Source organism: Lepisma saccharinum, chromosome 23 (genome assembly GCF_977018435.1).
Source record: "Lepisma saccharinum chromosome 23, izLepSacc3.1, whole genome shotgun sequence".
Taxonomy (NCBI): Eukaryota; Metazoa; Arthropoda; class Insecta; order Zygentoma; family Lepismatidae; genus Lepisma; species Lepisma saccharinum.
The window spans coordinates 10,743,876-10,865,927 of record NC_139251.1 but is presented as its reverse complement, the minus strand read 5'-3'; the positions used below and the strand labels follow the sequence as shown (position 1 = coordinate 10,865,927).

Genomic DNA, 122,052 nt, shown 5'->3' with positions numbered 1-122,052 from the left:
CTGAATTCCCACACTGGGTATAAACACAACTACTTATACATGTATATTAATGGTATTTTCCTGGTCATGTACCCATGATAAAAGTGAATTATGTTTGTTTAGTTAATATAGTAATGTATTTTGAATAATGTAACATTAAACTTTTATGTTACCTTCAAATCTTCCATTAATAATTTTGATTTTTACTGGGATGCCAATCTAGTTTCTCAAAGAGTACTTGAAATTGCACATAAATTTAATACCGTGCAACATTAGTTTTATGTAAGATCAAATTCCTGTTTTTACATGAGGTTGGCTATATTTCATATTTTCATGGACATCTAAAGTGCATCAACATTGTGTGGGTTTTTAATGAGGGCAGATGAATCAATTTGGTGTTTTTGTAATTAAGAATAATCAAGGACAATCCAAGAAAATATGTCAACCATTTGTAACTAGGAAACTTCAAGACACGTTATGCCAGCTATTGTGGTTAGGTTGAGTACATTACCAATAAAGGGTTATGTGGGAAAAGTGCATGATGAAAAGCAAATAAATATCTGTGATAGCAACTTCCATGATGTAAAGTCCATAGATTGCAACTGTGTGGAGTTCTTTTGAGATAAATCTAAGGGACCAAGTTAATATACCGAGAAAATATTTGATATTCATTGACATTGGAAGTTGAACCCAACAAGTAAAAGTTCTTCGCTGATCACATTGAATACTTTAGACTCTTAACTACTGTACTTGATGATTTATATACCATCATTTCAGCATATGTAATATAAACATTTGGTCATTTCGTACTACAACATTTAGAATATTAAGAGATAGAAACCAACCTGATGGTGAAGTTGCCCGATATCATTCGATTGACGATGTTTGTTGTATATACTCTGCGGTGATGTTAACTGCTTTATCAAATCAAATTGGAGATGTATTTATTTTATTATCTATTCCTTGAATATTAAATTCTTCATCTTCAGGTGGTGTATTATTCCAACATGGTCCTACGTCATAGTCAACATGAATAGTCAGTGAGCAAAACAGAACAGAAAACTGAACATCACAGAGGGAGGATTATTTAGGGCAAGCCAAGGTTTCATCTTGTCTAGTAGTCTGGGCAGACAGACCAGACCTGCTTTCGTGTCATGAAAGCAAATGGAAATGAAATTACTGGAGTGATGATTATTTTGGCGCTGGCCATTGTCCTGGCCTGAATGGTTGTGAGCATATGATTCTGCACTGTTACTTGATTGTGCGTGCCTTGCCAAAAAGGGTTGGAGAGTCTTCATCAAAGGATATACATGTCTACCCTGAATATGGGGACAGAACCAGTCTGAAATTATCATATAATATAAACCAAGCATAGTGGTTAAAAGTTTAAACAATTGAACTTGCAGAAAGCTGTAGGATAGATTATCTTATAACGATTGCGGATTTCTCCGAAGGGCATTCTAAAATTATTAACTGTTCATAAGAAAATAAATAATTTTGCTCCTTGATTTAAAGTTGTGGGTTTAAAAGTTTTCATGCAGGGATATTCTGTGAGTAGGCAAGTCCGGCAGTTTGTGACCCACCAAACTGCACAACTCATGCTGCTAGACGATACTTACAAAACCAAATAGGTGGCAAGTTTGGATTTTTTTTTTGAAGTTTTGGAAGTTAATGTTTACAGTTTGGGACAACCTTGCCATTGGCTTACTGTTGAAATCTATTGTACCAGGTAATCCATTACTTAAATGTTTACACCAAATTCTTACAATAAGTTCACTCTTGTGAGCACGTTAAGATCACAGATGTTGCAGATTGAGACTTCAATTTATTCAGCAGATGTGGTTGCTTGGGATTTTAAAGAAAGGTTTATTAAATTTAGGCAAGGTCCACATAACCATTGGTTCATGGTTTGTGATGTGGAACAAATGTTTCCACACTAATTGAAGCACCAGCATGAAAATTATTTATATATTTACATGCCACTATGTACAGAATCAAGCATACACAAATTGAAAAAGCTGAAGTTTATATTTTCATTTTCCTTATAATAAATCCATCTCTTCAATTACCTTATTACACATGTTTAATTTTTTAGGAACTTCCTTTCCACTTTTTCAACAATTCAGCTGCTTTTTGTAAATTTTCATCTCTCTGTAAAAAACAAAGAATTACCATTAATAACACATGACTGATATGGAACAGAAACATGCCAATAAAACGCAAGAAGGATTATAATGCATACTATGTATGCTCCATTTGGGAAGATCATTGAATATTTGGCGAATTCATACATGAGAATTTCTCTATTATTAAACACAAATATTAAATCTCACAGGATTTCCTACTCAAGGAGGAAATGTTATGCAGAAATCAAGAGTTTCCAAACTCAATATAACGTTTCAAAAGTAACTGAATACTACCTTTCATTGATAATTTGAAAACAATATGTGATATTTACATCACGTTTCTAGCATTTCAAAGCTGCATCCTTTGGAATATTTCAAAATACCCCATGTTGTTAATTTAACTTTTAGCAGGAGGGGCCTCACGTATGTGGATAGCATCTCCAGCCGGGAACTTTTCAAACGTACGCTTTTCAAACTTGCTGCGATGGAAAAAAAATCTTAGCTTGAGAACTAAGTGTCCTAGAGAGATGAAATTAGTTTTGTTTTCTTTCAGAATGACAGGGTTCTAGTAGAGGTGAAATGTATATATTGTACCACCAAATAATAAATGTTAAAGGTAGAAGAAAATCAAATTTACAAAAAAAATGGTATTAGACACAACTCTGCGGGCACGACAACAGACAAAAGTGAAAAAAAAAATAGTTGTACTTTCCCACAACCATGCAAAGTTGAATTGAAAATAGACCAATACCTCTTGGGAGAAAAAATAATAACGTATGAGAGCGGCAGTGTTACCAGTTTATGGAAACAATTTTTAAAGTTTCTTCTAGCATCAGCCCTATGGACACTGAATCAACCGAATTTTATAGGGAAGAAAGACAAAAGACCACTCTTTTAGGATATGTAATGCCCGTTCCCAAATTTTGAGAAAAGCTGAAATTATGCAACATTTTCAAAAGTCATAATTTTCAAGACATTTTGAAAATTGGGTCTTTTCCCCCTGTTGTAACATGTTGCTAAAGTGTTCTTACGTTCTCATTCTTACATGCAAAAGTGTAATTTATCAGAAAACTAACAAAAACGACAGAACTGAAATATCATTTGTAGTTTTTGAGAAATGACAATTTAATTGCTGTCATGTGGTGCTGGAAAAAACTTTTTCCAGCCACCCTCAATGGGTTTACAGCAAATGTCACCACATGGCAAAAGAGTGTGTGTTTGTATGACCCTAAGAGTACTACATTTAAGAATTTTTTGGTAAAGTTATTTTCTTTCAAATGTGTTTCTTGGGAATGGAATACCACAATTTCCCTTTCTTCATGTCATACTTTGAGATAAAACAAAACCAGCAGCAATACACAGTCAGACTATTAAGTAATTAGACTGATTTTATATTGCCCCACATGTGCATTCTATCTGTGAAGTAACGCGTTAATGATGTAGTGTGGTCCATAATTCACAACCTGGCAACACCTCATGAACTTGCGATGGGTATGCTGGGAATTATGCCACCATGTCGTGGAGGTGCAAAGGTGTCGTGACACAATAGCTATGGATCAGCAAGTGAACATCAAGTTTCATGAAAGACATTCTCAAAACTAGAGGAATAAACATTTCTTTGAATTCTATTGTTGTGGAGGACAAAACAGAGTATTTTCACTACGGTTCTTGTATGAACCGACAAATCACAGGATAGAAGTTGCTAAATTTACCAAGAGGGAAGAAAATGCAGCTCGAAAAATCAAAGGTGAAGACAATAATGTGGTTTTTATGACAGCAAGGGCATTATTCATAATGTATTTGTTCCAGAGGATGAAACTGTAATTGGCTGTTGTTCTGAATGATTAAGAAAGATTTTTTTTTATTTTGATTTGATTTAGTTTATTTTACTTCGCGTTTTGTGCCTCTTGGCTAATTTGTGAAGATGGGGATGAGTGATGAAATGATGAAATTGATGAATGGACATTCACAAACAACCAAGCCCGACCGGGATTCAAATCCGGGACCCTTGGCTTCGCAGCGCGATGTGCTAACCACTCGGCCACAGGGTCGGGCAATTATGAAAGAGAACTGACCCTCTCAGAGATCATTTTCCTGAGGCAGGCAGTTAATTCCTGCTCTACAGTAATGCAAGGTGCTAGGGAGCATTGTTTGTCTGGGAATTCCTGGTCCAAAAACAAGTGAAGGTGTTGAATTTTCCTCTCTACTCTTCAGATTTATCCCCCTGTGATTATTTCCCATTCCCGAAAGTGAAGCTGCTGCTGAAATTAAGCACTTTTGATGAACACAGGACCATCCAACAGGTTGTGACGTCCAATCTTCATGTCATACCACATGAAGACTGGCAGATGTAACAATCGTTGGCCAACCGTGACAATTGCAATATTGATGCAGGAGGGTGTACTTTTGAGTAAACCGCCAATGTTCAATTATTTTGTTTCCTTTTCACAATATAAAATCAGTCTCATTACTTAATTGTTGGACTGTGTATATTGAGGATGGGGCAGGGAAACCTGCCAGTGAATGCATACTTTCCCTTGGTCCTAATCATTCAAGTCCCCCACCCTCAAAGCATGCTATGCTCTAGCATACCGCATTTGTAACGGAACGATTGGTTGGTCGTCCCATCCTGCATTACAGAGCCTAATAAGCAGCACTGTGAACCTAAAATACATACTTGGAGGGAAACTACTTCATGCAAATACATGTAAGACCCACATGTACAGGCCATATCTACAAACTGAAACATAAAATTGAATGCAGACAAGCCTGCCTAAGCAATTCAAAATATCGTATCACAGTTCAATAAATACCTGAACATCATTGTTCACTACGGAAAAGTATAATCACATTCTTTGAAATAATGAGATACAGTAATAACTAGACTTCGGATAGTTATGCATTTTGCATATAGCATATGCAAATGCATATTTTCAGTGACTTCAGGATATATTGCATATTTTACTGACTTTTTTTTACAAATGCATATTTTGCTGTTTCTGTCTGAAAATTTGTTGTTTCCTTTCCTTTGGAGCAATTCAGAAAAATGATTCAGTATATGTTCGCAAAGAATTCTGGCTACAAGCTTGTAAAGGATATTTGCTCTATTCATGCAGGGAAACAAAATGTGGATGGCATTCCAAGTGAACTGCACGTTTCTGATTTGTTGAAATTACAACATCCCCCTATTGTTTCTTGTGACGTAGAGTGAGAGTTTTCAGAGTATAAAAGTATTCTCGTGGATAACAGGCATAAGTTTACTTTTGAGCATCTGAAACAATACGTAGTTATTAAGTGCAATAGTAACCTTTCATACTGAGTAGAATGAGAGACAGCTGGTGAAAGTTCACCTTCTGCTAATCGTGACGTTCAGTGAAGTCATAAACAGTTAGTGGACTTATGATAAAGAGACATATACAAAAAATGTAAAATATGGTCAATTGTCAATAAGGTAAAGGACCTCCCCGATGGCGCAGTGGTAGCATCGTCGCCTTGTAATGAAGGGGTCCCGGGTTCGATATCCAGTGGAGGCACTTGGTACAGTGGTTTGGATCCCACTTTAACCCTTTGATGACCAAGCGTATTTTCCTGGTAAACACACGAACGACCGAGGCATTTTCAGTGGGAATTTTAAATTTCTGCATGCTTTTATATAAAATTATATATCTCTGGAAAGTTGGGAGTTACAAATTATACCTCGTTTTGTTCAGTACAGATGTGGCTATAAGCCAATGACATAAATACCAAATTTTCCGTTATTGGGTAGAAGAAGAAGAAAGAAGAAAAACTTGTTTCTTTTTACGAAATTTGAAAATCTGCGAGCCCCCACGCGGTGATGTAAATGTGCAAAATTATTATTTTAGTGTGTTTGTTCCCTTGGTAAAAGTGCCATTACAAATCCTAGAACTGAGAAAATAACGATAATAAAATTAAAAAAAAATAAAATGTAATGAGATTTTCAGAAGGGTCCCCCCCCAATATAACCCAAATGAAATTAAGCCTTACTGGTTGTTTATCACATACCTCAAGACTCGTGCAGAACTAAAAACTGTATATCCGAACAAAAACAGTCACAATATGTCCCAAAAGTCATAAGGCTAATCAGGACTGGACCTAAAGTTTAACCCTTAAACGACGTCGATCTTCGTTGATGATTTCATGAATTTTTTCAACATTGTCATGTGTTCGGGCCGTGGAAGGACGACCAGAATGAGGTTTGTCATCAATTGACATTTCACCATTTTTGAAACGGGAAAATCACTCAAACACTTGAGTTTTCCCCATAGCAGTCCTTGTACACTGTTTTTAACATTTCAGGAGTTTCTGTTTCACTCTTTCCGAGCAAAAAGCAGAATTTCACCGCCGCACGCTGTTCCCGAAAATCAGCCATTGCAAAAACGACGATCACACAAAACAGCTGTCACTCTAAACTCCGCCGAAATGTGTCCTGACCTGGTTCAGCGACGGCACTCTGCTTACGGACTCAGGAAGGTTTGCTCTATGCGCTCCTAGCGGCAAAATGCGGTACTACAAAAGCTCTGTCCACCACTAAAATAGTTCGATTTTTTGGGTATGCCCACGTATATATGTCCATTATTAAACAAAATATACCTCATCAGGAAAAATTTCATGATACCTCCTCGTATTATTGTGTATTTGTAAGATAGACTAAGTTACATTATAACATGGAGGTGATGACTATGTTCACTTAAGTTACAATTCACTGTGTCCTTCATTTCACAATCCATATTACAGGGCCCACTTCGACAGGCAAATAAGATACAAGTGTACTACCAGGCTTCAAGTGTATACCGCTCATTTTGCCTGGCCGAGCGTTATTCGCTTGCGACGTCATGGCGAATGGGAAGAGACCAAAGGAATGACCAAGATGTTGGTGGAAATAGGAGAGTGTGAGAAGAAGACAGAATTGGAACATAATGGAAAGAGATGAGTGGTAGGTCAGAAGATGGAATGAAATGACTGCTAAGCAGACTAGACATTGTGAAGGATGATGATGATACAATTAAAGTGAGTGAGAGAGAGAGAGAGAGAGAGAGTGAGAGAGAGAGAGAGTGAGAGAGTGAGAGAGTGAGTGAGAGAGAGAGTGAGTGAGTGAGTGAGTGAGAGAGTGAGAGAGAGAGTGAGTGAGTGAGTGAGTGAGTGAGTGAGTGAGTGAGTGTGTGAGAGAGAGAGAGAGAGAGAGAGAGAGAGAGAGAGAGAGAGAGAGAGAGAGAGAGAGAGAGAGAGAGAGAGAGAGAGAGAGAGAGAGAGAGAGCACTCTTCACATTTTATTTTTCCAGTCAGTTTTTGTTTGTGATTGATTTCACCACCTGTCTGGTAGCTTCGTCATGAACCATGAGTGCCGACCTGCACAGGTGAGTGAAAATGCCTTCACACGGATGCAGAGGACGAGACAGGGAACCAGCAGTGAAAAAATCCTAATGTGTGGCAAAAGAAAGAAGTATCACACCTGCGCCAGAGGAGCAGAAAGTGAAAGGCCCACGTCAACTAGCATGGCCACGAATGCGAGTGGGAGAAAAAGCAACCACGTCACCCACAGCAAGACAGTACATGGTTGACAAAGCTACCAGACAGGTGGCGAAATCAATCGCAAATAAAAATTGTGCGGAAAAATGAAACTTGAACCTGCAACTGTTTCATGGGAAAAAGAACAAAACAACAACAACTTCTTGAAAAACTAATTTGCTTCAACTTACCTTGATAAAGCAATATCTGACGCATGTTTCGGCCAGATTTTTGTGCCCAGTGCTGTAGAAGGCAGTGGGAGGAATTCCTTGGAGGCCCACATTCTTGGTCATCCATTTGGTGAATTTGTAATCCTTGTACTTATCTGGTTCTTCATTAAGTCTCACTTTGTTTTCTGAAATAAAAATAAAAAACAGTAGAATGTAATATTACAGCACCATATGAAAACCTTAAAAAGCATGGAATCATTTACAAATTCACATTTGAATTCAAGATGGCAACACTTTTTGAAAAATGGTTACCAAATTCACCTTAGCGCATATCTTTTTTAAAACTTCCTCACGTTCAACTTTAAATGAAAACTCTAAACTGTAACAATTCTTGAAGTTTTCCTGGAGGTGAATAATAGTTTTCTCAGGTATCAGCCATGTGATTTCAGGATAGGCTTTTTCATCGTCACTCTCATCTTGAGGGATTGAAGTGCTGAGATGTGTCAGAGGTAAGTTTTTATGGATTTTTACGGGAAGAGTCCAGTGTAGGTGGTGGACCAATCAGGTGTTGTTCTCTCTCCAATGCTCCCAGTCGAATATTGCTAACCAGGCTGGGTCCAGTTTGGGCCCCATGTTCCTGCTGAGGTTTTCCTTTTCCCAGTGGATGGCTTTCGCTTCTTTGATGATGTGGTCCCAGTAATTGGATGACATATTGATGAACTTATTTGTTCATATTAAATATTCAAATATTCTTATTGTTACATGCAAGAATCTACCAGGTGTTTCACTTGCTCTCGGTCCATGATTTTCCCTTCTAACTTTCAAACTGATAGATGCAAGTCAGTGAAATTTTTGACACTGATATATATTGGTATATGAGAAGCAATGTTATCCTCTACTGCAATTTGTGTGTCGGCTGCACAAATTGAATGCCGATTATGAATACCTTCAGTAACATGTAGATGCATGTCTAGGCATGTCTCGATGTTGATGGCAAGCACTTTCGACACTCGCTACGAGGTCATCATGCTTCTCATACAGCAAGGCGTGTCCATATCAAATTTCACTGAATTATGTTCAATAGTTTGAAAGTTACAAGGGAAAATCAGGGGGTGAGATTGAGTAAAAGGTCATATTTCATTTGATTTGTCGTCAACATATTAAAAACAACTTGGATTTGTTGCTACTTCTAATTTTTGGATCAACCTTGTTCCTCCTTCAGGGATAAGTACAGCACCTAGCAACAAGGTTAAAACACAGTCAACATGATTTAACTGGGTGAAATGGCTAGCTGTTTTCTGCAGTTACCACAGGACAATAACTGCTTCAACTAACAGGTGGCACTCTCTCCTTTATGTTTTTCTGAATCATATGCATTTGACATATCGATGTTGTTTCTATTCACATTGAAGATGGAATTTTGTAACCTTAGCCAATATTTTTGTAAATTTTGCTCTGCCATTCATGATGTACAAAGTTGTATTTATAAATAAAGCTTCCTCAATGTTTCGTTCAGTAAATGAGTTGGAATTGCTTACTTCTTCACTCTATTGGTAGCTAGTGCAGAATTTTCTGTCCATTTCAAGTACTTGATGTGATCATTGAATCTTTCTGATCATCCTCTTGCCTTGCTCAATATACAGTTGAGTGCAAATACATTTAATTTGATAAATTTCTACCCTTCTAGTGTGCCTACAAAAAAGGTTTATAGGCAATACCACCTGGCTGACTAGTCATTTTAGTGTGGTGTTCTTTCACTTCCAACATCTTGTCCTTTGTATTTTCAGATAGTCTTGGTTAATTTGTAAGCATTCATCTATGTGTTACTTTTCATATCCATTTCTCTCTGTATTATGCCCAATCATTTATCAATCAATAAAGCTACTGAATACAGGGTTTGTCCAATAAGTATTGGGATTGATTTTGTCCAGCCAATGGGAAGGGGTGGAGGGCGGTATCTATGGGTGGGATCGGTGTTGCGGGATGTCACGTGAGCTAGAAGACCCAGCTCAGTTGCCTCAGCCTTTGGAGTGTGTAGGTCATGCCTGAAGTGAAAGTGTGTTTAGTCCTTGCATCGAGAGTAAAGATGCAGCGAACAATCGAGCAGCATTGTGCCTCAAATTTTGCGTTAAACTGAAAAAATCTGCTACAGAGACTTTTGATATGATCCGTGAGGCTTACAAGGACGAAGCCATGTCCGGAACGTGTGTTTTTGAGTGGCATAAAAAATTCAAAGATAGCCGGGAAGACGTCAAAGACAAACAATGTGCTCGACGTCCGACATCGATCTGAAAATGTGGCCAAAGTGCAAGAACTTCTGAACAGTGATCACCGGTTAACTGTTTGATTGAAGCATAGGAGTTAAATTTACTGAAATCCACTTTGCATTCAATTGTGACCGATGATTTGCGTCCGAAGGGAGATCGCAGATTCCTGGCTGCTGCATCACGACAATGCACCCAGTCACATGTCGCTAATTGTGAGGGAGGCACTGGCCAATCACAATGTGGCAACACTGCTGCATGCACCCTATAGTCCAGATATGCCCCCCCCCCAAGTATTTTGTTCTCTCGGATCAAAAGGAGCCTTAAAGGACATCGTTTCGGGGCGATTGAGGCAGTCGAAGCGGCTTCAAAGGGGTGCCTGAACAGCCTTGCGGTTGCCGACTTCCAGGGGGCGTATGAAGTGGAAAAAGCGCTGGCAGCGGTGTATTGATGCAGGAGAGACATTTTGAAGAATATTAACACAATGTACATATATCTTCAATAAATTTCTTTTTATGACTTCAGTCCTGATACTTATTGGACAAACACTGTACAGTGGAATCCCGATTTTACATTTTCCCACATTATACATTCAATGTTCATGATCCCAATAGAGTAAGCTGCCATAAAATTGTTCAAAGATTTTATATTTTCCCACGTTTTAAGTTCTTTCAACTTGGTCCCCTGAAAAAAGTATCATTGACGTTCCATTGTATATTTATTTTTTGTTGTCTTGAATGGCAAGATTTCTTATGAATAAATACTGGACCGCTGGTACGTTTTCTAAACATTACTACAGTATATAGGAAACCATACAAGCAATCAAATATTTATTTGTACAACCTAATGCCATGGATGTGAAGCTTGGTCCCTTACATTAAAAGAGGAACATAAATTATGAGTATTTGAAAATAAAATCCTTAAAAAAATATTTGGACCTAAAAGGGACAAGGAGATGGGTGAGTGGAGAAGGTTACATAACTTAGAACTGCATAGTTTTTATTCCTGTCCAGATATTATTAGAATAATAAAATCACACAGACTTGGGTGGGCAGGCCATGTGGCACGAATGGGAGAGAAAAGAAGAGTACACGATTCTTGTTGAGAAACCTGATGTTAAGAGACCTGTATGAAAGCCAAGAAGAAGATGGAGGGATAACGTTGAGATGGACCTACAGGAAATTGGTAATGGTGGAAAAGATTGGATTAATTTTGCCCAGGATAAGGACAGATGGAAGACTTGTGTTGCTGCAGCAATAAACCTTTGGGTTTAAGAAGGCTAGAGAGTTAGTTACTTAGTTCAACCTAATGTCATCCAACTAAATACATTCAATACACGGTTACACCAAATTCCTATGTTGCCCAATTAATCTAAGCTTTGATTAAGCTTTAGTTCAGGTTAAACTTTAATCTGAGATCTAATCTATTACCTAATGCTGACCAGTCAGCTATCATGAAGTATCCTCCTTCAGGAACTGTAGGGACCATCCCCACATCGGACAAGAACTTTGCCATGTAATCCCTCTTGGCCTCCAACTCGGCTGGGAGACTAAGGAAATAAGATTCTTGTTTTCCAAGCCTTCCCAATTCAATTTCAAAACCTCGAGCCACTGCTTCCTGCAAAGAAAGAATGCAATTCTTAACACTTACTGTAGAAGCTTGTCCCGACATAGACATGTTATGGAGGTTATCTGGGAATCAGATAACTGGGAAGGGAAACTGAACAGAAATTGATTGTATCAGAGATGAGCCTTTATGTACTGACTAATGATTAGAAAACATTCTTTAAATAAAAAAAAAAAAACAGCAATTATATCATAATATATAACAGTAGTAAAATTAGTAACATATGTACGAGGTCTGACAAAGAAAAAAAAAACGTACTGAATTTATATTTCATGAATGGAAGCAGTTGCAGTAAATTGGTTAGTGTTGTGTTGAAGCACCATATCTTCCCCCCATTTGCATGAAGTGTGGACTCACCCGACCTTAGCAGTTCCGAGTGAGGTGTCATTCCGTGAACACGTGTAATCGTGCTGTGGTGGAAAATGGCTGGTTTGAAAGTAGACCAAAGGATTAACTTCAAGTTTCTTGTGAAACTTAAAAAGTCGCCAACGGAAACATTCCAAATGCTGATCGAGGCATATGGTGATACTTGTATGTCCAGGGTTGATAAAAATCAATGGTACCTATCTTGAGCATCTACGATTTCCAAAAAGTACAAATGGCAGATATAGATATAATTTGCAAATAGTTGTTTTACTATTACGTGCATGTGTTTTAAAGAAGTTTTAATACGATGGTATTTTCTTAATCGAATTTTCACGTGAACGTTCATTGATTGTCTTATTGAACTGATAATTTTGCACTGCTTGTTGATTATGATTCAACATTATATTTATTTAGCATTGTTAATTTTGATACAAAAATACATGTAGAACTACAGCCTTGTTAATAACTGAGAATTTACGTAACAATGAAAATGCGCATGTATAACAAGCATTTGATTATTAGCATGTTCTTTATAAATGAATAAATCGCTTGGTTCACTATAAATTCTTTTTTTGTTTTCAGTACTAATAGAACACGTAGTTTATTCTGAGGGTGTATAATGGTGGAATTATTGGGGGATTGTGCAAATGAGTTCTTAATTTCACTTGGTTGCTAAAGGGAAATATTAACGCTATTGTCTTTAAGCAAAATCCCTTTTGCAAGTACAAATGTAACTGTTGATTCCTCGCCGTAATTAATCATCACGTTATTTATCCTCTGTATGCATGGTAGCCCATAACACACATTTATTATTTATTATTTCTGAGTACACCGAGGAACGACGTTACAATTGTCAATATCAGGACATTACAAACACACAATAAAAAAAATGTGTAAAATATGGGTCATTCTTGGGAAAATAATGTGTCAGGCAAGTGGTTAAAGAAAAATACATTTAATACGCAATATTTCATAGAAAATAATTGCATTCAAAGAGTTGCCGCACAGAAGGACTTAGGCGTCATATTTGATGAGAAACTCTCCTTTTCTGACCACATCTGCAGTCACTAAGGGTTCCATGCGTATGCTGGCAGGGACGTCGGAACTTATTTTGGAGTGGGAGGGCAGGTTTTCAAATCCATCAACCAGTTTTTACAATCTCTTCCCCAGTAGTAATTATTATTAAATAGCTTATTTTATTGTTATATTTACATATTTATGACATAAATAATAAATATATAGTTATTGAATATATGAATATCCACAGTAACGAAGCCTCATATGAGATAAGAGGAGGCCCAGAGGCCTGTTTTACGGATTATTTTATTACTTATAATTAGGGACGTGAATTTTTCGTTTAATTTTCCCCTAAATTTCGATGTTATTTTTTACTGCAATTCGGTGTTATTTTTCACGGTTTAGAGCAAAATTTGGTGTTATTAATTTAAAATCTGTGATATTTTTACATGAATTTTTACTTTTTCTTCTGTGCTTAAGATTTTCACATTGTATTTTTTTGTAAGCGCTATATTTTAACATATAAACATTTCTGCTTCTAAATTGGCATACAAAAACGATTCTTTCATCTTTTACTGACATTTTCAGATCTCAGACTGCTATTCAGAGATTGAGAATAAGAAATGAAACTATCGGTAATTTTAGAGCATGATAGGCTAAAGTTTTACAACGAAGACTTTCAAATATAGTGCATGGTTGGAGAGGACAGAGGTGTCAAATATGGCGCAAGTCGCCACGCCACGCCAACTTCTTTAAATTAGATATTTTGATCTGTAATTAGCACAGCACCTACGTATCGCATTTAAATGAAATCAGTCTGAACTTTACATGTCTTTTCACATCAATGTCCCTTCTCAGATGTTTCAGATTTCACACTCCCCCCGAGAAGTCTAAAATATCGATCATGCCTCAACCTTGACACCTAAACCTTAAACTAAACTCTGACTCCCAACGTAAAAATAAATCAGACCTGAACATCACGCTTAAAACAAACAGTAAACTTCTAATAAATCTAAATGGCCAAGAAATAAAAGTTCCTCCCTTCCTACGAGGAGGTGGTTCATACACTCCAAAGTTTGCAGCGTTATTTATTTTTATTTGATTTTAAGATTTTGGGTGCATCAACACTTAGGCTATTTTGCACCCGTCACATTATACAGGGTCCAGCCTCTTATCGTTTCAAATAACAACTCTAATGTTGCATAAATAAAATCTTAAAATATTCCGACTTCCATTAAAAGCTGAGGCTGTAAAGGGGCACTCAGCACACATAAGGACAAAAAAAGGGACAACGCACAGAATTATACTGTCCATAGGGCCAGTCGCCAAAGCCTTGTTTGTCTGCAAAATGCAGTCCAGGGTGGACTCGTGGAAGTGAGGTTGACAGTTGGGTGTACTATGTGGAAGACCACCCCAGAAACCAGAAAGGGCAGAGAACTGTTGGTGTATCGAGATGATACTTGTCTGTCTCTAGTCTCGTCTTTTTCTGTCCATTCACACAGAAAATATAAATTAGTAAAGAAAACTTAAGGAGAGAAGTAAAACTTACCCGCCTTTTGATTCTATAATAAGTGCAGTGCAGTGATTTTTCGAAGCAATCTTGCAGTCGGTGTACTGTCTGCAATAGATTTACACGTATATATGCACAGTTATATCCCTTGATGAGGAAGAAAACTCATCACTACAATTTCCAGAGTAAATGTCGAAACACGGCTTCTGCAGATATTCTACTCTGAACAATGATTGTGTCGTCTGACCAAGTCTAAATTTGGATAGGGAAGGGGAGATTAGGCTAGACTTGAATTTCCAAACACGACCTTTTTGACAGTAAGGGATCCTTAAAGAAAGCTCGTGTTCGGAAGTGCACTGGAAGATTTAAAGTTAAACTATCCTCTGTCCCCTTCCAGCGGTGTTTTGTTATATGTGAGCGTACTTGTAGGTACAAAACCTGGCAGCTTTCAAAGAAAATGGAAACAGAAGCAGCGAATCCCTCGGGGGATACTTGATTTGCAGAGACCTGGCTGTGATGTCACGTGCTTCTTGCTGTTAACTGAAACTTGAGTGCACATTCACAAATCTAGTGCAAACATATTTTTCCAAATATTCTTCAAAACCCTGAAAAGTTGAAATAGATATAGTCTCATTTTTTAGGGCGTGACTAGGGGGTTGGGAGGGGGAGCAAAAATACAATCTTGCCCCTCCTCTTTGGTTTCATCACATCAAGCAATACTGAAAGCACTTGTGGGTAGAGGCGGAACAACCAAGGGACGAACTTTTATTTCCTGGCCATCTCGATATATTAAAAGTTTACCGTTTGCTTTAAACATCTTGTTTAGGGCTGATGGCTTAGTTTTAGACCTCTGAGAGAGGTAACTCCATTCATTCCCATGTTCACGAGTGAGGTTTTTTTTTTCCTTCACCAGTGCACATAGCACCAAGCCATGAAGGCACATTTATGGGATGTGGGGGTAGGGCCCACACATTCTCGATCTTTGACATTTTGGAGATTATGTGATCAGCACCATGCTGCATTTAACCCCCTTCCCCAGGGTTGTCCCCAGGTATCCATTAATTTTAGGTTAGGTGAGCCCCGGAGCCACTTTATGCGGGGATAAGGCCGGAAAAATTCCGACCTTAGGTCACTCGCCCCGGGAATCGAACCTGGGTCTCTGTGTGGCAGTCAGACACCCTACCAACTAATAGACCACCACATTCATCTAGAATTTTTCTCCACTTTCAATATTTTACCTAGAAGACTCAGGTCCCATTTTACCCCCCTGGTTCGAATTCCTTGCATTCATGCAATGTAGTTGTAGATGGAAAAGAAGAGATTTAAAATTAAGCTGCCCTCTCCTACCTTCCCACTGGGTTTATTGTTTCACACCTACAGCACCTGTACGTTGAGAACCTGGTAGATTCAAAGAAAAACTGGAAACCGAAGCAGCGAATTCCTAATGGGATAATTCCACCTTACACTTGATGTGCGGAGACGTGACTGCGATTCTTATCTGCACATAGATATTCTGTTACGTACTTCTTGTTGGTAGCAAAAACTTGAGTCCACGTTCATTTAAGTAATGCACAAATATTTTTACAATTTTTTCAAAACGAAACATAAGTTGGAGAAAATATAGTCTCATTTCTAGCACGTGACAGGGTGGGCAAAAATACTATCTTAAATCTATGTTTAACTCTTAAATCTATGTTCTCCTATACATTGTAACTTTGTGAGAGTTGTGTGCTGCTACAGTAGAATGTTCAGGAAAGGTTGCGTTTATATGTATTGGTGGTAATACGAATTTGGAACTTGTACAATGCATTCGACGAGTAATGAAATAAATGGAAGAGTAATGGAGAAAGAGATGCAGAAATCGTGCTGCGTAAAATAATCGTGACCGCGATTAACGTGGAACTACAAAAAGATGCAACCCATTTGACCAAGTAGTAAAATACAGCTGGGAACTGAATTGCCAGCCTCATTGTTTTCAAAATTGCCTTACGTCAAAAGAAACTGTTATCAGAACGTTGCAAGCTTAAGAACCTCCAAGGATATGGTAGAGAGAAGTTTCCAAATGGATCGATGTGGTTCCGAAGTCAACTAGAACCAGAGAACTTCTACAAGTACAGGTATGTGTATACGAAAACAGTGAAGTGATAAAAGGGTCAATTACCTTTTACGATTCTATTCATGTGCAATTTTGTCCGTGACGAACTGTTAATTCCGATTCGAAACTACATGGTTTACGCAACTGTCGTGTATGCATGTACTCACAGACTAATATGCACGCGTTTCATACATACTTAAACTTGAGACATAAACCGACCACTAATTAAAATGTAATAATAGATTTACTGACATATAGCTTAACATACAACTTACACAATGAACGCCTCAATATTTCAACAAAACATAAACAAAAGCCTAACGATATTTCACACCTAACATTCCCCTATCTTCAGTTTAAAATTTTCAGTCCTTCACATATTGAAGTCTATCAGGAGGTCTTCTATCCCCGATTGATCTCCTAATGGTGGCTTCTGGTCTCTCCAAGGATGACGCTGAACTACAACCTGCCCCATTATCCAAAATCGGGGGTGTCAATTACATCACCTGGATCTGGGAAATCCATCAAAAGTTCATCGTCATAAAATCTTGGAAACACTGAACCATTAGAAGTTCCAGGAAACATTTGCCGCTTATCAATTTCATTTTCCCCAGTACCTTTTCTTCTATTCAACCACTTAGGCTGGTTTTTGTGCCTCTTTCCATCCACATCTACCATGCAAGTGACATCACTGTTTCTTCTCAGCATTCTGCCCTGAACATAATCTCATAGCGTTCTTCTTGTCTTTAAATGGCAATTTCACCCATACTACATTCCTTCCTAAATTATCATAGTCATTCTTCTGATATCTTCTCCATATTCACGTCATATTCCCATCCTCGTCGCCACATTGTAAGGTACTACAGACTAACGAGGCTCTGGCGACTGGCCCCATGGCCAGTATAATTTTGTTTGTGTTGTCCTGTGTTTTGTCCTTATTTGTGCTGAGTGCTCCTTTACAGCCTCAGCTTTTAACGGAAGTCAGAATATTATATGATTTTAGTTATGCAACGTTAGAGTTGTTATGTGTAACGATAAGGGGCTGGACCCCGTATAATGTGACGGGTGCAAAATAGCCTTAGTGCTGACACACCCAAAATTTTAAATTCAAATTCAAAAAATTCAAAACATTGTAAGGTGTTGTGTATACACATAGACTAACAGGCACGCAGTTTAAAAATACTTACACTTGAGACATAAACACACCAGTAATAAAAATGTAATAATAGATTTACTGACACACAGCTTGATTGACATAAATGATTGATGACATCTCGTTCCCCGTTGATTAGACTTGCTTCTAGTAAAATAAAAATCCTTACACACAACTCCAAACTATGACGTCATTGGTTTAATTGCATTAAAATTAACTCATAATATAGCACAACATAAACACCTCATTTATCAGGGTGGCTACAAACAAGCAGAAATTAATTCCCCGACTTTTCCAGGTTTTCCAGGACAAAATTTACATTTTCCCCTGACAATTACAAACTAAACTAATTGATGTTTTTGGAAAATAATAAACTCATACAGATCCAAATATGAATTTGTTAAGTACCAATATTATCTTCTATGAAATTGACTTAATTTCTCTATTCACTATGATTTGAATTCAAACAGCAAAATAGTGAATTTGGAAAATTATTACAATTCACAAACTAGGGAAGGATTACGGAATTTTACGCAGTAAGTTTAAAATAAAAAACTTGCTTATTTTTAAAGTTACGACTAAATGAGATTAGAGTGAAGAGTGATTGATTAAGAAATACAATTTGTAATTTATCAGTCTCCTTATACATTCTCGATATTATATGTTGATATTTCCACTGAGGTTTGGAACAATCTGCTTGCAAGAACCATGAGTGCAGACTCATTTTTCGATGCATAAAGCTACTTCTCTCTTCTCTGTAAAGCAAACAACTTTAACTCTCGCATATAAGTGAAGCGATTGAATTGTACAAAAGAAAGTGGCATATTGCCTTACATTATCAATGGGATTTCTGCTTCAGTACAGTATATACAAGTGAAGTACTGTGAAACTGACAAACATGCAGTTATACCACTAATGCTGACGAAAAGGGTATGTAGGTATTAGAAATTTAACGTGAGGAATTTATAGAATTGCATTGTATAGGTAGGTACCTGATTTAGCTAACCGCACATTAAAACAGGAACACACTGTTAATAACAGCTTCTGAAAGTTCATATACGAGGGGTGTCCTGAAAAAAGCTCCAATGGTGCCTATACGCAGCACTAGTGGTCGGAGGGCGACACACACACACATGCAGACAGGAAGAAGTGGCATGTAGCTGTAATCTGGTACAGTTGCAATGCAGCCGTTTTAGGACAGTTCTAGGTTAAAAATTGCAGCTCTCATACAGTCTCCCACCGACTGCGATGTAGCCTATGTGTAGTAATCAGATTTTTGCACGCTCACAATTTGGCACAGAGCCACCAGCAATCGTGTGAGGTGTGCAGACCGGACGTCGTGAGTGATAGTATGGTCAGACGATGGTGCAGGCAATTCACGGAAGACCAATTGAATGTGCAAAAGCCCATACAGCTGAGTACACGTGGGCCCTTTGCATCACTTCAGGTGAGAGATCTTTGAACACTCCCTGTACAGCCCTGGCCTTGCATGTACCGACTTTCATCTCTTTGTTTAACTGAAGATGTTTCTGGCAGGAGAGATAGTTCCAGTCTTTGCTGTCAGACACATATGCCATGGACATACAAACTTTAGTGCCATACTACGACAAATGCCAGAACAACGGTGGTGATTATGCTGAAAATTAGGTTAAGACTAACTGATATTCTTGTTTTATTTATTCCTAATAGGTAGGGACCTTGATTTTATTGTCATTTTTTTTCAATTTGTTGTATTTTTTATTTTTTTATTTTTTACTATTCGGTGTTATTTCCCCTAAAATTAACATTTTCATTTTAGCGCATTTTCTGGCAAATATCTGAAATTATACCTTCATGGTGTTTTTAAACTACTGTTTCAAATTATAAGTCACATGGCTTACGCCTCTTCGTGAGAGTTTGATATCTTGACAGTTATTTTGGGAAAGTTATTTTCCATACCCCCGATTTAATTTTAAGGTAAGGGTTTTAGATAATGGAATTGTTCCCATACATACTGAAGGGTGCATAATGACCATAAGTGGCGATGCACCCAAAAAATTTAAATCAATCCATCTCACGTGACAGATACCGATATATTGTGGCACCGAAAACTGGCATTATCTTTTTTTGACTTGTTAGTGTTAAGTTTCCCAAAAATCGCATTTTTGTTTTAGAACATTTTTCTGCCAAATATACCAAAACCAAATACTCCATTGTGCTCTTTAACTATTATTTTAAATTGTTAAGTCACATGGTCTACGTATTTTCGTGACAGTTTGATATATTGAAACTGATTTTTGAGGAAGTAAAAGTACAAGGAAAGTGCTCCCCTGTATTTTGCCATGGAGGTGTATAGGGGTGTGGAATTAGGGCCCCACACTTTCTTGATCACGGCTGAAGGTTGGGGTGATGTGATCAGCACCATGCTCCTGGCTACCTTTATCCCTCAAAGTTACCTCCAGGTACTCGCTTGATATGACGCTGGGTGGGCGCTGAAGCACTTTGAATAGGTGGAAAAGATCCCGGTTCTCCCCCGCAGGGGATCAATCCCGGGTCTCCCACATGGTAGTCAGACGACCTAACGACTGAGCTCCATTATTTCTAGCTCGACAAATGCCGATGATGTGCACTAAACTTTGGTAATTCAAAACAAATCTTGCACGACAAAGAATGAAGATGTTACTCCCGTGTGACGGTAGATACATACTCGATCTCCTGTTAGAACCCTGCCACTTTGCTGTTATGCAAATGGTTTTGATACAAGTTGAAATAATCCTGGGAAATACATGATTTAATGTGGCTGTCGGAATTATTCCATGTATAACAAGCATTCTAGTTTCTCTTGAATAAAATGTTGGAAAACTTGCACGTTCTATGTATACAAACATGGCCTAGAAAAGACAAGAATGTTGGATTTCATGGAATTTTTCGTTGATTTAGGACATTTAAAAAAAAAATTGCTAAAAACGACAACAATTTGCATTTCATGCCAAATTCACATTATTTCAATATTTCGAACGGGCGAAAAATGTGTCCAGACATCACTGCACATTCATAAACACAATTTTGCAGCAATTACCATTTTTCACGGTTTTCGCGTTTGCAAAAAATCAATGTCCCTACTACTTGGAAATTACTTTCTGGCAACCCCTCGTATAAATCAGTAGATTGAAAGTGAACATTTAGCAGGGCTGGCAGAGAAAAGTCAATTCTTGAAGAAAGCGATTTGCTTTTATGATTGAATGATTCGAGTAAATATGATATTAAAATATTTACGTATTTAATATTAGTATTTTATTTCATAATATTGCACATTAACTTCACTCATTGAGAGATTAATGACCATCCCTCGCGAGTTTAAACAGACAGGACAGAGAGTGGCGTTAATTTCATTGCAATACTAGTGTTGCAGCAAATTAGAGGTTTGGAGCAGGCACTTGCCAATTTTTATAACGTTCACCAATGCAGATTTATGTTTCACTTCTTCGTAATAGTATTCAATCTATATCTCGTTTTGTTGGATTCTTCTCGATATCTAAGAATAGTGCAATGTTGGTTTGGTTTGAGTTGGTGTTTTAAGTCCACTTTATGCACATTAAGGCTAATCGGGACTGGACCTACAGTTTAAAGTGGAATCCGAACCACTATGTGCTTCCACCGGGTATCGAACGTGGGACCCCTTGATTACAAGGCGACGACTCTACCACTGTGCCATCGGGAGGCCCAAATAGTGCAATGTCATTGCAAACGTATGTTAACTTGTGCGAAACCAGTAATACGTCAGGATAACGAAAGAAAACCTTCGTAAGCACTGCTACATTAAATAAGGTGAAGCAAGCCAGAAGAGTAATAAAATTCCAGCAGCATATTTGCAGTCTAAAGCTCTTCTTGTTTATGCATGCGATTTTTGTTGGATGTTGCAGTACGAAGACATCCAACAAAAATCAATTCCATACGAGTGCCATGCATGCAATTTCTGTTGCATGTTTTAGTGAGATACTTTGTCAGGTGGCGATATTCGACAAAAATTGTATGTATCAATGGAGCTTGTTTGTTTCCATATTCCTTCAGTTTGTCCAACAAAATGCCTTACTACGACGTCCGACAACTATCGAACGGCACCACCCGCTCTCATCCTCTCCATCTGTTGACAGTTCTGTCCCCTTACTACTCCCATATGGACAAGAAAAAATGATAATTCAATGCATTTCCAACATAATATGTATTTAGAGGCTTAACACATTTTTCTGCCCTTCCGGAAATTTCTCTCTCTCTCCTCCTGCCATCACTGGTTTCTGGCACCGTGGTTGTATTGTGCATAAAAGGGGCCTAAAATTTGAGGCCGAAACTTAGCAACAAGATTTCCTGTTCCCGTGCAAAGTTCCCTGACTTTTTTTGATACATCATATTCCCTGACTTTTCCCGGTTTTCCAGGTCTGTCGCCACCCTGTTTATACATATACTTCATATTCATCCCCATCGATAAACAAAAATCCTGTCATCCAGATAACCCACACAGACTATAACTTGGTTATCATTTGCATCTATAATCTTTCTCCAGGACTAAAAAAAAAAAAAAAAAAAGAAAACAAGAAAAAGAAAAAAATCTGGACACACCACAGACATATTTAATTACATAGATATCTATCGAGAGGTTTTCGATGTCTAGTAGACCTCCTAAGTGATTTGGGAGTAGCTGTACCATCGGTAGACGGGGCAGAAGTAGAATTCCTGCCTTCTGTCTGGACAATAGGCAGAGTGTGTTGCTGAACGTCTGGGGAAGATAAACCAGCTTATGTCTTCTTTGGAAGGGTTGTCCCATCTACAACGCATCCATCGAATGTGCACAATTTCCTGAGTTCCATCCAACATCTGAATTTTGTAGAGACAAGTACAATCTATTCTGCGGTGTACCACTCCTGGTGAAAAGGCAGGTCTCACAAATTTAGGGGATTGTACCCAGACTAAATCATCTTCTAATCTCAGTGAACCGTCCTTCTTCATTACTGTAACTAGTGGTGAAGCCCAATCCGAGTGAGCAATTGGTTCCACGATCCGGATTTAACTAATTCACCAATCTCACCTTCGATTTTTGAACGTAAACCATATGGAATATCGTAAGCTTTTCGGAAGACAGGAACAGCTTCTGGTTTCAATGGTATGTCCACTTTGAATGGTGTTACACACTTGGACATACGAGGTGTGGCTAGAAAAAAACTGGACTGATGTTGCTATCGACAAACGGCAAGTGCATCAAGGATAAGCGATGCATGTGTGTATAATGTGATATCTTGCCTATCGGCTGTGTGATTGCTCATGGTGCACGGCGTTTAGTTCTTCTGTAGCTTGTGGATGAAGTGAACCGTACATCTGTGCTCCGTCTGAAAAAAATTAAGTGTGAAAGTGGAACAGCTTATCAATCTGAAGTTTCTTATCAAACTCGGAAAATCTGCCACAGAAACTTATGGTTTGTTGAAGGAAGTGTACGGAGTTGTGTGTTTATCACACACTCATGTGTTTGAGTGGTTTCAAAGGTTTAGAGAGGGACGAGAAGTGATTGCGATCGACAAGCATCCTGGACAGTCTTGCACATCAAAAACGGAATCAAACATTGCAAATGTCGGTGAATTGATTTGAATTGTGTACCCGAAGGTCAAACTGTCAACCAACAATATTTCATTACGATGCTGACGCCCTTCGTGGGCGAGTTAGAAGACGACAATCTGATTTGTGAAAAAGCAAGTCATGGATTCTTCATCAGAACAATGTTTCTGCCCACACAGCATTGTCAGTCAAGGCTTTATTGGCTAAGTATGTGATCTCAGTGTTAGAACATCCATCCTATTCACCGGATCTCGCTCCATGCGACTTTTTTTATTCCAAAAGATAAAATCAGCACTGAAAGGAACCAGATTTAAGACCGTAGAATCTGTGAAAACAAAAGCGATGGAGGTCATGAACATGGTTTCGGAATATGATTTCCAGCACTGTCTCCAGCAATGGAAGATTCGTATGGAGCGGTGTATCGATAGTGCAGGGGGGAACTTTGAAGGGGATAATGTTAATATTGTACAAACTAAGCAATAAAAGATTTTGTAGCAACAGTCCGGTTTTTTCTAGCCACACCTCATATCTCCGTCAAATACTGAAGTAAAATCTTGTTTGATTAGTATGCGTAATTCATCTGTCTTAGATAACTGTGTAGAGTTCGACTTATAATAATTCTGATAACTACTAATTAATTGATTTCTCCACAAAAGATTAATTACATTCAACCACGATCGTCTGATTAAAGGATTTTGTAGTTTTTGTGAACAAATGATAATCAGTAGGCGGTAAGTGCTGCCACCATACTACTAGACATCTAGAAATACTTGGCCACAAACAGATAACAAATTATTGCCTACACCTTTAATCTCGTTATTAGTAAACTGAATAGGTATATTTGGAAAACACTTGTTTTGCAAATCTGAATTAAAAAGGGTAACAGCCCATCCTGTATCGACTTCCCATTGTATAATATAACCAGTAATGTTAAAATTTACCAAGTGAGGCTTTGCTGTAACTACATGTACAGTGTTGGAAGATGAATTACGATTGTTAGGACTAGGCCTAACCAGATCTAAATGATATAGCGATAAGACATCTAGGATGTTTTGCATTTTGTCTAATAACGAGTTATCATTCATTGCAAGTATTATCCTTTTGTAATGGTCGAGACTTATTCACGGTAAAAACTTTGAACCGATGTTTCTTCCTACAACATTGATGCCAGTGACCTTTTATCCTACAATATGTATACCTAGAATTCTTTGCCGGACATGAACCTATTCCATGACTCTGTGTACATTTAGTACAAGGGTGAAAGTGTTTACTATAATCCAGTGAGGAGTGTACTTACTTTAAATGAAGAACTTGCCCCGGCAGACTGATTCCGAGATGGAATTGTAGTCGGTCTGTTGCCTGTCACATTGCATTTATGTTTCCCTACTGTCCTGCTAACATAAGAAACATCTTTCGTAATTTCATCGTGGACGAACATTCTAGCTTCTTTTTCTAATGATTCCATTTGCAAAGCAATATCCTGACTTTTACAAAACATCAAAGAAGTGTCAGATAATAATTTCTTTCTAGTAGCCTCGGGACAAATTCCCACTATCAACTGTTCAACTAGGCTTCTTCTAAATATTGATTGTATGTACATTTTAGAGCCTGTTGCTTAAGCCTAACCATGAACTCGGCTACTGATTCACCAATCTCTTGCACACATTGCCTAAACTTAAATCTTTCAACATACTTATTGGTCTTAGGCTTAAAATGAGACAATAGCTTATCTTTCAGCACTGAATAAGGCTGTAACTGTACTTGCTGAGGAGCCAGCAAATTTTTCAATACTTTAAACATGGTAGCTCCAATTACCGAAATCAATAACGGCACTTTATGTTCCTCAGGAAACTTTTGAACAACACATAATTGTTCAAAACGAAGTAAATAATCATCGACGTCCTCTTGTTTCAGTCTGAAACTCTACAAATGTTGTACCTCATGATTAGAGCCCGGATTTATAAGCAAAATGCATATTCTTTTCCAGTCCTCTAATGGTAAGAAGAAAGGTTATACTTCGTATTACATAGCTTGATGAGCTACTTAACTAAGGTTGAAAGTGCTTATAAATGCTTATTTCTGCAGAAAATGGTCATGCTTGCTTAACCTTTTGGTGCCCAAGTGTCTCGAACGAGATACCCAAAAGTAATCCTCGGGGTACCAAGCATCTCGATCGAGATGCTGTGTCAAGGTCGTAGTTGTTACGTTATAACTTTTCTATTTTTGGCTAGAATATCGATTTTATTTTTTTATATTGTTCCTAACACATGTATTTAACAGAAATTGTTTTTTGCATTTTTTTGGTCTTCATGAAAATGGAGGGGGAAAGGTGGGAAAAGGTACTTCTCTTTTGCGGCTCTTTTCAACGTCAAATTTTTGCCAACAAAGGAAGACCGGCTTTGTTGTTCTAAAGCAATGCTTTTCACGTCCTCCTGCTATCTGCGTTCGAAGGAAGCTTGTTTATAAGTATCCGATGTCAAAATGAAAGTTTTTCATATCCTTATTTTCGGGGGGGGGGGGGCGGGGGGAGAAACCCCTTTTTTTTAAAAAAAAAATTCAGGGGATTTCCCCCCTTTCACCCTCCATATGTGCGCCGAATGTGAATAAATTATATATCGTCTGAATCTGTGATTCATTCTGCGTACAATGGTATATCGTTCATATCTCCAGGGCAAATAGTCTCTGAGCTAAAGTTATTTCAAGGTACCACTGCATTTTGAAGCTTGTATCAGTGGCATGCCGACAATTCCTTTTGGGGGTATAACTCAAGTTACATTGGTCATATGATGATAATGCAAATATTTTTGTGTTCCTTACATGTTAGCGATCATTTCCATATGCATGTCGACACTGTCATGTACTTTTTGCTTGAGGGGAGGGTGGGGGAACACAATTTTATTTTCCGAAATTTTGGAATTTTGAGAGTTAGCCCCCTCCCCCTCGCCACATATATGCCGAATTTGCAAAAATTTCATATAGTCTGAATCTCTGGTTCATTCCGCGTACAACGGTATATCACTCATCTCTGTAGGGCAATTAGCTTCCGATCTACACTTATTTAATTGAAACTCTGCATTTTGCTCAAAATCGGCTCGGTACCCAGAGGCTTACTTGTGAAAAAGGTCTTGGGCATCAAAAGGTTAATTTATGATTTTAATTTAAAATAGCATATTTTACCCAAATCTGTCATATTTCAATCCTATTTCAATCACACGACGGCATTTGGATGACGAGATCAATAATATATTTAGTGAGGACGGCAATGTGTTATTTTGTTCCTTGTGTGAAAAGAGTGTTCCTGCAAAGAAAAAATATGACATTGTGCAGCATATTAATACAACACGACATAAGGAAAGGCTTAAGAAGAAATCTAAGTTAAATCAGCAACTGATTACAAGCAATGTAGGTGAACAATCGAGTTCATGTGATACATTTTCCAAAGACTTGTGTTTAGCATTAGTGGGTGCCTACATTCCGTTGTGGAAATTAAATAATGTGCAGCTTCGTAAGTTTTTAGAAATATACACAAACAAAAGGGTGCCAGATGAATCCACATTGCGGAAAAACTATGTACCACATTGTTTTCAAGATTTAATTCGTAATATTCGGGATGAACTGAAGCACGAAAACATATGGATTTCTACAGATGAAACCACAGATGATGCAGCAGGACAGTGCGTGTGTAGTGCTGTGGTTGGTGCTATGAAATCAGGCAGGAGATCATTTCTTCTTAACATACAAATACTTGACAGAGTAAATCATTCCACTTTTGCAAAAGTTCTTTACCCTAAATTAGTTCACCTGACGTGCCTTGCTCACGGTTTACATCGGGTCGCTGAAACTGTTAGAAGCCATTATAAAGACGTGGATCTTCTTGTCTCCAGCGAGAAGAAAGTTTTTGTAAAGTCACCAATTGGAATCCAAAAATTTCGTGAACTACTTCCAAATTTGTCTTTACCTCCTGAGCCAGTTCTAACTCGATGGGGTTCGTGGTTAGAGGCTGTGTCATACTACGTGGAATATTTTTATGAAGTGAAAACAGATTTGTATACCTTAAATGCAGAAGATGCAGCCAGCATGGTCACAGCCCAGGAATGTTTTCCTAAAAACAGCATCCAAGAAAAGATACAGTACATCCATAATCAATTTTATAAATTACCTGATATTAACACAGTTGGAAGCTCGAAATAATCCATTGCAACATTCGCTTTCTCTGATTGGTGAAATTTCAGTAACGTTTGACTTCAGAAACTCACGGTGTTGCTAAATTGCATCCGACAAGCTCAGTCAGGTATTACAGAAAAATCCAGGTTACAAAACACTGTGTAAAATTAATAAAAAGATTTCTGGTGAAGAAACAGACATTGAATAGGAATTCACCGAAGAAGAACTGTAGTGTTTGTTATTTGCACCTGTAACGTCATGCGACGTGGAAAGATCATTTTCACTGTACAAATCATTCTTCACTGACAGATGCAGGAGATTCACAAAAGAAAATCTCAGGATGACCTGAAAATATGCTATTAAAAGGCTAAAGAATAACAAAGCACCTGGCATTGATTTAATACCAGCTGAGTTAATTAAATATGGTGGAAATTCATTAATATGTCAAATTCATAAATTAATTTGTTTAATATGGAATAAAGAAGAAATCCCTCAACAGTGGAAAGAATCCATAATTGTTCCTGTGTTTAAAAAAGGTGATAAAATGAACTGCAATAATTACCATGGAATTTCTCTACTCTCAACAACATATAAAATATTATCTAACATTCTTTTAACAAGACTAACACCATATGCTAATGAAATTATAGGTGATTATCAATGTGGATTTAAACGTAACAGATCAACTACAGATCAAATTTTTCACATCAGACAGACACTTGAAAAAAAGTGGGAATATAATCAAAATGTCCATCAGCTATTCATTGATTTCAAAAAAGCACATGATTCGGTCAAAAGAGATAAATTATATAATATATTACTAGAGTTTGGAATACCTAAGAAGCTTGTTAGTATGATAAAAATATGCACCAGTGAAACAGAAAGTAAAATTCGTGTGGGTATTAATATGTCTGAGAAATTTACAATTGATGATGGGTTAAAACAAGGAGCTGCATTATCTCCATTCCTCTTTAATTTTGCCTTAGAATATGCTGTAAGGAAGGTAAAAGAAACTAAAGAAGGACTAAAATTAAATGGTGTGACTCAGTTGTTAGCATATGCAGATGATGTAGACTTATTCGGGGATGATGTGAATAGAATTAAGAATAATGCTAAAATATTTTTCAAAACTGCTAAAGAGATAGGTTTGGAAGTTAACAAAGAGAAAACTAAATACATGCTTACAGGCCGAAACCAAGTGTTAGGTAATAATCAAAATCTAATTATTGATAACAACTCGTTTGAACCAGTTTCCAAATTCAAATACTTAGGAGTAATATTAACAAATGAAAATTATATTAAAGAGGAAATAAAAAGCAGGCTTAATTCAGGAAATGCATGTTATTTCTCTCTTCATAAACTTTTGTCTTCTCGTTTAATATCTAAGAAACTAGAAGTTAAAATATACAAAACAGTAATTTTGCCGATAGTATTATATGGATGTGAAACTTGGTCCCTTACATTGAAAGAGGAACATAAATTGAGAGTATTTGAAAATAAGATCCTTAGGAAAATATTTGGACCTAAAAGGGATGAGGACACAGGTGAGTGGAGAAGGTTACATAATTTAGAACTACATAATTTGTATTCATGTCCAGATATTATTAGAATAATTAAATCAAGAAGACTTAGGTGGGCAGGCCATGTGGCACGAATGGGAGAGGAAAGAGGAGTTTACAGGATTCTTGTTTGGAAACCTGATGGTAAGAGACCTGTAGGAAGGCCAAGACGAAGATGGAGGAACAACGTTGAGATGGACCTAAGGGAAATCGGTAGGGATGGAAAAGAGTATATAGATCTTGCTCAAGATAGGGACAGATGGAAGGCCTGTGTTGCTGCAGCCATAAACCTTCGGGTTTAAGAAGGCTAGAGAGTTAGTTAGTTAGTTAGGATGACCTTCCTTTGAATAAGGTAAGAGATCTAATAAACAAATATTTTTCAGATTTCCATGTATTTGTTTATGTTTATTTGGTGCTTATTTTTTTCATTTTTTGTGCTTATTAACTTGCTTATTTTACTGTTTGATTGTGCTTATAAATCCGGGCTCTACTCATGATGCATAGTAAAATAATGTCATTCTGACTTAAACAGTACTCGTACACATCCTGCAGACTCCACCACAAATGATTGACATAAATGATTGATGACATCTCGTTCCCCGTTGTTTAGACTTGCTTCTAGTTAAATAAAAGTCCTTACACAACTCCAAACGATGATGACACCAGTTTAATTGCATTAAAATTAACTCATAATATACAGAAGGTCGTTTCACATCCATGGTAGCAAAGTTAGAACCCACCTCAACTTAAGAAAAACCGTTACGCTACCAGCGGTGTTGCTCCATGTGATACGCCTGTCTTCCATCAATGGGCCTGCAGCCGAGTTTCCACTGGAGGAGACTGCATTGAAGAACACATTGGTTCAAACAATCCCATTCCTTCTGACAAGCTTTCCAAAGACCTTCAATTGTGCGGGGCCATCTGCTTCCCAAGGCTCGTTTCAACATCGGAAACCGACAAAAATTCATGGGATTTCACAGGGATGTCTGTAAAGGGGATTGCATGAATGCCCATTTCACATGCGATCCGATCCATGTATGTCTGCGTGGACTTTGCTATATGACTGGATGCCTTGTCCTGGTGAATGACAACGCGAGATGTGTCGCTGCCATAGAGAGAAGGAATATCATGTCTGTAAAGTGGCTTCAAAATATTCATCTGGTAATAGGCTGCATTTATTTTAGCCTTTTTGTCCACTCTGCGCAGTGGAAGTTCGCCGTTATAGCAGTAACCACCAACAATCATGAACCCAGCATGAACTTTCAGCACATGCACGTACCCACTCAGATTGACCTCTTGCATCACGTGGACGATAGTAGATGGCCCTTCTTTTCTATCACATCCCGACAGATACACCCATGCTTCATCCAAGGACACCACATACTTCCAGCGGTCCCCAGCCAGATGGCGTTCGTAGAGCTTCCGACTGTTGGTCTTCCTCTCCTGGACTTGCGAGACACGCAGCTTATGGACTTGAGCCTTGTGCTTCCGCACAAGTTGTAAATCTGGGGCTATGATGAGATTTACATTTGTAGGGGAACACTGCACTGCCTGTGCAATTGCTCTTTGCATTGCAGGGTTTTCACGTCGCATAAAGGATCTCACATTCCGCACAACATCGGGAGAATGCTTGGGCTTCCAATATGTCCGAGGCCCACTTTGACTGGTTCCAGCAACAGGTACGGTGCAAGCTTTATGGCGATTCAACACTGCGTTGATGCCCTTCTTTGACACATGAAAAACTTTCATCTGGCACTGTTTAATTATTTGGCTATAAACTATAACCAACGTCGGAAAGGGCACAGATGTACCCCTCCCAAAAGACTGGAATTTTCGGTGCCATATAAACACTCACTCACACACCAACCGTCTTCTTTGCAAGTCAACACACAGTACATTCGTACTACCGGCTCTGGCTGCTCTGTGCTGTGCCTACGTGCTGCTCTCTGGTGATCGAAATCGTTACCATCGACATGAAACAACCTTCTGCAGCACAACATAAACACCTCATTTATACATATACTTCATATTCATCCCCATCGATAAACAAAAATCCTGTCATCCAGGTAACCCACACACACTATAACTTGGTTATAATTTGCATCCTTTACAGCCTAACATACAACTTGCACAATGAACGCCTCCATATTTCAACAAAACATAAACAAAAGCCTAACGATATTTCACATCTAACAGCAACGTCTCACGAGAGATTGATAATCTCAATACAATAAAGGAGTGCACGTTAACCATAATAAGTAATTGTGGATTAGCACATCATTAAGCAGTCACCCCCGTTTGGTGAGACAATTAGTGGAGAAATTTACGTTGGCAATAAATGACGATATCTGATTTGATATGTTGTTGGTCACGAACCCTAAAATGTGTTCTAATTTTTATAAATGTTAATTTGTAATAACCACAAAATTCCATATTTACATCTATTCTTGAGTAAATGAGCATCAATGACGATTAATGAAAGTAGTAGATGAAATTATCAAGAAAATTCGTAAGTAGAGAGAAAAGTAGTGTTTGAGCACAGACCTTACCTTTAAGCAAAATTGTTGAAATATCGCTTTTTAATATCAATTTTGAGTGTGTTCAATAATCTCCTAAACGTTTATATTTGCATTTGAGTATTTCTTCAATTAAGTATGTAATGTAAATTGGTCCTCATACATTTACCATTAACATTGATGTGTAATGTTGATATTGCTTTGGATTTTGAACTTAAAAAAATATTATCCACTTTATAACTTGTTGAAATCGTGTGAATATAATGTTTTATCTAACAATAAAATTGTTATTAAATTAAATCAAGAATTTAGCTTTGCTTATTCCCAGAATTGTGTTGATCAGTAAGAATATACATACAGTAAAACCTCGTTAATCCAGACCCTGATAAGCCGGACTTTGCTTAATCCGGACAGGCAAAAGGCCCTAAAAAAAAAAAGAAGCAGAATGCAAGGTTTTAAATGTGGCTAGAAGTCAACAAGGGAACTTCCCAAAGGAAAGGCAGTCAACCACTGATGAAATTCAGTTTCCCGCAGACTTTGTACTGTACTCTATAGTGTATTTAGGCCTATGCCATTTAAATACACCATAATAAATGTGTTTTGTTGCTATAAAGGGAGTTTTAATGCACCTTCTTTTAGGTTATTTCAGTTAATCCGGACTATCATTAAACCGGTCAACGTATCACCCCCATTAGTCCAGATTAACGAGGTTTTACTGTATTTGAAGGTATTGCACAGACAAAAAAGGCATTGGTTTGTTTGAGTTAGTGTGTATATAATCTAGTGTTATTTTTCATGTTCTTAATTCCTAGAAGGTTATGCATTTTTGGGAAAGTGTACATTTGAAGAATTCCGGTTTGATTATTGGAATAATTTGATAACTTGCTATTTGAAGGAGGTTATATATTTTTAGATTCTCTTTACTGAGATTGAAGTGGCCGTCAAAAACATGCCGTATACCATAGCTTTTGTGCTACTAGGTTGGGAGGTTTGTCTTGAACGGCCTCCACACACAACTTCCTCAGTAAACTTCATTCATCCACCCATCTAGATGTATTAGAATTACTGGTAACTGATAAAATTATCATCAATTTTATCAATAATCCAATGTGCCTATATTGTCCAATGCAGTATCTATTAATCCATCCATCCTATCCTTACTATGAATAGACTGCCATCTTTCAAAAAACATGGGTACAATTATCATTTATTCAATAACTGTTTACCGACTCATATTCAGATGTACAGGCACTGTCACTTTCATGTTGAAATTACTCTACAAAAAGTCAATAGGGTCGTTACAGCATGAAAGTAACATTCACTATACATGCTAACCCTTACACACAGCCACTTACCTGGATAGGTGTTGCACATGTATAAACACAATTCTGATGAACCATTTGTAGATTCTGCATTAAGTTAGCCGGTCCATATGCCCAGCCTATTTTCCAGCCGGTTACACTGAATGTTTTACCAGCAGAGCCTATCGTAATGCATCTTTCCCACATTCCAGGAAGAGTTGCTGAAATTATAAAGATATGCATACAACAAGGAATAATGACATAAGATGATGCCTATTGTATTAATTAAAATGAAAGGTAAACTACTTCAACTTTTGAAGCCAACCTGACAACTAAACTAAAGGCTATGTCATTTAATGAAACGAAGGAACCCTGCTTAGATAGAATTGACATTGATATGAAGTTCACTGGTTGTCGAGGTTGAGGCAGAAAAACATTCCACAGTTTAAAGGTTAACAATAAAAACATGAGCAATGGTATTCCAAATTTGATTACACAATATGAAAGGCCACAGAATCTGGTTTTTGATTCACTTGATTTTGAAAATTATATTGTCTCAATGGTGGCAGTTTTTCACGATACAAATTTCAAATCAATTTTGGAAGTTTTGCATCACTCACTGGGTGAGTTGCAGCCTTATCATCGCAATTTCTTAATGTGTGTGCACCTTCAGTTCATCAATGGTTCATGGTTGATTTTGGTAAACATCAGCCTTCAGATGGTCAGCCAAGTGATTGTCACCATGTAATGAGATCAAGCACAAAGAAAACAGTTCTGTCAATACATCCATCCAGATTCTGGCTGTGTGGGCAGTGGTCTCACACGGTTGAAACCACACATTCCGATTTTCAAGTGTGGCAAGTGAGCTTACTTGCACATAACAAGGAAAATTCACTGCAAACATTTGGCATTCTTCATCAAGAAAATAAGGATTACAAACTCTGGAGCCAATCAAGCGTAGATGTGTTCTGCATAACAATCAAGGTTACAAGTGCAAGGCTTTAAACAGGACACACACACAAGATATTAAAATGCTAGACACTGTAATACTACCTCGACAGTGTAAAAGGCCCATGCTTCTAAAAAAATGTAAAACACTGGTTAAATCTTTGTCATTTGCCAACATGGATGACAGAGTCAGGAAGATGAAAAGTTGAGTGAGGACATAAAAATCTGCACATGCCATCAAGAATATGCTGAACACTTAAAATAATATTACATACTTGTACATGGCAAAGCAGGAGGTCCAGCAAGTAAAGTAAATTGCTTCCCTGTGCTTTGCACCATGCTATGAAGGCATTTAGGGAGTGTGGCGAAGGTGGGGGTGATTTGATCAGCACCATGCCCTTGACCACCCCAGAGTTACCCACTTTATACGATGATGGGTGGGCACCGGAGCTGCTTGAACAGGTGGAAAAAATCCCAGTTCTTCCCCACCAGGGAACGAACGCGGGACTTTTGCATGGTAGTCATATGCCCTAATGACTGAGCCCTTACAGCAAATACCTGTGTGTAAGATTGCAGTGTCCTATGTAGGGCTTGACAGCATGAAGCTTTATCCCATTACGTTAATTCAGTCTTTCTGCCAGATGTCAAGAATTAATAAACAAAACACATTCTGAACGTCCCTCGTTGGTAAAAGGTGAACAAACACATCACCTCTGCATTAGGAGACCTCTTTAGAAGCACCAGCTGCCTAGAAAAAATAGCCTGCATCAGCAGCAAATGATACTGATTCGGGCTACATTTTCGTGCACAAACCAGCACTTGATTGATTTAATGAATTAAAATCTTTAGGTGCGTCGGCACATTAGACCATTTTGTACCCTTCAATGTATGTGGGGAACATACCCATATCTAAAAACCTTACCTAAAAATTTAAAAAAAATAAAAGTGGGGTGTAAAAGGCCCCTTTAAAAAGGTTAAAAATGCAGGTTGTAAATGGACCTACATAGGACAAACGAGGGTTGCTACAATTTTTTGATTATGAAATTCCCTGACATTTCCAGGTTTTCAAGTCTAAAAATTAAATTTTTTCCAGACATGTTTATTATCATGATTTTACTTTTGAACCTTGTGTTTTTCAATTTAATACATAATCCGTTAATTATTATGAATGCTCACTTTCACAACTGTTTACTTTAGCAAATTTCATTCTACACACACATGAACATGTGAAAATATACGAAGAGTAAAATGTAAAATTACAACTGGCATCAAATGTATTGGGTACTACAACCACGTGCATCTTTCCTTCAGGTTAAGGTAACAGAGTTCCGCAACCGGTGTGCCGCGGCACATTAGTGTGCCATCACAAGGTGAAAGGTGTGACGTGAACTTTTACCTACTATTGTAATATTGTAAGAAATTAATTGTCGCTTTTATGTAAGAAGGTGCTTGTTTATTCTTGCTGATAACTATTATATTTTCATAGAAATTAAATGTAATTTATTTACTCAATATTGTTATAGTTTGCTCATCCTATATGTATTCTCGCCTGTAATATTGGGCTGGTTTGATGGGTTACAGGCGGCAAGCTTTGTGTTCACCGCAAAGAAAGCCATGTAAGACTTTTAGCAAGCGTTTTAGCGGCCCGCACCAATCATACAATAGAGCTATTCAAGTGAGTTCTTTGTTTGTAACACTGCATCTCTTGTGTACGTCTGGCTGTTTTCTGCCTGTTTGTTGGCGCTTCTTAAACTTTATTGCTCTTTTCCTTCGACGAAGGACCCACACATTGTCAGACAACAATTACAGTATTTCAGATCAGTTCTATCACAGCTGTGCTCTGCAGTAGTGCGAGTATTGGATTGCTACACCAGTCTTACTATTTTCTTTTTTCGATATGGATAAGTTCCTTGTACAGAGTGGTTCGTCCTCGAGTGCAAGTAGTGAAACCATCGAGCCCGAAAAAAAGAAACAGAAAGTAGTTCACCAGCAATATAGTGATAACTATTTATCTTACGGTTTTTTTTGGTGTGGTGACAAAACATGCCCAATCCCTGAGTGTGTTGTGTGTGGTGAAAAACTCAGTAATGCTGCTATGGTTCCCAGTAAATTAAAACGACATTTGTCAACAAAACATTCCTCTCTGTTAAGTAAAGATGTGAATTATTTTCGTCGGTTGTTGGAACAAAATAAAAAACAAGTGACTACGTCGGTACGTGTTTCGCAAAAAGTACAGGAAGCTAGCTATAAGGTAGCCGAACTTATCGTAAAGGCCAAAAATCCAAACACAATAGCAGAAACGTTGTTAATGCCCGCGTGTAAAGAAATGGTAAAAATAGTCCTGGGTTCAGAAGCTGCTACTGATAAAAAATTCCTCTCTCTGCTGACACAATCAGCCGCCGAGTTAGTGACATGTCCAGTGACATCGAAGACATTATGAAGGAGAAAATAAAGAGCAGTCGAAAGTTCTCACTTCAAATCGATGAGTCCACCGATATTGGCGGTCACGCACAACTTCTTTCCTACATAAGGTATGTTGACGGGGATGTAATTGCAAGTAATTTCTTCTTTTACAAAGAACTACGAGGGTCACTATTTATATTTTGAGCCTAACAATGAAAAAACAGGAATTTGGCATTGAAAACTGCTTTATTGTTTTTCGAAGTATTCTCCTTTATGGTCAATACACTTTTGCATTCGTTCGAACCATTTGTCAAAGAAGTTTTTCCAATCTTCTTGAGACACCTCCATAATATGGTTTTTGAACGCATCAACGGCATCTTCCGCCGACGAAAATCGTTGTCCACGCAATTTATTCTTGACATTCGGGAACAAGAAGAAGTCATTGGGTGCCAAATCAGGACTCTACGGTGGATGACCCATCAATTCGATTTTTTGACTGTTCATAAAGTCGGTTGTTAGACGAGATGTGACAGCTGGCATTGTCTTGATGAAGAATGATCCGACGGCATTTGTTTGTTTTCCGTATTTGACCGAAGACCTCTGGCAAACAAATTGTTGTGTACCATTCAGAGTTGACCGTTCTACGTTCCTCTAAAGACACAGTTGCCACATGACCAGTTTTCCCGATAAAACAGGCGACCATTTGTTTCGATGTGCTTCGAGCGCGAACAACTTTTGTTGGATTGGGTTCATCTTGAAACACCCATACAGTCGACTGCTGTTTACGTTCCGGCTCATATGCATATATCCATGATTCGTCACCTGTTACAATCTTATATACATCTTTTGAAGCACAACGATTGTATTTATTGAGCATTTGTTTGCACCAATTGACGCGAGCGTCTTTTTGAGTTTTTGTCAAATTGTGTGGGATCCAACGAGAACATACCTTTCTCACAGCTAAATGATCATGTAATATTTTATATATGCTGGTGGAACTAATGCCTATGGTTGCCTCAATCTCACAGTATGTCACATGATGATCTTGCAGTATTAGGTTTTGCACAGCATCAATGTTTTCTTGAACAACAACTGATTTTGGACGACCTTCGCGAATCTCATCGGTGAGCGAATGGCGGCCACAATTAAATTCCTTATACCAGCGTTTCACAGTGGCAAAGGATGGGGCTTCATCGCCAAATGTGAAAGTAAGTTGATCGATGCACTCTTATCTTGATAATCCACGTCGAAAATCGTAAAAAATCATCACATGAAAATGTTCACAAGTTAATTCCATTTTATTGTTGTCGTGCAATCTCCAAGGCAACATAAACAACACAAATGAAGCTATTGACAAAACATTTGAAATACGTTATGGTCAATAATGCCAGACGATTCCGTGCAAACGTCAAATCGCGCCTAACTTCAATCAGTGTTGCCAAGGCTCAAAATATAAATAGTGACCCTCGTACCCGAGCGAGCAACCGGTGAAGAAATATTTCGTACGACTAATGAATATGTGGTCCGTAATGAATTAACATGGGAGGACTGTGTTAGTGTTTGTACAGACGGAGCCGCTTCTATGACAGGCCGAGTGAAAGGATTCGTGGGTGAAGTACGCGAAGTAAATCCTAACTTACGAACCAACCATTGTTTAGTTCACCGCGAAGCCATTGTTGCTAAGTCTTTGCCATTTCCTCTGAAAAATGTAATGAACGAAGTAGTAAAAGTCGTGAACTTCATCAAATCGCGGCCCCTAAATATGCGGCTTTTTAACATTTTGTGTCAAGAAATGGGATCAGAGCACACTACACTTCTGCTACATACAGAAGTATGATGGTTATCTCAAGGTAAAGTGTTAACGCGAATGTTTGAACTTAGAGGAGGTACTTTCATTTTTTACTATTGAGGGGCATGAGTATGCGGATTTATTTATAGATGATGAATGGGTATCTAGAAGTTGGCAACTTAGAAGTTTGCATATCTTTCCAATATTTTCGTACACTTGAATGAACTAAACAGAAAAATGCAAGGTAGAAACGAAAATATTCTGACTAGTATGGATAAGATTCAAGGATTTATTAACAAGTGGAACTTGTGGATACAGAGAATTGAAAATGGATCGCGTGAGATGTTCCAAACTGTGTGGCCCCTTGCTGACGATAACAAGCTGTTGATGGACTTAATTAAAGAACATTTAGTACTCTTGCAGCAGACTTTCAAAAAATATTTTGGAGAGAGCGTTGAAGATTTTGACTGGGTTCGTGATCCATTCAGTATGGATTCGAAATATCTTCCGAAAAATTTACGCTTACAAGAGGAACTGGCAGATTTGAAAGCAGACAGAACATTGAAATTAAATTTTTTGGAAGTTAGTGAATACCCGCCTATCTCCGAGATGGCAGTTAATGTGTTATTACCATTTTCAACTACTTATTTGTGTGAACTGGGCTTCTCGACGTTGACTGCAATTAAAACATCAAAGAGAGAGAGACTGAAATCCATCGATGAAGAAATGAGGCTTGCCTTGTCAACGATTCCGCCACGAATCAGCCGTCAGTGTGCATCTAAGCAGGCTCAAGTATCACATTGAAGGTATGAGTAGAGTTATTTACTTTAAAATTCGTATTAGAAATGTGTATTTTCTACAGTGAATTAAAGTTAATAAATTTTTAATAAATGCATAAGTCTATTCATGTTTTATAATAATAATAATAACAACAACAACAACAATGATAATAATAATAATTGATTACATAACGACATAATATTTCGTAATTATATTAAGATTCATATGATTTTGAGGGGACAGACATTTTGGTGTGCCGTGTTGAGTCTAGGCCCGTCTGGGGTGTGCCGTGAGTAAAAAAAAGGTTGCGGAACACTGCATTATTTCACCATAACAGATTTCCACAATATAAAAACAACAAGAAAAGTTCATAAACTTTACAAAATTTTTCATTTTCTGGTGGATTTTTAGTGTCGTACAAAATGCTGTTTCCTTGCTTACATTTCTAAGTACAAAGCATCTGGAGAAATTTTTGTTCCATATAGGAATTCTATAGGAAATGCCAACAAAATTAAGATATATAAAATAATAGATGATAACCACATCTTCACAAACCTTTTCGATAATTATGATCGTATTGTCAATATACTTTAGTCATCAATCAGATATCTGGACTGCAAGTTTTACTTTGATATTCTTTCTAAAATCTAGCATTGGCTTTCTTCGAAGATACCATAATTTTGGACAAGACTGAGAACAGACGAGGGGCATGTCAAAAAAAAAAAAAAAAGGGCCGATTCGTTATTACAGAGAATAAAATCAAGCGAGAAAATTTTTATTTTGGTGCTATACAAGTGCATACCCTGGCTATTTTTCTACATAGTCACCATGGCACTCCAAGCATTTTTGGTACCGTGGAACACGTTTACGTAGACCTCTGCGTAGAAATCTACCGCCTGCAATCTCAGCCAGTCAAGAACTGATGTCTTGAGAACTTAACTATCATCGATACGTTGCGAAGGAAGCCACTTTTTGAGGTGAAGGAACAGAAAGTAATCACTTGGGGGCAAGATCAGGACTGTATGGTGGGTGATTAAAACATTCCCATTGGAATTTTTGAATTGTCGCAAGAGTACGGTCAGCTGTGTGTGGGCGTGCATTGTCATGAATAAGCAGAATTCCAGACCGCAACATTCCTCTTCGCAGGTTTTGGATGGCACGTTGCAGATTAGACAGTGTTTAGCAATACACATCTGCAGTGATGGTTCGTCCCGGTTCCATGAAGGATTACACCTTTTTGGTCCCAAAACACGGTGGTCATGATTTTGCGATGTGATGGTGTTTGCTTCAATTTCTTCAGTTTCAGTGAACCGGAGTGACACCATTGCATGGATTGCTGCTTCGACTCACCAGTGACGTATGATATTCAGGTTTCGTCTCTAGTCACTATGAGAGAAAACAAATCATCCCCATCCATGTCCCAGCGGGCCAAAAAAATCAAGTGCTGATTACATTCTTTCATCTTTGTGAGTGTTTGTCAACATTTTTGGCACCCACCTCGCACACAGTTTGCAATAACCCAGATTGTCCGTTACAATTCGGTGCAATGTTTTATCAGACACATCCGGAAACTTCTTACCTAGATCAGTAATGGCGAAACGGTGATTGGATCTTATCAACACGTTGCACAAGGTTGTCCGTCTGAACGTCCTTCCCGAAAAGCAAGGCCTATTACAGCAGCCATTTCAACTTCCTGCTACTCGCACGTACGCACCTCCACACTGAGAAATATATACCTCTGTTGCAGACCCATAGGCAAACTTTAAATAAATTTTCTCTCATGTTATACCCTGTATACATGTGTGTGTGTGTGGGGGGGGGGGTATAGGAGAGGGGGGTAGAGAAATTTGCTAATTTTGTTACGAAATGCAGAAGAACAGCATTTTCTAACCTACGAGGGGCGTATCATAAAGAATTACACTTTATTGTATTCGATACATACAGACATAGATACATTTAATCGGCTATATGCACTTTCTCAACATAGTCCCCCTGGAGCTGTAGACACTTACGCCAGCGGTGTGGAAGTCGTTCGAGACCATTTTGAAACCAGTTCTTTGGAGTTGTGTGCACCCATCGCTGGACAGCCTCATGGAGTTCCTCACAATTGTTGAAATGGTGACCACGCAGGGGTTTCTTCATGGCGCCAAACAAGTGAAAATCGGATGGTGCCAAATCGGGAGAGTATGCTGGATGTGGTAACACCTTGAAACCCAGTCGGTCAACAGCAGCTGTTGTTTCACGACTGGTGTGCGGCCGGGCATTGTCATGTTGGAGAAGCACACCTTTGCCCCATTTGCCTTGCCTCTTCTTTTGAATTGCACGACGCAACCGCGTCAGTGTTGCCACGTAGACTGCACTGTTAACGGTGGTTCCCCTCGGTAGCCAATCAATGAGGATGATGCCATCACTATCCCAAAACACAGTGGCCATTTGTTTCCCAGCCGTGGGCGCTGTTTTGAATTTCTTGGGTGGGGGGCTACCCTTATGTTTCCACTGCATGGATTGGGATTTGGTTTCCGGTTCGTGGTAATGCAGCCACACTTCATCACCTGTCACAAGCTTCCCCATGAAATCAGCTGGATTCTGGTCGTAAAGTTCCAAAAGCTCCCTGAAAATGTCTACGCGTTGTTGTTTGTGGTATGCGTTAAGACATTTCCATACCCACCGAGCTGACACTTTACCCATTTTCAAGTCACTGTGCACAATGCGTTGCAGGGTTCGTCTGCTTAATCCCGTAATCCTCTCCACTTCCGTAAACGTCACATGCCTGTTCTCCAATATGACATTTTCCACACACGCGATGTTTGCGTCTGTTTTCACACTCGCATGTCACCCTGGACTCTTTCCCTTCTCCGTCGACGTTTGACCGTTTTTTCAGCCAGTTACCCAATTATACACCGTTTTCCGTGACACTGCATACTCGCCACACACAGCCAATAACCGTCTATGGATACGTGCCGTTGTTTCCCCTTCCTTCCACAAAAACCAACTCGTCCATCGTTGACCACGTTCATCTTGTTCCATGTTGTCCGCAACAGCACTCGTGACGTTGTGCTTCGACGGCTGCACAGGCCACAGACTACGCACTGTCACACGGTGCTGCCACCTGGCAGTAGACAAGGTACCTATGCGCCCATCCTGCGCAGTGCGTGGAATTACGCCATTTCATTTTGCATTAAAAAAATAAAGTGTAATTCTTTATGATACGCCCCTCGTATATGTATGCAACCACCTAACAAATATTTCCAGTTGACACACATTTGTTTGTCAGAGAGCGAAAAAGAAATATTGTATGATAGGGGCAGACTACATGTGTGCATAATGCAAACAATTCAAATAGCCTATGAAAAGCAACATGTGTGTGGTGTTGATAGATGAGGGTTCACACCCATTCTGCAAAGTCCTTGACTTTTCAAGGTATTTTACATAACTGTGTAATGATTTAATATGCTAAAAAAATAAGAGTTACATTTCAACTTTGTAAGTTAATCAAATGAATCACGTTTGTTCAAAATTCTTGAAAATAAATGAAAACCTTTTTATAAGCAATATTACCCAAAAAAGAAGATTGTTGAGAAGATAAAACAAAACGTGTTTTCGGTTGTAAATTCTGCCAAGCAAAAATAATTTGTTTCCAATGACCTCAGTCCTAGGCTTGTTTTCCTGACTCCTCCAGTTGCCCAGGACTTTGGAGTAGTGCGAACTCTGTAAATAAATTATCTGAAGGGAACAGCTAAGTGACTTCACCCTGGCAGTGTGTCTGCTGGCGAAATATTGTTTCTATGGTGGGTTTTCGCTTCTAGAATATTTTTCGACAGTAAAAGTAAATGCTATTAAAAGAAGCTATTAAATGGGGTTGCATACATGTGGGATAGAAAAATGCCATTTTCAAAGACTTGTAGCATCAGATTTTTTGGCCTTGATGTTTTCTGCACACTGTGAAAGTTGTCTGTTCACTGTTGTACGGTCACACCACTGTGTATTTATGTTCAAGATAATTACAAGTAGAAAAGAAGAAAAGTTGCAGAAAAACAAATTCCGATTGACAGAATTGCGTAAATAATAATGTACTTAATTTGAGTGTTTTGGACAAATAACACAATATATGTTAAAAGTACTTCAGGCAATTTTTTGCCCCCAAAATCTAGGAACGATTCTGCTGTGAAGTGGATTCTACATTTACATAATATTAATTAACCCAAAGACATTGAGTGGCAGAATGGACATCAGTTGCAGAAAAACCCTGATGTCTGAGAAAGAAAACAGTTTTTTTTTATTTTTCTGCTCAGTGGTGGCGAAAAGGGATCACAGACCTTGCGGTGCGGGTGGACAGCTAATGCCCCTTATATAGTTGGTTTTGTATTGCAGTCATTGAGGAACCTTATATATAGAAAATTCCCCTCTATTCTAATTATGTGAAACATTTCTGACCGAGCCAAGACAAAAAGGTCGGGGCATGGATTAAAAGGAATGGACTGTCCCAACTAAATCGGAATGCCTGATAGCGTTGCATCAATGGCTGTAGAACCAAAATATCCCAATATTGCAGACTGCAGACTTCTATAGCCTGCCTCTGTCCAGAAACAACCTATTCATTTGTGCAAGGACAAAATCGAAATTCATGTAAAATTTGAAAAACCATGAACGTAATTTTTGTAGTTCAAATTAAAAATTTTCTTGGCTGGGGAGTGGGGCATGCCCCCCCCCCTTCCCTTGGGTACGGGCCTGTTGCAGGCACAGAATACTAATGCATGCTTCCGTGCACGTGCAACTTCGTCAGTGTTGCCAGTCCCAAGTTAAAAGTTATGTTTTTTTTTTTTTAATTTATTTATTTATTTACATGAGCCTCGTAAGAACGAAAGAAACAAGTTTCTAAACTGAATCTTTTTTGGGAGTGGAATCACAAGAACCTAATCCAGAAGTGGAAGTAAACTGCTTGTTCATTTTGCAACTATTTCTCTTGCAGACTCCAAAATGCACATACATTCCAGACTATCTGCAAATTCCCTGGCATCTCCCTCTTTTCCAGGTTTTCCAGACGCTAGCAACCCTGACAAACACAGCACATTAAAAAAGTTAAGGATATTGAAAAACTACCTTAGAAACAGTGCAAGAGGCCTACTCTTCTCAAAAATTTAAAAACATTGGCTAAAACACTGTCATCATCTCCCAACATGGATGACAAAGTGTTGGGAAGTTTAAAAAACTGTCTGAGGTCATTAAAATCGGTACATTCAAGAATGTGCCGGACACTTAAAACAACGTTACAAGTAGGACACAACGGAGGGTCCTGTCCTTGCAGCAAGTGACGATGTGTGAGACGGCTGTGCCCTAGTCAGAGCCACGTTAAGATGACTTCTTGGTTGGAGGAACGAGACGAGGAATGCCAAGCACCAGTGATGGGCTTGATAGCTCAAAGCTTGTTCCCCCTTATCTCATCCCACTCTGCCTGTGACATGTCCTTCCCGCACGTATGAACAGACTGTTGAAGTACACCATCCCGCCTGGTATATATGAATCTTGTAGCTGGGAGTTACGGGATTAATGGAAGTGTATGAGAGAAAGATTGTGCTGTTACTGTTTTTTTTTTTGTGAGTTTCGTTATGATGTACAACTTTGGTTCTTTTTAAATTGCATAATCAAAATAAATAGATTCTGAATTCATATGTTGAAACGTAAGTTCTGTGTTTTTGTTTCTATTTACTGCAAATCTTAATGTTTTCATGCCCTGGGAGGTATCACGCGTATACCAATATACATTCTCATGTTGCTCATTCTCAATTTGTATTGAGATAAATATATTATTATGGTTATTAATATCCTATGGTTGAACCTCACATGACCGTGTCAATAATTTGGCTTACAGAACGTGGGGCCACGAATACATTCATTGTACATTAATCTGTTGACTGAGAACTTTTGATACGCAACAATGGAAAAGAAAATATTAAGAAGTGGAAGCAAAGCTTCATATGTTGATGAAAGCACAGTTCACGTGTTTTGCTGTGAGACTACATCAAGGCTTGATGATACGTTTGTTTGCATTGGGTGTCACAATACTTTTCATTTGAATTGTGCAAAGCTAAAGGCACCAAAGGAAAGTAATTCTCCTGGTGAATTAACATATCTCGCATGCAAAGAAAAACTTGCAGTTCCTGTTACTGCTGATTTGCTCGCATCATTGCAGCGAATGTTGGAGGCAAAGTCCAGAAACCTGGAAGCTAAAATGGCAGAAAATTCTAGTAATCTAGAACTTAGAATCCAGGAAAGAATTACGGAAAATGCTAATAATCTAGAATCTAGAATGTGGGAACATTCTGATACTTTGGACGCTAAACTCCAGGAAAATATGAATATCTTGGAGCACAGTTTACAACTAAAACTGGAAGAAAGTAGTAGAACCCTTGAGTGCCGGCTAGAAGGAAGGATTGAGGAGAAACTGTCCCAGAGTTGTTTACAACTCGCTGCATCCAATTCAGAGATGGGACGGAGGATCGAACAACTGACTCTGCAAATGTCTGAGGGACAGCAGAAATTGAAGGAAAGCCTTGAGGTTGAGATGGTGAGCTTACGTCAAGCATGTCAGTCAAATTCTCAGCAGCTGGAAACTAAACTCCATGAAACAGTTGTTCTGTTGAAGGAAGAAGCTGAGCAGACCAAGGAGAACTTCCGAAAGGAAATCACTGAAACGCAGAGCGGCTTCAGGGAAGAAATGTCCAGAGAGTTGGAAAACCAGGTGACTAGTGTGGCATGTCAGCTGAGAGAAAACCTAAATTTGCGAGTTGTAGAGACGGTGGCGGAAAACCTTAAAGGAACAGAGAGTCATAGAGACGGTGGCGGAAAACCTTAACCCTTAGTACGCCGCACGGTCTGACGAAAGTAAGCCCAGTGTCGCCGAGGCTTTGAGCGGGAAATTTGAATTCGTATACATAATGGAGAAAAATCGTAATAACTCTGGCACTATGGGACCAATCTACTTCGGATAACTTTTGTTTTGCAGGCAATACATCGGTGCATGCAACCACGTAAAATTTGGATGCCCCAACCACGGGGGGGTTACGAGCGAGGGCTGCATCCCCCCAATTTCAATGAAAAAAAAAATGTGGAGTTTGCCCCCTCTTCTCCAGCTACTTTGGGGAGAAAACCGGAACTTTTGCTTTTTTTTTCAAAGAATGGACCTTCCGCAACAGAATGAAACTTGATTCATGTTCGTGGGTGCAATACAATTTGAATAATAAGGCAAAACGTAAAACTCTAGCGAATTTTAGCCAATTTGCATATTATTCATAAAATTGTTATAACTGACACTATGGGACCAATCTACTTCGGATAACTTTTGTTTTGCAGGCAGAACATCAGTGCATGCAACCATGTAAAATTTGGATGCCCCAACCACGGGGGGCTTACGGGCCGGGGCTGCATCCCCCCAATTTCAATGAAAAAAATCAAAAATATGGAGTTTGCCCCCTCTTCTCCAGCTATTTTGGGGAGAAAACCGAAACTTTTGCTTTTTTTCAAAGAATGGACCTTCCGCAACAGAATGAAACTTGATTCATGTTTGTGGGTGCAATACAATTTGAATAATAAGGCAAAACGTAATACTCTAGCGAATTTTAGCCAATTTGCATATTATTCATAAAATTGTTATAACTGACACTATGGGACCAATCTACTTCGGATAACTTTTGTTTTGCAGGCAGAACATCAGTGCATGCAACCATGTAAAATTTGGATGCCCCAACCGCGGGGGGTTACGGGCGGGGGCTGCATCCCCCGAATTTCAATGAAAAAATCATAAAAATTTGGAGTTTGCCCCCTCTTCTCCAGCTACTTTGGGGAGAAAACCCAAACTTTTGCTTTTTTCGTTCGCACTTTCATCTTGTGTAGCTACTGTGAATCTATTTCTCCCTTTTGACACGGCTCTTTGTGGAAATATGTCCGGAAGGAAACGTTTGTGCGTTAGGGAAATCGATGAGATGTTATATGATATGAAGTGTTTATGGTGAGGCCTTTGTTAGTCCTAACAGAGGAGGGAGGGAGCCTTTGCAATCCTTTCTTTTGTCTATACTTGTGGATAGACACACGCTTTAGACTCATGCTTTTGGCCTCTGGCTATCGTCAAGCTTCATTGCATTTCTAACATAGAGGCGACAGAAAGCTGACACTGCCAAACCTCATCCAATCCCCTCTCTCCTTGCCCTACCCCCCCTACCCCCGCCACTACTTCAGCTCGATCACCAGGTCTAAACACAAAGAAGAATGTGTGCCTTATCAGTACTAAATCACAGCGTTGGAAGCTTGGAGGAAAACAGCATCGTAAATACCAAGCATTTATTGTGTCTGTCAACTGAAGAGCCAACACGTGTTTGGGTTAGCCCAAACACGTGACATATTCCGAGAAAGGAGGGGGTGGGGGGATTTGGAATTTTCGAAACACGATTGCAAATTATGTTCCCGAACGAACTGTCAGTGTTTCAACCTCAATATACAAATATAAGTGTGGCAAACCCTCGATAATTGTATCTAAAGCTGTTTGTAACATATGTGTGCTACAAGGGACATACTTTTTTTGTAACATATGTGTTATGGCAGCGAACTAAGGGTCAAAGGAACAGAGAGTCATAGAGAGAATGCTGAAGAGTGGAAAAATGATATGGAATCCAAACAAGGGAATCTTTCTTCAGACATACGTCACCTTTGTGACAAAGTGGCTCAGATTTCAACCACTTTAAGCAAGTTGCCACTCTCCGGTGAACCCGAGTTACCGCGGGTAGACCAGCTGGCAGCACCATTTCGAAGGTTGCTGTCCCCTAGTCGTCCTAGGTCTCTTCGGGGCAACAAAACCGTACACATGTAAAAAAAAGATGCCACAGAGAGGTCGTTTCCAGTTCTTCAGGCAGCGAGTCAACTTTATCGGAAGAGAGAAAAGATAGAAAATCTCGAACCAATACTACGCAGGGTGGGATGCCTCCCTGGATGGCTGACCTGAATTCCATGCGGAAATTCGACGGAAATATTATAGCCACTTAGGCTGAGATTTATCTAAAGGAATCAGATACCAACCTTGAAATCCTTCAGATCTCACATAGATACAGGCTGGAGATTATTCCTCGTTTGCTAACGGGCATGGCTTATCATTGGTTCTACTCTCATAAGAATGATTTCCACACATATTGAGATTTCCGTAGGGCGTTTAAGAGGCGTTTTGCTTCTTCAGAGGCACGACCGTGACACCTGACACAATTCAAGAACAGAAAAACGAAAAAAAAAAAAACATTCTGCATATCCCTAGCTGGCAGAAGGTGGACAAGAACTTCGCCATCTGCAGCAGGAGACTTGGCAGCAGCATTGGCTGCTTCATTCCCCTGTATGCTCACATGGCTAGGTACACAACAGAAGCGGACATCAGCACTGGCAGACAAGGACACGAGCCGTCATAAAATGTGCTGCACAACTGGATGCCGGGAATTTGTCGATTCCAGTGTCTGAAGCACGCTGATCGAGTCACTGCAGACAAGGACTTTCTTCAGACGATTCACATCAGCAAAGTCTAGCACCTTGATATGGCGTACAACTCTGGCATACAGATGGAATAGGCAGGATGTAACAAATAACCGGCGCACCCAACTGATTCGGCTGACTTGGACCCATCTGCATAAAACAAGTTAAAATTGGGGTTATGAGATCTAAGCTCTAAAAACCTTTGTTGGTATATGACCATCAGTTTGTCTGCCTTTTGGAGATCAGTCAGAGTACTTGTTTTTGTAGTTGATCAGTAGTTGTTGATTCACACTGAATGAGACTGGATTTTTAACCACAGCTGTTGAGTTTATGCATCTCCATCTTCATTTAGTTTTGAAAAATATTTTAAAAATAAAAAACCATGCTTACCCATTCTTACATGTTCATATGGCTTAAATACCAGCCACTCATACACTTCATCCATGATGCACAAGACGTTCCACTTCTTGCAAAGATCAGCAATAAATTGCAGCTCCTTGCGAGAGAACACCTTTCCCACCGGATTGTGAGGAGTGTTGATGATAATTGACTTGGTTCGTTCATTGAAGAGATTTGTCAGAGCATCAGGATCAAGGACCCAATCACTAGACATAAGTCGACCATTTTCTGGCTGTTTCTTCTGCAAGAAAAATGAAATACTGCTAAAGTGTTTTGAGGGAAAACAAGTACAGTAGGTTGATTGGCTGATAATTGCAAATTTTAATGGGTACGTCAGCACTGAGGTAATTTGCGGGCTTCCCTTATGATGTTCCTTTTGTTGCGCACCCCTGGATTACCACATCACAATAGTTGACCAATCCCTGTGTGTGGCAGAGTTATGTTATTGCTACACTAAAGCACTCTCAGCATGCACAATTAGAAAAATTACAAACTTTTTGCCATTCCATTGTACAACGTTTATTAAAATCATATCACTTTAAATATTTACTGCAATATAATACCACTATACTTACTTATGAAATCACATTACATCACTTTTCCTTTATAACAGTGTTTTTAACAAATTTAACATCACCTCTCGCAACTCAAAACAACGTTCAGTCTTTTTACACTCTGTTGCCCTGGCAACAGATTCAATATGGGTCTCGATACCAGAAATGTCTTTCACTTCCAGATTTGCATTTAATCAACATTCAGCCAAAATTACAAATTTAAGAACACTAACAATAATAACACAGCAAACAAGTAAGTCAAACATATTACCATGAAAATCGCAAACAAATAAAACATATACATGGTAAAAATAAGCAAGGCGTACCACCCTTAGGAAAAGCAGAACTTCTCTAAGGCCATGGATTAAAAGAATAAACGTTATGTAGATCAACTCCTCATCAGTAACATATTCAAAAATGCATTGAAGAACTAAAATCAATAACTCACTGATATAAATTTGCAAGTTCAAACAGAATGAATAACTAATTCACTATGCCAAAGATGGGACTTATATTCTTATTAAGAATAATTAAAACACATCTCGTACTAGAGATGCTATGCCATTATGCTGAGGCTGTAAGGTTACTCGGCACACAAAAGGGACAAGAGACAGAACAACACAAGCCTCACAGAGGACTATTCTGGCTGAAGGTACAGACAGCAGAACCTCAAGCAAGTGGTTCGTATGTGTGTTACGTGAGAAAAGGTTGACATTTGGGTGCCTGCAAAGAGACACTGAGAATAAAAAGAGAAAGGTGAAACGGGAACTCAAAACATCAAAAGTGTAAAAACAAAAACAGTAGGTGTCATTATCAGTGTACCAATCATAAACCACTAGAAAAGGTTCAACATGCACAAAGGACAATCAGGCTACAGTACATGCTTCACAGTGTGTTACTGTGCATGTCAACTTTGAATATGTTCCTACCTCAGGTGGCTATTTCAGTATGCCAAATTTCAAATTAATCAAAATATGTGAAGTCGAAAAATGCCTCTTCATTGGGGATGCTACAGGAACAGATACTGCCAGCTCTGATGTCGGAAGATGGTACATTTCCAGGGTTTTTTCAACAAGATGGTGCACCTCCCCATTATGGCATCAAGGTGTCAGTACTTGGATGAACAATTTCCTGGGGCATGGATTGGTCGACGTGGGCCAGTTGAATGACCTGCCCGATCACCAGACCTAACTCCAATGGACTTCTACCTTTGGGGACATGTTAAGGCTATGGTGTATGGTGTGAAAATTCGTGATCTTCGTCATCTGGAACAATGTATCATGGCTGCCTTTGAGCACATTTCACCAGACACCTTGTTCGGTTTCCACAGACATGGGAGAAGCATCTGCACATGTACATTGCCCAACACGGACAACATGTGGAGCACATTCTGCAACAGGTAAACATCACTTTCAGTTGCCCATAACTTTTCACCAAATGAAGTTACATGAAATCTGATTTCCGAAGTGACATCCTGACGAAATTCTAGCATATGGTCATGTATCACATGACCCATCTATCATTTTAAATAAAAAGCTGAATTCAAGATGGCGGAAATAAAATGGCAGCCATCCCCATGACATACTCCAAAAGGTGTCCCCCTAGGCCGATTTTGTATCACCCATATCAAATTCCATGAAAATACATCACTGCGGATTTTACAAGGGGTGTACACATGAAATGTACCAACATATCAGTTTATCTGTTTATTTTATTACATTAATTATGGTGACTACTGTCACCACCACATTGGAACTTGTAGCAGTCTGCTTTGCGGGTTTCTGGTCTGGCCGCTAGGTGCTCTAGTGTTTTTGGATTGTCTGCTGCTGCTTGGTTTTACTTGCTCAAGTAGCTGCTCCAGCTCCCAGGCTTGGTCTGGAGCCATGATGCCTTATTGGTGGTACTCCATAAAACATGGCTCCTCACACAGGGGAGCTGTGTCATCAAATAGTTCTGGAGAAGAGAAGTAGTTGTCCATAAATAATTTATGACCAACTCCCTTCACCTTCTCCATCAACGCTACAACTAACCTGTGCGTCGCAGATGTTGTGGCAGTGGCTCTGTCTTTGTCCTTGCCCAGATATACGGTCATGTCATATGTATATCCCAAAGAATTAAAGAGTTTGTAGATCTTGATAACAAACCTCTTATGCTTCTTTGGAATATACTGTTTGAAGATGACTTTCCCTTTGTACAAGACCATAGCTTCATCAACTGCTAAGTGCTCTGTAGGATAGTAGCATTTACAGCTAAGCTCATTGATCTTGTCAAAGACAAACCTCATCTTTCACAGCCTATTATAATTGGGATTTTGGGTAGAGGGGTTCTTTGTATTGTCCTCAAAGTGTAGGAATCTGAGCAAGTGGATGAAGCGGTTACGTGAAATCTGTTGTCCGTAAAACTGTGTGTAACGGTGGGGTTTTGTGGACCAGTAGTCTCGCAAACATGTTCTGCAGTCATGTCCCATCAGTATTGTCAAACCAATGAGTCTTCATTTCATCAATGGTCAATTCACGTTCGGGCTTTCTCGTTGGGTGCTTTGCGATATGTTGGTTGTAGTACCTGTTGGTCTCAGTCACCAGATGCTGGAAGATTTCTTTGGAGAAAGTCAGTGCAAAAAAGTCCAAGGGAGAGGATGCATCGTCAATGTGTAAAGCGTTCAGTCCAGTGTGTCCTAGGAAAGAAAGGTCGGGGGTTGGGAGCAGACCTACAAGTTCAGGGAGGAGGTTGCCAGTCGGATGGTGCAGGAGCAGGAGGAGGGGAAGGGGAACGTCTTTGTGACATATCATCAGAATCACATTCTGATTATATATCAGAGGGAATGCCAAGCTCTTCTTCATCCCAATCGGAGTCTGTATCCATCTCATCTCGAATTTCATCAGAACTGAGATCACTCGGGGCAGCCATGGTCGACTATAAGCTTCTTGGGGACACAGCAGGCACAGACGACACTATCACACTTCACACGTCACACAAAAGAAGCAAAGATGATAAGAAAGTCTTGGGAAGAGTCACACTTCACTCAAAAATCTTTGGCACTTGGTCACAAAACGAGTCTCACGAATGCACAACCTTCCAGGAGGAAAAGCTAGAACGGAGTGAAAATAGCATGCAGCTACTTCCAAATTCTATTTTTAGACAATGCAGGGTAACCTTTGTAGCCACTTGTGAAACACTTGTGCTCAAGAACAAAGGCTATTCTTCAGCGCACCTCGAACTTCCATTCTTACGACGCAGTTTCAACAACCCCTCTTCCCCCTTACCCTGTGTATCGTAGATTTAGGAATTTGCAGTTGCCTGCTAGCTTGGCGTATGGATTTCCTCAGACACTTTCCTTTTTGAAAGCTTACCTCTTATCGGCAACAAAGAACCGGTTTCGCGTAACTGTTTTTCCCATTTCTTTATTGAAATGTACGACGGAACTTCTTTAGCACCCAAACCATAACGTGCACAAAATTGTCTATGAACAAGTGTCACAGACTTCACTTCAGACAACGTTAAAACACAAAACACCTTTTCTTGTGGCGACCACATGACAAATGGCTACTGAGAAACTGATAATATCACTTTTCAAGACATTCTGGTTACTGCGCATGCGCAACTACCACTGAATGTGTTGCTAAAAAAATTCTGAGCCATTCTTTAAAATGAAATAACAATCACATCATTCTGACAGTTTGTTTGAAAGTTATGAATTTTTCTTTTATTATACGTATAAGCGGGACATGCTGTACCATATCACGAAGGAAAAATATAGATAATTAAATTTTATATCAGTACTGGTAAAAAAAAAATTGTATGAGTCTATCCTTGATATAATGAATTTAGCCAAGTTCCTATCATAAGTCCTTTCTGAATAAGAGAAGTGCATATGATGATACAAACAAAAAGTCTTACAGGTATGTAGGTAAGCAAAGAAAACAACTTACAACACACAAAGGTATGAAGACAGGTTTTCCTCCTGCTGCCTTCACCATTGGTTCGTAACAATCAAAAAATGGTTCAATGATGATAACTTCATCACCAGGATGAGTGTGTCCCATTATTGTGCTGAACAAAGCTTCATAAGCTCCGGCTGTGACTAGAACTTCAGTCTGTGGGTTTATTTCTCGGCCAATGAGCTGCGAATATAGCTTCGAAAGTGCGTTTACCAGAGGAGGATGTCCCTATAATAAAAATAACATTATCATCATGTGACAGCTACTACAAAGTACATATGTACACATGAAAACACTCACATGAACATTTCAACCAATATTGTAGCAATTTAAATTTGTTCAGAACATTGGCAAATATACATGTTAAATTCTGGAACATACTGCGACTGTCTGTAATGTATATTTCATAATGTTTTGAGTGCTACATGAGCCTTGAGGTATGTTATTAGTAGGGGATGGACTTACGAGGAGCATGTCAAAAAAAAGGGCCGATTGGTTATTACAGAGACTAAAATCAAGCGAGAAAATTTTTATTTTGATGGTATACAAGTGCATACCCTGGCTATTTTTCTACATAGTCCCAATGACACTCCAATCATTTTTGGTACCGTGGAACACGTTTACGTAGACCCTCTGCATAGAAATCTACAGCCTGCAATCTCAGCCAGTCGAGAACTGATGTCTTGAGAACTTCACTATCATCAAAACGTTGCAAAGGAAGCCACTTTTTGAGGTGAAAGAACAGAAAGTAATCACTTGGGGCAAGATCGGGACTGTATGGTGGCTGATTAAAACGTTCCCATTGGAATTTTTGAATTGTCGCAAGAGTACGGTCAGCTGTGTGAGGGCGGGCATTGTCATGAATAAGCAGAATTCCAGACCGTAACATTCCTCTTCACAGGTTTTGGATGGCACGTCGCAGATTAGACAGTGTTAGCAATACACATCTGCTGTGATGGTTCGTCCTGGTTCCATGAAGGATTACACCTTTTTGGTCCCAAAACACGGTTGCTATGATTTTGCGATGTTGTGGTGTTTGCTTCAATTTCTTCAGTTTCGGTGAACGGGAGTGTCACCATTGCATGGATTGCTGCTTCAACTCACCAGTGAGATATGATATTCAGGTTTCGTCTCCAGTCACTATGAATGAAAACAAGTCATCCCCATCCATGTCCCACCAAAAACATCAAGTGCTGATTTCATTATTTCATCTTTGTGAGAGTTTGTCAACATTTTTGGCACCCACCTTGCACACAGTTTGCGATAACCCAGATTGTCTGTTACAATTCGGTGCAATGTTTTATCAGACACTTCAGGAAACTTCTTGCCTAGATCAGTAATGGTGAAATGGCGATTGGATCGCACTTTCTCATCAACACATTGCACAAGGTTGCCTGTCTGAACATTAAGCCTGCTGCTCCGCTCGTCATCATGAACATTTGAACGTCCTTCCCAAAAAGCACGGCACCATTGTCTTACCTTTCCTTCACTCATTACTGTTGGTCCGTAAATGGCACACAATTCCCGATGAATGTCAGCTGCACTCAGTTCTCTTGCGTTGAGAAATCTGATCACGGACCTCACCTCACATTTGGTGGGATTTTCTATTACAGCAGACATTTCAGCTTCCTGCTACTGGCATATACTCACCTCCACACTGAGAAATATACCTCTGTTGCAGGCACAGAATACTAAAGCATGCTTCCGTGCACGCACAGCCTTGTCGGTGTTGCCAGTCCCAAGTAAAAAATTATTGGCCCTTTCTTTGACATATGCCTCGTATATACATTAAAAAAGGCTAAAATATGCATGGAAATACGAGGTGTGTTCAAAAAAAGACCAAACTTTTGCTGTTCTTGCTTATAACACACACTTTCAAGCATTATCTCCTTCAAAGTACTCCCCCTCAGCACACCATTGCCACAGTTTTTTCCAATTTTGGAATGCCTGCTGGAACGCACTTTTCTGAATGGCAAGTAAGTAGTACTCTCGTCGCATTTTCCTGAATTTCCACGATGGTCTAGAAACGCCACCCTTTCAAAGTGATTTTCAGTTTGGGAAAGAGAAAAAAGTCTGCAGGGCCCACGTCTGGAGAATATGGTGCATGGGGTACAACAGAAGTGGGTTTTTTTGACCAGATAACTTGTGACAAGGAGCGATGTGTGAGGTGGAGGGTTGTCGTGATGCAACATACACGACTGATTCAGTCCTCTTCCTGCGCACAGAATCTCTCAATCGTGTTAGAATTCTCTGGTAGACTTCCTTGTTTACCGTCTGACCAGGTGGTACAAATTCATGGTGCACAACACCTTTCTAATCAAAAAACACAACCATCATCACCTTGATTTTTGACCGACTCATCCGCGCTTTCTTTGGTCGAGTAGACCCTTTCCCCAAACATTCCGAAGACTGCCTCTTCCTTTCCACATCGTATCCGTAAAGACATGTCTCATCTCCTGTGACGATGTTTTTGAGAAAAGTTTTTGTCAGCATTTGCATTTGCATGCAGTTCCTGACAGATTTGAACTCTATTCTGCTTCTGATCATGTGTCAACATACGCGGCATGAATTTTGCACTGACGCGATGCATGTCAAGTTTTTCAGTTAGGATTTTACGGCAGGATCCTACACTTATGCCAACTTCTTCAGCAACCTCACGGACAGTTAAACAATGATTTCCACGAATCACAGCATGAAAAATCTCAACATGTTGGTCGTCTGTTGACGTGGAAAGTCGTCCAGCCCTTGGATCTTTGGCAATCGAACTCCTGCCCTCCTTAAAGTGCTTAAACCAATCATAGCACTGCGTTCAGCTCATGCAGTCTTCCCTGTAGGCTTGGTTAAGCATTTGGAATGTTTCCGTAAAAGTTTTCTCAAGCTTTACGCAAAATTTCACACACACGCATTGCTCCTCCAACTCCTTCGTTGTTGCTTTGTCACTAATCTGACGAGCTGCTTGTGCACAACCTCACTCAATCGGCTGCTACTCGACAACTAATGCATAGATCGGAACCCAGTAAAAGGCGATCTCTTACCAAGATATGCCGCTAGGCATGCACTGTAGCCAGATCACGCCATCTGCATCCATTGGCGCGCGATTAAAAAAGTGCGGTCTTATTTTTAACCCACCTCGAATATACTATACATTTTTAAAAAGGTGTCATAAAAATTATGTATTACAATCTACACATGTTTTATTGATTGATTTATTGAGTTGGTGTTTAAGACCACTTTGTGTACAGTAAGGCTAATCGGAACTGGATGTACAGTTTAAAGTGGGATCTGAACCACTGTCATGTACTTCAACCCGATATCAAATCCAGGACCGCTTAATTATACATGCTTTATGACTGGCAATGTGTCAGGTGATCTTGGAATGTGACGATGGCAAGAATAGTGTTCCATTCCATCAATTGTCACAATCAATGAAACATAGACGGCGTTTCTCAATCCTCAAAAGAAACAGCAATCAGTTCAATGGAAGCATGGCAATTCACAACCACAAAATAAATTTTTGGACAGTTTTCAGACCGCGACGATGTGATCCTCACTTATTTCATTCCAAGAGGCATTATGATAATGGCTTCATGTGTGAGGATCTTTTGTGAAGCAGCAACTCCTCCAAGGATTGCAAAAATGCCCGGAAAAGTCTGCACTACAAGACAATGCTCCTGCTAATCACTTTTCCCTTATTCAGGGGTTTCTGTGACAATAACTTTCAAGTAATCCTCATGCTCCCAACTTAACTTGACCTTGCCTCCAGCTATTTTGGCTTTCTCCAATGATGAAGGACATCGTCTGCGATCACTCATCTCCATGCAATCATGACATTAATGTTGTGAAAAATGTGTACATCAACAGGGTGATTATGCTGAGAAGTGACAGTAGTTTCAGTTTTCTGGTGTAAGTAGTTTTCTAGAAAAAATAGGTGACCTTTGATCCTGAATGCACTTCATATTTGTATGGGCTCAATGTGTTATCTGCTCAGTCTTGAAATAAATATTATATTAAAACCACACTTTAAATAAATATGTTAGGACTACTTACGAATCCTCTTGTGTACTGGTTAAGCAACACATTTTGTCCTGTGGTTACATCTGAGAGGGCTTTCGTCACATAATCAGGTGCAGCAAAATCTGGAAAACCTTGGCCAAGATTCAATGGCTTATGCTCCAAAGCCAACTGAATGTATTCTACCCTGGAAAGAAAAGAAAATATATGAAGCTCACAAATTCCATCAAAAGTATGAGCATTTTGTTTCATATACACGAAAAGAATGCACTACATTCAGGTTATGTCATATACAGGGTGTTCCTGTCATACATTGTAGCTTCACGTTGAGCATTGACATGGTATGCCAAAGACCGAGGTGTGACTCCTAGTTGGTACCACAATTTTCACGTAAGTTTTAAATAAGTTAAACACCTATATATGTACTTTGAGTGAAACATTTAACTCAGTCTCTATGGCAGAGTGCAATGCCAAGAAATTGGAAGTTCAGGTTTAAACTCGGATCAGGCAAAGTGTATCATTCTGTTTGATCAATCACCATTTCATCAATCATCACCACAATTAAACCAACAGGTAGGAAAGCAATATGCAATAACCAAAACATAAGTGTTTAGTGTACCATTTTCCACAGTAGTCCTTTAAATTAAGGTTTCTGGTTGTTCACATTACAATTGTTCATTCTTGTAGTCCATCTCCTTGAACCTCAGATTGCTCAAAGAGTCTGGACTATATGGCATGTGCGGCAGGAAGTTCTACATCAGTTTTCTAAATGCCATTTTCTCTCTCACACACACACACAAAACACACTCTCACTCACTCTCTCCCTCCCCACACTATCATGGAGGAAACAAAACAATCCCATCACTTCCTCGCCTAGTAGGGAAGAACTACTTTATATTTTTCCTGTGAGAAGTGTTGAATAACACTGTATTAGGGTGGTCACTCTAGGAACTTTCTAAAAATTCAAGGATACAAGCAGATGTTTTTTCTATTTCAACCTCTCACCACCCACACATACACACACACAAATATATAAACAATATTAAGGGTCTGTGTGATTCCAATGTGTCCAAAAATTTTAATTCAATTCAATGAAATGGTATACATATTTAAATATTTTATTTAAGGTGTGGAATGTACATTTTCAATTTCAAATACTCTTGACTTGAAGTACATCTACAAACAAAAGTCACAATATAAAACCAATACTAATATACTGTACAAATCTAAGAAAAAATGGGTGATTATAGGCCTATAACACTTTCACACTCAAATTTACCTAATCAACTTTAAGATATATTATATTGAAATAATCTTTTGCATGTCAGATAGATTGTTCTGCAAAGGACACTAACAAAGTAAATGGATTGAGAGAATTCTCTTTTATTCTCCACACAGCTTTGTTTTCCTTCCTCGATAAAAATACAGCTAAACTGTGAGAAGCATGCCTTAAGGCATTTATAAAAATGTATAAATTCAATGGGATTTGGAATAATAAAAGTTGCAATTTTTCACATCTAAGGAGAAAAATGCATGCAGATATCATGCATAATTCCGGGAGTCAATAATTCAGGCACAATTCCTGGAAATCAAGGAATGAGTAGCCACCTTATGTATTGGTCAGAGAAAATTCATTGAACAAGTAGATCATTTCCCACAACAATACCAGGAGTCAATAATGTTCTTGGCCACCAAGCACGAGATTCACTTCCACACAAGGACAAACACTCATGACTGAAGTACTTTCAGTCTAGTAAAAATTTCAACATTTCCCTTCACCAAAAAGGTTGGTGATAGCTCTACCATCCCCTCTCCTTCTCATCTCATGCAGGACTGGTGAAACAAGAGCAGGACCCCACCAGTACTGGTGACAAGCTGAAACATTTTCTATCATGACACAGCATTCAACTTTCCATTTATTGCTAATTATGTCCTTAGGTACTAAATCCCTTGTGTGTGAAATAACCATCCCTTGTGTGTTAAAATACTTTTAAAAAAATTTAAAAACGAGAAGAAAAAATCGGAAGACCCATCTGAACAAAGAGAACGGAAATTTGCAGAAAAAGACCATATATCAAGATGGAAATGTCTTTATGTGACTCATGTACAATATTTTCCTCTTTCCAAGTTGAAGGTGTAATGCTATAAAATATTACTGTGGTCTTTTGGTGGGCATACAAAAAATGTTACAAATATTTCTATGTTAACTTTTTTCATAATTGGGAAAAGAGAGATGCGGTGGTATATAAATATGGAGAAACCAGTACTCACTTTTATCCGTGAAGCTGTTTTTTCTTCTTTTTCGACTCATTACATCGGCAGGTCCATCAGATCTGTCAATGAAAGAATCCAACAGCACTTTGCAGATGCAAAAAAAAAGCCCAACCCACTACTGGTCTTGCTAAACATATCAAATACAATAGCCATAAAATTCAAAAGGTTCAAGTCAAACACACTGCCCACACGCTCGTAGACACCAAAATCAAGGAAATGCACGCCATAATGCACTTCCTGCACGAGCTAAACATCGATAGCGGGTAAGCGCACCACACTTGGATTCCTCTACTACAACAGTTATCGCCCAGAAATAGCAGACGACACAGACCCAGACACACAGTTAACAACAGCACACCTAGGGGCAGCCAGAGAACTACAAACAAAAGATGCACGCCAAGCAACAGTACAGCAAGTTCTAGCACTGAAATTCTCGAAAAGGAAGAAAAAACAGCTTCGCGGATAAAAGTGAGTACTAGTTTCTCCGTATTTTAACTTTTTTGTTAAGTTATTACAGGGGAATGTGCATGTGTGAGACTTCTCGTATTTTCTCCCCTCTTCATGCAAATATGTTTAGTTTCTGTTTTAGTTCCTTACTTCCCTTATATTCTTAGTCTCTTTTCTATTTCATTCTCTCTTCTGCTTCATTTATACTTCCACAATTTTATGTCCATACTCTAACAAAATGGGTTGGGGCACAAAATGTCAACCAATGAAAATGGTTTGTATATTGTTTCTTGCACAAAATATGTAGTACAAAAAACTGCATTACACATACTACAATGTGGAGAGCTATCCAGTATGCAGCACATGTTCAATATGTCCACCTTTTTGTCGCAGAACCTCTTCCAGATGGATTCGTCAACACAAATCGTCTCCCAATACCTGTCAAAAGTAATGATAGTTGCAGCTCTCTGTAGGTACATTTTCTTCTTTATGTAGCCCACAAGACGAAGTCAGAGCCATGATAGCTCAGTCATTAGGGCATCTGACTACCATGTAAGAGGCCGAGGTTCGATCCCTGGTGCGAGAGAACCGGGACTTTCTCCACCTGTTCAAGCGGTTCCGGCACCCACCCAGCGTCTCACAAAATAGGTACCTGGATAAAACTCTGGGGAGTAAAGAGGGCAGGGGCATGGTGCTGATCACATCACCCCCACCTACAGCCGTGATCAAGAAGATGTGGAACCCTAACTACACATGTGCCTTCATGGCATGGTGAAAAGAACAGGGGAGCACTTTACTTTTTACAAGGGGTTAATATCGGAGCTGTGCAGAGGCCACAGTGTTCTGCTCAGAAAATGATTATAGACATGACGGTAAACTGATCACGCAGGAAGTCAAAAACAATGTCCGCTGTGTGCAGGGGAAACCTGTCTTAAACACACACACTGTCTCCCCATACACCTCAATCTCGTACACATTGTGATGGGGCTCTCTCACCAAAAATTTCACATTCTTCTTGTGTCAATCTTCCCCTGTGTGCCACGCTGCACAAAACTACAGCCAGGGGCAGGGTGGGGTGCCCATGCATTACATTGTTACAGGCTACCATCTGTTGAACCATTTTTGACTCAAGCTGCGTTGCATGAAAATATATTACTCGGACACCCAACAATATGAAAAATATACATATTTTCAATGGATGACATCTCGTGCCCCACCATGTATGTTCATCCAGCGCTGTTCTTGGATCTTCCTCTTTTTTGATGCCCTTCACAGAAAAAAGATTATTCTTCTTTCTCTCCTGTGAACAAGATTCTATTTTTTTTGAAGGAAAGTTTAGATCAGCCTAACAGTACCAACATTAAAATAAGTTTCTTATTATACGTGGTGACTCTGTGGCCAAAAGTGTGTGGTCAACTGTAGATCTTGTCATCAAAGTTCACACATGACAGCCTGATCATGGACATTCTTTGAGAGTGTCAATCATCCATCATCAATTTCATCATCAAATCATCATTCATCCTCATCATCATAATTAGCCAAAACTGGAAGAAAATTGAGGTTAAATAACAAAAATATGAAATATGACTGCATTAAATGTAGTTTTGCTTCATTGTATTCTGTAATTATGTATTGAAGCTTTTTGGTAGGCCTCCGTGGCAGAGTGGTTAGCACATCATACTCGAATACCAGCCTGGGCATGGGTGTTCTTTGCAAGTTGATTGATTGATTGAGTTGGTGTTTTAAGCCCACTTTATGCAGATAAGGTTAATCGGGGCTGGACACACAGTTTAAAGTGGTATCCGAACCACTATGTTCCTCCACCAGCACCCCTTGATTACAATGCAATGACACAACCACTGCGCCATCGGGGAGGCACCCTTCTTTGTGAGTGTCCCTTCATTCATTTCATCATATCATCACTCATCTTCATCTTCGTGATTAGCCAAAAGTGGCAGAAAAGCGAAGTAAAACAAACCAAATGAATCAAAGAAACTTTTCAGGCTATGGTTAGAAAAAAAAATGTAAAAAAAAAGGTCAGAATGTAAATATGATGAGCATTATCATAATGGAAATAAAAAATAATTGTATCTACCATACACTCTTCTCTGATCCTTGATATCGAGGAGGTAAGCCAAATTTATCACCACTCATTGTTGCAGTAGTTTGAATGGATCTCTCAAGTTGTATGCTCTGATGAAGTTGGTGTGCAAGTTCTTTCACTCGTGCCAGCAATCGTTGTCGAGTACTACTCAGCATCTGCAAGTGAGGAAAAAAATATTTTTAAGCCAGATTTGAATTAGTAAATCAAAAGAAAATAAACTAATCTTGGAGAATGGGTAAAACTTTTTTGGTTATTGTGTGTATTAACATAATCATCTAACATTCACGTTTGTACCCTCTATGACAGAGCTATGCCAAATAATAATAAGAAAAAAACATTTGTGATAAATGCAAACTTGTACTATGTTCTCAGACTGCCTAATTCCTATGGTTGAGATGCATATACTCATTGACAAAGGATTCATTTGTGTTTTAAGCACGGTGGGTTGATTTAAATCGCAATTAAAATTGAAAGTACATTTATCTTGTAATCATTTATTATTATTTATTAGGCTCTAAGAAAGAAAAAGGAAACAAAATATATGTAATGACTAGGACTAGGATTTTTTGAACAAAAAATCACCAAAACATGCTATATAACCTAAAATTTTACAAAATATGCACTATAGTTTGTAAAATATGTCCTTATAACTATACTGTTTCAAACATTATTATCTAACTTATGCTGAAATGTTTTCATATACATACTATTTTTAGTTCACTTTATGGGCCCTGATGAGTTAAAATGCACAATGAATACTTTCTGTAAATTTTCAATGACAAATTAAAAAAAGATTTTGCTGGAGTCAAAAAAAAAAAGCCGAGTGAACATGGGAGTAAGAACGAATCGACTTGGAAAATGACTGTATATTTCTTGAAAAAGAGAAAATATGCTGAATATGACCGAAAATCCATGAAATAACTTTATCATGTAGAAATGGCCAAATATGCCAAAATATGCTCTTAAAAGCACCATAATTCAATTAGTTTCTTCTGAGTAAATAAATTAATAAATAAATTGAAGAAATGTGTTTTCCTTATAACTGACTGTTACCAAGATTATTGCAGTCTGTCACATAATTATTTTATAAAGGACACTAACAAATAAACGAACTGAGAGAATTCTGTTTTATTTTCCATGCAGATTTATTTTCCTTCCTTGAGAATAATAAAAGCTAAACTGTGAAAAACTTGCCTCAGGGCATTATTAAGCATAAATATAAATTCAATGGGATTTGGATTAATAACACTTGCAATTTTTTGAATAGTCACCCAGTCATAAAGGGCCCACATATCAATAATAATAAAAAAACAAATTCATCTTATTTCATGAAATCCTGCTAGCTAGTTTCGAACAACACCAGCGATTAAGGTTGACAGATTATTTAAATACATGTACCGTGCGTCCATTTCGATCTGCAGCCGAGAGATCGGGAGAAGCGTGGTGGGCGGCACTGACGGAGATGCCGACATTTGCGGCCTGAAATGCCCGCTTATTTTTATGGACATATGCAGACATTTATATAAATATTGCAAAACGAGCTCTAACCTGTGTTATAAGAGTATGGTTTTAATTTTAGTAGCTTAGTGACTGTATGTGCCGATGATTTTGACACGCCCACCTCTTGTGAAACACGGCGTAGAGGTTTGTTTGGAGAACATTCTAACACTGCACCAATATCATCGAGTTTTGCTTCGGTTAGAATCCGTCGTTTTTGCTTAGGTGTTTTAAAATTTAACGATACAGTTTCTCGTAATTTAAGGACAAGATGTCTAACCGTATATCTGTGTGGAGTTGAAACGCATGGGAATTTCTGTACAAATTACCTACACACGTCTCGACACGAGTTTGTTTTCACGTAGGTACGTGTCATACATAAAAAAATCTTTGTTCTAACGTGAATCTTGCGGCTGGCATTCCAATCGTCTCACTGACACGTCACACATACACACTACAGTAACACAAACAAGTAACTGCAAGTAACCAAGAATAACACTCTTGCGCACAGTACGAAATTAACACGCTCTTGGTTTACATTGCTCGCCACTATATTTACAACTCTGTCTTCATCTAGCCGCGAAGGAACAAAAAAATCGAGCTTGGAGATTTCGGATTGCAAGGAAGCTCACGAACACTATTGACTTTTAACGGTTTCTTCTACAGCGTAATCTTGATACAGTGTTGCACATTCAAAACCTCCAAACGATCCCCATCGGCACAAAACTCTTTCAAGGATATAAACTTAAGCAGGACGTTACTGGTCAAAACTATGATTAAAATGTTTTATTATCTGTGGCTCTTAACATAGTTTCTAAAGCGTATTTTTTTGTGTATATAAGAGCAGAACTTGGATGAATTACAGAAGAACTTTTGCGTGTTATAACACAGGTTAGTGATCGTTTTGCAATATTTATATAAATGTCTGCATATGTCTACAAAAATAAGCGGGCATTACAGGCCGCAAATGTCGGCATCTCCGTCAGCGCCGCCCGCCACGCTTCTCCCGATCTCTCGGCTGCAGATCGAAATGAACGCACGGATTTGCGTATGCAACAATGGGAAACACTGTTGACGGCCACCGTGGCTGAGTGCTCTGAGCATCACCCTAACAAGCCAGAGACCCCAGGTTTGAACCATGATCAGGCATGAATGTGTCATGATTCGGGAAAGGATTTTAAGGTGCAAATTATGGTCGGGAAAGGAAAAAAAAATGTTTCTGAAAATGTTTTCAAGAAGGTGCTGATAAAATGACTTTATTCCATACTGTCTTCATCATCATCATTCTTACTGGTGTAAGTAACGTCCCGTGTAACTTGGCTTTTCTTTTGAAGGGTGGTGCTACACTCAGAGAAATAAATGCATCATATCGATTGATGCACCAGAATGCATCGATTGATGCACTAAAGTGTGTTTTGTAGCTTCTTCAAAGAATCAGATTCACATTTCATGCATTTTGGTGCATTTTTGTATGTCGTGAAAGAAACACCAAAGTGCACCATTTGATTCAAGTGAGGTTTTTTTTTCAGTCGAGATGTACTTTAATGCATCACTTGATGTTCCTTGATGCACCTTCCTGCATCTTCTTGGATGATGCACTTAAACGTTTCGTCTGAGCTACATGAAGCATCAAAACGCATCAGCTGATGCATTAAAGTGCATCTTGACTGAAAGAAATACTCACTTGAATCAAATGATGCACTTTGGTGTTTCTTTCACGATATGCAAAAATGCACCACAATGCATCAAATGTGAATCTGATTCCTTGAAGAAGCTACAAAACACACTTTAGTGCATCAATCGATGGATTCTGGTACATCAATCTATATGACGCATTTAGTTCTCTGAGTGTAGGTAGGAGTGGAAAAAATTGTTGCTTTCGTCTTTGGGATATGCTTATTCCTGCTGCAACTGCAACAGCTGAGTTTCTAGGGTAGGGAAGACGTTTTTGCTCCTGTTTACTTGGCTGGAGCTTGAAGTTTTGAGTTGCTATCCTCGAAAGGGTTTAATTTGCCTCCTTAGAGCCTGAGCGTACCGCCAGTTCGTTGGGGGGTGGGGGTTGTCTCCCTCGGCTGGTATGAAGGAAGTGAAGGATTTGGTTCTTCCAAAGAAAGTACAAGGAAATTTCAAGAAAGGTATATGAATTTACATATTCCTAATTTATTTTGATTTTGCAATTCGGCGTATTTTGATGGGGGATTAATTAGCGCCCGCCTTCTGTATATAATGCGCGCGGACCGCATAGAGAACGGTGGTTCTGCCGAATAGGTTACGTTGAAGTTTGTGTTTTCTCTCACGGGTTTTGCTACATTATCTTAAGAACTATTGGGTCTGCAATGATTATATTGTACTATTTTATAGCTCTCGTTCCGCTCTACAAAATGAGACTATAGGATTTTATATAGCTGCTCAAAAAGAGTGAATTTTTTTTTCTGTCCAATATTTTTTAACAAAACATGAAAAAAAGAGTAGGAAAAATGTGCTGAAACAAAAAAGAGGGGGTAAAAAGTGGATAAAAAAGGTAATATAACGAAAAGATGCAACAAAGTGTGTTCACTTTACTTAATACATATCTCATATCTCTTATCTTATTTCTCTTCTTTTCCTCTTCCTTTCAATCTCTGGATGACCGTCTTCATGACACAAGACATAGTCCACTAAACATCACGTAAACAACTGCCCACTACCAAAGACAAAAATGGCAGCGGCAGAACGATGATCCAGCATCGTTTTCTTTCTTTGCAGAACTTCATCTCCTTCTTCACAATCTTGTACCAGAGATTCATCTCTTCCATTCTGTTTTCGTTTGGTCGTCTCAACATTTAGCGCCCTAATGAAAATCTCTTTTGTATGTATATATTTTAATGTTCTCTTCTACTTATTACTACCAGTAATATTTATAATAAATAATATGCAACAATCTACTCCCCCATTAAAAAAATACATTTCCTTCCAAATATATGCATTTCCTTTTTATATTTGAATCCAGAAATTGAAGTCACTATAAGCCCCCTGCCCCCCCCCCCCCAAAGAAAAAATCAGAACCTTCTTCACTTTAATTCGTTTTGTTTCTCGAGGGCCTCTTCGATTCCGTAGTGGTAAAGAAAGACCCCCCCGAGTTCGATACCCCCAACGGCATATAGTTGTTCGGGTCTCACTTTAAATTATAGGTCCAGCGCCGATTTGCCTACCAGTGCATAAAGCAGACTTAAACTTCTAACTTAGTTTTCCGCAGTGTAATATTTCCAGAATTGAGAAAAAATGTCAACGAAACAGTCAAGTGTACGCCCAGTTACGTTGTTTAGAAACAGGCAGGGAGAAGAATTAATGCAAAATAGATAAATTTCTGCGAAATTCTTAAAATGTGCCGAAAACTAAAACATTTTATGGGGCACGTTTAATTTTAAAATTATATTTGTTAAATAGTTTATAAAAACTCTCTTAATAATAATATAGCTACATGGTGCATTAAAGAAAACTAAAGTGGACATTAGTGCCAAAGTCGTAAAATTCATGATTATCCTTTTCAAGATATAATTGTAGCAATAGAACCTTAGGCATATAATATTCAACACCCTTCATATGATAACACATAACAAAGATTTTTCTTTATTTGCTTATAATTACAGACGGATTTGAATCTCAAATTGAATGCTTCTTCATCTATCTACCTCAGAAATAACAATATCACTCCAACGGAATCCGTGCAATTATATGTTCATAAGCCACTTTCACTCGACAAGCAGAAATTCCTGCGGCAGAAACATGACAACCTTCTCCAGCACTCTGTCTTGACCTTATACAACTCCATCTCCTTCTCAAGGATTCTAAAATCCAACTTCAGCTCTTCAATCAGATTCTTTTTCGTTTCCTTAATTGACAGGCAATGACTTTTCATGAACCGCACAGCATGTTCATGGTCGAGTCGCTTGGGTTGTTCAAAATAATATTTGAGTCTGTTTTCGGAAGCCATCTGTTCGTCCGAAAGCTTTCGTTTAAGGCTTGCTTCCAAATCCTGGATCTTTTTGTCAAATCTAGATAGCCCACTTGTAGAAAACAGCTTTTTCTGCAGTGAGGACTTCTGGGAGTCCACGAACTGACTAATTTCTTCCTCCGCACGCTTCCATTCACTGTTATAAACTATGGATATGGGACTATCTTCGCTCTTTTCAGCTTCTTTGTCGCCGTTTGCCTTTCTCTTCTTCTGGTTTTCGGTATGGACAACTATCATTTGCCCTCTTTTCCCTGCGAAAGTTAAAATCTCAGGTGCCGGGGGGGTTCGCTCCTCTCGTGGTGGACTTCCCACGGAGCCCCGCCGACACTGAATGCAATAGTAACAAGGCATAAGCGGCTTCTCCTTTTTCTTCCCAACCATCTCGTAGAAACTTCTCTCTTCCAGAATCCTCCTGAACTCTCGTTCTATATGGTTCATTAGATTCCTCCTGAACAGTTTTACAGTCTTGCATTGGAACGTAGCGAATTTCAATGTGTAATGTGCTCTGTTGTTTTTTTTGGAGAGCAGGAAGTATTGCAGCTCTTCCTCCTGTTTCGATTGAAGCTCCCCGCACCTCCATACTAATGCTGCTTCCAAGCTGGCAACCTCCTTCTGGAAGACGGTTAACGCGCTTTTCTTCAAAAATTTCCCTTTCAAGCTCTTCATTGAAGAGGATTTTTTTGCTTGAACAGCGCAGTTAACCATCACCATCGTGTCCTCCCACTCAGCACTAACGTAAGTCCTGATAAACTTTTCACCCCGTCGAGAGCGCGAATCTTCATCTGCAAGCTGCGAGGACGTTGTTTCCTCTACTTGAACCTTAATTCCATCAAAGCGATCCATTTTAGTAGTTTCGTGTTGCGTTGCATCGTCCCCCGAATCTTGAGTGTCTGTGGGCGAGATCGCATCAACTGCCAGAGCGCCTTCACAATTCGTGGTCGATTCCTCACGATCTTCTGCCATTTGACGTGTCCTGGCCTCATAAATCCTCTCATGATGTCGTTTATCCTTTTCAGTGACCTGCACGCCGTGGGAAGAAATTCTACTGTAGTCGTCGCCTCTTGTGTAGATGTTCCTAACAGTGCTTCCTTCCTTCGATGTGCTGGCTTCTCCAGGTGGTTTCACATCGGCAGACAGAGCACCTTCATTATTCGTGGTCGATTCCTCACGATCTTCTGCCATTTGACGTGTCGTGGCCTCAAAATTCCTCTCATGATGTTTTTCCTTTAGAGCGACCTGCACGCCGTGGGAAGAAATTCTACTGTAGTCGTCGCCTCTTCTGTAGACGTTCCTAGCAGTGCTTCCTTCCTTCGATGTGCTGGCTTCTCCAGGTGGTTTCACATCGGCAGACAGAGCGTCTCCATGATTCGTGCGTGGACCTGCGCGGTCTTCCGTCAGCTGATGCGTCACGGCCTCGGACATGTTTTCAAGTTCTCTTGCATTGTAAGGAAACTGTACGCCGTGGGACAAGAGTTCGCAGTAAATGTCACCGCTTTTGTGTACGTAGCTAGAAGAATACTCAGATGTCGGTTCCCTCTCGTCATGATCCGTAGGTCTTCTGCCACGGTCTTCTGCCAGCTGACAAGTCACGGCCTCGGCAATCTTGTCAAGTTCTTCCTTCTGAGGAATACTCGTTGCTTCCTGTATTGTTCTCCTCGCTTTCCCTTCAAAATATCTGTCGCAGCAAGCACAGGGTGCTGCACAATCTATAATATAGTTCATTTCCAGGGGTTTTATCGGCAAATCACGGTTTAGTTTAAAATCTCTCTGCGGCAAGTGGCTGCTTGACCCTTTGACGCTCTCTTCTTTTCCAGTGCACTCATTCTGGTCGTCGGTGGCCTTTCTGAGCGACTGCGAAGTGCTCAGTGCCCTAGCAGCGATGCCATATCTACGCTCGTCATTTACAATGTATGCACCTGGCGATTCATTATCTTTCACCCTCCATGCAGGAGAAAGAGTGAGGACCAGGGCTTCTCCTTGAGGCAAATTTATCTCTTGGCCACGAATTGGGTGCGAGTGTGAGTTGGGGTCCCAATGCCAATCTTCTACATTAACTAGTAGAATATCATTTTCTTTTAAATCAATGTTCGTTCTCTTCGTAATGTTTTCATTGGTCTCACTCAAAAAGAAGTTTGGATCCTTGTTGAGTACAATTCTATCTGTTTTCATCGTCTCTGTAATCTTCACGTGCTCGTCTTGTGTGAGAACAGCAGCTTCATTTTTGGTCTCCACATTGCTTCTTCTCACTGAACTTTCAACAATCATGTGGAAACCATTAACCAGCACATCAAAAGCATTAACTCGAAGCGTTTCGTCAGTCATCTTAACAATTTCTCTCCTGCTGATAGAATACAATACTCGAGGTTGGCCGTCCGTCTGAATGAAATAACCGCATCTTAAAACTGAATAAGATTGATAAGACACGAGGCGATAGATGAAAGAAGAGCTGTAAAAATAATCCTTGAAAGTCCATAGTGTAAACAACTGGTTTGTTTGTATCCGATATGCACGATGCGAGTAACGCTCGTCCAAATTGACAAATTTTGCTAAGTACCTTTCTGCTTCGTGTAGATTTCTATATGATTCGCAAAGTCCCGAAAGCAGTTTTCTCCGAATTGGGGCATGATATGCACTTGTAGTTTCTCGACTGAGAATTTGCAGCTTAGTCCTGGCAGACTTCAAATCACCAAAGATCTGCGATACAAGATCCATAGCGCTCTCTATTAAGTTTTGCACCTTTTTTTCTTCGCAACGTTTAACGCACTTCTATGTCCAAATACTTGTATTCGCAGGTCTAATTACCGGGCAACGTGTTCCCCTTTATATTCAGAGCCAACAATGCGCTTGATCGTTTATGTACTGTTGCTAATCCCATTTTAACTTTTGCTCTGATAGTAATTATTACTTTGCTTCCCTTATTTTTACAACTCACTTGTGTTGCTTTCCCTGAATGTATAAACCTCGCTCTCCCGTTCACTCGATCTGATTGAACCCTTTCGCTGCTCCGTTAGGGAATGAGGAAACGACAAGCGCTACAGGAAGCGAAGAGGCAAAATACTTTTGTAGCCCCACCCCAGTTAAAGAGTGTGGAGGGATTGTAAATGCTCGTCTAGTTCTCGAAATATATACTACAGGGTGTCTCACGAACGGCGCAACTGGGAATTAAGAGTGGCGTTACTTGTAACCGAAACCTGTACATACATAAGTCATACAACAAAGGTTAGCCCTGTGCAAGTAGATATTTTTAAACATAGAAACAACAAACGGGGTGCAGTGTTGTTCATGCAGTGTTGCCAAATGTAAGTGAAAGTGTAAATTTATTTTTCCACAAAGCATGGAAAATTGCATGTCAAACATTCATACGGAAATTTGGACGTCAATTTCCACCTTGGGTAGGTGGACTATTTCGCCATCTATAGTTCAGAGAAGAAAACCGATCGTTTTCGCGTATAGCCAATCCTGAAATGCCTCGTAAAGGCGTACCGGTCCAAATGGGTGTTTTAAAAAAAATATGAGGTACAGTGGCAACACTGTTGATGTTTGAAGGCAACAAAAGGTATGTTTAGTGATGGTCTATGACATGGAAATACTGGAAACAGGAAAAAAAAAAAGAAAGTGAAAATTATGGTGAAAATAGTGTTACTTACCTACTCCTGGTAACCATGCGAAATAGTCCACCTACCCAAGGTGGAAATTGACGTCCAAATTTCCGTACGAATGTTTGACATGCAATTTTCCATGCTTTGTGGAAAAATAAATTTACACTTTCACTTACATTTGGCAACACTGCATGAACAACACTGCACCCCGTTTGTTGTTTCTATGTTTAAAAATATCTACTTGGACAGGGCTAACATTTGGTGTATGACTTATGTATGTACAGGTTTCGGTTACAAGTAAAGCCACTCTTAATTCCCAGTTGCGCCGTTCGTGGGACACCCTGTATAAATGTGTGTGAATATGATGGTTGATGTTGTTTACTCTTCGCTTTTCTGCCACTTTTTTGGCTAATCATGAAGAAGAGTGATTAACTCAATGTACAGACACTCAGAAATAACATCCATGCTCAGGTCGGGATTCGAAGCCGGCCTCCTGGGATCGTAGTGTGCTGTGATAAGCACTATACCACGGGAGCCTGGTATTTACATATACGTATTTAGGTATGTATGAGTGTATAAATAATTGTTTTGTGCATATCAACGAATTGCCGTTTTCACTGTGGTTTATCTTTTGTGGTGGGTATATGTTAAACCAACGTCGTCGCCCTGTAAAGCATATAGTGGTTCTGATCCCACTTTAAACTCTAGACACATTCACGGTTAGCCTTTGTGCATGAAGTGGACGTAACAAAAAACAACTTTAACAAGCAAGTGTGTATCTGAAACAAGAGCTAAATAAGCAAATAAAATATTTCATTATTCACCGTCGCGAGAAATACGAGTAAAAAACGACACCAATAATTAGTATTTTTTTTTTTGTAATTTAGCGCGCCGTACTCTGTGGCGCAGCGATCAGCAAAGTGCGCTATGACACCAGAGTTCAAATCCAAGCCTGGACGTGTTCTTTGGCAGTCTCCATTCAACAATTTTATCATATCATCACGTAACTTCATCTTCGCGATTAGCCAATAGTTGTAAAAAGCGACGCTAAATAACCAAAATCGAATGGAACCCAGAGACGAGAGTCTACCACACAACACGCTCGCCACTGATTAGGCGTACCCTCTGCCAACCCCCCCCCCCCCCTCCCAGGGCAATGCGTTGAAGAGGACAAACATATTCGTATTCGTATATGCTGCCTCAACAGGTAGTCCACGTTCAGGCATGTATCTAGAATTTTTTTCGGAGGGGGATCTGAACCAACCGTCTCAATAATAATAATAATAGCAACAATAATGTAAATCTTTAAATTAATATAACTAAGTTGTAATTAAATTAAATACTAATTAAATATTTAAATTAAATAATATTGCATTTTTATTATTACATGAATATGTAAAAAGATATAATATCATATATTTATTATCTAACTTGCGTGTACTGAAGATCTCCAAAATTTGTATAAAAGCAAGAAAATTAATGTCAAGTGCGTTCATTTCGATCTGCAGCCGAGAGATCGGGAGAAGCGTGGCAGGCGGCGCTGACGGAGATGCCGACATTTGCGGCCTGTAATGCCCGCTTATTTTTATAGACATATGCAGACATTTATATAAATATTGCAAAACGATCACTAACCTGTGTTATAACACGCAAAAGTTCTTCTGTAATTCATCCAAGTTCTGCTCTTATATGCACAAATAAATACGCTTTAGAAACGATGTTAAGAGCCACAGATAATAAAACATTTTAATCATAGTTTTGACCAGTAACGTCCTGCTTAAGTTTATATCCTTGAAAGAGTTTTGTGCCGATGGGGATCGTTTGGAGGTTTTGAATGTGCAACACTGTATCAAGGTTACGCTGTAGAAGAAACCATTAAAAGTCAATAGTGTTCGTGAGCTTCCTTGCAATCCGAAATCTCCGAGCTCGAGTTTTTTGTTCCTTCGCGACTAGATGAAGACAGAGTTGTAAATACAGGGTGCTCGGAAATTCCCCTTACAAACTTCTAGGGCAAGTAGAGGGGACTGAGTAGACAATATTTGGAATAGGAACCCATGTCCGGAAACGTACAGTTTCCGTGCTACAACCATGGCAATGTGTCGGATGTGCCTGTGTTGGTATGCAACCGGGTAGGCAGTACATGACGTTACAAGATCACCTGATGACCTAAAGTGTAATCATTTATTACAACCATGTCAAATGAGTTGTTACGTAAGGTACAGAAGTGAATGATTTGTGACTCAGTCCATAATACAAACAAATTTATTTGGTAACAATGCCAAGGGAACAAAAAAGAAACGTACTACTGTATTCAATGATCAACACCTGTGTCAACAGTGGAACGCAACAATTTGTAGACGTCACGTGCCATCAGCTGATCTTCTGACGTCATGTTCTGCGTACCCGGTTGCATACCAACACAGGCACATCCGATACATTGTCATGGTTGTAGAACGGAAACTGTACGTTTCCGGACATGGGTTCCTATTCCAAATATTGTCTACTCAGTCCCCTCTACTTGCCCTAGAAGTTTGTAAGGGGAATTTCCAAGCACCCTGTATAGTGGCGAGCAATGTAAACCAAGAGCATGTTAATTTCGTACTGTGCGCAAGAGTGTTATTCTTGGTTACTTGCAGTTACTTGTTTGTGTTATTGTAGTGTGTATGTGTGACGTGTCAGTGAGACGATTGGAATGCCAGCCGCAAGATTCACGTTAGAACAAAGATTTTTTTATGTATGACACGTACCTACGTGAAAACAAACTCGTGTCGAGACGTGTGTAGGTAATTTGTACAGAAATTCCCATGCGTTTCAACTAAACACAAAGATACGGTTAGACATCTTGTCCTTAAATTACGAGAAACTGTATCGTTAAATTTTAAAACACTTAAGCAAAAACGACGGATTCTAACCGAAGCAAAACTCGATGATATTGGTGCAGCGTTAGAACGTTCTCCAAACAAACCTCTACGCCGTGTTTCACAAGAGGTGGGCGTGTCAAAATCATCGGCACATACAGTCACTAAGCTACTAAAATTAAAACCATACTCCTATAACACAGGTTAGTGCTCGTTTTGCAATATTTATATAAATGTCTGCATATGTCCATAAAAATAAGCGGGCATTTCAGGCCGCAAATGTCGGCATCTCCGTCAGTGCCGCCCGCCACGCTTCTCCCGATCTCTCGGCTGCAGATCGAAATGGACGCACGGTATATGGTTCAAACAATTGTGAGGTTGGACAAAATGAACATCACACTTGTATAATTTCTACTAGAGATAAGAATAGCTGTCATGTGAAGAACTGGGAGACAAGGTCCTACATGACGTTCCACCCACTCTGTCGCTGTGCACAATTTAATTCATTCTGCAGATTCCGAAACTGTAAGTTTCCTGCCGAATGCACTTTTCATCAACTGGAACCCTCACTACTTAGAAATGTTGGCCATCTCTCCCACGCTTCATACATAAATACGTGTAAGCAATGTTACGTAAAGAAAGATTACGTTCAGTTTGCTTACATCGAGCCATAAATTTTTTAAAAAAATACTACTACCGGTACTTATTAACACGATGAGATAGCAGAAAAGTACGATCTTTGTAAGTGCGCAGAATTGTACTTACACTTGAACAAAATGTTAAAACGTGCTAATGTGTTTTTTTTAAAAAAAAAGCCAGAATGGATAAGTAAATAATCAAGTTTAAACTCACATATTCCAGATGAACAAGGGAGGATTTCACATTGAAATGTTCAATATGGACCGAAGGACAAGCACTGAACGCCACGTTACGAGGACTTTAACATGCAACATATAGCTTGGAACAGGTTATTGCTCTTGAGTCACCTACTTTTTTTTTCTAGTTCAGCTGGTCCAGCTGATATTAAGTTTTCATTCGTCTTCCAGCAATACGATGGATAATTGGAAAACACCTGTTTGGAAAAGCTAATATTCAGAGATTTGATCTCAAGGATATAAAGTAATTTATTATTAGTTACATTAAAGAAACATATAGAATATAAGTTTTATTGTGATTTTGATCGAACACCATGTTTTCCTTGCAAAATAGCCCTGTTAAAAAGTGCAGCGAACTAGACGGGGTTAGTAAAAACGTTTTGATATAGTAAAATTAGGAATGACGAAATAGCCAATTCAAAACAACCTATTGTCATTGATGAGCAATTCTACCTACAATTCTGATTATTCTTGACAAGCAGCACATGATTGATTTTTACGTTTTAAAAAGGTTTAAGTAAATGTGGTAAAGTGTGGTAACCTGTCTACAATAGTTCAATGCTACGAGAAAGATAAAGGGCCTCGTAGTTTTGGGCTCTATTAATAATCTGTGGTGCGTTATTATCTGTGTGCTGGTAATAATCTGTGATACGTTTGTTTTGAAGTTAATGTCACAAACATACTGATTTGTGGATTTCGACGTATGTAATTTATGTATTTAATATTGATGATAAAAAACTTTCGGATATCTAGTTACATTTTCAGAGGTGAGTATATACTTGAATTTATGTTCAGGTGTGTTTATCCATGTAAACTTTACACGCAGTAGCATTACAATACTGTTTGTTGATGAGCGATTTGAGTAATTTAGTTTATTTTACTTCGCTTTTGTTCCTCTTTTGACTAATCGCGAAGATGACCATGAGTGTTGACACAATAAAATTAATGGAGACACATTCATAAACACCCATGCCGGGATTCGAACCCGAGACCCCTGGCGTCGTAGCGCGCTGTGATAACGACTTCGCCACGGAGGCCCGCAATACTCTTTGGTCTATGTACTATCGCGAAGGTGTGGTTTCAGAGAACATGGACCTTGAAGAATGTCAAGGTTTCCAAACACGTGTTTTTGTAACTGAAGAAGGTATGTTTCCGCAAATGGTTTATGGTGCTATGTGTCAATGGTTAGTGGGGCTATGCGAGAATGGTGTGTGGGGCTACGCATATTTTTTTCGAAACCAATTTTTAACTATTTTAACCTATACGTGACCCTACCTAACCTAAACGTACCGGAATTGTTCGTGGGGCTATGTAGGTATTTTTTGGTGCAGTGGGGTGGAAACACTGCGTGCCGAGTACGGTAGTGAAACTGTGACCGCCATTTCGCATGTTACCGAAGGCAAAAAGAAACGAGAAAACTTACTCGATATGTACCAAATAGAGCTTATTTCCATGAAATAAGCGAAATGCCTCATTCAGCAATGTTTCTCAATGCAGAATACGTAAGTACGAATATTCAAATTAAATGAACTAGCAAATTTCAGTGGTTTGTCCGATACGAGAAACTTACCGAGTTTCTGTAGCTTTTTGAAAGTTCATGGAGGTATTTTCTCACCGTAGAATGCTTCACAACAAGAAATAAGCACTTTGGATATAATAAACTTGCATTTTGTGCAAAGCGACAACATTATGCCGTTGTTTCCATTATGTACCTGCAGATGACGCGAGCATCGAAAGTCTCGCCAGTGTTTCCAAATGTGCCTTTTTTTTACAAGAATTTTTTTTTATTTAAACTATGCTTACCTAACCTAATCCAACCTAATCTAACCTTGCCGGAAATGTTTCATTGGGCTATCGTGAATGGTTTTTGGGGATATCTGTCAATGGTTCGTGGGGCTATCGTGAATGGTTTTTGAAGCTATCCGTCAATGGTTTGTGGGGCTATCCATCAATGGTTGGTGATGACATAATGAACACGAAAGTAGGTATTTTTTGGTTAAAAAGGTTGAAACACTGCATACCCACTCCAAATCGACAAGACACAAGTACGACGTGCGATGATGCACATCTGTGTGCGCCATATTCAGGGGCGGCGCCAGAAATTTTCGACCGGGTGGGCAGAAGCTCCATATTGATAGATTAGGGTGGGCAGTATAAATGTAAGACCATATATAGTATATAATACGTATGTATCCCCCCTCTCTCTTGCACTCCCTATTTTCCTCTTACTTCTTTCCCCTTTCCTTTTCTTGTTTTCCTCCTTATTATTTTCTAATCTATTCTCGCATCTTGTTCCATTTCCTTGCGCTTTGTCTCTAATGCAGGGCATGAAATTTCAAGTTTGAAATCAGTCGCCGGACTAAAATCTTTGGTCGCCACTATTTTATATTGATAAATAATAAAAATATGAGCAATTATTAAATATTAATGTTTGTGTAGCGCTGTCGTTCTGCACTGAAGTACCACTTATCAATCGCAGCTGCTGGGTCAAACTCTGACAGGGAGGATGGGGGGGGGGGGGGGGTTCCGTTTACGGAAACTCTGAGCAAATCATCCAGTGTCTCAGTCTTCAGAGAGTTCCTGTAAGTAGTGTTGAGTCTGTTGTGACAGCTGAAACCTCCCTCACATGAGGCTGTGCTCACTGGTAGAACAGCACAAAATGTCAAAATCTGGAGCAAGTTGGGGAATCTTGCTGAACACTCTGCACTGTGGATTTTCTCCAGCGTCTGATTCAAAGCTGGAGAAGGAAACAAAAGTTTGTATTCTGTCCACTCTGCTGACAGAACATCCATTTTGTCATTACAAAGGATCGGGTTAAAGTATATGTAGATCTTCTTTATTTCTTCTATCCCAAACTGAAGAATATTTTCTTCGGGAGGTCAACCCAAGGTGTCGAAAACATGCAGAGATGCAATCGCATCTATTGACATAGACGGCAATGTTTCTGTGATGTACACCTTCGCATTGTTAATTAAGTTTCCTCTAACAGTCTGAAACTCTTGCACATCCCTGATCTTCCCTGAAATGGATACATGGTCCAAGAAATCTTGTTCGCTTGGTCCAACATTAGATTCCAGGATTGCCAAAACTGAAATACAGTGTTCAATTCTTATTTTCAGAGATGAAATCAAAAGATTGTTATTTTGTAGTGCCACGCTTAAAGGGTTCAATTTCCTGTAGAAATCCAAAAGGAAGTACAGAAGCTTAACAAATTTAAATTGCTTCAAACTTTTCAGCAAATCCTTAGCTTTAGCGCCATCATTGTCTTTTCTATGGGCCACCTGTTCAAGATGGGTCACAACAGCTTTGTATGATTGCAAGAGAGCTCCTTTTCCACGTTCTTTGCTGGCTAACCACCTAATAGTGTGGATATCACTCAGTGTTTGAATTTCTTCTATAACTTCTGCCGTTTCTCTCAAGAGGTGAAGTCTTGAGGCGTGTTTGACACACATTTGAAACATTGAAACAACGAAATTTTAGTCGCCAGCCCAAAACTTTTGGTCGCCAATGGCGACCTGGCGACCGGAAATTTCGCGCCCTGCTCTAATGGACACAATTATTTCAAGGAAGTGTTTACCCATGCACAGCCATACATTCTAATCACATTCTTTCTTGCATGTTAATACAGTGAAATAAATGTGAATTAGGTTTAAACTTGTGTTGCAAATACAAGGCACATACTTGATTTTATGTATTCGGCGACAGAAAGTACGATGGTAGACAATCGTGAAGTTTCTCGTAATTTTAGTGCATGTTTCTGAGCATAGTATATTCATCGTACGAGTTTTTGACTGGAAGAGTTTCCTTACTCCTTGGGGGGTCTCTTTTCCTACCGTACAGGGTTTGTACAACTGACAAATCTATCTGATTGTTTGTAGTAGTGGCGATTGGGTGCCAACATTTGAGGGGCAAGGACAATATACTTTTCTTGGTAGGAAAGGCTTAGCATAGAGAGGCCATAGTGCGGGGGCAAAAAGTGGCGAGGCGAACTGCACCCCCCACTTCACGCTCCTCCTAATCGCCGCCACTGAATGTTTGGATGAAAATGAACGTCTTATTAGGAATGGTTTAAAACACACACGGAAAACCAATTCTTTGTTCATTGTCCGTGAAGTATTCCTAGGCTAATGAAAGGCTATTTTGACAAAATATCACTCATAAGTAATAAACAAGCAAGATTGAAAAATCTGTTCAGAATTGAAGAGATTATTAGCTAAGTTGCTATTCGTTTTCTAAACAGTCATGTTACTAATGCGGAAGAAGCAATACACGTATGGTTACATGTGCATATCTTTTGAGGTAACACAATGATTTAGCACACAAGGAATTAATCGAAGTTGATCACCGTACCAGTAATAATTCATATATTTTTCATAGATGACTTGGGTTGTATGGCGTGACAATTTCAAACACACTAGAATGTCAACCTCTATCCTGTGCAGCATACCCTGGAAACTTTATTCGTTCAGGGCAACGAGTCCCTGGCGCCTAGAACCACTGTCAGGGTAATAATTTATGAATTCATGAGGGTTTATATTTTGAGTGTCGGCATGTGTTTGTTTACGCCCCTTCGTTGCTTTCATTAACCTTATCGTAATCATTATCAAATTTAGCAGAAAAATGACTTAAAATATAACAAATCAACCACAACTTACTCTTCAAAAAATGGAGTTTCATTAGTTCATACCTCTTAGAAAGTTGAGGTGGTAGTTTTATTTGCACAGCGTTTCATTACTGGATCAAGGCAGCTAATTCCGTGAATAATGATGTTGTTTTCCGAAAGTCTCAAATATTTGTCTCAGGCAATCCCCCTCTTAAAATGGATGCATCTTCTGCGGTGATAAAATGACACGTTTGGTGCGAGTTCTTTCTGTATATTTTTTCCCCAATGGCATAACGCTGTCGCATTATAATGAAGAGGTTCTGTATTTGACTCCCCCTTCCTCTGGTCGAAGCAAAATGCACACTGATTCGGACTCCACTTTAAACTGTAGGTTCAGTCCCGATTAGCCTATCTGAGCATAAAAGTGGGTTTAAAAACAAACTAACAAAATCATCTTCTGGATACTTCGTGACATAACATTTTTTTTCTTTACTTCAGCTGCATCTAGATTCTGTTGACATTTTTGGATGATTCATGTGACAAAATTTATGTGTGGAACGAGGATTTCTAAATAGGATAAGCCACTCATTAGAACTGAATAATTATGTAGCTTTTTCCATACATAACTGGTTTATTAAAATTTATTCACTTCGGTATTGTAGTGATTATTGTGATTCCTTCTTATTAGTAGAACGAATATAAAGTTGATATTTCGTATACCATATTGATATTTGAAGATGACAGGTATATAAAAATTGTAATGAAATAAAAAAGAAGGCACACTTCTGGAATTTCAATGCAGAGCTAATTGAAACTAGATTATACACTCTAGCATACTTAAACCCGAAGATTTATGGCTGCAGCAACACAAGCCTTCCATCTGTCCCTATCGAGGGAAAGATCAATCCAGTCTTTTCCATCCTTACTGATGTCTTTAAGGTTCATCTCAACGTTATCCCTCCATCCTCGTCTTGGCCTTCTTACTGGTCGCTTACCATCAGGTTTCCCAACAAGAATCCTGTAAACTATTCTATCCTCTGCCATTCGTGTCACATGGCCTGCCCATCTAAGTCTTCTTGATAAAATTATTCTAATAATAATTAAAAAGTCGAAATAATTTATTGTGTAGCCGGAGGAAGTAACGCTAAGATGATGATATTGATTTGTTTATTTGGAGATTATTTTAACCATACCCAGGCCGGAATTTATATACGTATGTGGAGGCCTGGAGCTTACAGAACAAGACCTCACTCCAATCCCCTCTACACAGTTTCAGTTATAACTTCTCGCCAAGTTACATTGTGTGGTTTGTTATTATACTTTTTACCACATCCGAAGTACCAATTTTTTTCATTGTGTGGTACTTTTCAAAGCAGTCTTTCCCAGTGAAGGCCCGAAGCTGCAGTCCTCAAGTTCACCCTAAATTCTGATCAAATCTTGATCATACCCTTCATAATTTTGAGCCTCCTAAGCCTACTACCTACTTTTAATCATGGAAGTATTCATTTGATCACAGTTTTTGTTTCAATAGCTTTTTATGGGTTGATAATATGTGAACATTTCTAGCATAGATGATATTGACAAGTAAAATATACATGTTATGAACACCAGAATACACTTATTTATTGAAGCATTTACATATCCCCAAGTATATGTACTTATTGAATTTGATTGGGTGGGCAATCGGGTGGGCACAGGAAATTTTGGGTGGGCGCTTGCCCACCCATGCCCACCCCTGTCGCCGTCCCTGGCCATATTGTATGTTTCACAACAGAAGAAAGGAACCAAAAATATTAGCATTTGTTGAATAATCGATGGTTATTAATTTTCTCTGAACTTTTTAGAAGGCAAGGATTATATTGGGATCATACGGGTTTGATTGACATTACAAAGAAGATTTATGTGCACTACTACTCAAGATAATTTATGCATAAAATATAAATCAGAAACTTACTTTTCTCCAACTACATGTAACATCATTTTTGTTATTCGATAAATATTCAACTATTTATCTATTTGACATAATTTCATTGCCAGGTCACTTGTTTATATGTAAATTATTCTGATCTTAACTACAGATAAGCTACGTAATGAATATGCGCTTTTATATCTCTATTCTTATAGTCATTTTACCTAATCATGTAATAATAATATTAATTTTTATATTGTAATTAGTATTAATTTAATTTTATATAATAATTTAAACATTATTATTATTAAATATTATTCCTGAGAAACTTGGTTCGTATATATATATATATATATATATATATATATATATATATATATATATATATATAAATCAAATAAGGTAAAAGGAAACACTCACCGGACAGTAGGAAAATTCAAAATTTTCGCTAATTTATAGCATCATCGGTGTGAGAAGAAACAGAAGACGGAACCTTATTTGATTTTTACTTAGCCCTTTTGGCCCTCCTTGCTTTTATCCATTATATATATATATATATATATATATATATATATATATATACAGGGTGATTCTAAAGGTATAGTACAAACGAAAACCACAGATACCTCCCATGAAATAGAGACGAAAGTTCCCCTTCCACTTTGCCGAGAGATGCCTCCGTGAGGAGCTAGACAACGCCGAAAACGTGTGAAAATGAACTTCACACCTCTGTACAGCCAGTACCAGTGAAGATAGAAAGGCGGAACAAACGAAGTCAAAAGGAACACCAAAGTCGCCCATCCGAAAAACACTAGGCGGCAGCTGCGCAACGCATGCGCATGGGGTTCCACAAAGGAAATAGGAGTGTCCCGCAAGACAAGTGAAGGGAAAGGGATCGACAACGGTAGGGACAAAAGAAGCTATGAAGCATGAAGTAACAATTGCACAGCGGGAAACAAACACATGCAGCACGTGGGGAGTCCCCAAACACAGTGGGGAGACACCGCCGCAAGAACAAAGCACGGTTCAACAAAAGAGAAAGAGGACCGGACGGGGAATGGTACCTGTCAAGGAGACAACAAATGCGGGACGAGGGATTCCCCGTAGCAGCACCGAGGGGATGTCACACAGAGGTCGTGCGCCAGCAGGACAAACACAGCAACTACGGGCACAGGAGGTTTATTGGCACGCAAAGGTGCACTTACAGATAGGAATAGTACGTAGTACGTAGTCGTACCCCGGACTGACGTTGTTACAAAAGTTGCTCAAATTGACGACCACCACATTCAATGCAGGCATTATAGCGTCGCAGGAAATTCTGGCGAACCCTATCAAAAATTCCTGGCATGGTACACACCTCGGCCGATGCTGCAAGTATCTGCGCTACCAATGTTTCCTTGTCAGGCACCGAGGTCTCGTAGACGAGTGTTTTCACATGGCCCCACAAGAAGAAATCCATTGGTGTGAGGTCAGGCGAACGGCCGGGCCAGGGGACGGGGCCCTCTCTGCCGATCCAGCGCTGTGGGTAGGTACGGTGCAAAAGGGTTCGCACTGTGCCATCAAAATGTGCAGGCGCTCCATCCAATTGAAACCACATACGATGTCGCACGTTGAGGGGTACATCTTCTAGCAGCTCTGGAAGGACTGATGCAAGAAAGGTGCGATAGAGGCGGCCATTTAAACGTGGTGGCAGCAGGTATGGACCGATAATCTGTTCATCGATGATACCTGCCCAGATATTCACTGCAAACTGGGTCTGATGGTGCACCTCGACTGCTGCATGTGGATTTTCATAATCCCACACATGGCTGTTTCGGCAATTGAAGATGCCCTCACGGGTGAATGTTGCCTCGTCCGTGAAAAGCACATGGCGCAAAAAACGGGGATCGTCGGTACAAAACTGCAACAGTCGTTGACAGAATTCCACACGTCGTGGGTAATCCCCAGCCTGCAACGCGTGGACTCGCTGTGGATGATAGGGATACAGCAGATCATCATGAAGGACACACCACACTGTCGACTGTGATACTCCCACTGCACGTGCAATGCTACGGGTGCTAGTGGACGGTGTGTCGTCCACGCGAGTAAGTACGTCCTCCTCGACCGCCGCGGTGCGCACATGTCTTGGGTGACCGACATGATGGCCTGCACGCAACACACCCGATTCACCAAGGGTACGGTGCACGTTCGAAAACAACCTGCTGTCGGGTTGTCGCCTCTCCGGATACCGTCCGCGATAAAGGCGTGCAGCTGCTCGGCCATTGCCATCTGCAAGGCCGTAGACAAAATGCATGTCCCTCAGTTCTACAAATGTGTAGCGTTCCATGGTACGGTGAGGATAGTGCCAATTATGGAATACTGTACTGCAGTGCACAGGTGGCACACACACACACATACACACTGGTCACAACGGCTTCGAAACAACGTACTGAATTGTCGTACGTCAAGCACACCACCACCGCACCGGCTCTTTCACTGACACGCTACCTGACGCTGCACTTCCAATCAGCCCACACGTCTGCACGGCGCTGTGGTACAATCAGCTGACGTTCCTGAGCCACCCGTGCCTGTGCTCTTCACTACCTGACCACTGCCGTCAGGTGGGGCCATGTACTCTGGGGCCTTGTCATCGTGGAACACATGTAGCGTCCTTCATTCTTGCCCCATTCACCCACAACACGTACTTCGTCCGTCTGCCCCGAACCATGTACGCGTCTGTTGACTGTCGAGTGTCACGGACCACTTTGCTTGCATTCTCGGTGTGTTTTTACATCCTACGTCGTCCTCCCGTGGTTCTGCAACCCCGCACTACTTTTCTCGACTGCACTGCTTCAGTCATGGTGTTTGTTTCCCGCTGTGCAATTGTTACTTCATGCTTAATTGCTTCTTTTGTCCCTACCGTTGTCGATCGCTACCCTTTCCCTTCACTTGTCTTGCGGGACACTCCTATTTCCTTTGTGGAACCCCATGCATGCGTTGCGCAGCTGCCGCCTAGTGTTTTTCGGATGGGCGACTTTGGTGTTCCTTTTGACTTCATTTGTTCCGCCTTTCTATCTTCACTGGTACTCGCTGTACAGAGGTGTGAAGTTCATTTTCACACGTTTTCGGCGTTGTCTAGCTCCTCACGGAGGCATCTCTCGGCAAAGTGGAAGGGGAACTTTCGTCTCTATTTCATGGGAGGTATCTGTGGTTTTCCTTTGTACTATACCTTTAGAATCACCCTGTATACAGGGTGGGCCAAAAGTCGCAATACATAGGACAAATAAATATGTTGTGATAACAAACAATGTATTCATATAATATCCTCTACGTGGTTACCATTGGTTTTCAATATGTTTCTTCCACTCTTGATGAACACTCATTAGAAATATGTATTGCGACTTTTGGTCCACTCTGTGTGTGTGTGTGTATGTATGTATATATAATATTTATGCATATATATATATAATGGTTGTACACACGCACACACATCTCTGTGTATGTGTGTATTCTTCGCATTTGGCTGTTTTTTCTTTTCGGATGCTCTTTATAGCTCACATTTTTAGATTGCGAATTTCAAATGAGCACTGTTGGAGATGAACATAATTCGGTAGAAAATGATAGTTTACCGGTTGACTGAAGGGCAGGTTTTGGCGACTAGTCGATCGAGACTGAGATGGCTGTTTGATATTCGAAACTTGACTTTCAAGACTAGTCGGTATGGTATCTGACTGCCACGTGGGATACCCGGGCTCAATTAAGGTCAGAATTTTTCTGGCCTTGTCCCCACTTAAAAACGGATCCGGTTTTCACCCAGCCTCAAATCAGTGGTTACCTGGAGGAAACCGTGGGAGGGAAAGGTGGTTGCAGAGTGATGCTGATAACATCACCTCCAAAGCGACCAAGATCAAGAATATGTGGGGCCCTATCCCCCACATCCACTAAATGTGCCTCCTCGGCACAGTGCTACATGCACGGGGAACTTTTCCTTGACTTCCAAGACGAGACCAAAGTTGAGACGTGCTTCTCTAAAGACTGAAAACACCGAGACTTACTGTTCGACACTCTCGTCTCGTTGGATAGTTGGTCAATCACAATGTGTGGCCTTTGAAAAATTAACCTAAACCAAAGTCGCACGAGATCTCAGAACTCGAAGGGATTGGTACAAGTTTGTTACATCTTAATATTCAAAATTCTAATGAGAAAACTCTTGAAAATAGAGACAGGGCCGAGAACAAGACAAACTTTGTAAAATCGAGACGAGACGGAGACTTACTGTTCTATAATATCTCCCCGTTGGAGACTTTGGTAAACTTTAATGTAGGCTATGTGGTTTGAACAATACCCAAAACCATAAATACATTATTATTTGATTTATCACATAAAAATAGGAGTAAAGTTAATTCATTTTATTCCTCATACGACCTAGGGCACACGAAGGATTTTTCGCCATAGGGAGAAGAGGCAGAGTAAGATTCCATGTCTTGACTTTTAGTCGTTAAGAAAATATATGTTACGTATATTAATATTATTATTTTACAAATCATAAAATTGTAATTGAATTCATAATACTTTATTGTTGACAAGTTCATATTTGAGTCCATTATTATTATAAAAGAATCGAAGTCTTATCATAAAAGAAAACATACAGAGATCACTTTCTCTGCTCTCCTTCATGGTATCCGTGATGCATGATTTTACGTGCCGAAAGATACTGTAGAGAAAAAAGTAATTGAAAATACCGTCACGTGTATTGTCAAAGTCAGTTTCCGGCTTCCGTAAATGATTTCTGCACTTTCTGGATACGGAAAACGAAAGTCTAGAAATGTCAGTACAAACTCAAAATTTATATTTCATGAACTTGTTCCAGATATCTCAGGGCAAGTTCTCTCTCTGGCCCCATCTGGTGGCTTCCTTCCTAACTCTCAGATTGCAAGAAAGTTGACCGAGGACTTGCTTGGGTGTCCCTCGCTCCCTTCAACAGTCATAAATTATATTGGCTGCTAAGTGGATGAGGGAGGCAGCTGTGGACTTGGTGTGCTTTCCCAGCGCCCCGCCTTGTGCAGTGTTTCCAGAAACCTCGGCGAGTCTCTAATTGTCCCCCTTCGCCTTAACGTTTTGTTGATGTTGTGTTCTGAGTAAAAGTTCTGTCTAAAAGCTGTGTATAGAAGCTGTATTTATTCTGGTAAATGCTCGTTATGACGGGTGGTGAAAACTACTTTGCATTGAGATATAGATCTGTGTGAATCAGTGTTTGGTATACACTGTGTCCCAAGGATCCACCTGGCTTGCGTTTGATGAGAATATCCAAGAAGGACGTTATTCTTCTGTCTCCATGGTGAACTTGATGTTTGGGTACTGCTTGCTTAGGTGATCTAGAAAGACTGAAGAGCCAGACGATTAAGGTGCCGGAAGGTGGCGAGTTTCAATGGAGCTGTGTGCAACACTTTGTGCTGAAGGTTTTCCGTGTAAAAATTGGCTAAGGCAGAGAAGAGTGGGGAACCCATTGCCACTTCGTCAGTTTGTTCATAGTACTGTTCCCCATAGCTGAAGTTTGTCGTTGTCACAGTATGTTTGAATATACTGATGATTTCTGGTGTGAAGTGGCTAACTCACTCAACTCGCCTGACTGATAGCTTGGGAGAATCTTTTCATCATGTTGTGATTTATCTTGGCTTTTAATATGTTAACAACACATGGTGGCAAGTGACTTTTTGTGACAATCTTTTGTTTTATATATCTCTGGAAAGAGCGATCATGTAATCTTTGATGTAAAGGGGAAGGGTGTTTGCAGTTGTGAATGTCTCGAGGTCCACTGTCCCCCTTAATCTGTCCATGGTTGTACCATTTCCCAAAGAAAATATTATAATGCTTACATGTTGTATGGAATATCATTTTCTAAAAATATTTTGCATATTACTTGTTATGGGAGAGAACAGTGTAGGGATAATTTTATCTTTTGGCCAACTAGTTTCCAATATTTCTCTCAGGTTATGTCTTCCATTAATATTAATTTCAGTTTTCCTTCCATTACAGGTTATCTGCAGCTAGTTATTTCACACTAAACGCAAGAGGAAATTAAATAAACATGGTACGGATTTCCAAATAATCTGTAAGAATTAAAAAATAACATGCAGTGCTGTTTGTTTTTCCTGTGAAATAGGTTGTGGTATTATACACACGCTCTGTTTACTATGACAACACAAATTACATTGTGCACTGCTAAACCAGCAACGTAAAGGCTCGGCTGGACCTTTGGCTGATGCCAGGGGCAGTTTTTTTTTATGAATTTTCCTCTCCTTTCGAAAAACTGCTGTGGTATTCAGAATCTGAAGAATTACCTATGTTAGATTTCCTTCTAGAGCATTCATGTGAATCTTCCTGTGGTTTGCTTTCGATGTTGTCTAGATATTATCTATAGTTTAACACTAGAACCGCGGCGATCCAGCTACTCCCTAGAACTGCGGATGGGTCATAATTGACCTGCCTTGAAAATAGTGTGTTACGTATTTTCTTGGTGCAGCATCGGATTTGTTTACTGTTGTTTCTCCAGATATATCAAATATCATGTTTTGTGCACAATCTGGCAACATCTCCTTGGCTAAAGTGCAGATGGGTGAGCTGAGTTCTGCAACAGATCTTAGTCATATCTGAATAATCACGCTATCGGAATGCTGCTTGCATTTTGTTTGGTGGAGTAGGTTCTTTTGTCATTTGTTACTCAGGGAATAATGCATTTCTTGAGATTTGATATTAGATCCACAAGGTCGGAATCAAATTTGAGTTGTTCTCAGAAATCTGGTATGAGTTCATTGCAAATGCACAATGTAGCTATATACCTGGAGCGTATATAACCATTGATGAGCATCTCTTCCCTTCTAAATGTCGCTGCGGATTTACGAAGTTCATGGCATCCAAACCAAATAAGTACAGGCAGAAATATTGGAAGGCCGCAGACAAAGAATCGAAGTATATAGTAAAGTCTTTCCCGTATCTAGGAAAATATGATACTAGGCCAAATAGTGAACGCCTTGGTGATTTTGTTGCAAAGAGTTTGATGGAACCTTTTTGAAGAAGGGAAGAAATGTACCGTGTGACAACTTCTTCACCTCCTTGTCTCTCTCTGAGACTTTGAAAGCAAATGCCACAAGTCTTATTGGTACCATGAACAGAGCTCTTAGGGAAATACCAATTTGTGTAAAGATTGTATAATATAATTTATACAGTACAAGAATGTTCTCATTCTCAGCACTATGCATCCTGACGTTCAAATTGACACTGGTAAAGAAAATAAACTGGACACAGTAATATTTTATAATAACTCCAAATATGGAGTTGATGTGGTGGATCCGTGAAAGCACCATCTAAACGCTGGTTAGTTCACACTTTCTATAACTTGTTGGATTTGGCAGGAATACAGAGGCTTTATATCCGACGATTGTCGATTCAGTGCTGCCACCTGGCATGTCATGCTGGCAGGAACAGTGTTGTGTCTGACCTTGTAGGTGCGTGAGTGTTGGTAGTGAATGTTATCAAATGGCGCCGAAAATCAACCGGTATTGGGAGGGTTACGTAATGGCCCTTTTCCATGTTAAGTTTTCATATGTACGCATTGTGAAACTGTATGAAAAGTACCTGGCGGGTTCCAAATGGAAGAAAGTTGTCACAATGGATGAATCATGTGTCCATCTCACTGCTGGTGGTCACATTCGGGCGATCACATATCGTGACATTGACGGCAAAGGGTACAGCAACTTTGTTCATCAGTGCAGGGAAAGTTTCCCTCGTGGCTTTATGGTTATGACGGGATTCGGATAGGAGGGTAAGTTGATGATACGCAAGGTGGACAAAAACGTGAAGGTGAATGCCAGATACTTCCAAGACTCCATTCTGACACCTATCTATCGGAGAGACATCCCAAAATTGTATGGAATGGACGCGAACCAGGTGATGATCCATATGGACAAGGCTTCGAGTCATACTGCCAGAACATCACTACAGTTTTATCAGGAAATGGCAGAGGAATTAGCAATTTGTGTCATTCTGTTTGAAGACATTCCTGTCAAAAGCCCAGATGCCAGTCCAATAGATTTTTGCCCATTTGGACTTTTGAAACGACGTCTTCAACATCGCTGCCCACGCACCCTGGATGGTCTAGGGAAAGCTTGGAGGGAGGAGTGGGACAGAATTCCCCTGCCTGTCCTGCGCCGGAGCTTGCTGTAATGGAAGCTGCGATGCCAGGCGATAGTCCACAATGCTGGGGGTTCAATAGAACATGATTGGTGGTGGCGGCGCGGTATCTCTTAAGGTGAGTACCCGTCAAACATGGTTGGATATAAAGCGAACAACCTCTGTAAATGCATGGTTTGTGTACAATGCATTGAATGAGAAGAAATTGAATCGAAGATACTTCCTTCTACAACTAGGGGAGGAACTTGCTGAGAAATATGCAGCAACGAGGATGGCCAACGTCCGCAACACTATCCCTGATGAGATTCCAGAGAGACAAGAGAAGTGAACATGGTGTCAAGTAAAGAAGAACTGCACAGGAAACAAATAGTTTGTAAAGTGTCATGATTGTAAGAAAATCATTTGCAACAATTGCACAGCCAAAAACTATTGTGTGTGTTCATTATGTGACATCACCCTGTAAAACTACACAATACTCTATGTTGTCCTTCATATTTCATATGAAAGTACTCTGTGTATGTTAAATTTCAAATAAAACATGTAATATACATAAGAGATTATTTTTATATGCTGCTATTTCCATTTCTCAATTGATAATCACAAAATGGGAGTAGTGGGTCTTAAGTGACCCAACCGCAGTTCTAGGTAAATCTGGATTTTTTTTCAGGGGGGGTTGAGGTTTATTTAGCCATGAAACTATTCAGAATATGTAGCAAGAGCAAAAGCAAACCACATGAATGCTCTAGAAGGGAATCTAAACATAGTTATTTTTTCAGATTCTGAATATCAGAGCAGTTTTTTTAAAAGGCGAGGAAAATTTTTGAAAAACCACTCTGGCATTGTCCTAATGTCCAGCCGAGCCTTAACTCCACTTGTCAATTTTAAGGAAGTGAGCAAAACATATTTTGACTGCATCTTTAAATTGAATTTAAAAATATATAAACTGATCATAGGTCAGCACATTAGCAATTAGTATTAGCAATATTTGTTAATCGACTGGGAATTTATATCTTAATTGTGTAAATCTGTAATACCACTATTGGACTTATATATGGTACATTAAGTGATGCCATTGCCACTGAAAATATTTCCATTTAATCTTGTATCATTTGAAACACTAATAGAACAATATACACTATATAGCCAAAAGTCATCGGACACCCAGTCCTGTTCATTCCAAAGACACCAACCAGGTAACTAATAAGATGTCGGACCTCCCATTCCTATTACTGCAGCAATTAATCTTCAGAGCAGCATAGGAGGTTTTCGATGGAGTGGGTCTGCCATGCAACCGACACTCCAGTTCATCCCAAAGATGTTCTACCAAGGTTCAAGTCGGGACTTTGAGCAGGCCAGCTAAGTACGTCTACCTGATTGTCTCCAAACCATGATGCAACGAACCCTGCTTTATTGTCAGGTGGACATTATCGTGCTGGTAGAGAAACTTTTGTCACAGTGTGGGCATCATGCTGTTGTCTAAAATTTCCTCATAAACACCACTCTTCATGTTGCCATTGACGAAAACTAATGAACCAAGCCCAAACCAGGAACAACAGTCCCAGACCATTACACTACCGCCACGTTCACTTAGGTGTCTGGTGACTTTTGTCTATGTAGTGTATGTGGATTGGAGTGTTGCTTGATGCAGTTAAGAATGTCCCCTATCAGGAATGTTAATTGCTCAACAAGTTATGGTACATGACCAGCATTTATTGTGCATATACCCTGTACCAGCTAACTGTAGACCAGGCGAACAAGAACAAGTCTCTATGCAAGAAGTGACACGAGGTGGCTCCACAAATGAACAGTGAGAGAAACACAATTGCGTAATGGACGATTGGAGTTACCCGCTTTCCCTGCTTTGCTCTGTCAACATTGCAAACTTTTGAAAATAATAATACCGAACGCACATGGCAAACGGACCGTATTTTTGTCTCCAGGTCCGTACGCTTGGTTTAAGAATTTCATAAGGAAATATTAGGGATAAAACAGCAAGTGCACATTTTGACAAGCCCTACATTTAGCGTATAGACTAAGGTCTGAACCGTACGTTCGTACATGCCATGACATTTCTGTGCATGTACGGTACCAACAATATGATTGGCAATGTTGCACTTTCACCACTCGATTTCCCTCCTCCTCCTCTGCTGCTATGCATGGCCCTGCTCTACAGTTAGCTGGGACAGGGTATAGCTAGGGAAGCTGGTGCAAGACTTCTGCTCTTGGTGGACATTACATATGGTCACCTCCACGTCATATAGTGAACCTACTTGCATAGGAGGATTTCACAGGAAGTGGAGGTGATCATGGAGGGTGGAATTGGCTGGTATATAATGTAAGGGTGCTGTGAGGCTGGTACCTTTATTATTTGATGTTACTAGGTGCATATGCAGTAGGGCCGATTGATTATATCAAAGAAGAAAAGGAAGTGTAGGAACATGGTTTTGGTGGTCACAAACATATACATATCTACTTCATTTCTCAACATAGTCACCACTATTTTCGAAGTAATTTAGGTAACGTTGAACAAGCTTTTTTATACTCTATGTCAGCAGTTCTTGAACTTTCCTAGACTTTGGACCCCCTTCAGAGATCACTTACCCTCGCGGACTCCCAAGATTTAAGTCAAAGTTTAAAGCCCATAATTTGCATCATACATTTTTAGTGTTTCATCACTGATTTTCACCATTTAAGGAAGGGAAAATTAAATGAACGCACACATTTTATTTTTATTTGCATTTTATTGTAATGTTAATTGTAGCAATTAAATTCAGTTAATCAAAAGTATATGAAATACAGTTTTTGTATTAATAATGAATACTAACAACATATGACACAACACTACTTGTTAATCTTATTTCCTGTGAGATGGATGATGCTGCATTTCACTGACAAGTCGTGATATATCAGGCTTAATGGTAGAAACTTGAATCCTAAGTTCTGATTCTATATTTTCGAAATGGTTTATGTACTTGTTTTTAAGATAGATGAGAGCAGAGAATGATTTTTCACATAAGTAGGTAATGATTTTTTTCATAAGTAAGTTGTTACGAAAGGCATTAATACTTTCATGGCCTTCCTTGATAGTCCAGGAAAATCATCCGGTAAGTAAGCCCAAAAGTTTGCAAGTGTCTTTTTTTTGAACTGCATTTTCATAGCACCGTCCGTCCGTTCTTACCTCCATGAGTTGGTCTACATCTGCTTCTGTAAGCCCTTCTACTTCATGCACGCTAACTGAAAATGGATCCCTGATCCATTTTTTCCTTGCATCAAATGCAGGAAAATATTTTCTGAACGACTGCTGCAAGTGTTTCAAATATTGTGCGAAGAGTGACTTGTCGTTCTCTGGCAACTCTTCTTCCGTGAAACGAAGAAAATTTGAGAAGTTCGGAAAGGTCTCCTCATATTTTCCATTCAGTATACGCTGACGCCACAACTCCGAACTTTTTGATTATTGCTTCTTGATTGATTGATTTGGAGTTTTAAGTCCACTTTATGCACAGTAAGGCTAATTGGGACTGGACCTACAATTTAAAGTGGGATCCGAACCACTATGTGCCTCCACCGGGTATCGAACCTGGGACCCCTTGATTACAAGGCGGCGACGCTACCACTGCGCCATCGGGGCAGTTGCTTCTTGTCTTCAACTAAAAAAAAGGTTACTTTTTCTCCTTGAAGACTTAAGTTCAGATTATTTAAATGGATGAAGATATCTGATAAGTATGCTAACTTGACTAACCAGGAAAAATCATTCAAAAGATCGCTGAGATGAAATTGCTTATCCAAGAGAAATATTATTACCGTATTTACCTGTGTATAATGCGCACCCTCGTTTTTGATGGGTAAAAAGTTACAAAAAATTATATCTCGTATATAATGCACAGTACAATTCAGTTACAAGAAATGCTTCCTTAGTTGTAGGTCATAAAGCTCTTGCTATGCTGATCAAGAGTGAATAACATCATACCTATTCAATGAGTGGATCAAGAGGAGAATATCCTCTTGTGTAAACAATAACAAGTCTCCAACCCATGCCACCTCCCCCTTTCCCTCCGCTGTGTTTGGCATCCCAAAGCTTTCACTCTTTAACCAAAATATTTATTCTGTAATAGTAGAAAGGGAGATCAAAATTACATTATGGATTTGCAGTGCCCAGGAAGTTATTTTCTATTATTTCTCGCCCAACAAATACTGCTGACATGCATTCAATGTGACGGAAGGTGCATGTTCGAATTCTGCCAGAGTTGCACTGCTTTTCTTGGTGTCGCAGAACATTACATTACAAAGTGAAAAATCGTGTGAAATGCCCTTCAAACTTTTATACGTGGTTTTGCTCATTCGTTCTTATTTTTTCTAAATGAACTTCAAAATATATACTTTTCTGTGACTAATGTAACATTGATATGAGGCACATTCAGGACCTTCAAACTAGCAGTTAGCAGCACAAGATTTCTTCCATTAAGGAATTTACGCACTCCATTTACAGAGGCTGTTCAGCATATATGTGACCAAATGCGATTCCTTCCCCCTGCACTCAAAATTAACTCACCCAACCTTTGTTGGGCATGTTTGTCAGTGTAGTGTGTGAGCTGTAAAAGAGTGGTAGTGTTTTCTCACTGGGCTGAAAATCCTGCCCAAACTGAGCCACTTTTGGGAGGAGTACGTTGTATAACTTTTCCATGCATTTGCGTTTTCTGGCTGGGCCGAAAATGCTGTCAAAACTGAGTTGCTTTTGGGAAGGTTATGTTGTAGCCCTTTATGATGCAAAGTTCAGTGTGTCAATGATCAGGAAGTAGTGTAAGAGCAAGGATTGTGACGTTCGTTGTGACTTTATTCAAGAATGTGATCAGCAAGTATAAGGATTGCATGGCCCCAGCATTTGGTTCTCCAACAAAGGGGACGAGAACATGGCCGTGCACACAAGCCACCACCAGTATGCAGGCGAAACTTCACAGAATGGCCATGCAAGAGGATCCACCGACCCAAAGACAGATGGCGAATCATCTAACTATGTCTTTGGAAACTGTTAACCGCACCTTGGACCTGCATACTAGTGGTGGCTTGTGTGCATGGCCATGTTCTCGTCCCCTTTGTTGGAGAACCAAATGCTGGGGCCATGCAATCCTTATACTTGCCAATCACATTCTTTAATAAAGTCAAACTAACGTCACAATCCTTGCTCTTACACCACTTCCTGATTATTGACACACTGAACTTTGCATCATAAAGGGCTACAACATAACCTCCCCAAAAACGACCCAGTTTTGGCAGCATTTTCGGCCAAGCGAGAAAACGCAAACACTTGGAAAGTTATACAACGTACTCCTCCCAAAAGTGGCTCAGTTTGGGCGGGATTTTCGGCCCAGTGAAAAAACACTTTAATACTGCTCACACACTACACTTACAAACGTGCCCGACCAAGGTTGGGCGATTTCTTTCTGAGCACGAGGGGAAGGAATCGCGTTTGGTCAAATATACGCTGAACAGCCTCTGTATATATTATTATTTGGCCAGTAATATATTGTAATTGTTTTCTTTCATCCAAAGCACCATAGAAATCGGAACGTTCCTTCATTTTGTGATGAACTTATTTCAACCGCATTTCACATTAGTCTCGTTATCTTGAATGGAATACTGTTGCCATATTCAGAAACTGCAGGATTTAAGCTTTACAATGATATATAACATGATAGGGTTCCGTAAACATGCAAAATCAATGCAAGTGTCCCAAAATCATGGAATGACCCTTTACGGTTTCATGTTGGCTGTCCGAATTATTCCATGCATAATACGCACCACAGTTTTTGGGAACAAAAATTTTAGAGAAAAGTGCGCATTGTACATAAGTAAATATGGTATTTCATCTCTCAATTCCCAGAATCGAGACTAAACTTTACCTCGTGACAGCCAGCGAACTTCACAGTGAAGCAAAAGTTGATGATATTCACTGTTCATTTCTTTGCAGAGCTGCTCAAAAAGTCTTGAAATCAGTGACTTGCTTTTTATGAAATTTACAATTTTCGCTGATTCATTTAAGGTTTGTTGAAGCTCTTCTGGTATCTTCTTGGGCACTAGTGCATCCCTGTGTAAACAGCAATTGAATGGATGGGGCGATTTCATTTATTCATGCTGCAAGTCCAGTAAGCCTTCCCGACATTGTTCTTGCTCCATCTGTGCTAACTCCAACGCATTCCAACCAGTCCATGTTATATTATGAAATATTATAAACGTGTTTAAGCTGGCAAATACTTCTTCAGCTATAGTGTGCATCAAATAGGAGATGAAGAGGAAGTCCTCGTAAACACTTCTGAGATGTTCATACCTAACGTAGCACATCAGCGTTGCTTTGTTTGTAATGTCTGTGCTTTCATCCAGTTGCAAAACAAAATAGGGGATCATGCGAACTCTTTCTAATAACTGCTCCGTAATATTTTCGGACAAAGTGACGATTCGCTTCTTAACAGTATCATTTGACAACGGCTTCAAAGAGAGATCTTTGGCAACTTTTTCACTGATCTATGCAGAAACCATGATTTTTCCAGCTGGTAATACAAATTTTTCAGCAATTGTGTGGGGTTTTCCAGTTTTTGCTATCAGGTGAGAAATTTCAATTGACACCCTCGTGGCATTCTCGTTGTTCCACCCAATTGTAGACCTTTTCACAATTTTCTTGCTTTCGCGAAGCTCCTGCTCATTACTTCTAAAAAAGTCAATGCTCTTTGCGATGTGTTCTTGTGTTTATTTTCAAGATGCCTTCGCAGTTTTGATGGTTTCATGGCCTCATTGGAGAATACGTAATAACATAACACACACTGTGGAAGTTGCTTGTCTTCTGTGCCTGAACACATGAGACACATGGATAGATATTCCTTGCTATAACAGCGGCACTTTCTAAGAAGATTGGCAGGTTAACATTGCTTTGAACTCGACGCACCCTCATCATCAGAATCTGCACTTTTTAGTTTCAAATTCAGCCAGCAGTTAATCTTAGGTCAGAAGTCACTAGCATAAAATTCAACGCGGAAATGTCGAGAAGTAACTTTTTCCATTACCCAACAATATGCAAAGGCCTGAACAGAAACAACTCGCGATTACTGAGAAGTCTTTGCTAACAATCGTAGACTGACTCAGATGCGAATGCCACAATCTTTTTATATGCGGCTTTCTTCGAGAACATACTCCAAAGGATGAGAAAAATTCTTAGAAGTAATTTCCGAGGACACAAACATTACAAGATTCTGAACAGCTTTTAAGGTGGCTTTTGTTTGTTCGCGCTGTGGAGCAAAGTCATGTGCGAAGCAATCCAAGCCAAACAATCAAGCATCCCCCCCCCCCCCCCCCCACAAGCACCAGCCCAGGCAGTTCTCAGCCAAAACATGTGTGCTATTGCTGAGGGAATTGGCAATGCTTAGTCAGTTTACGTTTTCGACTTATCTACTTCCATTTCTTTTACCTGTGAGTAAGTAGATACCGTAAATTTGTATAATTTTTGTTCTCTCATAATTCATTCTTAGCATTTAAGAGTAAATGCTCTTGTCTTAGTATTTTCTGCGTGAGAAGTTCCCGGACAGAATAATCTCGTTGGAGACCAAACCTTCCCACATCGATCTTATGACTTGACACCATGTGACTTTTTCTTGTAGGTGTGCACCAAGTAACAAGTTTACCAGAACAAAACCCGAAATTTGTTGGAACTTAAGCAGAAATTCGATGTGTCTTCAACACACTTGATGGGGAAATGTGTGATGGGGTCATGGTGAATTTCATGGTCCGAGTGATTGCGTGTAGGGCTATTAGGGGGGGGGGGGGGTGTCATATGCTCGATATTGTTTTCCATGTTTAAACCTTAATATCTCGTGAAGAGAATGGTATGTGTTTTGTGTGTTGTTGGTTTTTTTTTCAAAAATAAATTTCATTTATAGCAACTTCAAATCCTGTGTTCTTTATGGATCACCCTTTATAAAATATTCAAATGATCAGTTGTGATACTGTATGTGGATGTTACTCTGTGATTTGATAATATAGCATAATTATAATAATGTAGATAGTCTAATCTGCAATTTTTTTGTTTTGTTTCCAGGGGAGGATGGCAAATGTCAAAACCAGACCTCTGCGCAGTTACCGTGCAGGTACAAGACAAACCCCAAATTCAGAGTTTGATGATGAAGATAAGAGGAAGCTACTCACGGCATTGAAGAAGTATGGTCATCGCAACACAAAGATGCTTGCGAAGGCTCTCCCGCACAAGACAGAGGAACAGATAAAAGTGTTTGTCGAGATGAAACTGCGAAATAATAGGATATACGTTCAGTCGGATATCGTAAACAGAACCAAGTCTGGGAAAATGCCAGTCGGTAACAAAGTGTCAGATCCAGACTTCATCAAATCTCCGATTGACAAATGGTTGTATAAAATGGAGGAGGCTCGTACCGGAGCAGGTATTGGAGAGAGTACAGATTTGTCAAAGCTGCTTGCAAAATGCATGTTGTTCACGTCCAGGTTTGAAGCTCATCCTCTACCGAGAGATTGTGGTGGAGTAAATTACAAGGAACTGTATGAGTATCTGTATTTAGTCATGTCTGGATACCCTCTCAGAGAGTTATCAAAAAGGAATTCCGAAGTGGTTATGGATTGCATTGCTCGTTTGGCAGATATGGTCCACTACAGTAAAGTAGGAAGGGAAATCATATTTCTTGACAAATGCCAGAGAATGTCTTATCTCCAGAAGGGTGAGCTGAAAGTATACGGCAGGAAGAAGAAGCAGCAGGCAGTAAGTACATTGAAGAGCATTCATGCTGGCTGTGTGTCAAAGCATGAAAATACATTATCATTGCACCATGCCATAATTCTGATTCATTTATTCATTCTTTGTTCTCTTCACGATGGGCAGGTTATTTCCACTTGAACTTCAAGGATTTCTAACTTTGCATCTTACTCTTCACAACAGTGTAGCATCTACTTAATTTAATATTATCTATCAGCCAATATCTTCACCTTCTCTGGACCTTTCACCCCCATTAACAATTTCTTATATATATATATATATATATATATATATATATATATATATATATATATATATATATATATACACACACACACACAGGGTGGCTCAAAAAGTCACTTAACACCCTCGCTACAAGGCCACTGCAGCGCGCAACGTGGAAATGGTGATGAACAATGGTTGCCAGGCCAAGGGGGAACCACATTGATGCCACCCGCACGGTCGGTGGCCATCTTGATGACTGCCATCTTGAATTCAACTTCAGAATTTTAAATGGGAAGGGGGTGATATGAAATATCAAATCAGGCTAGAATTTTACGAGAAAAGCTATGGTGAAGGTTTTTTCGACATATCTTTAACCAGTAAAAAGTTATGACTGAATTATTGTACCAATTTGCTCCTTTTCGAGGTGTTAGAAAAATGCCTTAAAATTTGTTTAGCGCATCGGTAATGCATTGAGATCAAAGTGATGTCTAGGGAGAGAAATTTGCATGCCATTGCACACGATTTTAATCAGATACATCCACGAAGAGCTGTGCATTATGAATGGTTGTCGCGAACAATTTACAGTGTGACGCTTCTATTGAATTAAAAGTCCTTCACAGTGACAAGGCTAATGTTTATGTTCATAAGGAAGTCCATAAACAGAATATGTGACCCTTGTCATCTAATAACTAACTTTGGACAGAAACTGCTTCACAACATTCCCATAGTGTTCTGGTGTTCCTCCCTATTGAAAAAAACTCTGTAAAAAGTACCTTCTTCCATAAGCAAGGATGAAAAAACCTGTTTATTTAACAAATCTAAGTATCCCTAAGCATTTAAGATTCCGTTGATGAAAAATTGACTAACCAATCGTGTTCCACACAGCACGCCACACCATTAACTTACCAGCACTAACCATTCAGCTTTGATCTGTCGAAAATGGGTTATCAGATAAAAAGGATTGAATATTCTGTTTATGAACATAAACATTAGCCTTGTCACTGTGAAAGACTTTTCATTTAATGGAAGCATCACATTGTAATTGTTCGCGACAACCATTCATAATGCGTAGCTCTTCGTGGATGTATCTGATTAAAATCGTGTGCAATGGCAGGAAAACCTCTCTCCCTAGACATCACTTTGATCTCGATGCATTACCGATGCGCTAAACAAATTTTAAGGCATTTTTCTAACACCTCGAAAAGGAGCAAATTGGTACAATAATTCAGTCATAACTTTTTAATGGTTAAAGATACGTCAAAAAAACCTTCACCATTGCATTTCTCGTGAAATTCTAGCCTGATTTGATATATCATGTCACCCCCTTCCCATTTAAAATTCTGAAGTTGAATTCAAGATGGCGGTCATCAAGATGGCCGCCGACCGCACAGGTGGCGTCAATGCGGATCCCCCTTGGCCTGATAACGATTGGTCATCACCATTTCCATGTTGCACGCTGCAGTGGCCTTGTACCGAGGGTGTTAAGTGACTTTTTGAGGCACCCTGTATATATATATATATATATAATGGATAAAAGCAAGGAGGGTCAAAAGGGCTAAGTAAAAATCATAGAAGGTAATAGGAGACACTCACCGGACAGTAGAAAAATTCAAAATTTTCGCTAACTTCGGTGAGTGTTTCCTTTTACCTTCTTTCATTTATATATATATATATATATAGGAACATTGTTACGACTTCCATTTGCATTTCTAAATTTTTTTTTGTTGCATTCAGGTTTCTGCACCATACAGTAGTACATTGTGTACAAGTCACTTCATCTTCCATTAAAGAGATCCTTTGCGAGCTATTCTTACTTTGGCTTTCTGGTTGCATCTAATTTCACTGTTTTCAACTTGTTTAATGCTTTTGTCTTGGGCTTTTATATTAATTTTCCTTGGTTTTCTTATTTATTATCTTTCTTTGCCTCGTTCATCATACATGATTATTTAACAGACATACAATGCCATTTTCAGCACGACAAAACTAAAACTGCTATATAATAGTATAACATTGTTAGATATATTAAGTGATTCAAAAATGTTTCTTTCACTTTGAGACGGGTTGGCAGGCATTTTGCCTGCATTTTTTTTTAAACCTGTGCAAAACTGTTTTTTTTTTCCAGATTATATGTATTAATATACAGGGTGTACCAAAAGTTGCAATACATAGGAAAACTTAATATGTTTCTCCCACTCTTGATGAACAGGCATTACAAAAGAGTACGTTAATAAATAAATAAACATGGAAACTTAGAAACAAAATTTTATTTTCGTATATATTGCGACTTTTGGTGCAACCTGTATATATTTTAAAAATGAAATACATTCTTTCCTGGTATTAATTTATTGAACGTTCAATTTGTATTGTTTTAGTTCACTGAATCAAAAAACTATTTAATATTTTCTGTGAACATAGTTAAGAATTGACTATCAAGGTATCACCTTTGAAATGATTAAACTAAAAACATACATAACCCGTGGTGCAACAGACCATTGAGGGCCCCTACCGACTGCTGGACGCACTCCCATCTGATCCTACTCTGAGGTGGGAGATCATCGAACCAGTTACGGTTTGATGTGTGGTCAGCACGATGAATCTCCACTTGTTGTTGTAGGTTATCATGACCAGATTATGATACTCATTCGTAGCTCCCCAATTTAATCATGTTGGTAAGTGTTCACCAGTCTCATACACAGACTGAAATCTCAGGAGAAAAGTTGTTATGTTTCCCTCAGGAGACTCAAACCTGCACGTGTCCCGTAGCCGGAGCCCAAGTCATAACATGATGCCTTAGACTACACAGCCACAGTGCGGGACAAGTGATTAACTTAACTAACATACATAGAAGCACCAAACTATGTCAGTTCTTCAAAGTATTCCCCCTGAACATCCAGACACTGTTTCCATCATTGTGGAAGTTCCTTGATGCCTTTGGCGTAGAAAGAAGTAGGTTGGTGTCATAACCACTGCAGAACTGCATTCTTGAGTTCCTCATCTGTCTGGAAGTGCATCCTGCCCAAATGGTCTTTAAAAGCCCCAAACAAGTGGAAATCACTGGGGGCTAAATCTGAACTGTAAGGACTGTGTGGTAAAACCTCCGAGTGCAAGTTGGCCAGTGTTGTTTGAGTCAAATGGGCCATGTGTGGCCTGGCATTGTCATGGAGAAGAATGACATGTTTCGACAACATTCCAGGTCTTTTCTTCCAAACAGCTCCACATGCAGCACCGTGAAGCAGTGTTGAGTAATACTGGGCATTCATTGTGACACCCTTTTCCAAAAATCCACATGGATAACACCTTTCATGTCCCAGAAGACAGTTCCCAAAATCTTAGTGGCAGCCAGCAGCGCTTTTTTTTTTTTGGTGGAGGGGAACTCTTATGACACCATTCGTACACTCTTGCCCATGACAGTGTGTTCACCATACTGTGCTTGCAGTCTACGCCAAATTTCAGCAGGTTTCACCTTCTCCTTCATGAGGTTTTCCATTATACACCGTTGTTCTACAGTAACAGATACACTACATGCTAAATCTTTGTTTACACTATTGTGCATGCACCAAATGCGTCGCAAAGGATCATGGTTACTCGCCAGGAATCATGGTCTGTCCTGCCAAAGTAATGCAGTGCTACATTGATTCATTAATATTTTACGCACGAAAGTCTTTGTCAACCTTGAATGACCCTTGTAAAATATTTAACCAACAGTTTGATTCTACTCTTCCTGAATGGTGTAACAGTTAATAGATATGTAATCAATTTCCAGGGTTGCATTGCAATGCTATACTAATACTTGAGAGCTGAGGTGGTCTAGTTGACCTCGGTGACAGATCGCTGCAATGTCAGGGGCTGTGGATTCAAATCCTGGTTTGGACATGGATGTTTGTCTCAATGAGAATACAGAGAAAATAAAGAAAATTTGTGTTTGTAAAAACTGAGAAAATAGAGAGAAAATGGGGGATACTACTGCTAGGGCCTTGGTTCCCCAAGTGTGCGCTGCAGCATCCTGGGGTGCCACGACTGCCTTACAGGGGCACCGTGAAATGTTCCAATATTTTCACTGGAATGACACTTGTTAGTCTACACATTTTTAGAGTACCCTTTACATAAAATGTTTCTCATTTTGAAGTATGTGTTAATTTTTAACTTAAAGCAAGCAACCTAACCACACTAACTGTGCATTGCAAGTGTTAGGTAGGCCTTCATTCTGACTTGGGCACGGTGGAAAAATCTTGAAACACTAAGGGCACCGTAAAATGGAAAAGTTTGGAAACCACTGGCTTAGGGGTATTACTTTTATTTAAAATGTAAAAATAAAGTCTGCAGACTTTCTGACTGCCATACAGGAGACCCGGGGTGGGTGATCTAGGGTCGGAATTTTTCCAGTCTTGTCCCCGCATAAAGCAGCTCAGGGACTCGCTCAACCTCAAATCAATGGGTCCCTTGGAGGGGGGGGGGTAAAGGCAGCCGGAGTGTTGTTGTGATCACATCACCTTCAAAATGCCAGAGATCGAGATCCAATCTCGAGATCCAATTTTCAACAGAAAATACTGTTACCTCTTCACAACAGAAGCAATTTGGAATAACCAAAAATATTTTCAAGCAACCAAACAAGGGTCAAACAAATCAATATTCGCCAGTACTCTCAATGCTCTTAGCTGGCCCCCGTGGCTGTGGTTTTCGCATCACGCTACGACACCAGGGGTCTCGGTTTCAAATCCTAGCCTGGACAAGGATGTTTGTGAGAATCCATTCATTAATTAATTTCATCATGTCATCACTCATCCCCAACTTCGCAAATTAGCCAAAAGTTGCACAAGAGCGAAGTAAAATAAAGTACATCAATCAATCAATCTCAATGCTCTTTAGATCTCCCCGATAGCACAGTGGTAGCGTTGTCGCCTTGTAATCAAGGTGTCCCGGGTTCAATACCCGGTGGCAGCACATAGTGGTTCAGATCCCACTTTAAACTCTAGGTCCAGTCCCGATTAGCCTTACTGTGCATAAAGTGGACTTGAAACACCAAATCAATCAATCAATCAAATCACTGCTCTTTAGTAACGGAGCACATGCGCTTGTGCTTACCAAAGAATTTGTTCAAAATTACAAATTTTAGTAAATGGTACTATGTTTATTGTTTATGTACCAACTAACTTAACCAAATGTGTTTAGTTATTTCAACCAAATGAAAACCATGTCGTCATCGGCGTATAATATTAAGTAATGAAGGCAGACCATTATTATTGTACATTACAGGCAAGCCATTGTTACTAATCTGAAAGGGAAGCCACATTTATTACTTTGTACAAGCAAGCAAGCACAAATGAATCAAGTCATTGGTATATTTTCATGGAAGCCTACCAAAGTTGATTGGCATTTGATGTAGTGGCTATAGCATACATGCATGTTTCATTTTTGCTTTATTTTTCAACATCGCACCCCCTATATTTCATTCTGCACCTCTTCAGCACCCTTAGATGGTTAATCCTGGTGCTGCAACTGGTGGGGCGGGCCCCATATCCCCTCAATGTGCCTTAATGGCACGATGCTACATGCACGGGGAACTTTACCTTAACCTACTATACAATACACGATAGCTGCGCACACACTTTTAAATCTGCTTCAATACAGGATGTTCACAGTATATCACAGTTGTGTTTTAGGTTTTTCCACTATTTTTCTGGATGTTTTAAGCTTAAATATCTCCTCCATATATCCATGCCAAAATTATAAGTCTGACATATTTAATCGTCTTGGCTGATTTCATCCAAATGAAATACCGTATCCATCCTCCAAAATATCTGGTTGCTATGAAAATAGCAGTTCCCGTGGTGAAAACATTAGTGACCCCAATTTGGTCCCCAACATACGCATGCACTATATTGAAAAAAAAAATATTGTCAAGCCATAGCTTAAGTAATGCCCTAAAATATTTGTCTCTTTTCTTAATGTCTAATAATGTAGTTTAGGCAAATATTTGAAAGTATCCTCAGAATTTTCATCCACCGTCTTCAAATGCTTTCAACAAATGCAAATGCAAAATAAGATTATTTCTTGGCTGTATTTGCAATGTGAATTTCAGCTTAAAAGCTGTAAATTTGCTTCAGTTATCGTGATCTCAAAATTGGTGACTAACCCCCACCCTTCCTAAATCATGCACTATATTACAGAGTTTTTATTAAAAACTTCAAGCTCAAGTAATGCTCTAACGTAGCTGAGACTTTGTTTTCTTAATCTACGAAAAAGAATTGCAACTCAAAAGCTTTACGTTTATGGCAAAATGTATGTTTGCAATTTTACCACCACTCCTCTCCTAAAGTATGAAATATAATTTTAAAAATTTTTCTGCAAAATTGCGGACCGACGAATTATCTACAATGTCTGAGTTTAGTTCCTTATACTCCGAAAATGCATTCTAGACAGTTTTGTCAAAAAGGAAGCATGGTATTGAGCGTGCAACATGAGGAAGATCAGTTTTTCATTCACCATCTTGAAATCCATTTTCCGATTTCACTCACATGTAATACCATTGCAGCCCTGTCAAGTTTTCTAGTTGCAGAAACATATTATCATGCATGGTCACTAAATAGATGACTTGTCCTTCTTTGTCCATCCATCCTACCCATGCTCCTCCTAAATTGTGCATTATGTTTGTAGTCTTTCAAAAATGATCAAAATATGAAAGTTTACATATGCATTATGGTAGATTATGAGAGTACTCGACTTACATGGGTATAGAGCTTCTAACCACAAATAGCATTTATCCTATGTGGGCAAGCAACCCATTACGTTCAATCAATGCACCGAACTGGAGGGAGGGGACCCTGTCTCAGTACATGGCATTGAAGATGGGAGGGAGGGGCCCCTGTCTCGGTGCGTGGCATTGAAGAGAAAACAGAACATGAAAAAACATTTGCGCACATATTAAATTTTGAGAAATGAAATGAATCATTTGAAAAGTGTTTGATTTAATTATACCACAATTAACTTTATTCTACTTTAACGACATTTCAATAAAATATACTCAATTCTCCTTCGTAATGTTTTATACATGCAAAAGTTTATTGGCATTTATTTATTTATTGCTTGATCATCACAGGTGAAACTATGAGGTTTGCCCTCATATGGAAGTGAGTGATATCTGAAGTGCTACCACATTTCAAAATTATAAGCTTTTGTTGTTCAACTGTACTGCATCATTCGATGCAAACGTTTTATTTCAGGCCCTCTTGATTTTTGTTTCTTGGATATATGTTCGTATTATTTCTGTTAAATGTCCATTTCTAGCATGATTTGAGAAAAAATATCCTGAAAAAAACACTATGAATTGTACTACATTAATTATTTTGAGTATTATAAGCTTCGCTGAGCCTTTATTTTACAAGTTTCCTCAAACTGTTGACACTTCTAGAACCTCACAATTATTTCAAGCAATAATTTACAACCTTTTCTGGAAAAAAAACAAAAAAAAAAAACTTTTTGACTGGGTTTTTTTGGTGGGTTTTTCTGAAATTTGAAATCATTACAAGAAAACAGAACTTCAGAATCACTTCTGTTAATTTTTTCTTTCAATACAATATTATTGATATGTCTTCTGTGATCAAAATTTTGATAGTAAGGAATTGAATAACAGAATCAGTTTAAATATTGGGATTTTATAGATTTTGATTTTCCACTTTTTTTGGCTGTGAAATGGAATTCAGTTTCATGACATCTCTAATTCTTGCTAAGATGTAGACACTCAGATTGAGATATATATATATAATTTCTTAACTGTGATGTTTGTTGATTTTGCTGAGCTTAAGTACTCAACTCATGGTCTTGCCCTCAAGAACATTGGCTCAAGTTATGGTCATGTCACATCCCATTGCCATGCACCTGAAATAGTATGAAAGAGACATTTACAACCTTGGTGACAATGAAGTTCGACCAGAAAGGAATACGTGATTAAATGCACAGAGGCATAGGCGGTGGAATGGGTGACCCACAGAAGTGACGCATGTGTGTAAGAGGAGGCGTGTGAGCAGGCAAGAATCGTGATCCAGGCATGTTGCACCCAAGGTCACCTAAAGAACGAAAATGGGGAACTATACGCGTGACATTGAACTTCGACCAGGCACCAGACCCATACGGGAAATTCCAGATAGTGGCGCATTCGATGGAAGCATGACGTCACGGACACGATAAGGGAGTCCGCCGTATATAAGCGCGTGCTGTGCACCAAGGAACCGCAGTGCATCATCACCATGGCCAGGGGCAAACCTATTGACAACACCGTGAGGAGAAGAGTGGTGGAGTTGCAACGGGATGGACTCAGTGAACGGGAAATAGGGCGCCAACTGAACTTACCCAAGTCAACCGTCCACTGCATCATCAAACACCACCAAAATACGGGTACTACAGAGCCAGGTAAGGCCCCCAGTCGAAAACGCCTGCTGAGCGTGCGTGACCTACGGATATTTAGGTGCTATATCCAGATCAATAATCATGTTTCTGTGGCCGAATTACGACTGTGGACTCGAGAACGCTTTCACATTGAAGTGTCAACCAGAACCATTCGCCGTTACCTACAGCGATGCGGTTACCGAGTGTACAAGGCGAAACGTAAACCCTTTCCATGTTGAACAAAGGCAATCGACTACGGTGGGCACGAATGTACCGGGGATGGACATTTCGGCAGTGGAACAGGGTTTTGTGGACGGACAAATCCATTTTCAATGTTGTGTACGGGAAAATACGGAAAACAGTCATTTGTCGGAAGGAGGAACAGAATGAAGCAAAATGTTATGCACGTCAGGTACAGAAACCTGCGTCAGTGATGGTATGGTGATGCATGACGGCATCTGGGGTTGGCCCACTACACGTCTGTGAGGGCATTGTGAATGCACACGCCTATACACGCATACTGGAGCGGCATCTTCCCACAGTGCGAAGGCACCTGTTCCACAGGTGGCATCTCATCTTTCAACACGACAATGCCAGGCCTCATACAGCACGGCTGACAAGAGAATGGTTGACTCGCCATCACGTGCGAACTCTGCCATGGCCACCATCGAGTCCCGACCTCTCGCCCATTGAGAATGTGTGGCGTGTTCTTAAGCGACGTGTGCAACAGAGGGGACCCACGACAGTTACTGCTCTTATCACCTGCCTGCAGGTGGAATGGCACCGCATCGATGTGGAATACCTTGAACGACTCGTCCGCAGCATGCCCCGATGCATTGCCACAGTTATTCGCCGACGGGGCGGCGTCACACCATGGTAAACAGGATCCCCTCTAACAGTGGTCGAACTTCAATATCACGTGTAGATGGACGAAAATGTTTTATTTTGTGTGGACACCATACATTGCTGCGTTGCAGCGGAAATTTATGTTTTCCTTTGTTCCATGTAGCCTGCTGAATAAAATATGTTCAGCATATGCATGTGTTCTCCTTCTTTCACAACACACTCCTATATTTGTGACTGGTCGAACTTCATTGTCACTAAGGTTGTATTAAAAAACATACAGGAAGAACTGCATTTGAAAATTTGTCAAAACAGGATGTGTGAAGTTAGCCAGAGATTACACACAAAGTTTACGTCAACCGTGGCTGGGTTACAGGGGCGCCGCGAAATGTTCCAATATTTTCACTGAAATAGCACTTACTTGTTAGTCAATTATATGATTGTTCCAAATATGTGCTTATTTAGGACTTTTTGCACACAAAATGTTTCTGAATTTGAATTAGGTGTCTATTTTTTAACTTAAGGCAAGCAACCTACGCACACTAACTGAGCTTTGCAAGTGTTAGATTGGCCTACATTCTGACTTGGATGCCTGGGAAAAACTTGAAATTCTAAGGGTACCATGAAACAAAAGAGTTTGGGAACCCCTGCTATTCATGATTGAAAATTAATGACTGCAAGTGCCAACTTGATCCTGTGGTCAGATTTTCTAGACCTTTGCCCTTGTTTGGAAATAAAATAATTAAAATTTATTATTACTACATTAAGGAGGTTTGCCTCCAGGGGCAGTTAATTTTTCTTATTTAAAGAAATAAGTTCATGATAGGGGACCTTATATGCAGCAACAGGCTTACATATTTGCATACCTGTTTATTTTATTTGAACAATTTTGGTAATCAGTGGTAACATCCACATTGGAACTTGTAGGTATTTGCTTGGCAGGCTTCCAATCTGTGGTGCTAGGTGTGCTTCTAAGCCTTTATTTTACAAGTTTTCTCAAACTGTTGACAATTCTTGGTTTTACTTGCTCAAGTAGTGGAAGCCTAAACTGATTGCAGGCCCAACTTACAGCTGATCAACTTTTTGCTACATAGCTCTATCTATCCACCAGTCATCTTCGGGGGTGTGTTGCTCGATGAGTGTCAACAACCTCAGTTGTGATGTAAAAGCTATAGGGGTAACATTGCTCCCCCATTACCATGTTGCCAAACATACATCTGTTTTTGTCAGTTGTTTCTATCAGCTTGTTTGTACGGTGTTTGGGTGTTTTGTTCACTATTTTTCCATGCTTTGTGTACTATTGTACAACTTTTATCCAGTAATGGCACTGATCAACTCTCTCTCTCTCCCCCCACACACTTTACAGTACGTTTGGCAACATGCTGTGTATCCGATGCTCATTTGTTTCATCCTACCAGCAACATTTCGGGTGTCTTGTGACACGAAAATGAAATGCCTGATGTCAGTCGAAGAGAATTCAACTGATTGCTGATTCATTGTTTCCCAGGCACCAATTGGAAATGGCAGAGGTATAATGTGGTGGGATTGTTCATTATCATATTTAGTTCATGGGTGAAATGCATAATTGAATGGCATGTGGCTCCTTGGCTTTGTGTCAATGAGAGAGGTTTTATGTGCTTAGTGGACACTTCCTTGTTTTGGTGGGTGCTATGTCTGATGTGTTTTTATAGGCTAGGGTTTTTTTTTTTTTATGGGGGACATTATGCAGTTTGTCCCAGTTAAAAGAAGCTCAGCTTCAATCAACAGTTGCATACCAAGGATCATGAAAAGAAATGAAGTGTGTGTACTTACTGATTACAGAAGATGCTTAAAATGATGGCCTGCAGAATCAATACATGTCTGTGCGTACCTCGGCATGTTCTGCTGCACCTTATGCAATTCTGGCAATCCATGTGTTTTCCTTCAGGTCATCCAACGTGTGTGGGTTGGTGACATAAACTCAGGATTTCAAATTGCCCCAGAGATAAAAGTCACACATTTCAAGTCAGGGGAACATGGTGGCTAGAAATCTGTGCTCACTGTTCATTCTACAGAGAATGCATCATGAATTCTCTGCAGAGAAACCCTCGATGTGTGACATGTGGCTCCATCCTGTTGAATGAAGCAGTATGCCTGCTTCTGAGGGGCTAGTTGTGCATAAAACTGTTCAAAGATGTAGAGATAAACTTAAGTATTTACAGTGCTATTCAAAAATATTGGGCCAACAATCACACACCAACTTTTAGATCATGCACCGGTTCTTCGTGAAGCAAATGAGGATTTTCCATGGACCAGTACCTGGCATTCGGTGAGTTCACATGGCCGGAAAGATGGAACCAGGCCTCGTCTGCCATGAAGTAAAGCAGTGGGTCCATTAATCCTTCTGAAACCTGTATAAGCAACCAAACACAGTATTCCACACTTTGTCACTTTCCTTCAACTCCCAGACACACGTTACACGATAAGACTTCAACTTGAGAGATCAAAGGATGCGATGACAAGATGTTCGGGACACATTTGCTTGCTGACTTAACTCTAACTTCCGTACTGATTTCCTGATACTTTGTGCTATTTGTTCACGTTACAATGGACTATTCAACTCTAACTTCCGTACTGATTTCCTGATACTTTATGCTATTTGTTCACGTTACAATGGACTATTCCATTTTACTGGTGCAGTATAGCATTTTCTCTTATGGCTCTGATAGATCTGCCAATGTAATGTACCTTGCACTGATTCTCCATGTCGTACACCCCCAGGTTATCCAGTGAATCGAGGAAGTATCATTTGTGCTTGCTAAGTCTGAAGGCTATTTTGGAATGGAGTTTGTGTGCTATGGTAATACTGAAGGGTTGTAGGACTTTGGCTATGTGGTTGGAGGTACAGGATTGGTAGTGGAAGACAATACATTTCTTTTTAGCCTCCATGTCCAGTAGGGTGGATCGAAAAACAGTTGTTTTTTTTTTAAATTAGTCTGTGGCTAGTGCTTAAAGTTTGTGGTTGGAGGTCCTTATAACCCATAAAAAATTCCAACTTGATCGGATAATATCTTCAGGTTGCGCTTTTTGGTCAAAATTTTAAATTTTATGAAAAAATGTCAAAAATTTGCAATTTTTCCTCAATGGTTTCTCGATGTTTCTGGAGTGATTTAATGGCAAAAAAATACATATATTGCTTGTATGTTGCTTAATATTAACGATTTAGTGTGTTTGAATCAGGGAAAATTGTTTCTTAGTTCGTCAAAAAACGCCAAATATACAGAAATGTTATGGATGTTGGGTAGGCAATAACCCGCTATAATTTCTTGACCCCACCGACTTAAATTTATCAAAAACGATAAGGTAATAGGAAAGGAAGTAAACTGCAGCTCTTAGTTCATCGACTAATCGACTATCCAGCACTCACTGAGGAGGTGGCTGCAATCTACTGCAGGTAGACTGGCCTATTTAGGTTTTGAAGTTCTCTTTGGTATCAAAGTTTGGAAATATTTTCCTGTTTTCCAATCAAGCTCTGATATAACCATCTCGGGATTCATAACCACATACAGCAATTGATGGGATCGATGGGAGTACTAGGGTGACGGAAGAAGAGTCCTACAGGTGCAAGATAAAGCAACGCACGTTCTGGCATTATTAATGTATTTGCATCTACCTTTTCATGGTAAGTGTTGGATAGTCGATTAGTCGATAAACTAAGAGCTGCAGTTTACTTCTTTTCCTATTACCTTATCGTTTTTGGTAAATTTAAGTCTGTGGGGTCGAGTAATTAAAGCAGGTTATTGCCTACCCAATGTCCGTAACATTTCTGTATATTTGGCATATTTTGGCGAACTGAGAAACCATTTTCCCTGATTCAAACACACTAAATCGTTAATATTAAGCAACATACAAGCAATAAAATCACTCCAGAAACATCGAGAAACCATCAGGAAAAATTGCAAAATTTTGACTTTTCTCATAAAAATTTAAAATTTTGACTAAAAAGCGCAGCCTGAAGATATTATCCGATCAAGGTGGAATTTTTTATTGGTTATAAGGACCACCAACCACAAACTTTAAGCACTAGCCACAGACCAATTTCGAAAAAAACTGTTTTTCGATCCACCCTAGTGTCCAGCCCATGTTGATTAGGATTTTGTATTTGAACCTCTACTTTACTACTACGGGGTGAGAAATAACCTTTTGCTAGGGGTCTGCAGGAAAAAGTAACAACAATTAAGAAATTATGGTAATACCAAATGTTTACTACAACAATTGTGGTTACAAAAACAAAATTAAAAGTTAGTATGTCCGCAGTTTGCTTCTCTCACAGCACGAAGACGATCAGGGTAGGAGCTCAGAAGATTCGCAAACAGTCCGTATTCCATTCCATGTCACGGAGGACTTGTTCCAGATGTGCAAGGAGTGTTGGCCGGGAATAGCGGTCCGGTCCACGTTCCACTATCATCAAGGACTCATATGCGTCCTTCAGAATAACCCCAAAATGCTCCGCTGCATTCAGGTCTGGTGATGCACCCGGCCATTCAGAACTGCTGAAGAAGTCAATGCCACTTCGCCGAAGAAGGTCTTGGTTTTAGCATTTGCCTTGAAGCAAGGTGCTTTGTCGTGAACTAACTTTTAATTTTGTTTTTGTAACCACAATTGTCGTAGTAAACATTTGGTATTACCATAATTTCTTAATTGTTGTTACTTTTTCCTGCAGACCCCTAGCAAAAGGTTATTTCCCACCCTGTACATGTGGATAGTTGGTGTTCCATGATTTCTATTTTTGTGATGGTGTCTATGTCTTCTTGGAGATCTTCCTCCATGGATCATTAGGAAAAGGCTCTTCTAAAGAAGTTTAGCCTTATGTTGGTGTTTTGTTTTGGTAAATGGTTGGACAGGGCATGGATGTACTGCTTTCCTGCATACTGTGGTGACAAATCTCTTGATTGTGAGTTCTAAGAACTTGATGGTGCCATTTAGTTCCTTTTCCATGGCAAACTTTAGTTTGGAATGGTTGTAGTTGTGTTTAACTACTTTTCCAACTTTTCTAACGTTGGAAGCTGCCCCGGCACCCACCCAGCGTGGAATGACATGGGTACCTGGGGGAAACCATGGGGGATAAAGTGTCTGGGGCATGATGCTGATCACATCACCCTCACTCACGACCGGATCAAGAAAGTGTGGGGGTTACTCAACACCCCCTATATACCTTCTAGGTGTGGTGCTAAGCACAGGGGAGCACTTTACCTTTTTTTTTTTTTTTTTTTTTGTAGTTGTGTTTAAGACCTTCGCCTGTCTCTTGTAGATAACTGTGGTGTAATCAGCATATCTTCCTTATCTGAGATGATGGAGTTTAGGTGAATATAGGATGTCGATTTCTGTCAAATGCATGGCTGTGTTGAAAATGGACACCAACAGGAGATTCTCCAGCCTTCTGTTTGCAGGTAGAAATCATACTCAAATTGGAAGTAGTTGTATTTAAGGCAGATTTCAAGGAGTTTGTTTCTGTAAATTCTAATGCTGATACTCTGTTTATAGTTATGGGAATGGAATTGTACATATCTACTATTTCTAAACTGGTGTGTTTTGCACTGTCAGCTTGAAATAAGGATGTGATGAGTTGCTTAGCTTCTGCACTGTTGTGAAAAACATGTTAATTTATGGTTGAAGACTGAGATTTTGTTTTTGTACCCATTTTGTTAGGTCGACCATTGGTTGTTTGAACCCTGCTATAATTGGACACACAGGAATACCTGGTTTGTAGGTTTTTTTGAATACAGTAAAACCTCATTAATCCGGTCTAATGGGTGGTATAAGTTGACCGGATTAACTGAAATAACCTAAAAGAACAGTAGAAAGTGCATTAAAACTCAGTTTATAGCAACAAAACATGTTTATTATGGTGTATTTAAAGGGCATAGGCCTAAATACACAGTACTGTACAAAGTCTGTGGGAAACAGAATTTTTGCCTGTCCGGATTACGTGAAGTCCAGCTTATCGGGGTCTGGATTGACGAGGTTTTACTGTACCGTAAGTGATGGCTCGTGAAGTTTGTAAGTTGAGCAGGAATTATTGTCCCTGTTTCCAGATGATAACACTGCTTTTCATTGATTGCCTGACTAATTTGTTGCATTTGTCTGTTTGGTTTCTTGGTAATAGTTTTGCATGCATCGCTCCTGAGTTTATATTTCGTACTGTTGGAATAATCTCTCTCATCATAATTACATAGCCTACTGGTATGTTCTGACCGATTTTAACTGACTTATGTAGGTGGACTATGGTAAATAATCAATTGAAGCTCAGTCTGCCCAACATAATTGACTTTGGTAATTCCTTCACATTGTTTACACCACATATTTAAGAAGTTTATGTTGATATTGTAATCCATTGCAATTTTTTTTTCTGTATTAGCAGGCTGAGGAAGAACCAGTTATGGCTGCTTTTAATGAACTCAAATCAATGATTGGTTTGAACCCGTTGAATGTTCCGTTGGATCTACTTCTTAAAGATGAGAAGCCTGAAAGTGAAGAGCAGTAAGTCTGTTATGTACAAGGTGTTTCAATGAAAAGGTAGCTGAAAGTATTTATAACACGCGATGTTCAGTTACCTCTTTATTGAAACACCCTGTATGAGTATTGCATTTTCGTACTCTTTCTACAGTGCTGAACAGTTATGGACAGTGATATACATGTAAACACTTGATGATATGAATGTACCTGCCAAGAAAAGTCAGTGTGAAATACTGTCATGTTGGTGTTACAAGTGCACTTTTTCAGTTAGTTCCTTTTTTGAAGATATTACTGCATATTATGTTTGTGTGCGTTGTTTCTTCCCAACTGCATGTGATATGAATTATAATTGTTAAGTATAAGTACAATGAACTTTTGTTACACACTACATTCTCTCCTCTATTCTTTATATCCTATGGACTAGTAAACAGATTTGCCTCAAGTCTGTAGTGATAAGTTTAGCAGGTGTCATGTACATTTTTACTGTTAACAGTTCATGCAGTGTTATTTTGTTTGTTTGTGATTTGTAATCAGTTTGAATGAATTCAAGGCAGATTGAATTTAATGTTAACAGTGTTTTCTTGTGTGATTTGTAATCAGTTTGAATGAATTCAAGGCAGATTGAATTTAATGTTAACAGTATTTTCTTTTGTGATTTGTAATCGGTTTCAATGAATTCAATGAAGATGTTATCAGTTCATACAGATTTTTTAATATTTTTTATCAGTTTAAATGAATTCTTCCAAATAATAGACTGTGTCACCTTCTGTTGTGTTCTCACCAGAATAATATTATGAATAAGATGAAGATTGACCCACCCCCAATACCATATCTGCAAACAGGAGGAAATTAGTTAAGTTAGAATCTCAGTTTTGTGGAGCACTAATGAACCTGATTGATGCTAAATCGTAAATGAATTTTTGATAATAGCCCTGTTTTCTGTTGAAAATGCTAGTAATGAATTATATGACTTGACATTTGGAATTCTCCAAGAAAATGAAATATTGTGTGGAAAAGGAATCATGATGATGTAATATCAATTTCAGTTATATTTTAAAAATATATATCCTCTGTTACTGTAGGAGATTGTAAAAGTTTGTTTATTTTTGGAATATCAATTTTTAGTCAGATATTCTCTAAATTATAATAAAGGTACAGGTTTTATTTGTCTTATTGATTTTAATACATATATATATTAACCTTCACCAGCTGGACATCTTGCGTGCTTGTATTTTCATTTAGGCTGGAGCCATTTCAATCGCGGGATTTTCAAACTTGCCGCGAAGTACAAAACAAATTGTAACTTGAGAACTAATTGACGGAGACACATGAAATTGGTTTTGTTTTCTTTCTTAGAAACAGGGGTTTTAACGAAGGTAAAATTTATGCATTGTGCCTCCCAATAATTAGTGTTAATGGAAGAAGAAGAAAGTTGATTTTTTTTTTTAAAAAAAATTGACATACGACACGTCATGTCCTTCTACCCTCCTCAATAGATCAAAGTGAATTTAAAAAATGTAGACTGTAGCGGTGGAACATTTCTAGAACTGTGCAAAGTTTTGTTCAAATCAGACTGATACTTCTTGAGTAAAAAATATTAACATTATATAAAGTGGTAGTGTTGCCAGCTTCGTGACAATGGCCAAAATCTAGCGTCTGCCCTATGGATGCTGGATTTATTAAATTTGGAGGGAATCATGACAAAAGAACACTCTATGAGAATATGTAATGTACATACCGCAACTTTGAAAAGAACGGAAATTACGGGGAAACGTCCAATTTTCAAAATTGCCTGAAATGTAAGGTTGTTTAAAACTCTGCATATTTTCCTTTTTTTAAGTGATTTTCCAGAATTTTTTTTCCATGCGCTGGCATCACTGTTACATACTACATTTTTTTAACATTGATTTTGCGAATGCTACGATGCAAGGTGCCCCGGGTTTGAATCCCGACCTGGACTAGGCTGTTCTTTGTGTCCCTTCATCAATTTCATCATATCATTACTCATCCACATCTTTGCGATTAGCCAAACGTGGCATTAACTGGAAGTAATGATTTTCATTAGTTCTCCAGCTACAATTTGTTTGTACCTTGTAGATAGTTCGAAAAATGCCTACTTGAAAGTGCTTGTTATTAGAGGCTAACACATGAGAGAGGTAGGGATGGACGATATTGGAAATTAGGTATCACAATATATCGTCAAGAAAATATTGTCACAGATGATACAATAAAATATTTTTTTCTGTATTGTTATATTGGTGATATATCATCTCCACGATATCATCATGCCGATAATACATATCGTCCCCACGATATGTTTTACCCAGCTCACTATAATAAGTTTTCTTATTTAAGTCAAACAGTGCTTGCAGTAACACAAAAGTGGGTTGTATGACAGAATCCAACTGTCCCCATCATGTGACTTAACATGGGTCAGATATAGGGATCTGTTGTGTTACACGAGGGGCAGCTGGAAATGACAGGCAGAGTTATGATCTTAAGAGCGAGCCATTATTTTGAAATTCGAACAAAGTGAGATAGTAGTATTTTTTAATTGGCTTGATTTCTTTATATGTTGAAGTAGGTCATGAGAAATGAATATTGTGCAATTTTAAGACCTTGAAAAATTTTCCCCTGCCCTGTAGAAACTGTAAAAGTTGAAGGTCAGACCGCTCATTTTTCGTGAAAAGCAAGACATGGGTAAGTTTGGAGTGCTGTATCTTTGGAATCAAGAACATCCCAAACTTTTGTTTTGATATATTGTTATTTAAGACTGTTTGCTAATATACATTCAATTGTTTTGATGGTGCATTGTTGCTTTCCATTGTTATGAGCCAACAAAGAGGGTCCAAAATGCAGTTTTTTCCTGTTTTCGGCCCTTAATATCTTCCTAAGCAATAGTACCCCAAAGATTTGTTTACTGGGCATTGAAGATCACTATTAGGACAAGCTACCTGAAATAGCACATTACTTGGATATTGATGCTGTTAGTAGATATACCTAGTCGTATCATAAATACTGACATAAAGTTTGAGGCAGTGTGTACAACCGGTTTTCAAGGTCGCGGCCAACCTTCCTGAGCAAGAGGCTGGAGTGGGCCATTGTGAGTTGAGCTGTCATAGAGGAAGTGTGTTCGTAAAAGTGTATCTATGGAGTGGGGCGATTACGAAAATCGTGTGGCAGTAATAGCGCTTCATAAAGTGGGTCAAACAGCCCCCATGATATTCAGAACACTTAAAAAGTTGAATATCAGCAAATCTTTCGTGTATCGGACCATCAAGCGATTCACGGAGACTGGGACAGTTGATGATCGCCCAAGGCAAGGCCGCCCACGCAGCGTACGAACCAAAAAGTTAGTGCAAGCAGTGGCAGCCCGTATTCGGAGAAATCCTGTACGAAAGCAGGCAGTGCTTGCTCATGAGCTGAACATTCCCAAAATGTCAGTGTCTCGTGTGTTAAGAAGTGACTTGGGGTTGAAGGCTTACCGGCGAAGTACAGGTCACTTCCTCAATGCACGTCTGAAAGAGCAGAGGGTGATAAAAGCAAAACGCCTCCTGCAGCATTACGCAAACAATGGCCACAGGAAAATTCTTTTCACAGATGAAAAGATATTCAACATTGAGGAAACTTTGAATCGCCAAAATGACCGGGTGTATGCGTCAACATCCCACGAAGCTCGGGAGAAAGCCCCGAAGATCCAGAGGGGTCATCATCCGGCCTCAGTCATGGTTTGGTGGCACCACCAAGCTGCATTTTTGTGAAAAAGGGGTGAAAACGTCAGCCAGAGTGTACGAAAATACTGTGTTGAACTCTATTGTGAAGCCTTTGAGTGACACTTTGTTCAGGAACCAACATTGGACCTTCCAACAGGATTCCACACCAGCCCATAAGGCACACTCTACCCAGGAGTGGTTCAAGAGCAATGTCCTGGACTTCATTGCTCCAGCTGATAGGCCTGCTAGCAGCCCTGACCTCAACCCGTTAGACTACAAATTGTGGTCAGTGCTTGAGGGCAAGGTCTGTACAAGGAGGCATGCCAATATTGACAGTCTGAAACGGTCCCTGGTGAAGACAGTGGCGACTTTCCCTACGGAGACAGTGCGTAATGCTGTAGATGAGTGGCCGCAGAGACTTTAGGCCTGTGTGAAGGCCAAAGGCGGCCATTTTGAAAAATGATTGGTGTTATGTGTTCGTTAGACCTGTAAGTAACCTATACAATCAGGACATTAAAGTATCTTTAACACTTTCATCATAATTCACTTTCAATGTTGTCAGTATTTATGATATGACTAGGTAATCCTTTGAATACTGAAACATTACGAAACCTGCAACTTTAGAATTAGACTTATCTCAAAACAGCAGCAAGCAAAAATTAAACCAAGTATGCCATCTTGTAGCTGAATATGTACTAACACACGCAAGAATAAAACTTTGGGGCTCGTCCCATTTTCAAGAAAATAACTTTTAAGAAATGTCAATGTAAATTATCACACTTCCTCCCCTATCAGAAAGTTGAACACCCCTTCTTCTCCCTTTCTTTGTTCCAAATGGAACAGTCCTTGTCTTGACAAGTTGTGGGACATTTTTTGGTTTCCTTTCTTTGATGGATATTATAGTGGTAACATCGCCTCCTTCTAATAAAGGTGTCCCTGCTTTGATGTAAGGTTGAGGTAAGAGTTGTTCGGATTCCACTTTAAACTGCAGGCCCCCAGTCCCGATTATCCTTCCTGTGCATATAGTGGACTTAATAAGAAAGCTGTACCAAGCTCTATATACAGTGGCGTACCAGGGTCTTTCGAGAGAGAGGGGAACACATACATTTTTTTAGTAGCCAGCCATCTTTTTGCGATCTTTTTCTGCCTTTCACATTCTTTTTACAGGGCCAAAGAGGCTTTATGATCACCCCCCCCCCCACCCCTAGCACACAATTGCGCTAAGAGTATAACAAAATTTACTAGAAAGTCTGTACTTGTAGCACTATGCGGTGTGTGGGAGATTCCCAAAATAAACCAATTTCAGTTAAGGTAAATCTAGGAGCGGGCCTTCGTGGTGGAGTGGTTACCACACCATGCCATGATGCCAAGGCTCCTGGGATCGAATCCTGGTCTGGGGGCGATTGTTCTTTGTGAGTGTCGCTTCAAAAATGTCATACCATCAGCACTCATTCTCATTGTCGCGATTAGCTGAAAGTGGCAGAAAAACTAAAATAACTTAATATCAAGCAATCAATCTCAAAGAGGCCTATAGGAAAAAGCAGGCTTATGATATTGCCATCATATTTAATATTGTTCTTGCAAATAACCAACGTACTTTTGTTATCATCTTGGCAATTGTTTTAAAGCAATTTTAAAACATCAGACACAAATTTATATTTTTGAGTACTTCCCCTTGCAAGCATGATGAAAATTTGCTCAATCAATCGCGATTCTTATACAGGAATGAAAATCGCAGTGCTAATAATAATACAATGCCATATCAGTGTTTTCCTGCAAATTCAAATTCATTAAATTCTCAATCTGAATCGGCAGGTTTGGATTCACAAACTAATTCTGATTCTACAAGAATGGCAAATCGTGAATAAAATACTTCGCGAATAGATCAAGTACAAGGATCGATACAGCAACAAATTCGTAACTCTGCATCTTTAAATTAGTTGCGCAGAAGCAAGTGCCTCAGTCTCACAACTGTCCTGTTAAGAGGCAACGCTCAATTGATGATATAGTGTTAATGAAGAAGGTCATATTAATGTTGTAAATAATGCGAGTTCATCTTTCAAAACGTTTGAAATAAACTGGACTTTTAATGAGGATGGTGTTCCTATTCCTGTAACGGAAGTTCCAATCATACATGGACTCATATGTAAACTACCTATTACTTGTGTAATAGACTCTGGAAGTCAGCAAATGTTTTAAATTACGAAGTTTGGTGCAAAATAACATCATTGATTGGTAATCTTAGATTAGACAAGTTGAAGATATTAGATTGTCTGGATATGTTGGAAGTAAAAAGTGCAAGATTGCTGGTTGCAAAATGATAAGCCTTGAAATTGATGATGAATATTTTCCTATGGAATTCTTTATTCTAGCGGAACTTAACACTGATGTTATTTTGGGAGTTCCATTCTTACGAAAGTATAAGGCTATAGTAGATCTCAGGACACAGCACATAAGTTTAGTAAGCTCTTCAGGTAAGGAAATTTGTGCGACATTAAACAATGAAGATTCTAATTTGTTACACTCGAAATGTGACAAACAATGTACCTCTATGATTAAGAATGAACCTCAATCCAAAACAAATAAATTGAAGTCTTGTGGATTGTCAAATTATGTGCCTGCATCAGATATGGAATCTAAATACATGCCTTCTAAGAGGGATATTTACAAGAAAGTTTTTGAAATAAACGACATAATTGAAGTTCAAAAACAAGATTTACTTTCACTTTTATGGAAGCACCATAACCAATTTTCCGATAGACGAAGACATGCAAATGTAGAGGCATATAAAATACAATTGGATACTGAAATACTTGTATCTACTGCACCATATCCCATACCGGTTGCTAGAAGAAAACCTTTGGAAGAAGAACTCGCCAAATCGGAAAGTTGGGGCATAATTTACCAGGAATCTTTGCCATATTTAAATCCTTTGCACATAGTCCTGAAACAAGGGGGTCTGTAGAGGCCAGTTGTGGATTTTAGGAATTTAAATAAGCATGTTATTAGTCCACAAGTTAGAGTGGAACCAATCAATGAAATGTTGCAACACTTTTTAGGAGCATAATTTTCTTCTATTGACTTATCTTGTGGATGTTTTCAGATCCCGTTAAGTCTGGATTCATATATTTATACTGCTTTCTCATATCGTGGAAGAAAGTATCTTTTTCGATATCTTCCTTTTGGTATAAAGTCTGCAGTTTCTGTTTTCCAAGACAGAATGAATAAGATATTCACAAGGGAATTTAATGATTATGTTGTTTGCTACTTGGATGACCTCTTGATCTTCAGTAAAACTTGGCAGGGACATTAACGGCATATAGAAGCTGTTATTCAGAAACTCAAGGAGGCTAATATGTCAATTAAGTTTTTGAAGTGCAAACTTTCATGTAAGGAAATTTCTTTTCTTGACCATATAGTTTCTGGAAGCCAAAGTAAAGTTGATTCAAGCAAGAATTCTGCAATAATAAATTTCCGACACCTAATAACAAAAGAGTAAATTCCTTGGCTTGGTCAACTGGAGATGAAAATTTATAAATAAATTTGCGAAAACAGCTCAGCCACTTTATGAACTTCTGAAATCTGAAGTTCCTTGGATGTTGAAGGAATTGCATTCACAGGCATTTGAGAAGTTACGTGAGTTAGTTATATCTCCCAAGGGTTTAGCACAACCTGATTTTTCAAAACCTTTCAACATAAATATTGATGGCTCGAAGAAGGTGATCGGTGCGGTTTTATGGCAAAATGGTGACATTTCAGGAGAGGATGTCAAGATTATACAATATGCAAGTAGAGTTCTTCGCAGTAATGAGGTGACTTACATTATGCATGAGATCGAATGTTCGGCAATTCTTTTTGCTTTTGAAAAATTTTATATATATGTTGCTGGAACAAAAGTTGATTTGTATACTGATCACAAATCATTATCATGGCTGGAGTCTGCGAAGTCATTAAATCAGAGACTAAACAGATGGTCCTTAAAACTACAAGGATTTGATTATTCCGTGCATCATATACCTG

General features: G+C 39.3%; 2 protein-coding genes across 5 annotated transcripts; one reads left to right on the top strand and one right to left on the bottom strand.

The window, feature by feature from the left end:
- Positions 1–1,933: 1,933 nt before the first annotated feature.
- Positions 1,934–75,144, bottom strand: Kyat (Kynurenine aminotransferase). Of its 3 annotated transcripts, none has more exons than XM_083109935.1 (9): positions 75,045–75,144; positions 62,098–62,261; positions 57,318–57,468; positions 53,262–53,498; positions 48,770–49,019; positions 33,010–33,176; positions 11,496–11,682; positions 7,823–7,986; positions 1,934–2,130 (listed from the first exon to the last, which is right to left on the bottom strand). In XM_083109935.1, exons 2-9 carry the CDS (start codon positions 62,259–62,261, stop codon positions 2,071–2,073), a joined length of 1,380 nt encoding a protein of 459 aa, XP_082966061.1. In that variant the 5' UTR covers positions 75,045–75,144; the 3' UTR covers positions 1,934–2,070. The 3 variants fall into 3 exon arrangements, with proteins under 3 accessions (XP_082966061.1, XP_082966060.1, XP_082966062.1); XM_083109934.1 differs by having other exon boundaries at positions 74,907–75,109; XM_083109936.1 differs by lacking the exon at positions 75,045–75,144 and adding an exon at positions 74,519–74,537.
- Positions 75,145–87,437: 12,293 nt separating this feature from the next.
- Positions 87,438–115,488, top strand: LOC146005176 (uncharacterized). 2 transcript variants are annotated; one of them, XM_083144208.1, is made up of 3 exons: positions 87,438–87,511; positions 97,691–98,380; positions 114,225–115,488. In XM_083144208.1, exons 1-3 carry the CDS (start codon positions 87,509–87,511, stop codon positions 114,345–114,347), a joined length of 816 nt encoding a protein of 271 aa, XP_083000334.1. In that variant the 5' UTR covers positions 87,438–87,508; the 3' UTR covers positions 114,348–115,488. The 2 variants fall into 2 exon arrangements, with proteins under 2 accessions (XP_083000334.1, XP_083000333.1); XM_083144207.1 differs by having other exon boundaries at positions 114,222–115,488.
- The last annotated feature ends 6,564 nt before the right edge of the window (positions 115,489–122,052 follow it).

Excerpts from the sequence above, each read along its gene's own strand:
- LOC146005176 (XM_083144207.1), top strand. Across the intron at positions 98,381-114,221 it reads GGAAGAAGAAGCAGCAGGCA|CAGGCTGAGGAAGAACCAGT; the intron begins GTAAGTACATTG and ends TTTCTGTATTAG.
- Kyat (XM_083109935.1), bottom strand. The coding sequence starts at position 62,261 with ATGCTGAGTAGTACTCGACAACGATTGCTGGCACGAGTGAAAGAACTT. Across the intron at positions 53,499-57,317 it reads ACCAGTACACAAGAGGATTC|GGACATCCTCCTCTGGTAAA; the intron begins GTAAGTAGTCCT and ends TTTTTATTATAG. Across the intron at positions 7,987-11,495 it reads AGCTGACTGGTCAGCATTAG|AAAACAAAGTGAGACTTAAT; the intron begins GTAATAGATTAG and ends TTTTTATTTCAG.